General features: G+C 41.4%; 4 protein-coding genes across 4 annotated transcripts in view; 1 reads left to right on the plus strand and 3 right to left on the minus strand.

Annotated features, from left to right (window-relative positions):
- Window positions 1-16218, minus strand: part of npas1 (neuronal PAS domain protein 1) — a 91166-nt gene extending 74948 nt beyond the window's left edge. Inside the window, exon 1 of the mRNA XM_016670218.1 lies at window positions 16132-16218. The gene's annotated coding sequence lies outside the window, so the exon portion shown is untranslated. The remainder of the gene's footprint in view (window positions 1-16131) is intronic.
- A 13232-nt stretch (window positions 16219-29450) lies between these two features.
- Window positions 29451-119303, minus strand: arhgap35a (Rho GTPase activating protein 35a). The gene is made up of 7 exons (XM_007549440.2): window positions 118549-119303; window positions 57746-61575; window positions 51853-51997; window positions 38100-38177; window positions 36105-36233; window positions 33959-34064; window positions 29451-32570 (listed from the first exon to the last, which is right to left on the minus strand). Exons 2-7 carry the CDS (start codon window positions 61454-61456, stop codon window positions 32087-32089), a joined length of 4653 nt encoding a protein of 1550 aa, XP_007549502.1. The 5' UTR covers window positions 61457-61575; window positions 118549-119303; the 3' UTR covers window positions 29451-32086.
- A 4936-nt stretch (window positions 119304-124239) lies between these two features.
- ap2s1 (adaptor related protein complex 2 subunit sigma 1) lies at window positions 124240-128426 on the plus strand. The gene is made up of 5 exons (XM_007549441.2): window positions 124240-124373; window positions 124791-124940; window positions 125905-126018; window positions 127618-127677; window positions 127803-128426. The coding sequence occupies exons 1-5, from the start codon at window positions 124371-124373 to the stop codon at window positions 127902-127904; spliced, it is 429 nt and encodes a 142-aa protein (XP_007549503.1). The 5' UTR covers window positions 124240-124370; the 3' UTR covers window positions 127905-128426.
- Window positions 128427-131469: 3043 nt separating this feature from the next.
- rab4b (RAB4B, member RAS oncogene family) lies at window positions 131470-142353 on the minus strand. Its single transcript, XM_007549442.2, has 8 exons — window positions 142166-142353; window positions 138648-138728; window positions 137790-137904; window positions 137061-137123; window positions 135881-136035; window positions 135696-135791; window positions 135432-135607; window positions 131470-135345 (listed from the first exon to the last, which is right to left on the minus strand). The coding sequence occupies exons 1-7, from the start codon at window positions 142179-142181 to the stop codon at window positions 135492-135494; spliced, it is 642 nt and encodes a 213-aa protein (XP_007549504.1). The 5' UTR covers window positions 142182-142353; the 3' UTR covers window positions 131470-135345; window positions 135432-135491.
- Window positions 142354-144179: the final 1826 nt, after the last annotated feature.

Here is a 144179-nt window from a genome sequence, read left to right on the forward strand (position 1 = left end):
TGTCTTATAAGAAGATCTGAAAATAAATGATCTTAAAAGAAAAAGCAACACGGAAAAACAGAGTTTCTCCAAAGCTGTTAGGAATCAATTCAGGGTTTTTCCTTAAAAAAAAAAGAAAAAAAAAAAGAATACAAATCCGATTAAAAATATATGACACAATAATGATAAAGTGGTGATATCCGGGAGAATCTTCCACACACTAGTAGTCAACGCTCCCTACCTGCCACTCAGGCTTATCTGAGATGACTTGTCAACCAAGTAAGTGTGCACCACGAGACGGAGCTTCATATGTGTGTGTGTGTGTGTGGAGAGGAAAGAGTGATCCGTTTCTGTCTCCTGGTGCCGACGAGCACGCTTTCGTGTCTTCGCGAGCGCACGTAGAGTCCCGTCTGCATCTGTTTGTTGCGTCAGGCTCAGGACGCACAAACGTGTAGCAGGAGCAAACCCTCGCTGCTATCTAAATGGATCGCAGCTCAGGAGTGTGCAGCGATTTCTCAGAGGCTGACATGTGCACGCAGACAGACAGACAAACAAGCAGTTGGATTGCGTGTTTTTGCCGTTCAAGGTTGTGTCAGGGCTACCTGAAGCTCTGGAGCAATGAGCGGTGCAGCAAGCAGGAAGAATAGCCGTTGTCTTTACCCGCTGGCGTTTCTGCATTTGATGCTCCTGTATAATGGAGGAGCGGCCTGACTGGACTTTAAAGTCAGGAGACATTTATCAACTCAGAACAAGTGCGTTTTTATTTATTTTTTTATTTTTTTTGTCTCGCTTTGGCCGAGGCTTTGCGTCTGAGGTCAGGAGTCGGCCCACTTCGACACAGACAGAGTGAGGTCGGCTGACTGACCCGCAATTGGCATCTGATGCAACTGAGCTAAACAGGCTCAATGTCAGGGCAAAGGCTGGAGGGGAGCAGGGGAGAGGTCAGATAATAAAATTCAGATTCTGCTAAACATACACTCATATCCGCACGCAGCTGATCTCCGGAACCGTATGTTGTTGTTTTTTTTTGTTTTTTTTGTTTTTTTTAATCGACCGACGAGAATACCCCCAATTTACAGAACAGCACAAAGTGCAAATAACATGAAAGAGTCGGGGTCTCCATTATCAAAGTCTGTGCAGTCTCTAAACTTTTCTGCACAGAGGAGATTTAAGAAGAAGAAAGGTACAGAAGGGCGGGAAGACAAGAGAGGAGCAGCTTGTTGCATTAGCATTCCGCCAGCAGAGAGGCTGTCTGTTTGCCTCTGGCAGCAGCCGAGAAGAGGGGGACACTCTCTGCATCCTCACACAGCTCGTCTATCTCTCCCTCTGTCACTGTCTATCTCTCCCTCTGTCTGTCTCCGCCTGTCTCGCTCTCTCCGACGCCTCTCCCCAAGTCTGTCTGTTACATTTCTAACTCCGCGCCGCTCCTCGCCTGTCACTGTTTCTTCTCCTTTCTGAACAATTTCCTCCGCAATCTTCTCGTATCTCTCTATCGCTCCGTCTCCCGCCCGTCATATTTCTGTTTATCTTTCTCCCCCTGCTAATTTCGATTTTGCCCCCTTTCTGTTCACCTTTGTTTCCCATGTGTCTACAATTCTGCCCGTCTAGAAATTAGGTTATCACAGCCAATTCAGGGCCACCGGTTAAACTGATGGAAAGTTTGGAGTCACGGAGTCAAAAGCCTGATTCAAATCAATCAGTTGCAAGTAAAGAATGTTGTACGAGTCGAGAAACAACTTTAAATAGAAGCAAAATCCTCAGATTAATACAAAATGTTTGTCTGTGAAAGCACAGATAATCTGAACTGGCTGTAAGTGTTTTTTATAGTCGTGCAGTAAACAAACTTTCTGCACTTGGTTCCTAACAATTCTGTCTACTTTTATGTCTCTTAAATACAAAAATGTAACCTTTTAAAACCCCTTTAAATTTCTACATGGTATTTTTGTTTAGTTTTGGAAATCGACTGTACCGTTGTCCTGTGGATAACTTCCATGTTGAGACTTCCTAAATGAAAATGTTCAAATTGATCTCGTCACGTTTGGGCCATTTCGAAAACTAGAACGCCAAATTAAGGACAAGCAATATTTCTATTAATTGTATGGACTTTGTGTCTCATCTGTTATTGAATGATGTTATATCAGGACAAGATGCGTCACTTTTTGAGACAGTTTAGCCTTCTTCATGTTGTCAGAAAAGTTTTATTTGACAAAAACTATGTCTAACAACTGGGCAAGTATTTTTTTTTTACATTGGCTCAGGTTGTTTTGGATACCAAATAATCTAATTTGCTTATTTTTAGGCTGCGGGAGGAAATCAGAGTAACTGCAGAAAATCCATGCAATGAAATGCTGCCTTCAAACAGAGGCCTCACAGATTTAAACCTCTGTGCTCCTCTAGACATCTGAGAAGTAAACAATAGTTAACTTTAACCAGCTTAGTTTATCATGAGGGGGAAAAAAGACAATGAGACAGCCGAGCTTAACACTGGGTCTGTCTAAAATCATTTTTGTCATGCAAAAAGACATTCATCAACTTCGGGTCAATTACTTAATTGTTAGTAATTGCAAATGGGGCACTTCCTGGTGCAGAAATGAGAACTGCAAATACTTTGAGCCTGAAAAGACTCAGACTGCTTCAAGTAAGCTTGTAGCCGTTTTTCCCCTTCTTTTTAAAATCGGCACCACGATTCAAAACAGTCTCTTCCCATTTCAGCTCCATAGCTGTTTACTCTTGTCCTTGTTTTGCGGGTCGGGTCCCTGCCCCAACACATTTGAATCAAATCCCTAACTTACCTGTTGTATATTGCTGCTTTAACTTTTTACCGATTGATTTAATTCTCAATATTTTACAAGAAGTATTACTTTTTCACCACATTGCTGAGATTCATAAATATTGAAATCTCAAATTTCATACAAAATCAGTTACATTCACAAATAAATATCACTGAAAATCCAAGCAAAACAATCCAGTTTGAATGTGATTTGGCACATAATGTTAAGAGCATCGTGTCATCTCGCAGCTCTGTGACTTTTGCAGTAAGTTACAGGGGCCTAAGTTTTATAACACAAGTCTATGCTACAGTTAAGCCTTTGCACTCTCTCCTCATGGTAATTTCAATACACCTTGACCGTTCCCTGCATGCAGATGCATAAAAAGGCAACTCTCTAAATCGTATCATATTCATTCTCAATTATTCATTGAATGTATTAAAGGTTGCATTTTTGCATCAATTATTAATCCTAATTCATGCTGTAAATGAATAGAGGAAGGGAAATGCAGGCGCACAGCAAACCTCTAACTTTTATGTGAGTGGAAAGAAAAGATGTTCATTCTCTGTCTTATCTTTACTGGAAGATGACAGACGGTGGACAAATGTACTGTGCAGACCATAAGCAATCAGACAGTGACTACAATGGTTTGGATCTGTTCTGTAAATTGGATTTTAAATGAGGTCCAAGTGTTGACCTTCAGCTCTGAGCTTTCAAGGGTGTTTGAAATAAACAGGGTGTGATTTTAAGAAATGTTTAGTTTTCAGAGAACCTTAGTGTTCTATTATTGTTTTCCTCAGTGCTTCCCTTGTGTTTTACATTTAGCAGATCATTTTGAGCTCAATCTACTTAGCTTCCCTTTTACCCCTGCAGTCATTTAGTGTCATTCTGTGTCCTGGTCCTTTACGCTAAGCTGCAGCCAGTTAGTTGCTCCTTATTAGGTAATGATGGCCCCTTCTTAAATACCTCTCAGTTTAGTCAGCTGTTTGCCAGATCCAAGTTTGTTCAAGAGGAAGAGGGATTGCTGCAAAGTCCGTGACTCCATGCACTTCATTTAAAAATCAAGGTCTTAGAATCTGGAGGAAGTACGGAGAGCCTGAATGGATTTCACTGTTTGATGATCAGTGATGAGTTTTCACCGTCAGTGATGGTTTGTATGAAGTCCAAAGCCATCTACAAGGTGCACACTGCTAAAAAAAACAATACGTGAAAATGAGACGACATACAGAGAGGAAGAGTAGAAGCTGCCAGAGTGGAGCACCAGGAGCAATCTTGAGCTGGACACATGGAAGACCAAAAGCACAGTCACTGGTTTCAGAAGGGAACCGGGCTTCACTGAACATTTGTGAGGCATGTAAGGTGCGAATGCTTCCTCCAAGTTCCTGGGGACACATATAACAACAGAGGACCTGACCTGGATGACCAATACATCAGAGTTGGTGAAAAAGGCTTGGCAGAGACTCCGCTTCCTCTGGGTGCTGTGGAGGAACAATCTACGAGAGAAACCGCTGGGGTTCGTTTCACTATTGGCGGTTTCACCGTGTGGTTTGCTGCTTGTTCAGCAGCTGACAGGAAGGCTCTGCAGAGGGTAACGGGGACTGCAGAGAAGATCATCAGCTGCCCAGAGCTCTGCACAGACACCTCCCACCCTGGCCAGCCGCTTTGGAACCCACTACCATCAGGGAAGAGGCTCGGGTCTCTGAGAAGCAGAACTAACCGTCTAAGGCACAGTTTCTGCCCTGAGGCCATCAGAACGCCAAACGCAGCCCCGGCTGCTACTGGAATACCTAGGTGTGTTTTTTTTAATCATGTATTAAATATTAAAATGGCCTGCTTATATTAATTTGTTGAGCTCCCAGTACAACAGAAAGGTGACAAAAAGGCAATAATGTTCTGTGTAACAAACACGTTTACTTAAAAAACATTTTATACATTTAGCAGATGTTTGCTATATAATTTGCTTTAGATTACAACCCCTGTGTTCACCTGATAAAAAAACAACAACAGAGTATTAGGGCCATGCTAAGAAAAAAAAAAAAACAATAATAAACTTACGAGAATAAACTCGCGTGAGAATAAAGTGAAAATAATACAAGAATAAAATCATATTATTACCACAACATCACCACATAATATTACAACTTTATTCAGATAATATTGTGACTTTATTTTTGTACTTTTAAGAGTTTATTCTTGTCATAATATGACTTTATTCTCATATTATTTCGACTTTATTCTAGTAGGAGTTTAATCTTACAATATTGTAACTTTTTTTTTACCTTATTCTCATAATTGTGTTACTTTGCTGTGACAATTTTGCTTTTCATGTTTTATTTTTTCTTAGCATGGCCCTAACACTCCATAGTTAATTTAATTCTTGATTCTTCTAAAAGTCTTCATCATTGTGTCACAGTTATTTAACAATAAAGACTAAAGAGGGAGAGCAGGACATTTAGCAAAGGCAGTGTAGCAGAGGAACCAGTGAAGAAAAAATGAAAACCGCTGACAGGAAAGTGGAGAAGGACGTTGGATTGAGGTGAGCTGATCAGGGGATTAGGAACAGCTGTGGTGGAGAGCAAACACAGAGGGAACTAAACTAGGCACAAAGGAAAGTACGATCCAGGGGGTAAATCTGATATAAGAGAATAAACTAAGGATTGAACTAATAGAGCAACATCTTTCTAGCAATAATGAACACAGAGAAATAAAATGATTACAGCAAGATCTTTAAAGCAATAATAAAAAAAAGTCAGACATAATCAAAACAAACACAAATCAATACGTAACACACATCATGAGTAGATGAAACAGCTGCTTCTCACTTTAAACAGTGACTATAAATATGTTTTAATAATGCTTTTTTTTAGATTACCTTATTATAATAATACAATAGTCAATATATTAAGGGCCTTGTGTGGCTTAAATAAAAACATTTAAATTGGGTTCAACCATTTTGTTTAAAATGTGTATAAATACACAGATAAGGAAAACCATACCACGGCGTGGTTTTCCTTTTCTTTTCTGTGATGTTCTGTTGAATGTGTAAACAGAAAGAGTCTGTCTGCAAACACGCCCCGTCGCCAAAGCTCTAAAACCAAGGGGAAACACCAAAAACTACAGCAATTACAAGAAGATAATTGAACTTCTTCAATTAAAAAACAAACTGCAAAAACGTGGTTTTAATTATCTTTCTTCTCCTTCTGTCTCTCAATATGCAAGTATGTAGGCTTGCATTTGTAATAATTGTTGTAATTGTCAGACGGTTTATACATTACGAATGTAAACACTTAAATTAAACTTGAAAGCAGGTTTTAATCAGATCATAATTGTTCTTGTTTAGAATCCACTTTGCTCAATCAAGTACGTTTAATTTAGCCTTTCTCAATCCAGACATCAGAAGGTGCTTTACATTGAAAGCAAGGAAGAGACGTGCAAAAAAAAAAAAAGCAAGTTGCCAAAACAGCGCCGTTTCAAAGGGAGAGCTCACCCATATGAATTGAGCTATAAAAAGAGGAAAAAGCGTTTTTTATCTCTACCGTCTGTCTTCTCTACCATGAAAGAAGTGAAACGTTTAAGGAGTCAAACTATTGTCAGCAGTTTCCACCTGCATGTGTGAGATGTGACATCCCGTGAAAGCCTGATGCAGTTTACTTTCTTCCAGGAAAAAAAATACAAACTCTCGAATTGCTACCAAACACACCAAAGCAACAAAGTGAATAAAACTGGCCACAAACAGAAAAAACAAAAAAAAAACATTCCAAATAAAGCACCATATCAATCCGATGAGTACGTCCCTAAATACCCAGATGACTGCTTGGCTTTAACAAATTTAATTAGATTGTTAATGATTATCCTCCAAAACTGTAAAAAAAAAAAAAAAAAAAAAAAAAAAGACATGTAGTCCCGGAGCTGAGGTGGAGCCACAACAAAGCTCTACTGTAGCTTCAAAGGGAGCAAATGCATTCAAACAAATTAATAGTCCATTAAATAAAGGCAAACCTCAGCCAGCTGATAGAGCCTTAAAAGCATGTTAGCATTAGAGCAGCTTAGACACCCATTTATCTCGCAGGGAAGCGTTTTAACAGTAAGAAACTAGAGGATGACTTAGCAGCATCATGTTATAATTTCTGCTGGTGGTCTTTATCCCCACAGTGCTGTGAGGGATGGTCCGACCTAACCCGGACATGATCTATTCTTTTGCTTTCCCCCGTTTTCTTTTTTTTTCTTTTCTTTTTCCCAACATTGTCACTGAAATTCATTCTTCTCATTTAAAAGGTACTGCATCTCGCTTGTCTCAATTAATCTCACTTTCTCCCTCCATTCGCCCTTCCTGCTTTTCCTTCTCCTTGCTTCCCTGCATCCATCTTGTTCCTGGCTGCCCTCCCCTCCCCCCCTTGCTTTCCCCTCAGGTCCCAGCCCTCACTATGGTATTCCCAAAGTCATCTGCAATCAGACATCTTCAATGGATTAATTACACCGTCCTCACACAGCTTGATTGAGCATGTAACACCGACGCCCCACCTCCTCGGACCCAGACACTCCCTGCTCACCTCCACCCACTTCAAGGCCCCGGCTTCTCTCTCTCTCTCTCGGTGCCATCTTTTCATCTTTCACCTCTGTTATCCAGATTCCATCTATTGCTCTAAATCTTTAACACTTAATACAGGAAATAAAGGTGTAACAATTAAAAATGTAACTTTCCTAATGGATTCTTTCATCAAAAAACTAAGAAACTGCTATTTTCGTTTTCATATATTTCATATGCCAAGACTTTCGCTGAGCAAAAATATTTAGCATTGTAAAAAAAAAAAACTCTACAGTAAAACGTTTTTTAGGATTACATCTTCATTTAAATTTTTTCCAGAGAATGTGTTGAATATACATTCTTGTGAAAAATATTTGCCTCATTGCCTGTGTTTCAGTTTTCTGTCACATTTAAATGTTTCAAATTGTCAAGCTAATTTTGCAATCAATCATCCTGTTGAAATATTACGACAGGCAATATTTAAATGATGATTTCATTTATTAAAGGAAAAGTGATAATCAAATCAAACTGGCCTTCTGTGGAAAAAGTTATAAGAAGTTTTGCTAAATGTTGACTTAAACACATTTTTTACAATTTCTAATGCTGTTTTCTAACAAACCACAGCAAGATGGCAGAAACAGAGCAGTGATGAACAAGGAAATGCTCTGACAATATTCAGAGTACTGAGATTGAATATTAAAACGTTTTCATTTAAAACAGATGGACGGATGGACCATCATTTCATGACCTTGAGCCCACACATCCTGATCAAAACGGTTTTCTTCTTTCTCATACAGACAAGTCTTAAATCAGGCATTTGTGTTTTGCAGTCTTTATTTTGTGACATAATAAGTTAGAGGGCAAACTTTGAAAAACTTCTTTTTTTTTCCATAAAACTTTCTGTAACTAATCAAAAAGTAGGACTTGGAAACCTATGAAAACATTGCTTCTTAGAAGGTGTATGAGGCCATCTTTCATGATGAATGAATTTGGCATCGGCTACATGTAGCACTTTGATCCTACGGCACACGGCAGAGGACAAGTATAGGATTTGATGTACTTTAGCAAAGTGCTAGCTTTGTTAAAGAGGTAGAGTTCTGAGAAATGTTCTCATTGCAACAGCAATCCTTGATTGTAAATGGCTCCTCTGTGAGCTTTCATGAGTACTTAGTGGAAACAGCAAGCTGAACTAAACAAAATGGATGCAAGCAGTCACTTGTGAGAAATCTAGGTTTAAAGATAAACAAGTACAAACCCACATGCAAAACCCACAAACACTGGTCAGCAATGCCAAGTGGACTTTAATCTGCAGATTGTTCATTAGCTTCCACAAGGAAGGAGGATCAGAGGGAAAATTAAGCAAACTTCTCCAGAGGACGAGTCTTCACTGCAGGCCGATCATTACTTATTTTCAGCCAAGAAGCGCACAGGCTGTCTCCTTTTCACTCCTCCCTCCCAACACACACAACAAGCCACATGCATCAATCAAAGATCCCAGACCATAACCCCAAATGCAGAGCGCTGCTTAGAGTCATTCTAAAAATCATGATGGATGACAACTTCCCAAAGCAATCCCTCTGCGTGCCAGCATCATTTAACTAAAGGCAGCAGCCTGCCCCAGCCAATACGGCTCCCCTGCCTCTCCGGCCTGAGAGCGTCGGACTTCTCCTGACTCTGACACATTAAAGAATGGTCCAAATGAAACATATGAAGGCTGCCGGAGAAGAATTTCCTTTACCAAAGTTTCTGATCATGATTCTTCCCCTCCGCCGCTCCCATCCCTTCCTCCCTGTGCTCTACAGAGAATGAGAGAGGAGGTTAAGTTGACCTCAGGCGCCGACGCTTTGGAGCAGCTTACCCTGGAGTGTGAGATGACAAAACATTTAGTCCGATCTCACTTTGCAGCTCACTGACAGCCCGAAACAAAAGAACGGCCTCAGAGGAATTTAAAAATCATTGAATGAATGTCAATTAATTTCACGGGACGGAGTTGAATTTATTAGAATATAAAACAATCTTTCTTGAAAGCAAAGGGGAATTGATGTCCAAGGCCTTCAAACAGAGAGAGCAGGAAGACAGAGAGACGACAAAATGAAAGAAAGACGGCTGAGTGTGTGTGTGTGTGTGTGTGTGTGTGTGTGTGTGTGTGTGTGTGTGTGTGTGTGTGTGTGTGTGCGCGCGCAGGATGAGTGAGTGAGTGAGCTCAGCGGTTGTGTTGCACGCTTGGCTGGCAGGGTGTGTGTAAAGTAATTAACATGATAGCCTCCCTCTCATCCTGATAGCCTGTTCCCTGCAGCGAGGTCGTTTCAGCAGACACCTGAGCTGCGTCTCAGACACAGCCCTGCAACGCATCGCTAATGCAAACACAAACACGAGGCGTGTTCAACTCACATATGTCTGGTACCGACAAGTGCAGGGAAGGCACAGGTATCAGTAGAAATGACACGGTACACGTATGCCTGTCAGCGACGTGTTGGGTGAAAGCTGACAAACGTTTTGTGGAGGAAAAACTGACATTTATTAATTCGACCTGACAATCATATAGACACAATGTAAATGACGTGTTTAGGAATCAGAGGAAAAGAATGAAATATAATGAAGTCAGGCAGTGTACCGCTGCGCTGCTGGATTTAAAGAAATGTCCAGCGAGAGAACTTCAGATGTGCATGGTTCCTAAAATATTTTACAAGTGGGTTGTTTGCTTCCGTTCAGCCCCCTTTACCTTGGCACCCCTAAAACAATCTTAGGTTAGGAATAAAACCCATGGAGCACTGTTCAATTCATGCTCCAAAACAAGAAAGAGTAGCAGAACTTTATTGAGTAATGACAAGAAGAAAGATACTTTTGAAAAGAAAACTCATAAGCAGTCTCTTCCATAAGGACCACAGTGCTCTGATCAAAATAGATCACAATGAAACCGTTGGCCTACATTTAAAATACAGTGAGACAAAAAAAAAAAAAATCCTTGCAAAGATGAAACATGGTAGTGGCAGAATCATGCTGTGGGAGCATTTGTGTTTTACAAGGACAGGAAAGACGGTCTGCGTTAACGGAGAGATTGATGGATGGAGCTAAATACAGAGTGATCTTGGAAGAAAACCTATTAAACGCCACAAAAAACTTGAGATGTGGGCAGAGCTTCATCTTCAAACAAGAACACAACCCTAAACACTCAGTCAGAGCTACAATACACTGATTTAGATCAAAGCAGATTCAGAGACCCTGTTAATGTCGGGACTTAAATCTAACTGAGAATCTATAGCAGGATTTCAAAATTGAGGTTCTATACATTCTCCATGCAGACTTTTGGAACGTAAGCTAGCCTGCAAACAATAATCTTGAAACTTAGCAGAGACATACAATAAAAGACCTGCAGCAGTAATTGCATGCGGTTTGAAGTCGTACAGTGATATAATGTGGGAAAATGCAAAGAGTATGACTGTTTCTACAAAGACAATGTACAAGGCAAAATGCAAACTTTCCGCATATTGTGGTCAGTACGCACATTTTGATCCTGCAAAGTAAAAGTAAGACAAAGCGGCAGACAAGATAACCTCCTTTGCTGAAGTAATGAGACCACTGGTGACCCACACAATGCTGACAATATCCCTCCGTTCCCTCGCCTACAATCCATTGTTTGCCTCCTCTTCATCCCTCATAACCCCTGGACCTCCACTCCGTCCCTCTAATCCTAAAACTGCGGCTTGGCGCAGACCCCCAAACACCACCTTTTCAGCCCCACACAGCCCTCATTTGCTGAAGGATTAGAGAGAGGGCACCAAGGTCAAAGTTGGCCCACCACCTGGGAGTCTAGCAAAAAGAAGAAGAAAAAAAAAGATTTAGAAATACACACAATCACACAGCCATTAGCATTGTGTGAAGGTAGGATGCAGCTTTGGTGTCGGAACAGAATTATGTATTCACACACTGTAGGTGCGTAGACAGGACCGAACCCCCAGACACCTACCGGAACAGAGACACAAATTTGCATGAGCATGTGCAGAACTAAATAAATTGACCTTAACGCTCGAACTGAAAGTATACAAAAACATGAATGTGCGGCTTTAAAAACAATACCGGAGGAAAAAAGAAAAAGGGTCAAAACCTGTTTCAGGGGAGAGGGAGGTTGGCGATAACACAAGGCACACACCTTCGAAAAGGAGTCAAAGTAGGAAAGAAAGTTAGCGGGAGAAGAATAGTGATTGTCAGCGAGAGAAGAAACATCACTCTGAAAACTTCTAAAGGAGACCCTGCTCTGGGTTTTAAACGCTCTCGTCCCTCCATCACTCCCTCTCTCTTCCCACTTTGCTCTCATCCCTTTCATGAATTAAAAGCACGGCCGGTCTGCTGGGGGAAGCATAGTTAATTCTGATCAGATCTCCTCCGCCCGCCCCCACGCCACCCTCTTACCATCTCCCACCATCGTCCTCCCCCCCTCCCTGGGCGACGGTTGCAGTGCAGCCTGACAGACAGAGATGGGATCTGACAGTAAACAGGCGCGCGGATGCCCGGCGCGTGATTGACACGTAGGCAGGTCGGAGGGGGCCCGCCCCCCTCCTAATCCTGCCCTGTCAGCTCTAATTGGGGAGGTGGGGCTCTATGTCACCAAGGTGACTGATTGACAGGACCCCAGCTTTGCATAGATATGAGGGAAAGGTGGAGAAGTTCACGCATGGCATAACACTGTTAACACTGCTATACTGCTAATAGAGATGTGTGTGTGTGTGTGTGTGTGTGTGTTTCCGGAGATGTGTGGCTGCTGAGGGCTCATGCACATTCACAAACACCTAGCTGCAGGTGAACACGCTCGAGAACATGGCCGAGCACTCAAATAAACCCACAACAATAACAGAGAGCAAAATTGACATGCATGCGAGATGTCTTAACGCAGAGCGCATCTGCAAACACACCCAATCACTCGACGTGCTATGATGAAGAGCAGGGGTTGTAAACACTACAAGTGCAGAGATTTGGGATGCATAACAGAGCAGTGCAAAGGTCTTCGCAGGGATTAGACACCTAACACAGGTGCAGAACTCTGCACCTTTTGGATATGCATGTACAGCATATACCGTCACGGCAAATGCAACATTCCTGTGAGTAGAATATAAGCAGATCACTCGTAGCATCATGTCCACATGCCTGACATTATGGGAGGCGACCCTTTAACAGCCCTCCGCTGACCCCTGAAGGTGTGCTGTGGTATCTGGCCCAAAGGTGTCAGCAATAGGTCCTAAGAAGTCACAGGGTCTCAAACTCCAGTCCCTGACTTCTGGTTTCCGAGCTTCAAGACACCTCATCCTATAATCACCTCATCAGAATGACGCTGTAGAACATGGGCCATTTGGGTTCCAGGCGTGACCCTCGAGAATTGATGTTTGGACCCCTTTTTACATCCTAAGAGTAGATATGTGGAACCTCCACGTATCGGATGTGCTCGTCAAACACACCTTACAAATGCTCAACTGGACTGATGTCTGGGAAATTGGAGGTCAAGTCAATACTTCAAAGTCATTGTTGTGCTCCTCAAACTACTCCAGAGCTCAGTTTTGCCTCCTGGCAGAAAGGATTATCCTGCTGGACGAGGCCGCGCTCTGAAATGAACACGGTTTCCATGAAAGGATGTACATGTTCAACAATCGTCAAGTAGGTGATAGGTCAAGACTACATATACATGAATAAAAAGACTATAGTTTTTTTCTGCAATTCTGTGTTAAATTACTATTTGTACAGATGAACATCTCTGAATTCTTGCTGCTATTAAGAAACTACGCCCAGTAATTAATTGACAGGCCGCTAGACAATAGACAAGTCAACAATAATAAGAGAAAAAACACGGCTGTGCGTAGCATAGAGGCCGCTAGTGCCAGAAATGAAATATTTTTTTGAAAAGCTTGAGAGAGGTGGGATCATCACCTGACTGAGGCAGTTCATACCACTCTCAGGAAAATGAACAGTGACCAGTTTTATAAAATCTGCACAGAGGAAGGTCATTTTAACTGCAACAGCTGCCAGGGCAATTACCACTAAAGTAGATCCTGTCATTGACAATTTTGCAGATCTTGGAATCAGAGGATTTTACTGCTTAGAAAGGGGCAGAATGCGTACCAAATTATGCAAATTAAGAAATAGCATGAACTGCATCTATGTGTAGCATTGCAATTGACTTCCTACACAATTCCGCTCGATTCTCATCTCCGTTCGGTGCTCCATCTGGGATTTCACATCTGGGAGCCCAATTTCTCTGGTTGAATTTCAACCGGGCCAATCAGTGAACAGAAGGAGGACTTGTGAGCAATAATGTCAAGTTTCTGCACTATTTTAAAATTGTAGTCTGCCTATGATTGTAGTTTGGAAAGGCAGCAGAGGAAGTGAACAAAGACATTTAGTCCATGTTGGCCACACTTTCAAATATTGAGCAATTAAAGTCAGAGCAGCAGAAATGCGTAGGACATTTTATTGTTGGCAGAGAAATCACAGCCCTATGTTTACGGTGCACATATGTTTCTAGTAAGCCTCATCAATTTGGCGCTTTATATACATCGCAACCAAATGTTAGTGACTGAGTAAAATCAAATGATCAATGATGTCTCAGTAACCGAGTGTCCAAACCCTCTATACAAATCAGATTGAAGAACAAGGAGCTCATTTTTACCTCCCTACTGTTTCTGTGGAATCACGTCAAACAGAGAACAAGGGCAGGTGTTTGTCAAAAAGACATATGAAAACGTTCACAGTGCGGCTTTTGGTGCATCTGGAAAATATGCAAAACACAGAAAGAAACGGCTTAGATCATGCAGAGCTTTCAAGCCAACTTCATGAGCTGCCTGGGGAACAGTGGCATTCGCCAAACATAAGGTTGAAGGGGATGTGAGGGCTGCATGCCTTTATTCAAAAAGCACTTCGACCTTGTCTTCAACTTAGTTATGCTGCAGAAAATCAAGGAAATTAGATCAGTTTTCCTCTAAAAGATGAAAGATTTTGATTTTCTCCGTGACCTTACAGTGTTGTCATACACTCACTGACTCGTGCAGAGCAGAAGCAAATCGGCCTTAACAGTTTAGAAAAGAATGAACTGGACCAAAACCAAGGTTATGACCCTCAATGTAAAACACCTAGAACCATTTACTCTGGAGGGAGAGGAATAACGGGCTCCACACAGCTCAGTTGCACAGTCTGTGTCTGGGCAGCGTGGTTCACTGCCAGCACAGGCTCAACAAAGCAGAGATTGTCTCTGGCACCATGAAGAATCTCTGGGTGTTTATCGCAGCACAGCTGAGTGTACACCCAATCTTTTCTGTCAGTTTGCACAAATTTCACACAAAAGTCCCCAAAGAACCCAGCTCTTCAAGGACTGTCCAAGAGAAAACTCCAATCCTGTTGTAGAAAAAAAAAGAAGAAAAAAAAAAGAGCATACGTGTAGCCTGAGAAAATAATCGACTAACAGTTTAGAGACTCTCTGCAACTTGAGGCAAACAGGCAAGCTCAGAGAGTAAAATGTGTTCATTGCACTTTTGGGAAGTCAGTAATGTTGTTGTTTGTGAACTTTACCTAGATCAAGGTCAGACCTTAGGAGCTGAAGATATTCCTGTTTATAGGCGCAAATAAAAGCTTAACTGCTGCTTGTCTTAGTTATACGATTAGGTCATGAAACATAATTGAAAGCAGAAGATTTCTGTCAGGCGATTTGAAATGAATAATCTCACAGTCAAGAAAGGAAAGTGCAACTGGATTTAGTTTCAGGATTTTATGTTTCAGAACACAATAAAACTGATTTGCTCCTCCATATCTTTTAAAAAGTTATTTAAAGTAGACAGAACACAATAGAGTACATGGTACTTGTTTGTAAAAGAAAAAGAAAAACCTTGCAAGACAACTTGCTTTAGATTTATGCAGGAAAGTAGTAATTACGTATCATGTGTGTTATGTATAACATTCATAGACGTGATATAGATATACTTCATACAGGTTTAGAAATTAACACTAATGCTACCTGGTCTAAAACTTATAGTTAAAAATCTATAAATTCCTCAAAAAAAAAGTTTGTAAATGTTGCAAATCATGTTAGAAAGCATAAACCAAGAAATTTCCACTTCTACTCGCTGGTGATGTAACGTGATCTATTTTTGTTTAGTTGAGAGCCAGAAATCGAGAGAACAGCAGTAAATATAATGTGAAATGATTTGTATTTTACTGTACTGGTGAACAGAAACACGGCATTTTTATCTGAGGAGTTGTTAAACATGTGAACGTGCCAACAGAACTTCGCTCTCATATAGAAGCAGTTCCTCTGAGACTGAATTTATTCGTAAGGCAGAGATGATATAGCACAGATAATAATAAAAACAGCTCTACTGTCTTTACAGGAGTGGATGTCCTATCAAATTCAGCCCACAGTAAGAATATAAAATGCTCAGAAAAATCCTAGAAAACAAACAAGAGCTCAATTTCTATTTCCACCGGCTCAAGTTTGGGTGTTATAAAGTACAGCAGTGTGGCTTCTTTTAGGGGCTGCAAAGCTTAAGTTCACAAGATGAAATCTAAATAAACCAAAAGACTTTGGCAACAATTTCCATTAGAAAGAGTAATGTTTTTTGTTTTTTGTTTTTTCAGGTTGGGAATATGCAAATAAACTGCAGTGACGTTGGATAAAAAGAGTGTTTGCTCCAAAATGTCACATATATGAAGACAATAACTATCAAAAGTTCTAAATTAAAAAGGTTATTATAAAGTCCTTAATCGTTACTCTGTTTTATTTTAAGTGTTTGTTTAGCAGCTGTGTGGAGGTGTGTAAGTGAATGTATTTGGCCATGTGTGTGTGACTGAGCGAGTGTGTTTTGATTGACAGCTGCCACTGACCTGTGCCAGTCAGAGTGCCATGCTGCGGGGCGGTGGGGTCGATCGCAACGGAGGCGACCTATGCCCTCATCTGCATCCTGCCTTCATTAGCAGAGCCAGGCAAGGAGAATAACAACCCAATAAATTAATAAAGAGAAAGAGGGAGGGCAGAGAGAAAGAGAGGAGGGAAGGAGCAGACAGGAGGAGAGAAAGTTAAAAAAAAAGCAAGAAAGAGCAAGGAAAGGAAGGAAAAGGGCAGAAAGGATAACGTACGAGAGGAACGAGCGATGCACTGAAGGATGGAGGGCAGAGAGTGAGGAAATGGAAAAGCAGCAAAAATTGATATGTGTGTAAAAACTGAGAGAGTGTGACGAACTGATCCCAAAAAAAAGAAGAAAACACTGAATGAACCTTAAGACAAGGGTTACATTTAAATGTAAATTTATCATCAATGATAAAACCTATTTGCAGATTAAAGATGCATCTGCACAATCATGTGAATACGGTGGGAAAAAAAAAAAAATCACAATAACTTCAAATTATTTTTTTCCACAGAAAGAACCCCAACCAAACGACGCCAAATAAGTCTCTGGAGCAGATTCACAAATGTGGCAGCGAGCCTTATCTAAACAGCATCGCTACATTACCATCTGTCCTTGCTGCAAATGCCAACACAGACTCAGATTCTACAACTACATTCCGACGAGCCCAAATGTCCGCTTTTCCCCCCTTCTCATTTACGATCGGAACGGAGTTAAGAAGGCAGCCACATGGAAAGCTTGTTAATAAAGTATGAGGTTTAATCATCTGCTGTTTTACTGGATACACAGCCGTGCTGCTCTTGCTCATAGGCAGACAGAAATAGAGGAAAATACCTCTTGAAAACCTCCACGCTTGCAGTAAAAGACACACAGCAGAGTCCAAGCGAAAGCTCGCCGTGTAAATAAATCATGAACAAGCATGTTGTGCAGAATGCACTGGTGTTAGGGTAGCTTTCTCGTGAGAGCCGCAGTAATGATCCTTTCTCATCTTCCCGGAGAGCCGCGTTGCATTTATTGCATTCCATCATTTCATTTTCATCTCCGGAGGAAAGCATGACCTGTCCTCATGTTTTAGATGTCTTATCATGTTTCATTTTGTAGTGCTTAACACGTATTTCCAACTTGTCTAGAGCAGTGGCTCTGAAACTGTTGTTGTTGTTGTTGTTGTTGCTGCTGCTGCTGCCTTCCATCTGTACCGAGCTGATGTAACATCGCCAGTCATTGTTATTTTCTCGTTAAAATGAAAAAAGAGTCCAAAAAAATTTGTCGTCATACAACCATGTTGCAAACAGATGAATGGGGCATTCACTCAAGTACTTGGATGTTTTCTGTAACTTCGTTAAAGTATGCTGGAGAAAAGTCTAGTGATTTTGGGTGATACTGTCTCTGTTTTTTGAAAATGCTCACTTTCTGGCCATTTTTGACAGCAAAATACCTGATTCTACTTCACAGCTGTAGTTGTAAAACAAATCGACACAGACTTAACTTTCACTTTTTCACTTAGATGGTTGATTACAACAAAGTTACAAGTTGATATTTTTTTCTAATCCAATGTCGACTTTTTAAAAGTCTTAGAAATCCCAGCTGATTGATCGAAAGTACGTAGATTAAAGATACTTTTTTGCCATTTCAGGGCCAACCCTAGACATCGTGGCCACCAGATTTTATGTGGGGCCTTCGCATCCCAAATGGCAAATATTGAGACACAATATAAATAGCATACGCACTGAAAGAATTTTAATTCTAAAAGCAATAGTAAACAAGCAAACTAACTATGTTCTGACCTGATCTGTTAGAAGATATGGCCAGTCAGCTGGATCTACTGGTGCAGCCTTTATTTGGGATGCGTGAGTCAGCTCCTGCGAGGTGGAGGCAACAGCAGGAGGACTTTGTGGAGCTGCAGAAGGCCCCGGGGTGAGATTTAAATATCTCAATATTGAATCTGAAGAAAAACAAAGAGGAGCATGATTCCAGAAATATGAGTAAGAAAACATAAGAGATGTGCTATGTTCACTATACCGTACATGTAAATTACACAATAAATTTTATGAGGTGCAAATTAAATTTGATTAAAATGATCACACTGAGGTGCAATTTACTCAATGAAGCAATAAACTTCAATAGTATTTGGAAACGCAATGAGCTGTTTACAAAAGCTGAACTTTAACTGTTACTCGAGTTTGTTTTCAGTGACTTATTTTACTCATTTACATTTGAAACCACATCTGATAATGAGTAAAAATTAAAAATAAGGCATATTATCTGTTTCACACTATACAGTCACAACATAGAGACAGTTTCAACAAATATGTTAAAAAACAATGTAATAAAATTTACATACTGCAGTTTTAAAACTAAAAAATATCTCTCAAATATCCATCATGTGCTAACATGTTTTTGTATTTCACTTTTATAAATAAACGTTTATAAATGTGATCCTTTAATTCAAAACAGTTTGATCTCAATATGTCATCTTTTCCTTTGTGAAATCCATAACTGGAATTTTCCTTTAAGTAAAAATAATATTTTACTTAAATTTTTAATGAGGTACTTTATTTACTTTCGCTTGAGTAACATTTTACACTTGTACCTTGACTTATATTTAAGATGTGATCAAAATAACTGTAGATTATGTGTGTACTCTTTCTACCTCGGTTGTACATTTATAAACTTTTAACACCAAAACATAGACTAACAACATAAACGTATGACAAGTTATGGTGCTGTAGCTGCAACATCCACTGAACAACAAAGAAATAAGCAGCTAAACAAGGGAAATGGTTGCAAATCGATTAGCACCGTGCTTGGCTAGCTAGCCTAGCTGCTAACCGCAGCAAGTACACTCTACTAAATAACTAAGGCATTATACGGCAATTTCATCACATTAGTTTTACTGAACCTCAGTCTCTGTCACATTTTCCCTCTTCTTATTTTTTCTTATTTTGCTTCCTTGGCAAATTTGTACGTTTTGAAATGGCGCTTTCACGTACAAAGCTCACCTCACCTACTCCCCCACTTTCGCAACAGCGTCGCTGTCTTCTTCTTCGATGGTATTTTATTGGCGGATGGCACACCAACTTCAGGTGCGTAACGTCACTGTCGAGCGGTGAGGGCAGGTCAGGGGGCGCATTGGATGCAGGAACAAACCAACTAGTAAGGATGAGGGGGCGAGCTAAATATTACTATTTTTTAGATGTACTGTAGTATTTAATGCAGAGAGACACCATGCCATCTTTCATAGAAGGAAATTATATAAAATATAAGTCTTAAAAAGAAAAATGAAAGTAACTTTTTTCTTGCCCCTTTTTATTGAGTGCACTGTTATAAAAATCAAACATTGAAGAAATTTGACTTTGCAATTGCCTTAAAATTGGCCTCTGTCTCTAGGAAGCTCCTGCTCCACCTTTAGCACTATATCACTACAATGCCTTTCCATTATGCCATTTAATGGAGTGTTAGAGAAATAGCTTGTTTGATAAGTTCAGCAATCACAGTTCAACCAGGTGTTTCCTGGTAAAACACAAGTGTACAGGAGGAACGGCAGCTAAAGTATTGTTAGTAGCTCCGGCTAAGAAGGAAACATTGTTAAAATGCTGGTATATGTAGCTTTAATAGGAGAGAAAAACAAAAACAAAAAGAGTATCAAAGGTAAACGCAGCAACAACTTGTTGATTCTGTCTGGAAAAGAGAGGTATAGGATTTGCCAAAAATTGCTATTTTTTGACCAGGCATTTTTGCGCACAGAAAGATTGGGATATTTCCCAACCCACATTTACCATTGAGGAAGACAATCTCAATGAATTAGTAAGGTATTAGTTTTAAAAGTTCTACTAAGCTCCATTGATTTGACTCCATTTTTCTTTTTGCATGTTTTCTCTTACATATTTAGACAGGTTACAAAATACCCTATGAATACATTTATGTGTTTTCGTAGGGTATTTGCTTAAAAGGGAGTGTCTATCTTTAACTGCTTCGTGCAAGTTTTTAAAATATTTTTTTTTTAAATGAAGAAACTCCACCGCAGTGTTTCTAAATGTTCGCTCGCCGAAGCACCAACCGCGTCAGTAGGCGAACATTACTCTGGCAGAAATTAATCTATTTATTCTGAATTCTCCCGTTAGTCGGAAAAGAGAATGAATTTGGAAAAGCAGGAACACGACAGGTCTCGGGAGATTTCTGCCGGCTGCCTTCAGCACCTAATAACAAACACCGCATTAGCCAGACCCATCTGTTGAGGGGGATGCAGGTAATGTTCCTGCGCCTGTGATTCGCTGTAACTGAAAGCCAGGCGCTGGCTGCTCAGGGTCGAGCAGCGTGAGGCATCGAGGGAGCCGGGCCTGCTGTGCCGGGGAGAAAAATCTCAGGACGATCGATGAAGAGGATTAGGACCGGCTTTGGGGGCTCAGAGGCCTGGATCTGAGCAGTATTCTCAGCGGGGCCTCTGGGAGAGTTGGAGAGGAACGCTGGAGGGAAGGGAAGAGGGGAAAAGAGAGCTAACCTGGAGCTGTCAAGAGGCTGAGACAGGGGCCGGCCAGGCTGGGAATAGAGGAGCAGCCAGGGTCCCAGTTCACATTATGAATGGCACCGAGTCTGTGCCACCCACTCAGATAAAGCGGTCGAGGGGGACAGGATGGGATTTTGTAACAAGACGGAAAATAAAAGCAGATCAGCAAACAAGCTGAAGTTGACTGTTTACGTCTCCCTGTACTCAATCTTTTAATTTTCTTCAGGGCAAATTGGTGGTTGTCCTCTAACTTGATGAGCGCCGCGCGCAACAAAAGGCTGCCTCCGTCTGCGCGTCTGCCTCTGATGCTCATGATTGGTCAGCCCATTCGCCGGCTCTCCGCTTTCCCCCCGGGTGCGGGCGATTGGATCCACGATTCATTTTGCAAGGGGGAGGGGTTGGGGGGGTGGGAGAAAAAGAAGAGAGCACATATGAGAGAAGAAGCAGCCAAAACCACTGGGAAATTATACGGCGGAGTAGCGTGGTGGATCTAGAATTAAACGGCATAATTAATCAAGCAAAGAAGAAGAAGAAAAAAAAAAACAAGCACGTTGTTCATACGTTTATTATTTGCATTTTTTTTTTCCACTTCAGGAGATGTAATCAGCATGTACACACTGAGAGACTTGCGATACTTGTGTCACAAAGACCTGAAAGCCGGGCGCCCATTTAGGTTGCTGACCCAACATTTGTAAAGCGACGTCATGTCTCCTGTGCGTTTAGTGTTTTTTTTTTTTTCTAACTTCACAATGGCTTCAGCCTCTGAAGTAATCTTTGCGACAAACACAAAACAAGTCTAGAGAATCACATTGTTGCATGCCCCTCTTTTAAATCGAGGCGTCTGTAAAAAATTGGGTTCACAACTCGGAGTCTCTGCGGAGTTGTTCTGCATTATACAGCGGGCGCATTAGACTCAACGAATGGAAAAACCGGCTTCCTCTTAGACAGGTGCTGTATGAATATCCTAAAAGCACAGATTACAAAGCAGGGAGAGCTGTCTTAAGCAAAGTTGAAGGATTACATTTTCACCTCGGGAAGGAATTTCACAACAACAACAGCAAAAAATAATCATTGCAAACATGTGGGGAGTTTAAACAATAAACGTCAAAGACGGAACACACTTTCAACTGAAACTAGATGTTTTTTTATAATAATAATGTAAAAAAAAAAAAAAGATACACATTGCCATGTCAGGATTACCAAAATTGTTTCTACTTGTAAGATGCTGGATTAATTATTTTCATTACTTTCTTTACATGCTGGAAGTTACACACAAACACAAATACACTTTGCAAGCGTGCTGTGGCTTTCCAAACTGAGACTGAAAATGAGCCAAACTGACAAACTTTAAATGTTCTTGTTATCGGTGTGAGTGACATCTGCTCTTATCTCGAAACTTCACAACATTTGAGTTAGGCTGCACTTATAGATATATTTTAAGGCAACACCTCAACACACAGTGCTGTGCCTCAGGGATGAACGTGTGTTGGTGTGAAATGTAAATATCATCCAGCCCTGCAGAACAAACACAACAGACTTTGTGAAAATGCTGATTGAATATGCTGTAAGAATACAACAGGTCCAAATCCACGGTAAGCTGAGAGGTCACTCAGTTAGGAAGAAGCCACTAGGACCAGGGGATTAAAGTGTGCACGTGCCTTTTACTGCATACTTTAAGAGTCTGTAAACAAAAACTGTGAAATGATTAAAAAAAAAAATCTGAGTCAAAAACCAACGCATTCTTCACCAACTCAACACAAGACAACATTAATGTTACACTTGCATACAAAAACATCTATATTGCTTGTCGAATTGGAAAAACTTCACATGAATTTGGCCAACTTCAACGTTTCTGAAGTAAAAAAAAAACAACAACAAAAATACTAGCGTCTTCTGTGTGAAGCTCATTAAGCTTGTTCTTCCTTGGTATCCATATTGCAAATTTTGCAGAGACATTTAAGAGTGACTTACTAATGCAGTACAGTAGACCACAAATAAAAAATACAATTGGAAACCTCTATACCAAATCCACCAAACAAATGACGTAAAAGAACAAAAAGAGGGATTAGGAAAATTCAATATATATCTTTTACGGTGTTTTCTCCTGGGAACAATAAGACCAGGTAAAACTAATTTCATAAATCAAGTGATCCAAATACCTGTTTGTGGCTGTGGCTGCATGTACTGTAGGTCGCCCTCCTGTTTCTCAGTGGGAGGTTCGTGCGGAGACCGCCAAGAGTCTCTTGGGTTGCAACTAGTGTCAAAAAACTCAGTTCACCTCCACACCCTTAAATCTACGAGGGAGCATAAATTCAGAACCTTGGCACTGATATTCTCTCTGAGAAACAAATAGGATTGTTTAATCAGAATATAATCAATCCAGCTTGTGATGCCAAATCTGTTTTGTTTTGTCAAATAATAGTGCACAGACATCAACAGATATCTATTTGAAAAAAAAATTGCATGGGCCATTTTAGAGACATCAGTTTAGTTTTGCTGTTCAAAGTGTTGACGTTGTAGCATGAAGAATACTCAAACGTGTTGGGTTGTTACCAAGATCTTTTAAATCTTGATCTCTCACTTCTTCATTTTTCTGATTCCACATTATTTGTGCAATTTTCAGAACACTTGAACTTTTAATTTTAGATCGTTTTTTATTCTCCTAAAATCCAGTTTTTCGGCTGGATGTGGATCTAAGTAGGTTTCCCTTTAGCATCTCATTTCGGAGAACCTTTAATGACAACTTGGTAATCTCCAAAATATAATTTGTGTCATGCTAGCCTTTCTTTCTGTCTTATTTCTTTAATATTTAAGTTGAAATATCCATATAAAGGACACCCATTTATGAAAAAAGTATCTGCAATACTCTTATTAATGTTTTATTAAATATTTCCAACTACTTATTTGCCTATAAATGAGTGCATTGAACCTAAGAAAATTAAGCAAAGGCTGTCTAGTCTCATGTTTCTTCTTTTTCTAAACAATATGAACATTTTGGAGTAACCTGTCTAGAATCCCAACTTGAGTTTTGTAAAAATAAAAAAATAAAAAATCTGGGAAGAGAGCAAAAAAATTAGGGTGATGGCAAGGAGGGCCTTCCCACTTCAAAAAGTCAAAAATTACCAGAGGAAACACGCAAAAGGCTGGTCAGCAGTTACAAGAGGAGTTTGATTGCTGTAATGTCGATAAAGATTTTTCCATTGATTATTGAGAAGGGTATGAATAATTTTCAACATGCAATTTGTTATTAATATGTAAATTGCACCAGGAAAATTATTCAATATTGATGCTCCTTTTATTATGCTTTGAAGGATGCCTGTCAATTTCTTATCAGACATACCCTTCTTGGTTGGTGTATGAATTATTTTAGGCTTAATTGTACATATTTTTGGAGGTCACATTTTGGTGACACATTTTGCTTGGGGATGTCCAATATTAAAGTTTGATCAATTTCTTAACCTAGTGCTTAGTGCTTAGGGGGCTGGGAGGAAATTTAAAATACTTTTTTTTTCAATTGTATATGAAATGATCATTTGAAAACAGCTTTTTGTATTTACACAAGTTACGTTTCTCCAAAGTAAAACTAGTCTGGAGATCTGCCACAGGTAAATGTGACAAAAATGTAAAACAAAAAAGAGAAGAAGAAAATGAACACTTACAAACCTAGAAACCAGACATCAGCCAATCCAAGAGAACAAAAAGAGCATTTTGTACTTAATAACTTAGCATCAAAACAAATAAATCATAAACTACCTAGAAAGTGTTCACGGGTCTATGCGAGGTAGAAATACAACCATCATCATGCCTTTAAAAACAATATTCCACTTATAGTGTTTACCTACATCACCTGCAATTAAGCAAGTCCATTGGAGGGAAGATTTGAAAAATAAAAAGGACCATTTAGTTCAATGTATGTATCTAGTCTCTGGTAGGAGTCAGTCAGAAACTGGTAATGTCTCACCACTTACATTAATGTTAGTTCGTTAGTTGTGTGCCCAATAAAAACTAATTCCTCAAATCACATCACAAGTGTTTGTTGAAGAGATTTCACGGGAGCTTAGCTGTCTTTGGTTTTGGTAGGTTTGGTATTTAACTCTGCCACTACGTGTTGGTGTGTCCTTGGGCAAGACACTTCAACTCAAACTGTGTATCGGTGTATTTATATGCGAGTGTCGTGAATGCGGTTCGGTTAATGAAGTAGTCGGTATGGCAATACAATCGTTAATGAACCAGATTGATCACACCTAGTGTAAACGCCTTGAGAAGTCAGACTAGATAAGCTATATACAAATCAACCATTTAGTTAGTGATCTGTAAAATCTTTAGTTGTAAAAATGAAAAGGGGACATAGATTGCTTAGCCTGGGGCATCGTTCATGACAGAACCACAACTATTGGAGGACTTTATTTCTAGCAACGCCTGTACAAGAATCTAGAGACATTTCATGAAGGTTTTCCCCACATTTTTTTGCACACAAATCTAAACTCAGTCCTGTTATTCTAGTATCCCTATCGCTGTGAGCCATTATTCCAAACTACATCCCACAAACAGCTTGAAACGTGTCACTTTCCAGCGGGTCAATAAAGGCTCGGCGCTGAAGCGCCTTCATCAATCGAGGTATCAATATGAAAATACCACTGTGACCCAGACATGAATCAATCAGGGCTCCTCTGGGAGGAGACGGAGAAGGGGAGGGGAGGCCAGGAGCGCCTAAAATCATCAATGAGCCGGATCAGGCCGGAGTCAGGCTCGGACAGTCTGTATTGATAAGAGCATTTCCACCTGTAGCGGCCGGAGCGGAGCGGAGAGACAGGTCGCATCTGAATTCAATACCCGCCGCCGCAGCTGCGAGCTTGGAGCGCAGAAAGGAGACACGGTTGAGCGGAGATACGTGCCTCGACTCATCATCAGACCAGTCTGTCTCTCTCTCTCTCTCTCTCTCTCTCTCTCTTTATCTCCTCCTTATATATATGTTCCCTTCCTTCTTCCTCTTCCTCCTCCTCTTTGTTGTTTCGCAGAACTTTAAGACCTAAACATTACACTTTTACTGAGCAGACACGTCTCGCAATTAAGTTCTTTTGTCTTTATTCCGCAGCTTTCCGTACTTCCTCGCCCACATTATCTCTGGAGTTTAGTCAAGCTCCCTTTCCTCCTCTAACTTCAAACTGAGAGGGGAAGCGGAGATCAGGATCGGGAGGGAAAGTCTTCAGAAGCTGCTTTCTCGTATTCCCCTCACTGAGAGCGCCGGATTAAGGTGTCATCCCGGCCTGACATCCAAGACTTGACCCGATCAATTAGGTCCATGCTCTGAGAATCCAGCACGGCTGCAGGGGGGATCAGCGCGAGACAAGGCCGCCCCCTAGTGGCGAGTCGGTGCACACGCAAAAAAAAGAAAAAAAAAGAAGAAAAAAAAGCAAAGAGTCGAGAGGTTTTTACTTGAGATAAAAACTTTAATATTAAACGGGTGTGGCTCAGTTTAGTTGGAACTTTTCTTGTTTGCATTTTATCACGTTACAATCGCAAACTTCATCCTCTTTTGTTGGGATTGTCGGTGAGAGACCAACACAATGTAGCACGTCAAAAAATGTTGTTAAAAAGTTTGACCTTTTTTAACAAATAAAAATCTGAAACTACGATGCAATACGTTGTAGAGCCACTTTTCACTTAAATTGCAGTTGGTGGTCTTTAAGAATATTTCTCTAATTTTGCACATGTAGAGACTGACATTTTTTTCTCTTCATCATCCTTTTCAAAACTGCTCAGTGCAAAACGATTTTCAAGTCTTGTCCCTTGTTCTGCCTTTGATTGTCTAAAAAAAAAAAAGTATATTATTCTATGTAAACCAGGGGTTTTGAAACCCAGGTATCAAGGCCTGTTGCTCTGCAACTTTTAGATGCATTGCTGCTCCAACAGATCTGTATCAAATAGCTGAATTAACCAACTGTTTTTAGATTGCAGTGTCTAAAAAAAAAAATATATTGTAGAAAATTATGTTTACCGACAAATTATTTTGTAGGAAAACATATTTTAATCCTCATCACTTATGCCCCACTCAGTCTTATAAGATGCCAATACAATTAAAATTTGTGGTTGCACTGTGACATAATATGACCAGACTGGCCTGCTAAACACTGTTGAAATTCCCCATATTTGATTTGCGATCAACCCCCAGGCTGTGCTCTCTCCACCACGTCGCTCTAAAGGTTAGAGTTCAAGGGTTGCATTCCTGTGTGTAAAGAGCCCTGCCCTTTTCATCCCCAATCAGAAGCTAATTTCCCCCCCCCTTCTTCTAGTGCCAGCATGAAGAGATGCTCCACAAAGGTCATAGACATGGATTTCCTTTGGTTTGACTCTATGAAAAGGTCAGCTGAGGGCACCATGAAATGGCAGCGAGGCCTTCACGCTACCCTCTTAGGACCACCGTCCTTACATCACCCTGAAATGGCATGGACTGATCTCCCCCAGGACCCTCCCCACAGGTTTGGGCTGCTGTGACCCCATCTGGTCTCCCAGAGGAACTTTGGTGTCCCTCATCAGCACATGAACAAAGAACAACACAACTAGCATAACTTATAAAGTAAAACTTGTTTTTTAAATATGTTGTTCATGCCCATTTGATCAAGCTCTTCTCAAAGTGCGTTATTAGAAGCCAGTTTTTAAATGCAAGATGCAAAGACTTTTTAAAAATGTCTTAAATTCAGCCATTTATCAAATGTTACAACAAATAACAAAAGGGTATTGTGCATTTTGTAATTGCTTTACATTTTGTTGTTCACGTTTTATGCCTCGGACAGGTAAGTGTGCATGCATCGCTGTATGGATTGTGGTGAACTTTTTGGCCTGTCCGGTGAGCAACCCGCCTCTTCCGCAATGACCGCTGGAGAGAGACAACAGCTCCCCCCTGTGGCTGGATGGATGTTTTTTTTTGTTTTTTTTTTTAATTACTTGTGAATTTTATGGTGAAAATAATTTTTAAAGTAACAATGGAATAAGGAAAAGCTCTGTATATTCTAGAGAAATGCTGTGTTAGTCACATCTATGTATATCCAGGTTCATTGTTGAAGCTGGGTATACAACACATTTCCCATTATGACAACGTGGAAAAACTTTCCGGATGGATTGTTAATCCAGCTTCACTGTTCACTGTTCGTTGTTAGAAACTCATGAATGACTGAATTTATTTGTTAAATGCCTAAAATTGAGAAAAGGTGTGTTCTTTTTGCCACGACTGCTTTGTTTATTGCTCTTTTAAACTGATTACAAGAATTTGTGTTTCAGCACAGAACAGAGTGAATATATTTCTAACTACAGCAAAGACAGTAATGCGCATTGTTTTTAATGCGCAGTAGGTTTCTTTTTATGTTTCTAACATCACCTTTTCAGCATTGTAAACCTGCTGAAAGAACTATTGTACTGAATGCAAATGGTACATTTACAAAACAGAATTTCACTGAAGAACAGTTAAAAAAAATGTATGCGAAACAAAACAAAAAATAAAGCAGGTATTTTTGCACATGGACGGTGCAAGATTAGCTGTAAGCAGATCTAAGTTTTAGGGGGACTTGGTGAGAAAGTCTTCCCATTAGAAGGAGTTCAGTAAAGTCATATCTTGTTTCAGCCAAATATGACTTTACCAATCCCTGACAGATGGAAACATGGGGGACTGAGGCTGAAACAAGTGAGATAATGATGACCTGTGCTCGCATCTAACTTCCTGTTTGACGTCGTTGACATGATTAATCACCATGTGACTGTGGTGCTGCTTAGCAATGTTGCCTTCCAGTAAGAAGTTTCTGGGTTTAAATCCTGAAGCTGCATGTTCTTCCTGTCCATTATGGGTTCTCACTGGGAGCATTAAATAAAGTAAATACATGAAATGAGCAGGTTGAAGAAGTGGTTTTTGCTTCAGTAGTCCTTTAAATCCAGCGGTGGAGATGTTTCAGGTGGCTACAGATTTTCTTTCTGCTCCCACCCTTTAAATACTCTAGCTGAAAAAAAACAAAACCCAATCAGCTTTTCAGTCAGTTATTTACATATAAATCTGATGCTGTCCTCTTAATTATCAGAAGTTATACCATGTTTCCCACCACCTTTCGGAAATATAAACCATAAGAACATTATCTCAACGTATACCTTCAATAGCCTGCAGCTCTAAGTTCACCTTTGACGAATAGGTTTGAAAATCGAGTTGAATTCTGGTTTAATACATTTAAATGGAAAGGTTTTCAACAAAATGGAAAATTGTCATTGATTTTGTGTAAAATAATTTGATCTGTTCTAGATTGCTTACATTTTCTCAATAAAGATGTGTGTGTGTGTGTGTGTGTGTGTGTTTTACATGCCAGCTGTTAAAAACAGAGAAGAAACAACGAGTTTAACAAGATTTGATTTATTAACTATGATACAGGTCACATAAGGCCTTGCTGTATACACCATTCCCACTGAGACAAATTACCATACTCAGCAAATAAAGACAGTTGTGTTTTTTTTTTTTTTTGCGTGACGTCATCTTTTCACTTTACAGTACTTCATTTATATATATTTTTTAAATCACTCTCACCATCAACTTCCCTCAGCTCCCATTTATTTATTTTTTTATCATTATTATTTTATATCATCATCATCATCATCACCACCACCACTTAAACAGTGAGAGTGTTGAAGCCCTCTTCCTTTCTCTTGGGAAGAAATCATGCATTATACTGGGCTGGTCTCTGTTGCTCACAAAGAAGTTGCAAAAAAATAAAAATAAAATAAGGCAAAAAATAATTTGTGTTTTTTTTTATTATCTTTAAATCTTAAAATTAAAACATGAAAAGAAAAAGAAAGTGTTTCTATGAACCCCCTGACTAAAGGGCAAAATGTTAGATCCCCCACCCCCATTACCCTACCGAGAACAATTTGAATATAGTGTTGCTTGTTTCTGGATTTAACTTAGACATATGTCACAATTGTTGCAATATAAACAAAATAATAATAATAATAATAATAATAATAATAATAATAATGCAGCCACAATAAATTTCATCACTGAACCAAAGTTTGCAACTCTTCATTAAATTGTCACTTTGCTTCCCCCTTTTCTTTCCCCCTTCCACAGTCTTTGGCTGCCCTCACAGTCAGTTCAGTATTAACAGGTTGATGTACAAAGGGAACAACACCGGCCGGCGTTCTCACACAAGTACCAGTGGTCGCCCCCTCTTCCCCCCATCCCTCCGTCTCCCAGATAAAGATCCCATTCACCCCCCCACCATGTCCGCTCACCCCGTTCGGTCTTCTTCTGTGGATCAGTGCGTGTAATCGGGACGAGCTGACAGGGTTACGCGGCGGTGGGTGCAAAATGACCAAAAGCAGAACCGCCTCCCTTCCAGTTTACGTTCGGCCGGATCTCGTGTCGCACGCCCGCACACGCGCAAAGTGAACGAATAAGCCGATCAAATCTCCTTCACTGTTCACTCACTGGCTGAGCTAGAAATATGTTGTAGTCGTTTTGTCTGGCTCACGGGACCAAAAAACCCCCCCAAAAAACCCCTACACACACACACACACTCGCAGGGACACCCTAAACCTTCTTCAATCGGATCTCAGCGATTCTCCTCCAGCTGCATCGGCCGGTTTCTACAGTGACGTTGGGCTCGGCCTGAGGAATCCAGCGATGCTCCACAGATGAATGGACTGTCTGTTCTCTCTTTGCTGTCTGTTTCTGACAGGGGATGCAGAGGCACACAGAGAGGTTGAGCTCCTGGTGTAGTGGTTATAGTTCATTTCTTGCCCACCAAGAGCGCCAGATAAGATATTTAATTCCAGAGACTTAAGCTGTGTCCACTGCTGAGGCCCGGGGAAGTGGCTAACAATTATTTTCAACCATAAAATACCTTCAAGCTCTGATTTTTTATCTCGCCTTGTGTCTGCCTTTTTGCTAAAATGCGATGTTTGAAAAAGAACAGGGCTCCTTTGTCAAGGTTTGAGCTCTTAGCAAAGGAGGAAACTGAAACGTAACAGAATTTTTGCAGCTACACATTCAGATTTCATACAATCTCTAATTTATTTGCGTTTGAGTTAAAGTCGTCTATGTTTAAGTCTACACTAGAACATCGATTTTCACGCTATTGAAGCTGATTTCACAGGGTTTTTGACAACTGCACCAGATGCTACAGAAACCACAGCAAAAGGAAGGTGCTACGCCCATGCTCATGTGGCAGTGATACCCGAGTTCTCCTCTAGATGTCAGTGTTGTGTTCCCAGAGAGAAAAGTGGACAAAACAACAAAAACAGTCACTTCATGGCAGACCCTGGATTGAAACTGTGCCTCAGAAAAGTGCTTCTCTTTTTTTCTTTTCTTTTGACTAAGGTCATCGCTATGAAAAATTGCAGCAACAGAGGCTTGGTTGTAAAAACCACCGCAGCGTGAAAAGAAACATGACAGGTAATGGTCCAACTCTGGAATTATTTCCGCTAAGCGTTGAGCAGAGGGAAATTCAGGTTAAGAAACCGAATAAAAAGGCAAAGCTGCGGGTACTTTGGGATTTGGACCAATCAGAAAATCTCACATAGAGCTGAACTTTAGATCTTATAAAGAAGTCCAGGAAACAGGGAGGAGCTTTTTTTCAGAGAATTCAAAGGTCGCTACAGCACCTATAATCCTCACCAGCAGATCCAGTTGGTTGGGACTTTTTTTCCTTCCTTATTTTTAACTCTGCCTGGCATATTCTTATGATTAAACCCAATTTTACCTCTCTTTCAAGGTGTGTGTGTGTGTGAGAGCGGCTGACAGATAGGAATTTCTCAGCCTCTTTGGTCTGAACTTTCTGCCGGGTGAGCTTTAGCACGTGTTTCCTTGTGTGAGTCCTCTGCACAACGGTGGAATAAACCAACACATGTGCAGTCCTCCGGCTTGTGGCAGCCGCAGCCTCTGGGGGTGCTTCGTTACAGCAGGTGGGCTCGTGTGTGTTCCCGGGTGCTCCCGGATTGAGGATTTTACCGTCGTTTGCGTGCATGCGTTTGTGGAGCGAGCCCCGCCAGAGTCCCTTGAACAGCTTTTCCTCGCTCCCTGATAGTGTGTAGGCTAGCTTAAAAAGGCAGTGAGGGTGGAACTAGTGAAGTGAGACAGGGAGACAAAGGGGATAAAGTGTCAAAGAGAGAGAAAAGTTCATTCAGTCAGTTCAGAGGCTCTTCATTTGTTTCGTCTTCTGAAACCAGTGGAGGCTAAAAACGCCTCCGACTTCCCCCCCACCTCTCAAACATGTCTGTTCTTCCCTGTACATACTGCATCTCGCTCGTACTCTCCCAACTTCGACTTCCATCTTAGATTACATCTCCCAATCCTTCAAACTGTGACCAGTTTTACTCTGAATTCTTCACGCTCTGTCCGTCTTCGTCTGCCATCTCTTTTGACTTCCTTCCTGTTTCCCCGTCCCCTCGATGCCTGGGTTCACAGCGTGTGTTGCTCAGCCGGGGGGTGATGCGGGTGCAGCGAGGGCGGCAGCAGGGCCGGGATCGTGGACTGGGGAGTGGGCGGCGGGGAATGGGATGGGGACCTGTTTTGATGGTGGTGGTGCTGGTGGAGGGGAGGGCCGTAGTGAGGAATGACGGGAGGCGTGGCGGGGAGGACGTAGGCAGCGGGGGACGGAGCCGACGAGGACGAGGAGGAGTAGCCTCCGGCCATGCAGGAGTAGGCCGAGGTCCCGCTGCCCCCGGACAGCGTGGAGGTGGGGGAGCCGGTCAGGCCGTTCGACAGGGGCTGATTGTAGAAGAAGAACGCGCACTGGTGGATGAAGCTCTCGATGATTGTCTGGTAGGTGCGGGTGGCGGTGAGAGCATCCATGGTGGTGAAGTCGGGTCTCATCAGCGTGGGCCAGAAGCAGATGGACAGGTTCTCACTCGTCATCAGGTTGGACTTGCTGTTCTGACTCACCCTGGGAAATGGACACACACATCATTAAATTAAAAAAAAATTAAAAAAATGAAGACGGAATGAAGCGTGACCAAATCGGCCTGAAACGTATGAAGATTTTCTCAAGAATAAAGACGATCTGGAACTGCACCGTTCGAAATCTAGAAAAAGCAAGAGACGATTCTTTGACAATTCAGCTTCATAACGAATAACAATACTCAATTACATTAAAAAAAAATAAAAAAAATGACGTAATTCAAGATGGAGTAAGCAGGAAATGGTTTGTTTACGGCTACAAACTTGAAGTTCGATTAAAAAAAACAATGCCAATGTCCAGAGCCGGAGTTAAATTAAACCGAATAAGCTAGGAGTCCACGTGTGCAGCTCACCTGAGTCGTTACAACGTTAGCTTAAACACACACAAAAGATAATTAGCACAATAAGCGCATTAAGTACAGAATTGCTTCTAAATCTGGTGTTTATTGCACATTTTTGTTTAGGTTTTCCATTTCTCCCTCATCTGTTTTATGGAAAAAGACAATTTAAATGTGGCCTGCTGGCTCACTGGGGCTTTAATAGAAACTTGTAGCCAGTTTAGAAAAGAGAGATTTCTTCATTAATATTTATAAATGATTTATTTCACACCAGTTTCCACTGAGATAAACTGTGACATCAAAATGACAGTAATAATTGAAAAGAATAAAAGATTCTTACATTTTCGAGCTACTAATATAATAACAGAAGATGCGGTTTTCTTTCAAAATGTATCTTATTTCCCCCACATCACACCAGCCCATGTTTACGGTGCAACATGAGCTGGTTTGAAAAGAGCAAAAGTTGAAAAATATAGATCAGGGGCCTTATCTTTGTCACAATATTATGGAAAATAACATCTTGTTGGCTATGAGAAGCAATGTTTGTACAGATAGAGCTGAAGCTGACCTCAATAGAGAGAGCCTTTTGGTGTGGAGAGTGGCTACACCCATAATTACTCAAATTACGCAGCAATAACATCATGATATCAGTGTCATAACTTGGTCGTAAACTGACAACTGTGCGGATTACAATGTTTGTAGGTCAAATAGTTCACACAAAAATGCTAGTTTCAGGTCTTCATACATCTGAATATTGCCGAATGAATAAAAGGCCTTACGGTAAAGACCGCACCGCTTCTCTGTGAAATTTGCGTTGAGTTTTAGGAATACTTGTAATGAAATGAATACGCAGAAACAGTGCCGACGTGCAGAACACACAGCCTAAGTGAAAAACGACAAAACAAAAAACAACAGCTGTCTAATACAATCAGTGCGGCTGCTGCAGTGACATCACCTGCAGGTCACCTGACTGGGTGACCAGCTGTGGAGTCAGCACAGCTGCCAGAGGCCATCTCTGCCCCTGCCCATCACTCACTTGTTCAAATGGCCGATGACATATTTGAAGACCTCGTAATTCTCCCGGGGAAAACGTCGCAGGACATCCTTCATCGTCTGGAAGCGCTGCTCCCTGTCGTTGATCTCTGAATAATCGGCACAGGGAGACGAGAGGTTAGGGGAAGGAGCGCGAGCGGCTGAGAGAAAAGATTCGAGGAAGGTGTCCGGGGATTTGGAGAGATGAACAGGGAGGGAAAGACATTCACAAGCAGTAGGCTTCGGCGTTCGTATTATCTGCACATTTTTATCTTTTAAAAGTTGCAGTAAGAAACTTTTGTAAAAAGAAGGATGTTTTTTTTTACAGAATTGTTAAAACTGCAATTATTTCCTGACAGTATGGGATGACAGATAATCTGAAAGAACTGGGCTCCTCTGCTTTCGTCTCAAACAACCAATCAGAGCCAAGAGGAGGGTCTCACCGCTGTCAATTATACTTGTGTATGCGCCTCTCTGCTACACTATAGCTAGTTCCCAATACAGTCTACCAGGAATGCTCATAATACTTAGCATGGCCACCAACGATGACAGTTTTTCTGGAACGGTAAATTGTTTCTCCGCCACTAGCACATTTAGAAGCCTGTACATGAGCAGGACTGACAGCACTAAGCCCCTCCTGCTGGCTCTGATTGGCTGTTTCTCACCGGGAGCGATGCATTTCTGTAGATGTGAAGAGGAGCATTGGAAAGAACTCAATCTTATTCACAGGTTATCCGTCTCATATTAGTTTTAGCAAAAATGTAACACAGTTTGTAAAAGCTGCATACTTCGGCTTTAAGGGGTGTCAGAGTAAAGGGGGCCGAGTACAGATGATAAGAACATTTTGTCTATCACTGAAAAATACAGATGAAACCGAAGTTTAGTTACAATGCAAAAAACAAAACAAAAAAAAAACCACATAAAAACATTAATGGAGGATAAAATGTGTTCCTCAAGGTTCTGCGATTGAAAGAGACCTCAAACTACAAATGGAAGAAAAAGAAAAAAAAAAGAATCAAGACAAAAGACCACACACACTGCACTGGCCTACATCCACCCAGTACAGTCTTCTGCAGATTACAGCAAATCACACACAAGCTCTCTTCCTCCCTCTCACACACACACACACACACACACACACACACACACACACACACAGGGTGTGCTCGGCCTGACGACGAGCGGGAATGAGTCAGAGAAAACGACGTCACCGACTCACACGGTCCCCATCCTGCGTGTGAAGGCGAGCGAGCGAGGCAGAGCGAGCAGATGTTCCTCTCCGGCGTCGGCCGGCATGATTTACAGGCAGAGAATCGGAGTTTGTATTCCCACAATGAGGTCAGCGCAGATCAAAAACAGATTTAAAGCGGGATCAATTTACAGAGCTACGGTCCCCCCTCCTGCTGCAGGTCCATCACCAGAGATTAAAACGTAACTTCCTCCGGCTTATTCAAAGCAATGTCACTGAGACGAGATCCGACAAAACCCAACTCCGGGTCCCGGATGCCTTCGCTCCGCCCCTTTTTGTTGGCGTCGTTTCAAATAAACTCTGGTCCTGGGCTTTGTGAGACCTTGTTTGTGATGTTTCTGCTGCAGACTGAAGGCTTTGCTTCCTCCTCCTCCTCCTCCTCACCTGCTCTGTGTCGGCAGGAGGTTTATCAGGTCTCTGTCACGGCTGAAGGGTCTCGGTGGGAAACACGCGCGCGCCTGTCGAGCTCTGTGACTGACAGCAGCCATGCAGCCTGCGGGTAAATCTCTCCGGCGCTACGCAAGGCCAAGCTGCGCTTTAAATCTCCACTCTGATAGATTACAGGGACACAAAGCGAAAATGCACCCTCATTCATCTACCACACGACCGTTTTCTAATGACTTCATTCAGATCCCTCCGTCGCCACCGCGCCGTCCCTCTCAAGAGCTTTAAATATTCTCCCCTTCACCTCCTTCTCTCCTCCGCTTTCACAAGCGAGTGGTAAATCTAATTCTCCCCATGGATGGATTTGGATTGCAGGGTTTTTTTTTTTTTTTGCTCGTTAGTTTTGGAGAAATGTCACAATAAAGGGAAACGGATTTCGGACAAAAGTAAAAGACGAGTGCCGAATCTGGTTCTCCACACGGCCGCCCTTCCCTGTCTCCGAGCTTCGGGGACTTACTGAAGGCGTCGACCAGCTCCGTCTGCATGCTGTAGGGCACCAGAGGCTCGGGCAGCTCTGAGAAAAAGGCCTTCATGGCTCCCGCAACCGTGTTGATGCTCAAGTCTTTCTCCAGGTCCAGGTTGTGGTCTGTGGAAGGCAAACGGCACAGACAGAAAGTTAGAGTTCTGGGCAAAAGTGTAGAAAAACTCATTCTGCGAGGAAATGTCACAGTATGTTGTGTTTTTTTTTCTTTTTTTTAAGTTCAACTAACAGACGGAGAATTTCAGAGCTACAAGAAATTGAGACTGTAGCTGCGTATGCATAGTTTTAAGCCTTTGTGGGTTAGGGAAGTCTAAATTGGAATTCAAAACTTGTGTATTTAAAAAAAAAACAACAACTAATAAAATAAATAATAACCGTTTGTTGTATGACTTAACCCTTTCAGCCATGAATTATGATCCTTTGTGTCAGGATTTTTTTTTCCAAATTTATTTTTGATTTTCTTAAGGCATAAAAAAGGTAGGAAAAAAATTAGTAATTTTTTTTTTTTTAATTATTTTTATTTTTAGGTGATCAATTGTAATTTTCTCCAAATACAAAGTTGTTATTTGAAAAATACATCCGTAGTATTGTTCTTTAGGGGTTACCTGATGTCACAATATATATATTTTTTTACCTGCAAGAGTCGTCTACAGTAGAAGGAGGGACCGGGTCAGTCAGCGTGCTTTTCTTGTCTGTCGGCCATATTGGATTTCACAAAAATAATTTCTTGCATTTGCAGCTGATGGTCAGTAGTTGATGTGTATTTTATGATGCATTAGTGTCCATTTCAGTGGTCTGTGTGCATTTATAACATAAAAATCCACAAGAAGGTCAAGAAAATGGCTTTTAGACAGCTGTCCACTGTAGTGAACACTGTGCATGAAGGGGTTAAATCACTATAGCATCAGCGTGGAAAGGCTCACGGTTTGCTACAAGTGTTACCAAATTTCTGTAATGAGTAATGCACTTACATCCAGGTGTAGTTAACTTGAATTTAAATTATTTTTAAGATAAACCTGATATTATGATGATTTGTTTTTAATTAAAAGAAAGAAGTTTAGTTTAAATACATTTTTGGGAATATTAAAGCAAAGAGCAAAGTAACCGAGCAGAACCAGAGGAGTAGGAGTAGTTCGATGATCCGTTTTTTAACAACGCAAGTCAGCATCCATTTAAAGAAGAGCTGCATTTTCAAACTTAGTGTCTTCTGCAACTACTTCCACCTGCGGAAAGTTTGAAACACCTTCGGGGAGCCGATGAAGGGCCGTCTTCAGCGCAGCTCTGCACCGCCTGCGCTGAAGGTTTCACCTTTAATTGACTCGCTCCATTGGGCGAAAGATTTCGAATGATTCAGTGCAGGTTTTCAACTCTGGTTACCTGAGTTGAATTTAACCCCAGCCAAGCGAGGACACACACACACATCCACACCCACACACACAGATACAGACGCAAAGGCCATCTTGGTCTGCTATCCATCACGACAGCAACATGCTTCATTAACCAAACCAATCTGGAGGCAATTAAATGCCCTCAGCAGACAGACACGCATTCAGAGCGCTTGTACACGTGCGATGATGCACACCGGAGCAGGTAGACGATTAATGAGGGGCAGCTCTGCAGTCTGAGAGGAACTGAAGGCCAATTAATACACCCTGCTCAGTGAAGGGAGAAGCAGGGCTCTTTCAGAGCAGGGCTGTCCGAAGTCGGTCCTCGAGTCCCGGTTTCCCCACATGTTTTAGTTCCCTCCCCAGTTCAACACACCTGGATCAAATGATGGCTCGTTAGCAGGCCTCTGCAGAACATCGACATGCCGAGGAGGTAGAAACTACCACCAGGGAGGGAACTAAAACATGCGGGCCACCGGGCAGACTTTGCTGGACCCCTGTTTCAGAAGCCGGCACACATGCATCTTTGTCGCATCTTGTTTGCGCTTTAAAGCGCGGCGGCGGGCTCCGAGAGGGAAGTGCCCACCTTGCTCAAACTGCCGCTGCATGCCCTCGATCTCCGCCTTGTTGCCGCTGACCCTGTAGATTCCCTCTGTGCTCAGACCTGGAGGCGACAGACAGAGAGAGAAACGCTTTCAGCTCAGGGTTCATTTGCAAAAATATTTTATGGCAGGTTGCCTCCAAAGGCTGGTGTGCAGCACACAGGCAGAGACCATTTATTCCCATCACACTTCTAAAGCAATTTATTTTGACAAACCGCTGCAGGAAGGTTAAGGAATCGTTAGTGCAGGTAGATAAGTCACGATAACAAATTCTGATGGACAAAATAAGTGATATTATTGTTGATTTGAGACTACTTTCAAGAAACACATTGGTAAATGGCATAATAATGCAAGTTCACACGCTCAAAGACTAATAAACTTTAATTTTGTACACAACACGGTGCTGGAAAACATTTAAAATATCCAAAATAAAACATCCCAACAGAAAAAATGATAAATAAAGAGGAAATAAATACTGCACACAACTGAAATCATAAATAAAATGAGTTATGAAGTCTCTAAACAAAACTGCCCTTTAAAAAATATTAATCATCTGAACGGAAATTATTTTCATTTCTTACACGATTAATTGATTATTGAAACAGGCTCGGGGGCAGCGCGAAAAATCTAGACTGCTTTGGCGCCACAGCGACATAAAACGACTGAAGAACAGACTTGAATCCTGGTTTACAAAATGAGAAAATTAAATTAATTACCGAAGCCCAAGAAAATGCTAAAGTTTTTTTTTTATTTCACATGAATTGCCTTTAGTTTTTTTTTTGTGCCATCCTTACAGCGCCGTGTTCCCTAGCAATGAAGGACTAAGATTAGACTTTCTTTCTTTAAAACAATTTACCTGAGGTGGAAACGGGTCAAAAATGACGTGCTGGTTAAAACAAAAAGTAAAGTCACAAGTGTGGGATAAAAGTACCTGATCTAAAATACACGTTTAGCACTTTGAATGAAAGTTAACTTTTCCAACAGTGGCGGTGATGTGTGGGATGGTTTCAACAGCGCAGCGCAGACAATAAATTAGATATTAACCATAAACTGACGTTAAAGTAAGTAAAATAGCACAAGTTCATAATTACAAAGGAGACAGAACTGAGAAAGCAAATAATTTAAACTAAATCTCAAAGTTGCTCTTTACAGCTACAAACAGCTTTTGCTTTCATAGACTCAAGAAATTAGCAACGTGATCTTTAAACAAAAAGGTTTAAGAGTTGTCAACAAACTGATGTTAAAAAATACAGATAAGAGGTTTACATGTTTGCCTATTATAGTAGGTTATCAAGTAAAGTTGATTTAAATAATATGTCTCAAGGATTAAAAGACTAAAATCTTTACGGGAGGCCACCTGGGTAGAGAGTTAGTCCATCAAGAGGCAACAAAGAGACGAAAAGGACAAATAACCACGCACACACACTGAGACTGTCCCCTTGCATTATTCACATTTTATGCTAACTCGATGACAAAGGCAACTTCAATGGTCTCAAAAATGTCTTCGAGTTAATTTGCATATAAAATCTACTTTAAAAAGTACAAAACAATAAGCATTTTACAGAAATGTGAGTAAACGGTCTTGTAAGGTGATTTAAATGATCGTACTATTCCTTTATGTGATAAACTTTATAGAGAATACAATGTTGTAAATGTGAGTTAAATTATTAGTTTTATTAACATTTGTCTTTTCCTTGGGCATCTTTCTGGAGCACCGAGGTCGTTGTAATCGTTTACAATTTGTTGTCACGTGTTGCTCACATCCAGAACAGCCGGCAGCCCGACAGACCTGAGCTACACGCAAAAATCAAGAATCCAATGTGAATCCCAGATAAAACAGATCAGATTTAAACTGTCTTGCACCCGTGATCTTAATTTTCACTCGCCAGACAAAGAAGCCACAGGTCACTAAAAAAAAAAAAACAACAAAAAAAACGTGTTGCATAATTGATGATTATTTTCTCCCCAAATCGATAAAAACACAAGGAACCGAGTCAAAGCAGGACAGAAAGCAGAGACACGCTGATACCTCATCGCATCTTATCTCATCAATATTTTCCACCAAATTGCCAAAAAAAAAAAAAGATGTGGTTTCAGTTCTCGGTTTTGAATTACACTCCCTCACTCACACTTTGGGGGCAACTCGGGGAGACGAGGGGCATCCCAAAGGGAGCGAGGCGAACAGGGCCGAGTCAGAAAGAGAAGATGAAATAATGGGAGAGGCAGGGAGGAAATGAGAAGGGCTCTCAGTCATCGATCTGAGCCGTCTGCCAATCAATTCCCCCACAAAAGCTCTGCAAGCCAGACGTGGGGAAAACAGGGATGGGAGGACAGATAGTGGGAAGGAGTCGTGTCGCAGAGGGAGATGGGATCAAAGCGGGAATGACGAGGAAGCGGAAGATTGCAGCAGTGGAAACGGTTAAGAGAACGAAAAATGGGTCAGGAGTTGTGGTCTTTGTCATCGTTTTAAACTTCTGACTGTCTGTGCAGATTCAAAGTTCACTCCCACCGACTTAGCGTGGAGTAAACACAACAAAAGCCCGACAACACTTCGCACGGCGGTGACTTTCAGAGCGTCTGCCAGCGCTCAAGTGAACAGAGAGAGACGCCCGAGGAGCTGCAGACTTTGACAAACGGCGACAAAAGCTCTTCGGGGTTAGCGGCTGCGTTTCTGCAGCCTGACACGACACCAGCTGATCCCACGTCGGTCCGGGCCTCGTTTCCACGGGGAGGAGCGTCGGGAGGAGGAGGGGTTCGGCAGCCCCGGAGGCCGATTTCATAGTTCGCCATGGAGACAGGCGGGCGCTGGGTGCTGCCCTTTTCGTCGCTATGGTGGTCCCCACCACCGGCAGATATGCCTGTGCCCGCTGCAGCACATTCATCACCTGGGGCGCCCGAGATGAGCAGAGCACCCGGAGACTAACCGCGCCACGGGGAAAGCTTGAGCTGAGAGGAGATAACAGCAGTCACAATGGATTGATTTTATATGACTGCTTTTCTGCAAACTCAGAATGCTTTGACAAAAAAAAAAACTAAAAACAAAATACCACATCCACTCCAATTATTCTCAAGGACAAAAGGAAAGTAGCTTTGAGGAACAAAAAAAAAAATAAAAAAATAGGAGACAGATGAGACAAAGATCTGCACCCGTGATCTTTGTCTCATCAAAGATCAAAAAAAGAAGGATAAAAAATGTGTTTCAAAGAGTTATTATTAAAATCAACCAAACCCTAAATTATGGACGTGAACATCAATTAGAGATCTCCAAATTATTTGGAAATATGGCTGCAACTAACAATTCTGCCGATTAATCCGACAAAAAAAAAAAATAAACTGGCACATTCTGCAGGCTTTTCATGTAACCACTTAAGTGTTCAAATATAACATTGGAAGTGCATTAAAAGATGAAAGTAAACAAATAACTGAATTCCTTACATAACTAAGAGAATAAACATTTTGTAGCCTAAAAGGTGATAATGTGAAACACATTTAACAGTTTTGTAATTCCTCTGTCAGCAAATGGCATTTTTGAGTTAATCATTACTAAATTAGTTGACAGTTATTTCAATAATCGACGCATTACGATTAATCTCTTTAATCGTTTCAACTCCAGTTAGAATATAATCCAACAGTTGATTAAATTTAAACAAACAAAAATATCCCTTATGTAATAGAAATCCATTACATTCAGAGAGATATGTTTCAAGTGTTTATTTCTGCTCATGTGTTTAATGCAAAAATGTTCTGCTATGGCCGTAATAAAGGCCCACACAATCCAAAATTCAACTTAAGTTTTTACTTTAATTTATTTCAAACATACAAACCACATAGATAAAGTATTTGGGGTGGGGGATGGATGTACAAATAATGTTTTATTATTAACCTTTATTTCACCAGGAAAATCCCAATGAGATTAAGAATCTCTCTTATATGGAAATCCTAAGACTGGCAAAAAAAAAAAAAAAGAAAAAAGGAATAAATTAAGCAAAGCAATAAAGCCACATATGCAACAATACAACCCGATCTTTGTTGATTTATTTTCAATTTCCAGAAAGGAGTGGGAAGTAACGCGCACCTGTTTAATCACATCCCTTCTTCAAAAGTCAACATTTATAACAGCTGAATAACATTAAGTGTAAAATTTGATCACGGAAGGTAAGCTACAAAAGGTCACTGCTGAAATAAGCCGGCTCCTTACAGAATGCATGAATATTAATGGAAAGCTGAGTGGAAGAAAAAAATCTTCCGAGGGATAACTGCAGCCTTTATCTGATTATAAAACCAAAGAGTTTCATATGAGCTAAGGACAAAAAGGGACCGGACTGTCGGCCCTTAGTCCAAGTCAAGTTAAAGCATTTTGTAATTTTCATTAGGAAATCAACGTCCCAGGAGTCTGGAGGATAAGTAGAGAATAGACAGAGGTCCTGTAGGAGCTGAAGGAGACGGCTCACTGTCCTAAGTCAGAGATGTTCCCAGAAGTTTTGAAGCACCTCATGTTTTCATTTTCTCGCCAGACTTGGCTCCTGCTCTCACTGGCAAATGCAGATTTTGGATTAATTCTTTGTTTCCTCATGATGTTGGTAACATTTCTGAGAGACTCTGATCTATTACGACGGGCGCCTTGCTCGATATCCTGCGACTTTACTATTCCTGTGTGAAATCTAAAAATTTCCCAAACAATTCCTGGAACTCAGTCAGCCACTTGTATCAGGAATTCAGGCTTTCTGCGCCAGTAAAAAACAAACAAAACAATAAATTAGTGTTGAACGCAGCTAAAAATATTTGAAGACGGCGGAAGGATGTTCTGATAAAGCCATCAAGAAACCAAGACTTAGCCAAACAGCACATGTAGCCAGAAACATGTTGCTGATATGGAAATAATGAGTTTTTTTGCTTTCCCCCACATATTTCTACAAAAGGCATGTTTATGGTGTTAAAATACATCCAATTACAAAACGGAGAAACTCAGACGACGTCAGCAAAACACTGAAATGTGAAAATAATGCATGTCTTGTACTTCACAGACGAATAAAAGTAAAGATGTTTTCAAAGTTTCTTATAAATAATTTTGCAATTACTAAAAAAAAAAATAAAAAATACATCCAATTAACTCAGATATTGTGCGCCAACCTAAAATAAGCTCACAAACCTATTAGATCATCATGTGGGTTTCATCATGTTGTTTAAATGCATAATAATCACAGCTTATTAACAAACAAATTTGAAGAAAGTGTTAAAAAAAAAAAATACGGCTAATTATTCTGGCATTTAGTAAATAAGAATGATAGTCACAGCTGATCTAAAATAGAAAGTGTTTAGTCTCACAATGTCAGGCAGGAAAGGCAAAAAGGTTTTGATAATGCACTCATTTTTACTTGATTACATCTGACCTTAACGACGCCTGACCCGAATGATTTAACTGTAAACCTTAACGGTCAGTAAAAACCGGTGCAGCTCCTTCCAGATAAATAAACCTGAACGAGCTAAACAAACTCGGAAACAGCTGAGCACAAACATCCGCCCCGTTCCTGATCTTGTTAAACGGACAGAGGGAGCTGTGGGGGAGAACGTTACCTGGAAGGTCCCTGAGAGAGAGAGAGAGAGAGACACAGACAGACAGACAGACAGACAGACAGACAGACAGACAGACAGACAGACACACGCACGCGCACGCACACACACACACACACACACACACATCCTGACACAAGCAAACTCAGCATGTTGGTGAAAGAAAGGAGAAGAAGCAGCAAAGAGGAAGTAAGCAGATAAAGGGAATAGCTGGAGTCAAAGGGCAAACAAAGGAGCAGAGGAAGAAATAAAAAGAGCATTTTGAGAAAGAATGAAAGAAACCAAATATGACAGGTGTAAGTATTCAGTAAGGAGAGGAAGAAGAAAAAAAATAGACACACCTGGGAGCTGAAAGAGGAGAGGATTAGGAGGAATACTAAAGGTAAAAAGGTGAAGATAAAAGGCAGCGAATACCTGAGAGTGAGCTGCAGACGCGGCTCCGTGAGCGTACAGCGGAGCATGTAAATACCTATTCAACTAGTTTTTCTCCTTTATCCTGCAGTGACTGCTGTGACTGCTTCAGTTAACATCTGAGCAGGGAGAGGCAAAATCAAACACGATGCCTTGTTATCCGGGGCTATGCCCCTATACGCTCCAGCATGCAGGAAAGGAGGCGGCTGCTTTGTGAGACGTTTAATCCACAAACGCACGGACTTTTAATCGGGCCAGAGATTAAACTGTGAAAGCACCGGAATGTCCGTCAGCAACAGGAGCATCGTTTTCACTCAGACGGCAAAATTAAATGCAACTAAAGGTGATAAAAGCACATGTATCAGGCGCGTCGCTTAGGGTGTGTGCAGATGGCGGGAAATTAATTTGCAACTAATGGGAGGGTGGAGCGGGGGTGGTGGTAAGGGTGGGAGCATCCGAAATCGTGATCCAGAGAAGAACCGAGAGATCAGCATCACAGCTCAGCCTCTGGTTTAGGTTAACAGCTGGTGGCAGAGTAAGCTGGCACAGCCGGGGCAGCGTAGCATCGGAGCCGCCTGGCAGAGAGCCTGGCATCTGGGCAGCAGGGTGGAAAAGCTACAAGAGGCTGTCTGTGCACATCTGTGCTCCGAGAGAGGAGAGAGGAAAAAAAAACAAAACACAAAAAACTGGATGTATAGATTGTTGCTGACACCAGACTAATGACCTGTAACCTAAACACTGAAACACAACATTAACCTGAACATATTGGTCTTTCAGGTCTGACGTTATTTGCTGAATCCATTTGGTTGGCTTAAAAATCGCTGTGATGGGGGAAACGTGGCTCGAGGGTGCTTTATGTGCTTTGAAGGGCAACGTAATTGCATTCAAGGAAAATAAAGTAAGGCGACGTTCCGTCCCGACCGGGTTCTTTTCTGTTCGGCTCCACGATTGATACTTTTTTGCTTTTTTGAAAAAAACAAAAAAAAACAAACAAAAAACAAAAACGACGGAAAATGAAAAGAAAATATTCGCAATCTGTGTCGTGCAAAATTATTCACACCCTGTCCGTTTATGTGACACAAACCAGCGCGACGGTCAAGCTGGGGGTCAATTGTACTTGTTCAAATTTTTTTTAAAAAGCAAAAATCTGAGAAGGTGTGGCATGCATTTATGTTTGGTTCAGCTTCCTCTGATATTTTTACATACAGTCCATTACAGGAAGTTGAAAAGAAGAGCCTACTACGTGCGTGTAACAATCTGTGAATGAACCCGCTGGTTCTGCAAGGGCCTCAGAGATTTTAGAGAAGTGAGCAAACAGCAGGTAAACAAACCCGAACTGTTTAAACTATCACCCGAAAGGTGAGACGGGACCACAGCTCAACGTGCTGTGAGGTGGAAAACTAACACTGCACATCACCCCTGAGCACAACGTCCCCACTGTTAGCTGCAGAAAGGATGTCCAGTCAAAGCCCGGACCGAAATACAAGTGAGGACGTGTGACAGGACTACGTGACGTCCGACTGAATCTGAGCCGATTTGCAAAAAAAATAAATGTAAAACTCACATGCTCCACAGGACTTGAAGCTGTAATTGCATTATTTTATCCATTATTNTTTATTAACATTTGTCTTTTCCTTGGGCATCTTTCTGGAGCACCGAGGTCGTTGTAATCGTTTACAATTTGTTGTCACGCGTTGTTCACATCCAGAACAGCCGGCAGCCCGACAGACCTGAGCTACACGCAAAAATCAAGAATCCAATGTGAATCCCAGATAAAACAGATCAGATTTAAACTGTCTTGCACCCGTGATCTTAATTTTCACTCGCCAGACAAAGAAGCCACAGGTCACTAAAAAAAAAAAAACAACAAAAAAAACGTGTTGCATAATTGATGATTATTTTCTCCCCAAATCGATAAAAACACAAGGAACCGAGTCAAAGCAGGACAGAAAGCAGAGACACGCTGATACCTCATCGCATCTTATCTCATCAATATTTTCCACCAAATTGCCAAAAAAAAAAAAAAGATGTGGTTTCAGTTCTCGGTTTTGAATTACACTCCCTCACTCACACTTTGGGGGCAACTCGGGGAGACGAGGGGGATCCCAAAGGGAGCGAGGCGAACAGGGCCGAGTCAGAAAGAGAAGATGAAATAATGGGAGAGGCAGGGAGGAAATGAGAAGGGCTCTCAGTCATCGATCTGAGCCGTCTGCCAATCAATTCCCCCACAAAAGCTCTGCAAGCCAGACGTGGGGAAAACAGGGATGGGAGGACAGATAGTGGGAAGGAGTCGTGTCGCAGAGGGAGATGGGATCAAAGCGGGAATGACGAGGAAGCGGAAGATTGCAGCAGTGGAAACGGTTAAGAGAACGAAAAATGGGTCAGGAGTTGTGGTCTTTGTCATTGTTTTAAACTTCTGACTGTCTGTGCAGATTCAAAGTTCACTCCCACCGACTTAGCGTGGAGTAAACACAACAAAAGCCCGACAACACTTCGCACGGCGGTGACTTTCAGAGCGTCTGCCAGCGCTCAAGTGAACAGAGAGAGACGCCCGAGGAGCTGCAGACTTTGACAAACGGCGACAAAAGCTCTTCGGGGTTAGCGGCTGCGTTTCTGCAGCCTGACACGACACCAGCTGATCCCACGTCGGTCCGGGCCTCGTTTCCACGGGGAGGAGCGTCGGGAGGAGGAGGGGTTCGGCAGCCCCGGAGGCCGATTTCATAGTTCGCCATGGAGACAGGCGGGCGCTGGGTGCTGCCCTTTTCGTCGCTATGGTGGTCCCCACCACCGGCAGATATGCCTGTGCTCGCTGCAGCACATTCATCACCTGGGGCGCCCGAGATGAGCAGAGCACCCGGAGACTAACCGCGCCACGGGGAAAGCTTGAGCTGAGAGGAGATAACAGCAGTCACAATGGATTGATTTTATATGACTGCTTTTCTGCAAACTCAGAATGCTTTGACAAAAAAAAAAACTAAAAACAAAATACCACATCCACTCCAATTATTCTCAAGGACAAAAGGAAAGTAGCTTTGAGGAACAAAAAAAAAAATAAAAAAATAGGAGACAGATGAGACAAAGATCTGCACCCGTGATCTTTGTCTCATCAAAGATCAAAAAAAGAAGGATAAAAAATGTGTTTCAAAGAGTTATTATTAAAATCAACCAAACCCTAAATTATGGACGTGAACATCAATTAGAGATCTCCAAATTATTTGGAAATACGGCTGCAACTAACAATTCTGCCGATTAATCCGACAAAAAAAAAAAATAAACTGGCACATTCTGCAGGCTTTTCATGTAACCACTTAAGTGTTCAAATATAACATTGGAAGTGCATTAAAAGATGAAAGTAAACAAATAACTGAATTCCTTACATAACTAAGAGAATAAACATTTTGTAGCCTAAAAGGTGATAATGTGAAACACATTTAACAGTTTTGTAATTCCTCTGTCAGCAAATGGCATTTTTGAGTTAATCATTACTAAATTAGTTGACAGTTATTTCAATAATCGACGCATTACGATTAATCTCTTTAATCGTTTCAACTCCAGTTAGAATATAATCCAACAGTTGATTAAATTTAAACAAACAAAAATATCCCTTATGTAATAGAAATCCATTACATTCAGAGAGATATGTTTCAAGTGTTTATTTCTGCTCATGTGTTTAATGCAAAAATGTTCTGCTATGGCCGTAATAAAGGCCCACACAATCCAAAATTCAACTTAAGTTTTTACTTTAATTTATTTCAAACATACAAACCACATAGATAAAGTATTTGGGGTGGGGGATGGATGTACAAATAATGTTTTATTATTAACCTTTATTTCACCAGGAAAATCCCAATGAGATTAAGAATCTCTCTTATATGGAAATCCTAAGACTGGCAAAAAAAAAAAAAAAGAAAAAAGGAATAAATTAAGCAAAGCAATAAAGCCACATATGCAACAATACAACCCGATCTTTGTTGATTTATTTTCAATTTCCAGAAAGGAGTGGGAAGTAACGCGCACCTGTTTAATCACATCCCTTCTTCAAAAGTCAACATTTATAACAGCTGAATAACATTAAGTGTAAAATTTGATCACGGAAGGTAAGCTACAAAAGGTCACTGCTGAAATAAGCCGGCTCCTTACAGAATGCATGAATATTAATGGAAAGCTGAGTGGAAGAAAAAAATCTTCCGAGGGATAACTGCAGCCTTTATCTGATTATAAAACCAAAGAGTTTCATATGAGCTAAGGACAAAAAGGGACCGGACTGTCGGCCCTTAGTCCAAGTCAAGTTAAAGCATTTTGTAATTTTCATTAGGAAATCAACGTCCCAGGAGTCTGGAGGATAAGTAGAGAATAGACAGAGGTCCTGTAGGAGCTGAAGGAGACGGCTCACTGTCCTAAGTCAGAGATGTTCCCAGAAGTTTTGAAGCACCTCATGTTTTCATTTTCTCGCCAGACTTGGCTCCTGCTCTCACTGGCAAATGCAGATTTTGGATTAATTCTTTGTTTCCTCATGATGTTGGTAACATTTCTGAGAGACTCTGATCTATTACGACGGGCGCCTTGCTCGATATCCTGCGACTTTACTATTCCTGTGTGAAATCTAAAAATTTCCCAAACAATTCCTGGAACTCAGTCAGCCACTTGTATCAGGAATTCAGGCTTTCTGCGCCAGTAAAAAACAAACAAAACAATAAATTAGTGTTGAACGCAGCTAAAAATATTTGAAGACGGCGGAAGGATGTTCTGATAAAGCCATCAAGAAACCAAGACTTAGCCAAACAGCACATGTAGCCAGAAACATGTTGCTGATATGGAAATAATGAGTTTTTTTGCTTTCCCCCACATATTTCTACAAAAGGCATGTTTATGGTGTTAAAATACATCCAATTACAAAACGGAGAAACTCAGACGACGTCAGCAAAACACTGAAATGTGAAAATAATGCATGTCTTGTACTTCACAGACGAATAAAAGTAAAGATGTTTTCAAAGTTTCTTATAAATAATTTTGCAATTACTAAAAAAAAAAATAAAAAATACATCCAATTAACTCAGATATTGTGCGCCAACCTAAAATAAGCTCACAAACCTATTAGATCATCATGTGGGTTTCATCATGTTGTTTAAATGCATAATAATCACAGCTTATTAACAAACAAATTTGAAGAAAGTGTTAAAAAAAAAAAATACGGCTAATTATTCTGGCATTTAGTAAATAAGAATGATAGTCACAGCTGATCTAAAATAGAAAGTGTTTAGTCTCACAATGTCAGGCAGGAAAGGCAAAAAGGTTTTGATAATGCACTCATTTTTACTTGATTACATCTGACCTTAACGACGCCTGACCCGAATGATTTAACTGTAAACCTTAACGGTCAGTAAAAACCGGTGCAGCTCCTTCCAGATAAATAAACCTGAACGAGCTAAACAAACTCGGAAACAGCTGAGCACAAACATCCGCCCCGTTCCTGATCTTGTTAAACGGACAGAGGGAGCTGTGGGGGAGAACGTTACCTGGAAGGTCCCTGAGAGAGAGAGAGAGAGAGACACAGACAGACAGACAGACAGACAGACAGACAGACAGACAGACAGACAGACACACGCACGCGCACGCACACACACACACACACACACACACATCCTGACACAAGCAAACTCAGCATGTTGGTGAAAGAAAGGAGAAGAAGCAGCAAAGAGGAAGTAAGCAGATAAAGGGAATAGCTGGAGTCAAAGGGCAAACAAAGGAGCAGAGGAAGAAATAAAAAGAGCATTTTGAGAAGGAATGAAAGAAACCAAATATGACAGGTGTAAGTATTCAGTAAGGAGAGGAAGAAGAAAAAAAATAGACACACCTGGGAGCTGAAAGAGGAGAGGATTAGGAGGAATACTAAAGGTAAAAAGGTGAAGATAAAAGGCAGCGAATACCTGAGAGTGAGCTGCAGACGCGGCTCCGTGAGCGTACAGCGGAGCATGTAAATACCTATTCAACTAGTTTTCCTCCTTTATCCTGCAGTGACTGCTGTGACTGCTTCAGTTAACATCTGAGCAGGGAGAGGCAAAATCAAACACGATGCCTTGTTATCCGGGGCTATGCTCCTATACGCTCCAGCATGCAGGAAAGGAGGCGGCTGCTTTGTGAGACGTTTAATCCACAAACGCACGGACTTTTAATCGGGCCAGAGATTAAACTGTGAAAGCACCGGAATGTCCGTCAGCAATAGGAGCATCATTTTCACTCAGACGGCAAAATTAAACGCAACTAAAGGTGATAAAAGCACATGTATCAGGCGCGTCGCTTAGGGTGTGTGCAGATGGCGGGAAATTAATTTGCAACTAATGGGAGGGTGGAGCGGGGGTGGTGGTAAGGGTGGGAGCATCCGAAATCGTGATCCAGAGAAGAACCGAGAGATCAGCATCACAGCTCAGCCTCTGGTTTAGGTTAACAGCTGGTGGCAGAGTAAGCTGGCACAGCCGGGGCAGCGTAGCATCGGAGCCGCCTGGCAGAGAGCCTGGCATCTGGGCAGCAGGGTGGAAAAGCTACAAGAGGCTGTCTGTGCACATCTGTGCTCCGAGAGAGGAGAGAGGAAAAAAAAACAAAACACAAAAAACTGGATGTATAGATTGTTGCTGACACCAGACTAATGACCTGTAACCTAAACACTGAAACACAACATTAACCTGAACATATTGGTCTTTCAGGTCTGACGTTATTTGCTGAATCCATTTGGTTGGCTTAAAAATCGCTGTGATGGGGGAAACGTGGCTCGAGGGTGCTTTATGTGCTTTGAAGGGCAACGTAATTGCATTCAAGGAAAATAAAGTAAGGCGACGTTCCGTCCCGACCGGGTTCTTTTCTGTTCGGCTCCACGATTGATACTTTTTTGCTTTTTTGAAAAAAACAAAAAAAAACAAACAAAAAACAAAAACGACGGAAAATGAAAAGAAAATATTCGCAATCTGTATCGTGCAAAATTATTCACACCCTGTCCGTTTATGTGACACAAACCAGCGCGACGGTCAAGCTGGGGGTCAATTGTACTTGTTCAAATTTTTTTTAAAAAGCAAAAATCTGAGAAGGTGTGGCATGCATTTATGTTTGGTTCAGCTTCCTCTGATATTTTTACATACAGTCCATTACAGGAAGTTGAAAAGAAGAGCCTACTACGTGCGTGTAACAATCTGTGAATGAACCCGCTGGTTCTGCAAGGGCCTCAGAGATTTTAGAGAAGTGAGCAAACAGCAGGTAAACAAACCCGAACTGTTTAAACTATCACCCGAAAGGTGAGACGGGACCACAGCTCAACGTGCTGCGAGGTGGAAAACTAACACTGCACATCACCCCTGAGCACAACGTCCCCACTGTTAGCTGCAGAAAGGATGTCCAGTCAAAGCCCGGACCGAAATACAAGTGAGGACGTGTGATAGGACTACGTGACGTCCGACTGAATCTGAGCCGATTTGCAAAAAAAATAAATGTAAAACTCACATGCTCCACAGGACTTGAAGCTGTAATTGCATTATTTTATCCATTATTAGATCATTTGCAAAAAAAAAACAAAAAACATTTCAAGACAATTCATCCTATTCTGAACAAATCACGATGGTGCCGAATTCTGCGTCGGATCATCGCATCCGATCCAAATAAAACCCTTTAGGGGTAATTACAGACTTTTGTACAGATGCGTAACAAGAGACACTGAAAGAAAATGTCCGACTGTGTGACGCATCAAAGTCGGGTCAAGCAGATTCTTACCTGTGGCCTCTATGAAGCGGATGCATTTGTCAATGAAGACGGGGATCGGTCGCTCCACAGTGACCATGGCAGCCAGCGGCATGCCGAAGTAGTTGCTCTCAACAGGTTTGGAGTTGGAGTGCCGGGGCTTGGACCGAGTTTGTTTCTGCCAAAAAGAGAGAGAAAAAAAAAACAACAACAAATAACACAGCTTGCTTGGTGAAATCAGACAGAAAATACAACATTATGTGACACTAACTGTGATTGGGACAACTGGCTAAGGCAAATTGTAGACTTGTTTTTTTTTGTTTTTTTTTTTAAATCCACCATGTAGCACAAAGGCCACGACCTTTATCTTTTTTTTTGGAAAGTTACTGCATATTCATGCTTATTGTACAAAAAGGCCAAGCGTGCATGTACACACCCCTCTCTCTCACACATACCTCCTGAAGGCTAAGCCGATAAGAAAATCACACATTCCTATCTGAAGCCCTGACGTTTCCCTCAGTCAGATACACATCGCTGTTATCGCTCTTCATCCTTCTCCTTTTGCCGTTTTGAATTCCTCCCTCCGCTGCGTTGCAGCTCTCGTACAATCAAACTCTTATTCAGCGGTTAATTACTTTTCGGCCTCCTTTATTTTCCTGTTAAGAGCCCTCTTACGCGCTCCCGCAACACTTTCTGCCTGTTCCCGCAAACAGCCGAGGGCAACAGCAGTAATTGTGCAGAGCTTTAATGGCGATCAGTGGGAATATTTTCAAGGCCGCCCCTCCCAGCCCCCCTCACACACAACCCCTGAGGCCTGGATCTGCAGTAACTCTGTCAGCAGCCCCGGAGGCACTGCCCTGGCAGGCTGTGGGGGCGATGGGGGGGTGAAGCAGAGGTGCATGGTTGGCTGGACACACAGATTGCGGGTGCAGTGCAGCACTACGACTAGACGGACAGACGGCAGGAAAAGAGCTGGAGTAGAGCTCATTAGAGAGAAGAAGCACCAATGTGCCCTCTGCTCCAGATACCGGCCTCACTTCACTCCGCCGAACATTTTTGATCACATTTATGGACACATTTACTCTCACAGCAGTGCTCAAGCAGAGGGAGAAGTCATTACAGCTTGTATTCCCACAACCGGCAGGACCGAAAACCAACACAAGTGAAATTTGTTTGTTTTTTTTGTGTAAAAATCTTTTTTTTTTTACATTTGGAGACGACTTGCACACTTAATCCTAAAGGGACAGCTCAGGATTTTAAAAAGCGATCTCTACAGTTTGTCTCACCGGCTCGTTGAAAACGTAACCGTGTTCGTATCAGAGTTTCTATGTGAAACTCATTTTCATTTTGGGCCAAGTCGAGATTATGAAGGTCCTCAAAAGGGGGGCCGCTTGTGGCAGAATGCATTTATAAAACCAGTAAACAAACCATTAAAATATGAATAAATAGCTGTCTCTGCACTCAATGAGAGCTTCTGAAAGTCGAACAGCTTTTCGTACTGATGTAATTTGGCAGCAAACAGATGAAGACTGCTGTGATTTTCTTGATAAAACATTATTTAAGCATACAGCTATTACCTTGAAGGTTCTCTTTATGTGTTTATTTTGAGTCTAGAGGGCCATGTAGAAAGTAATGGAGGGCCGGATTTGGCCCTCGGGCTTCAAGTTTGACATGTGGTGTAAAAAAAAAAAAAAAAAAAGAGTATTATGAAATAATTGACAGATTTTGAATTTAGCCATAATTTGTTTAAAGTTTAATTCTGTTGATTAAATGATTTATTCAAGTTAATGGTTGTTTAGTCATAAACGGATTAATGACTAAACTAAAATGAGGAATACTCATGGTTAAACAACAACCTTGAGTATTCCTTCCTCTATTCTAGATTTTAATCTTTCTATTATTTCATGACTGAAAATAAATGAAGGAGGAAAAAAAAGACGACAGTTTTTCATTGGAGCTGAAGCATCTGTGTGGACGTCTATCCGTTTCAAGCGGGGCAGTGCGCTTTAAAGAACTTGGCAGTAGGATGTCGTGAATAAGCTCCTGAGGGAAGGTTAGAAATGGCCTTAAACATGCTCCGTAATCTTGTGGAAAACCTTCCCAATAGAGCTCAAGCTGTGATAGCCGCCGAGGATTGTGTGACATTTTATTAAGCCCTTCGGATTAAGAGCGGGATGTCACTCAAGTTCTTATGTGTGTGAAGGATGACAAGCCAATACGTTTGCCACTGTAGTCTAAGAATTTATTTATTTTTTTTAAAAAGGTAGGCTGAAGGCAGATTTAAAATTTCTTAGCTCTCCTTTACCGTCGCCACATCAGGTCACCAGATTACTAACATCTAGCCCTAAGAATGTCTTTGCATGTCATTCGCCGCCTGCTATCTGTCCCTCCAACCGGTCCGATCTGTCCAAACACTCCTGATATCTGCATTCACATCCTGCAGTCAAATGTAAACGCGGAGCTAATGTGTTAAAGAAGTAAAGAGTGTATATATTTACACAGGAGAAGAAGAAGAAAAGAAAAGGTCGTAATAACTAGACTGCAGGAGTTGCAGAGATGTGCCGGGTTCAGTTTGGCAGCATCTAATTTATTTCACTTCCATCACAGTAACTGTGCTGCCGTCTCATTTTAGCAGACCGTCTCTGTAACCCACACGCTTCTTCTTCTCTCTTACTCTTGCTGGGCTTGTCTTCTCCCCCTGCAGTTTTGCCTTCTGGCCACTCCTTTCTGCTGCTAACTGAGACAGGATACGTCTCCAGCTCTAAGAAGACAAAGCAGCCCTCGAACACAACCAAAACGAAACAAATCACATCCTTATAGAGACATCACGGGGAGAGCTTGCGCACACGCACACCGTAGGACACCAAAACACGACTCGCTTCTGGAGTTGACATGAATTTGTTTCCCCGTTTCCGCAATATCTTGAACTCTTTTTTTCTTATTTTTCTTTTTTGTTGTTGTTGCTTGAATGAAGACACCAGATGAACTAGGTGTCTGAAGAATTTCAAACATTCCTCTCGCTGCCTGAGGAGATTTCAACAAAAAGCTGCAGGACAGAGATAGAGAGAGAAAGAGAGAGAGAGAGAGAGAGAGAGAGACAGAGAGAGAGAGGAAATCTTTCCTGTGTCTCAGTGAGGGAGGGAGATCAGGGTGGACAGACTTGGTCAATGCCTGAAGTTTTTTTTTTTTTTTTTTAAATGAGCTCAAACTCCTTTTGAATATTTGTTTTAACTCGTCATGAGTCAGAGTGGTAGACAGTAACCTAAAGCTCCACCCAGGAAAGTGTTTATGCTGCAGCACATGAACCTAAATCTTTATCTTGAGAATAACTGTCAAAAATAATAATAAAAAAAAACCATCTAGCTTTAGTTTAACTGGAACAAAAACGGGGACAGGACTTTTTACACAAGCCTGCACAAACTGCTGCAGCACGTCTTCCTGAATATGAAAAATGAACTCGATAAAATGTAATCTGAAAGGGATTTTGAGCTGCAGCAGACTGTAAATGGCCGAGACAGCTGCTTATAAAATAGGTGAAGAAATTTAATCCTTTGTTGTAACCATAATAAATCCATAATAGCTTGTAATGTGGCCATCAAGTTCCCAGACCAGCTGCATGCCACAAATCAGAGGCACTTAAAAGAATAACAAGGATGACACAGACCCGCACTCCACTGGCTGCGGCTTTCTCGGGGATTTCTCTGTGCATGTTGGATGTTTTCTAACGTCCAACGTGACAATTTGCATAAGACGCAGATTGCAAGCCCAGATGTCTTCTCGTGACTGAGTTGTTCGTACTTTTTCCTGACAGACATATGGCCTCGAGCGCTGCAGAATGTAGTCCGGGCGGCTGAATAATGCGAGACGACAACCTCCGTGCAGGTACATCCCAGCTGAGTGTCTAAAAACATTCATCATCCGCCTCCTTCTCCACCCTCCTGACAGCCATGGCAATTATCACAGATATACAAGCGCAACATGCACAGCTGCAACTCCTGCTTCAGCTGGCACTTCAGCGACGCACCACGTGCGCGAATGAGCAGCATACCAGGGCCAATCAGCCTGGTGTAAGAGGTCAAAAGTGTCAAGGGTGGGAAGGGAACAGGACGCGGTGTGACAGGGAGACACCCGTCTTTAAAAATAAAAGAAAAAAAATAAGCTGTGAAGACAAGCGAAGCAAAAAGGAGGCGTGAAATGAACAGACAATCAGAATGATGAGAACGTGAGAAGCAGAATGTATGAATCAGCGAGATGCAAAGACAAACAAACAGAGCAGCAAATAATGAAAGGAAGGAAGTAAAAAAGCCAAACTGTCGCCGGGACGAATCATGAGTCTTTAAAGAAAGCTGACAGGCTTTGGCATAGACTACACTGCGGTGACAACAAAAAGTGAACAGTAAGCAGTGATGCCTTAGCTAAGAAAATAGCACTGGTGTCCATCACAGCCTTTTATTTGATGGCAACTTTGTGAAAAAAAGTAACTGTGGAATTTAGCAAATTATGCAACAGAGAGCGCCATTATATTCTGGTCCTATTAAGATGAAACTAACTTTATTTGTCAGTGGCAACCCAAGTAATCCATGCCTAGAAATGTAATAAAATAAGTCCAGAAATTACGTGTGATAAAGTGGAATGATATAGGAAATGGGGACTGAACAAGTGAAGAAAATAACCTGCGAAAAGCACAGAAAGCCAAGAAAATAAGTGGAATCTGGCAATGTTTAGGAAGCAATCCTGTGCAAAAAATAATATCAGTGGGTTTAGTCACTTATTACCAACGTACTGCAAAAGAATCAACTTATAAAGCTTATAATCAACATTCAACTGGCAACGGAGAAATAATACAAAGCTACTAGAATAGCAAACTGGACTTGAACATAAATGAAAATCTATGGAAACCTCTGAAGATCAAAGAGCATGGATGAAACCCCAGGAATGAATCTGTGTGGTGTTTAAAGTCACACCTGAGCAATGCATGCTTTTCTGTCTGAAAGAGAAATTTAGAAGCTCTTACTTTGATAAGATACTTCAACTTTAGTGAATGTGTTCAAAGTAATTACACATCATTTCACACAGCTTTATTTAAGGACTTATTTGAGCTGATTTATTTGTGTGTGAACTATTTGGGTTGTTACCCATATCTAGAGTGAGATTCATGCCAAGAGGCACATTGGGAAAATAAATAGTGAAAATATTAACATTACTTTTCCCACTAGAAAGGTTTTAATTTTGGGAATTTAAAAAAAAAAAAAAAAAGCCTTCCTTGCTGAGATTTTATTCTCACTTTTCATGTGATTTCATGATTATTATTATTTTTTTTTATCATGGAGAAGAGCTGACAGTAAGCATTGGACACATATGCACAAAACAAACCAAATGGGGCTCTGTTCCCAATCGTTAAGACATTTTGGATTCTGGTATGAAGCCGTATTCTGTCAGATTTCTTTCCCACTGATGATCTGGCTAGTTTAGGGGACTCCCACTGAGTGGTCAAGAAACGAATATGGCGTGCAGGCATGCTTTCAGAAGTCCCTACAGCATGACGTTTGCTCTGGGTTAAGTTTTAAAACAGCAGAGAGATGTTTCTAAACCCTGCTTTTTCTTAACTTCAGTAACAAACAATTATCCACCAGAGCAAACAGTACTGGGTCTTAGCCAAAAAATAATTACGAAGGGGTGATTTTCTGCTTTCCTGTGTACATGAGGAAAGCAAATGTTTATAGTTTCCAAATTATCTACTCTAAATTTAACCACAGCATAAGATTGATAGGTCTGCTTATAATTAATGTTGTACCAGGTTGCTCAAAGATGAGAAATCTTTTTCTTAAAACGTTTTTTAAATTTACTGGGATAATGAATGCACTTCCCATTGGTTGGATATATAATTACTTCTACTCATACAACACTTGGTGGCACAGTTACTAACCTTGGTATTTCTGCGGAGACCCCGGAGAATCTTTATTGTTTTGTGATCATCGCTCTCATCTATGGAGTTGTCCTTCTGAGGTCCTCCATCGTCCTGGCTTGTCTTTGGCGGACCACCCGTCTCATCATCGCTGCCAAGAGAGAAGCTTGTCCTAAAACTGCTGAATTTTCCAAGCCGTTGGGACCTGTCTCTGTAAAGCTTAGGCTTTTCACCAAAAACGGATAGCTTCCTCCTGCGCTCCAGCGAGCTGCTGTCAGCTTCGCTGTCAGATCCGTTGCCCGCAGCACTTCCATTGGCGTGACCCTTGTTGGCGTTGCGGATGGTGACAATCTTGCCCTGCGTGCTGTCGATGGGGACAGAGTAAATATTCTCCTCTTCAGTAGGTCGAGGTTTGCACACAGCATCCATAGGCTCTGCGTAGTCCGAGGGGTCGTAGCCTCCGTCGCTCCCTGGAGCCCAGGTGACAGTTTGGGGCAAGACGGGTCTGTTAGAGGTGCCTTGCTGATCACCGTAGGGTCCTTTACGCACAGGCTTGGGCTTCACTTGTGGAGGCACCTTGTTATTTAGCTTGCTTTCAAATGTACCGATATCAGAAATGACAGAAAATCTATCACTCGATTCCAGGTCTGGCAGCTTGAAACTTCCCAGGTGGGAACTTAGACTACCACCCTCCCTAAGTGTAGGGTAAGGTGGCGATGGGTCAATATCATCCTCTGAGTCAACATGGATGTGAACTGGACTGGGGGACCCGCAGCTCTCATTGGTACATGCCTCAGCTGTATTATCGTACATGTGTGCGGCCTCAACAACAGTGCGCTTCTCCATCACCTCCTGTAAGAAGGAGTGGAAAAGGTCTATCTTATGAAGTCCTCCCACTACCCCACCATGTCCGCATATTATTGTGCTAAATCTGGCGCTGATTTCATGGGCCAGATCCTCTCCCTGACAGATTTGCTCCTTAGATGAATCAGAGTCTGACAACTCCATCTGACTCTCCCCTACTGCTAGCAACTGGACAGGCACAATGTCCTGGACCTCACAAAGGAAAGCACACATCGTCTCCATGGAGGCTTTACGGCGGGCAGAGTAAACTGCAATGTAGCCGTGGACCAGGCCTGTCTTTCGGAGGGAAAACGAGGAGTGGAAAGAGAGCAAAGACAGTTCAACGTTCTGTCTGTGACCCCCAATGACAAGATCCAAGAGAACGGACGTGCCGCTGCTGTGGCTTGATGTAGGACGACAATGCTGGGGCAAAAGGAAAGGTGCCAGTAGTTGATCTAAATCATATGTGTCCCCACACATCAGGCACATAACTATTCGGAGGTCTGCCTCATTGCCTTGCTGAGACTGAGAGTCTCTGTAAGCAGAGGATAAAGGAGGTAATGTAGGGGAGCCGGTCCCAATGTTTCTCCGAGTTTCTAAGAGGCCTCTCAGCATCTGGTTAAGCTGTTTCTCACTGACATTGCGGCCATAACCCTTACCTGGGGAGGCTGGGTCTAGGTAGGTGCATTGAAGCTTTGCAGCTACCTGCTGCCCTTGTTGTATTAGAGTCTGAGCCGTTTCTCCTCCGATATCCCCAATGGAACCAACACCACGCTTAGTGACCAGAAGTAGGGACAGTGGGAGTTGAGCTAAGCTGTTTTCCCTTTCTCTTCTGCCTATGGTTGACTCTCTAAGCTTTTCTAAACTCTCAACAACGTATGAGAGGGATTCCTTTGAATTGTACAAACAAAGGCATCCGTGTGGTGTGAAGGTAGGTGTGTGGAATGAGTTAACGGGCAGACGTACATTGCCTTCTATAGGGCGAAGGGTTAACTCGTATATCTTGCCATCTACTACATACCTGTCATCACTAGTACATAATGCCCTGATCTCGTTAGCCATTTCTCTGGCTAGTCCGTCTTTCCCTAGGATGACCAGATTTATCCGTTCAGCCCTTCCACCTTCCAGTCTAGCGCTGTCTGATGACGCATATCTGGTAGGAAATCTGGAAGCCAGTATCTGCTCAATTTTACTGTCAACACAGTGGGGGCTGTTGGGGCAAGTGTCCTTTGTAGGATGGTAAACAAAGTGTATGTGTTTCAGTACTAGAGCATCCCTTTCTGCCTGTAGCTTTTGTAGTGCTTTGAATCGCTGCTCCTCGCCCAGCACCTCCTGAATGGCTCCCATTTTCTCTTTACTTGGTTTTGCATCCACTTCTAACTCATAAAATAGCTCAGAGTATTCAAGAAGCAGTTCCTGAAAGTCTTCTTTGGCCCGGTCAATGATTTCCTTCTGATGTTTGTTGTAGATGTCTAAATATTCAGCCTCATCCAGCCACTGGTAGAAATCCTCATTCATGATGAAACTCCGAGCCTCTTCCCACGGTTTCCCTGGTGTGATGAAAGGAGAAACACTTAGCTTTTCTTTGAACTCCCATCTCATCTCGGCCCGTTTGCGCTCCTTCCTTAACTGATCCAAGTGGGTTTCATAGATGGTTTCAGCTGCGGGGGTCTCCAGCAGGTCCTGGGGGATTCGATCGTCATCCATTTTATCGATGTGTGGTGTCGTCTCCCAAGGTGTGTCATCCAAAACTATAAACCACTGAGAGAAATCTCTCTTTGTCTCCAAGACCTTCTGAACTCCAGACCAACTCAAGTGGTCTATCTCATCCAACTCTGGTATTAGCACAGACAGGGCCTGTGGTAGAGTATTTAGATAGGCCTTCCTGCGTTTCTCTATGTGCTCTTGTTTTAGTCTGTGAACATGCTGTTGGAAAAGCTTCTTGGCCTTCGGAGTTCCCTCGAGGAAAACATATTCCTTGTACTCAGGAGCTGTCTGCATGCGACGACTGACGACGGGCCATGTTTCGTTGTGGTTGTTCGCAATTCGGGTAACCAGCCACTCATATCGGTCTTTTGCTAAGGCGATCTGTTGGCTCTGCTGTTTCAGAGCCTCAAAATATGGTATAATCTTGGGCTTTCCCCTGCTCTTATCTATGAGCTGAACCAGAGTAAGGAATGCCAGGTCAACATTGACATTAGAGCGGGCTGAAGTTTCAACCACCTGTAGGTTCTTCTTGGCAAGGGCAAAAGCATGAGAGTCTTTAATGTAGCGTTCAACTCCTTCATCACATTTGGTGAGAGCCAATACCACTGGCTTCTTCGTTTTGGCTAGTTGATTATACAGATTGCCAACGAACTTCATCTGATCCTCAAAGCTACGGTTCATACCCCTGCTGACATCAACACTGAGTAAGAAGCCGTCCACAATGAGCTTGCCTTCAGGCATTTGCTTTTGCTCAAAGTCCTGCTCTAGGCCCAACTGATCTGTGCAAAAGTACATCAGCTTTTCAGCTGAAGCCAGCTTGGTGGAAGCTGCCCTCTTGATGTAAGGCTGGAGTGCCGTGCTACGGTGTGGCTGGAATGTCTGGTCATCAATAAACTCTGTCTGCTCCACCACATTCATGCGGCACTCTTGCCCCTCTTCTATCGTCCTACCAGCTTCTCCCCAGTATAGAAAGTGGTCATTATTCACCACACGGCCTCCAAAGTCACTGGTGCTCAAAACGGAGGTGTGATCCAGGTCGAAGTCATCCGCACTCGGCCGAACAAAGCGGTTGCACAGGCAGGACTTGCCCACGCCACACTGGCCTTTTTCCTTTTCTGTGCCAGACAACCCCACCACGACCAGGTTGTAGATGGGAGCCCGGGCATCTTGTTTTTTAGCCATTATTATCGTTGGCAGAAGCTCATCCTGCCATGCTGGCTGCAAGCTTTAGGGAGAGAAGGGGGCTGCCAGCGAAGCAGGGTTTCCATGCAAAATGGAGCTCAGTGAACTCTGGTCATGATCTGCAAGATATGAAGAAAGACAAAAGAAATACAGAAACTTAGTCTCCATAAAGCAAAAATCAAGAACATTCATTATTGGCAATCCAGTGTGTGTCTCGTTTAAATTCCCATTATGTGCCTAAATTCTGATATTAATGTTTAATCTCTGATCCTATTTTCTCTGTGAATGTTTCCTGAAAAGATTGAGGTCAGTGGCAAAGCTGGTGGAATGCAGCACGTTACTTTGCCAAGCTTTAGTTCAGTGAAAGACACTTTCCCACCAGTTTTTTTTAAACTCCACAGACTGGAGGGCTTTCTCAAAAGCCTGGCTGAAAAAAGTGTCACAATATAAACATTTTATATCGGTCGATATCAAAAATGATCGATTCAGAGTTTGCTTTAAGTATCTAAAATACTACCAAATTGGTGATGTGAACTTTTCTGTTTTATCCACAACTTCATCCTGAACTGTTCAACTCTTTTTCTCCTTTCGCTCCAACCCCCTCTTTTTTTATTCTTAAGCAGTTTTGGGTGAACAGTGGTGAAACATACCGAGTCATACTGTTGCGTATTCTGTGAATTGTGCAGACCCCGTTTGCCCTGAAATGCAGACAGTTGAGGTTTTATAGTACTTGCCTAAGTTTCTCCTGACAAATTCCTACAATTCGAATGGATACTAGGAAGTTGATGAGCTAGTTGTGTTTGTGTGAATGAGTATAGCATAGTATAAGGTGAATGAGTAAATGTATGTACGGTTTAGTGCTCTTGCAGCAGACAGACATGAATGTGCACAAAGGCCCCTACACACTTGTGGAAATGGGCAAACTAAGCTGCCTGCATCCCAAAATGAAAGACACACACACGCACACACACACGCGCACACACACGCACGCACGCATGCGCGCACGCTCGCACGCACGCATGCGCGCACAAGCAGATGAAAGCAGATAAGTGTTCCACTGCTAAAGTTACTAATTGGCCAACTAGGGAGAGCCATCTGCATTTTAAAAAGCAGCATTGCCTATCGGTTCGCATGTCTTCATCAAAAACATGTTTTCCCATGTTTCTCATCCAATAGATCAGAGCTGAATAACATATTTATCTCAATTTGAGTAAGTAAACTGATGTATGGCAAGCAAGAAAAGGCATACATTAGCAGGACTGTACACAGAGGCCTGATGGGAGGGAACGCTGAGGAAAATTTATTATAGATCATATCTAAAAAGAAATTAAGCGTTAAGGTTCGGGGATTAAGTTAATTGACAGACTCTCCATTAAGGGAACAATTAAAACTTTTCCTTAGCTGTAAGGCAGCCATGAAACCCCACCAATCAACGCAACATGAAAACTAACATTACTTATAAAAGGCAACACAGATAAAAAAAAAAAAAAAAACCTAAATGTTCTTACTGCTAGTCAAACAGTAAGAACATTGTGAATGTGCAAAGATGAACTTCAAAATCCAACACATCCAATGCAGATGGGAAAACAATGAAAGTAACCGAAGCAAGAAGTGCTCTACAGGAGGAGATCAAACAGCGAGAGACCTACTGTAACTCGCCAGCTGAACAATCTGTATATTCCTTTTTTGAATCTCATTTGAACAGGTGCTTATCAAGGTTCAAAGCTGGAAGTTTTCTTTTTAGAGCACTCCATCCCCTGCTCTTTATTCGTTTCCGTCCCAAGCGTGAAATAACATCACAGAATCCAGCGCTGGCATCAGCAGCTTAAAAGTGCACCTGTGTCCTGACCCAGACTTGTTCACATTACAAAGCAGATGGCCTCGACACAACTTATACTAAAGAAAAACATGAATATGAACATGGTCCACCATCTTAACAGGGCATGAATTTGGCCTGCTAATATTGTCCAGTCTCTTATCTTGATTGGACAATATTTGCCAAATCGACAAAGCAAACATTCTCTAGATCAAGAATTTTCCATCAAACTTAGTCCTGGATCATTTTCATGCTTTAACTCTCAGATTAAACTTTCGTTGTTGTTGTTGTTGGATTTGGGTGTAATCGCTGACAGCTTGGAAATTAAAATCTTTTCTTCTCTCTTTTGACCAAAACGGAAACTATAAGGAATTATTAAACCCACCTTCACAAAAACCACAGCTCCACCTGACAAAAAGCCACCCCACATTGTAGCATTACCCCCAACATGTGGGTAAAGAATGGTGATGATAATCTTGTAAATTTTATTTGTGTTTTATCTGGATATTTCACAGTGTCCCCGTCTCCCTTTTTGGGATGTTTTGTGCGTTGGAAACCTACTAACTAATGCAACAGCATGGAGAATATAAGAAGTAATTCCCTCAGTGATACCTTCAGCCTCTCTGCAGCCTTGAGGTTTTAGTCACATCTTTTCATTAAGTTTGGAAAAATTGATAATTTTTGTGAAGTCAGTCGTCCCGTATCTGCTATTTTTTTTGCTGTCCTCACTGTTCTGTGGCAATATTGTGGATTTTTTTGTACCTTCTATTGACTGGAAACTGAACTTCATTGTATTTTACTCAGACTCACCGACTGACGGAAGATGTGCAAAGAGTTTCCACAAAGTGTTAGTTTCAGAAATACGCATTCATGAAAATTAAAGCAGATTATAACAGCTTTTCTTCACGCGTTTGTTTATTTTCCCTTGAACGACACACAACATGGACAAGGTTGTGTTAGGTTAATGTATAGATTGTGCTTTCACCTTGCTGTGAGACTCTTCCTCATTAAAGCATTGCCAAGCACTCTAACCAACTGCTTCTCTAGCCTAACTACCCTGCTAGAAAGAAAAATGTTCGGAGTACGTGCGTGAACGTCGTCTAAAAGTCGAACGTCGAATGTTCGGACCATATACATATATGCATTTCCTTCCCGGTTTACGCCAAGGAAAGTTATCAACAGGCAGCCTTCAGGACAGAATTCAATCATAAGTGATGTGAGGACTCAATGGTTTAGAAAACATCAGCGACAAATAAAAGGATATGAAATGCCTCATTAAATGCCACAGCGGAGCTAAATGGATGGAATCAGAGAATATAAAAGGACACGACGGCTGTATTAGATGGCTTTATTCAACAGAATAGCCACTGGAAGTCTGAGTGCAGCATTTCACAGACTAATTCGTCTGGGAAAAACATTCTCCTCCTCATAAAAATGACACAGAATGTGCTTAGCTAATGCAGCAGTCCTGTCACATCCAGGCAAACTGTCTCACAGTTCGCTCTGAAGTCTGGTGTCTGGCACGGATGTGCAGCCACATACCGGTGTCTTCAGGCCATGGAGTGTAGAGGAGAGGAGGCAGGGATAGATTGGGACTCCAAGTCTGCCTCTGACTATGAAACATGTCAGAGGCAAGCACAAAAGGAGAAAGAGAGTCGGGGAGGGGAAAGAGGAAGAACTGCAGGAAAGAGAGGAAGGCACTGGTAAAGTCAACACAGGGTGGGGAAGTCAGGGCAAACACCGAGAGGATGGGGGTACAGAGAAGAATGGATACGGAGGAAAGGGAGAGAGGTCGGTGGTTTGGGTCAGGCGAGCTGCGTACTGGAGTTCCCCTGAGGGAAGATGGGCAGGGAGTGGCGAAGCGCTCGATGAGTTCGCATCAGCCAGCATTTGTCGAACGGTGAACGTTATACTACAGGCAAAAACGCCCCACCTGATTTCAGTCTAGCCTTTCCCCTACCGCGGTTTTACAAAACAGTCTGTTTCAAACGGGTAAATCGCAGTCTGAGCCCATCATCGAAGCCCCTTTCTAGGTCATTGGCTTTCTCAAGGATAAGAGTAGCCAAGGAAGACAGAATGCATCTGTGGGGTGTTTGAGTGCAGCCTGGAGCCAACGCTTGGGTGGCAGGGTGTGAAGTTCATCATTACACGTGCTACAAAGGGCCGTCAGGAGAGAACGGGCAGCCGTCGTGGGGTAGCTGAATTCCTTTTATTACAGAGTCTTAAGAGTTAGCGAAGGCGCGTTGCACAGAAGGTTGACGTCAGGGGCAGGCTTGATTTTGAGCTTTTATTGTGTTGCTCTGATAGCGGACTGGATGAGAGAGTCATGATATCAAAGGAAAAGAAAACCCAAGTTAAGCATAGTGGTTCAAAAGGAAGCTAGTAGTGTCTTAAATAACTTAAACACAGGTCAGTGTATTAAAAATAGGACCATCGGTTTGGACAGTCATCCATTGCTAGAAGTCATACTTAGACATATTTATAATGTTATGCCTCTGAAAATAATCCTTGCAAAAGTAACAGAAATTTTACATAAATGTGAATTCTGTCAAGTCTCTTTTGAACGCAGCACTGCAATTCTAATTCTCAGATATCCCAGCTTTTTACCAGCCCTGAACGCATCATCCCATGCAGGATGAGAGTCTCGAAAGGTGAAAGCACGGGCAGGATGATCCGTCCGCAGTTTGCGATTCGTGCACGCGTAGTGCATTACTGCTTCTGCCGCTTGAAAAGCATACATTTGAGATTCTGCTTACATGTATGTGGGCAGAATCTCGGAGATACGGATTTACACGTTGTTTTATTTGTGAATTATGTTGTACACATGCAGATCTTGTCGAACGCTTTGTGAATCTTTTCGAGAGTAATTTAGCTCCATAGACAAGAGTTTTTCTGCACCCTTTATACCAGAAAAGAGTCTTATTTTGTCGCAACAATTTTTGTACAAAAACAAAAGGTCCCGGTAGGAATCCAGAGTATTAATGATGTTGGCGTAGGAAGAAAATCTCCCTTTATTCCCAGTGAGGTACAAGAGTGACCAACCCTCTTTGTTTGTGTTAAAAAATAATAATCACCTCCCCCACTGCATGACGCAAGTCCTTAGTCAATTGTACATCCATTCTGCTCCCCCTTATTATTTTTCAAACATTATCCTCATCATATGGATTTCCCATCCCCATGTTTAAGCTTTCCCCCCGCCCCGCTCCATTCTTACTCATCTCTACTTGCATGCCCCTTTTCCCCCCCTTCTCTCTGGAGACTTGCAGTCCATTAGTAAGACACGAGGGTCCTAAGCGAGGCATTGGGGCTCTGGCTGGGTGGGGGTTGTTTTTTTCTTCTTTTTTTAAAGAACTGATTCCACTTCCTGCTCAGACTGTGATCTCCCACTGGACGAGCAGATGAACAGAAAAATAAAGAGGGCATGAAAAACACAACTTGGACTCTTAGAAAAGAGTGAAGACATGTTGGTTACACAGAAACGACTTGCAGCAGTCCTCTGCGGAGGAGCGCAGTCCCTTCAGTTATTTATCTTTTCCGCAAATGCCGCACATCTACGCCACTCACCAAACAGGAAACACAAATTTCCTCCCCCATTTCCATTTCTTGTAAAAACTCATCAGGAGAAGAAAAATAAACACTAAAAAAAATCAAACGGCTGCTAACGCATTTCGCATGTGGCCGGGCAAACGAAATAAAGCAAGCAAACCACACGAGCATGTCACACCGTGACGTTTTTATACCGAAATGTGACCACAGAACTCCAGGGAAGCCAAAATCACATGGCTTTCCTAGACTAGTTATCAATATCAGAGGAGTCCTGAGGTTTTTAAAGAATAATGGCTTTAAAAAAAAAAACACACAAACACAAACACCCTGTAATCATTTCTGCAGTTTAGGCATTTTCATGAGAAGCCAGAGAAAGTGCTACAGGGAGTTTTCTTTTCTAGTTACATGCAGCATAAAGTAATATATCACTTTCCCTTCCCCCACTTGTTGCTGAGCACTGCCAGCCTGCTCGCTGGAAGAGGACTGCTTTATTTTTCCATGCACATGTTGCCTCTACCTGAGATATTAGTCTGAATAATTTCATAGATAATATCAGTTTGTGCTACTATATAAAGATCAGAGACAAAAGGTGCCATATGTTGCACAAAGCACTTCAAATGTACCGTATTGAGCAGCTTTTTTTATTTTTTATATATATTACAATAACAAGAAAGTATGCCTTATTACAATAAGTAGTGGCTTGTATTATTTTAGCAGCAGTAAGAATAAATGTTGGTCCTCTTAGAAATAAACAAACATCTTAGTTTGTGTTTTATATTTCTGTGTAAATAAGGTAATGCAACATCATGTAACTTTGTCATTATTGTGGGTATAGACGCTTGTCTAACCACAATGTTCGAAATGAAAGTAAACTGATGCAAAAGTACATAAAATGAAAAAAGTAATGCACAAAAATCAGTAAAAATATTCTAATCTCCAATCAACCTGTTATCCTATTTCCTATTGAGCTGCTTACTGTGATTATAGACAGGCTGTAGATTAGTTGATCCTATTTACATCTTTCCACTTAGAGAGTCAGAAGTGCATTTGAGGCGATAACATGATGAGAAAGCAATGGGAAGAAACGCTCACCAAAAAAAAAAAAAAATCGCTATGGCTACCGATTTGTGGTGCAAATTTGCAATACTGATGTGAACAAGAATCCTTTCCACAGAAACAAACAACTCCAAATGTTGACTTTCTCTCTTGCACCCGTTTCATACATACTTTTTTTTTGCAATCTGTTAGAAGTTATTCTGCTATCGTTCTCCAGACTTATACATTGTGACAATGAGACATTTCTGATGCTTTAGAATCTCTCTGTGACTTTTGCCGTTAGATGCAACCGAGAAAATGTCAAGGAACGTCTACTGGAACAGCTGAACAAGGCAATTTAACAGGGGAACGCAGACTTTTTATATCCACTGTGGCTTTAAGTCAGCACAGTGATCTAGCGCTGCACCATACCCCCAGCTACATGTCCAGTTTCCTTTGACAAGGTCTGCAGATTCAAAGGCTCAGCACCCCCAACCAACAAGAGAAGTCTAGGAATAGAGAGCAAGGAAAAATACAGGATAGCAGCACAAAAAAATACAAGAAGGTCAGCAAGAAATAAACTCACACTGAAATGGCAAGATATAAAACCGACATTGCAGATAAAACTGTATTCATAATCCTATCTGTATTTCACAAAGACTAAAACTGAAACATAAAATAGAAAAAAAAATGAGAAAAGGGCAAAGATTAAGTTGAATAATAAAGTTATTCTGAGAGAAAGAATAGACTTTGTGGAGAGCTCAAGCAGTGAAAAAACAACAAAACACAGCAGAATACGTTTCTGACAGCACGGTTCAATATCATGTGCTAGAAATATGAACGATGACGCGCATTATATATTCCAAACTACTGCTAAAAAAAAAAAAAGAAAAATCCATATTGAAATCAGGTACCAAAACATGGCTGAGGTGCACAAGCATTCATGTTTGTGGCAGCTTCTTGTTTAAAGGCCATTTCTCCCCAATCTGACAGGAAGTCAAGTGAAACTGACTGGATCTCTGCAAACTGCGACAGAAGCACACAAATTTTGACAGCTGGAAGTATTTTTCAATTTTTCCTTTTTTTATGCCAGCTCGATTTGCAGACTTACCACAGAGACGACAAAAATCTGACCTAAAGACGGGGAGTTTTCGGTAGCAACCTTCACCATCTGTGAAGATACAGTGCTGTACATGGAAACACTTGTTCCGGCTTTACCAGTTCATCAGGCCATGCTATATAAACAACTACAACTGTTGTCTTGCATGTTCAGAAAGAAAGACAAGCCTGTGCTTTCCTCTGGCACAAAAGCTCATCTGTGGACCCACACTCTCTCTCTCCCTACTTCTTAATTCCCTCTGCCAGGCTTGAGCTGTCTTTCTCCTCATTTCTTTCAATGCCACCGGCCTTTTGCGCAATTCCGCCGTCGTTTCTTTCCATCTTTGTCCGCGCACGTCGCTGCCGTGTTTCTCTGTCTCCTCCTGCTGCCTTAATACCCAACCTTGCAGCAAGGCTCCTGTCGGAGCAACAAGACAGTCTGCTGGTGATATTTGCATACATCTGATCTGTGCTGCTAGGCTTGTCTACATCAGCACAACTGTATACACACGTTCAGCCATCCAGTGTGGCTTTCTCGTCCCCGGAGCAAAAATCCGATACAACACCACAAACAAACGGTTATATGACACACAGGTACATGCAAATCTGCCAAACACCCTCACTGGGTTGCATTAAAAGGTGCACAGGGGACAAGCTGGAGTAATGCACACGGACAAATCCTGCACAGCCAGCTCTTTCGGGGTCGTATAGTGGTATTCTGCACCACTATACGTGGTGCAGAATACCACGTATAGTGGTATTCTGCACCACTATACGTGGTATAGTGGTGCTCACAATACTGGCCAATATTGTGAGCCAGTATTGGCTCACAATATTCCTACTGACTCTCACTCCAGTTTTGATTGCTTGTTGACCTGATTTGACAGCGTTTCAGCTTTCCTCTGCATCCTCGCTGTCCTTGTGTGATAATATCATGGCACCTGTTTAAAAAAAAACTTTGTTTTATTTAACATAAACTCACTGGTTACACTTCCCAACTGTGCTTGAGGGATTTTTCCCATACAAGTATCTCTTACAGACTCGTATCCAGAGAACAATGAGCCGACTGGTTCAAGATAAATGCCAGCCATTACACAAAGGAGTGCAGAACCTTACTGCTGACGGTACAACACATTGAACAGTGAGGCAGACGGGGTGCAGCGGTCTATTTCAGTATCATTTAAACTCCGTACTCTGCCCGAGTATTGCCGGATACCATTTCCATCCCTTTATAGTCAGTGAACTAAATTTCAGTTTGATGAAAAAGATTTCTAAGGAATGTTTTGAAAAAAGTTTTGAAGGCCCCGACAAATAATGCTATCCGCACTTATTGACACTGTTGTCAAAGAAAGACGTTTTAAGAGCCTCAAAATAAATTAATCTTTTCTTTTTGGCACCATTAATTCTTTGTGCTGCTCCTGCTTGCGAATAGAAAAGGACTTGGTCTTAAACCATTTCACAAGGTTGGATCGTACAGAGAGTGGGATTATTGACCAGTCCAGAAGAACGGACCCAGGACTTTGTGCAATCCAGAGATTGAACAAAGTCAGTCTGTGGGTTTTCGTTAAACTGTTTTTGGGATTTGTGGTTACAGTAGAAGGTCAATTTAGTGGCTGGTGAGCTTTACCTCTGCTGATTTTGCTAAACGTTGTTGATTCACGTTATCTTGCTAATGCACCACAAAATGGCAAATTTTTTGTTTATCTTCTGATGGAAGCAACCAGATTTGTTTTTTTTTTTTTTTTAGAAAATCTGATTAATCTGAAAGAAAAATGTATTTATTAACAATAATAATAACAAAAAAATCCTTAAAATACACCTGTAACAGTAACTAAGTGTTGAATATGTGTGAGTTGCTCCACCTCCCCAGAACTACGGTTTTGCACAGGCAATCGAAAGCGCCGCCCATCCGAAGTCAGATCTCAATAGCGGGTCACATGCTGCCATTACATTCAATTAAATCGTCGTTATTAACCCATTTCCACCAAAGCACTCATCCTTCGCTGTAGTGAATGTCTAATAGACATGCTGGGTGTGTTATCCAGATGGTGAACAAGACAGGAAAGCTGTGCACACTTAGAACCAATTCTGATGCCATCAGAGTTTAATTTTCATCACTTTATCTGCTGCTGGGAAGATAAACTGACTGCCAGATGAAAACCGCAGCAGAGTCTTGATTGAAACGTCCACACAGACTTGGTTGTTCCATTCCATGATTAAAATGTGCGCCGCATAGCTCGCACAAATCTTTTGCATTGTTTCCTTCCTGCTAGAGGAAAGAGAAGGAAGCTAAGAAAATGGTATGAGATGACGTAAAGAAGAAAAAAATCAAAATGTTCTCTTCTGGGAAAAAGGCTCTTTTTATTTTTGAGTTTGAACAAGTAAATATCAAAGTTGTGAAGTAAAATAAGTTCAAAAATACTTTTGTATGTGACATGTCATGTACAATTCAGTAAGAAAATGCAAACAAAATACAGTTTTTTGGGGGGGGAAAAGCTACAAAAGCTACAATGTTGAAATGGAGAAAAAAAAAAAATCCAGTCAGTACGTTGGCAATAGTTCTCATTCTGCCAAGCAAAATTGATCAAATCAATCTTTGAGGAGATTTCTTGTCCACGGCTCTCTTCAGATGACTTAAAATATACTCTGGCGCACTCAGTTCTGGACGTTACCTTTGGTTTTCTTTCAGTAAAGTCTTTTGTTGGTTTGGAAATATCCTCGCACTCACTGAGACACCGAAGAATAAAATCACTGCTCTTCAGCTTCCTAGCAGATGGGCTGAATCTGGACAGTGTCTGGAACTGTTCACGACTTCACCCGCCTAAAACGAAGAACACTTCTCCGTCTTACGTAGCCTCCTTATTACGAAGCCAGTCAAACCAGGCGCACCGCTGACGTTTTGTGTCAAATATGCTGGAAATTCCTGTAACTCCTTTATCTGGTGCTGCTGACTTGTTGGCCTCAATTATTAATTTCCGTCTAATTTGGAGAACTGTCCAGGTGTCCTGGCATTTTAACGTGTGGGGTCTTTAGAGATCCACCGTTAGGTATGTCACTATAAACAATAAATCAAATAATTGCATGAAAATTTAAATGAACTCAATAATTGTCATTTGCATGACTCATCGTTTCTCTTTTCTCTCTCTTTCGACCAAAAACTGGATGACAAAGGTCTTCAGTCTGGTGCATCGGTCTCAACCAGCCCTTTTTTGAGTTAATTTTATTGACAGATTTCATAATTTATTTTATTTGTCATTTCTGTTGCTTGGTTCATATTTTGGAAATGTCTTCCAGTGTTAAAAGTTCATTGGATTTTAACGTCTAATGAACTTTGAGAGAGTGTTCTTGCATTATTATGCCATTACCGTTGTACGACTTTAAAATATTCTCAAAACAGCAACATTATTGTTTATCGCGATAACTTCCGGGACAATTTACCGTCAAGGAAAATTTGCTATTGTGACAGGCCTCTCCACGGTATAGCTACGTCACAACTGTGCTTCGCAGATGCTGTGCTACTCAGTAGGAAGAGTATTTCTCTGCTTTCAGAAACGCCTCTAAGAATAAGTTCTTGATTAAGCATCATTAGCTTTAATGCCAGCAACACAGTCAGTCTGTTTAATGCCGTCTACATAACCATTAACGATCTGAAGCTTAGCATCTGCCATATATTAGAGGAAATTAATGTTGAAGCACCACAATAATGCTCGCTCCTTATTAAAATTAAGCGTATAAGGGTAGTGCTGCAAAACTCTTTCCATCTGGAATAATAACCTGCAGCCTTTGTGTGTAGTGTAATTATGTGACAAGATGCCCGAAGGGAGATCTTACATCAACCAGAGATCAACCCAAACTGTTACCAAGTGACAGATGGGGTTCACACACACACACACACACACACACACACACACACACACACAAGTACCTAACACCTACACCATATGTTCCAACAAAGATCCAGCACGTTCACAACGTACACATGCCCTCTCACTCATCTGCTCTCTGCTTAAATTGTGAAAGTTTAAATAGAATGGTTTAATCTGGTCTCCGCCGAGAGAAATATTCACGCACCAGCGAATCCTGAGACCAATTAAAACTGAAAACGACAAAAATGCACGAGAGTGAGCTGATAGGGAAGAAGAAGACTCCGCCGTCGAGAGGGTTCTACAAAATTCTCTAAGTGTCGACTGCAACCATAAAAAAAATAGAAGAAAAAACTAAAAATGTCAAAGATGCCAGAAGAGGGTCATCGCTGAGGAACTGTGCATGCCCAGCAGTATGTGGTCCGTTCTCATCATGCTCTCGCGTGTGGAGCTGAGGTGCTAATGGCCAGGCCTGGTTGGGAGCATCTTTGTAAGCGTCATCGCGCCCTGCCAGCAGCAAAACAAGAAACTAGTCAATAAGCGTCACTTCCAATTGCATCTCCAGTCAATCCTGCCTGTCCGTCTCTGCTCAGTGAAAGGCTAATAAAGCAGCCAGCAGTAATAAAAAGGTATGCCTGGACACAGCGCTGCGAGACGCTTCTGACAGGCTTTCTGTAATTAAAGGCGCAGCTCTGTCTCAAACAACTGGAGAAAGAACATCCCAATACCGGCTTTGTATGTGTAATTATTTTCCCCCATTGACTTGGACCTCTTTTTTTGTGCTTTACCAACTGATTGAGCTATTGACGGGCGACAAATTTCTCATTGTGAAGAAGAAGAGAAACAAAACAATGGATTGGAAAACTACAAAATGTTTTTGTTAAAGCTCGCGTCGATGCCTCGGCTAAATTGTATTTTTCGTTTTGAGAAAAGAAGTCATTTTTCCACCAGTAAATGCAGCCTTTAAAGAATCTGGGTGTCTCAAAATTGGAAAAGAAAAAACAAAAGAAAAGAGAGAAAGACAAGAGCAGCAAAATGAAGTTGGCTTAAAGTGGGTATACTCTAAGAGGCATTCAGGAGTGAATGAAGTCATAATTGAAGCAATTCAATTTTATGAGAGAGAGAGAGAAAGAGAGAGAGACAGAGAGAGAGATGACATTTAAGTACAAACAGACCAGAGAAGAGAAAATTAATCGTTAAAGGGAACTTAATCTTCTTCCTTGAGTAAGTTAGGATATGTCTATGGGCGATACCGAACATATTCATTACATTTGTTGCACGAAATCATTCTGAGACGATGAGACGTCACCTGGCCAATTCTGTTTCAAGTTACTTTGCTGTTTTAGAACCAAACTTCAGTGCAGGTCTGCAGGCCAATGCCGCCGTATGCTGTTGGTAGCTTTCAAAATAATTCACTGTGAAGTGAAACTGCAATTTTCTTTGACAATGTGGCTGAAACGTTGCCAACAGACCCGACAGTGGATGGGATCTTCCACCATTCCCATCCCAGACAGGAGAGCCTCTCGCCGGCCACTCCAGGCCAACACTTCTCCCCTTTCTGGTATAGTTAGCGGATGAGAGCATTCGGTTTCCATTTTTCGAATGCGATACCTCAAAATGTGCATGAAAGCAATCTTGATGAAAACACGGTTACAAAAAATAAAATTAAGCCAAGCTGCTCTGTTCTTTGTTCTATTTTTTGATCATTTGTAACATCCTTAAGCTTAAACCATGGAGGTGATTAGCCGTTTGTGGAGTTCTTTGGCATTTAACATTGTGAAACGGTTAGCATGTCTTTATTTTTGCAATATATTAGTCTCAGAAATCAGAATTCAGATCCGGGGATGAAGCTGCGACAAGAGTTTAGTTTGTTGGAAATGTTAAGGTGTTGCCAACCACCACCAAGTTGATCTATTTCAGTGTAAAATCTCTATAAGACGTATACGGCGTCGCGTAGTGGATGAAAAATAACACCTTTTAAGTTTTACTTCAGTTCATGCTAGTACAGAAATGGCTGACTCACTGTGGAGCGGACTGAAAAGTGAACAAGCAGACACTCTGAGCCCGGCTTTATTGTTGTGGGAGGAGGCAGGAAGTTAACACACGGAGGTTTTGGTAAGTGCTTAGTGCTTGCGGTAGGTTAATGGCACACAGACAGGGCGACTCTACGACGCTACAATCTCTTCTCTGTATTTTGTGTTGCTGCAACGTCATAACCCTCATAGAAAAGTACAGACAGACACTTTCCACACTCCTCGCACCCCACGTGTTCCCCGCAGACACATCTATGGCACCGGTGGCTAATCTTCCTCTTCATCACTTCTTACTACACCCAATGTCAACCGATCTTTCGGTGCTTCATGCCGATCTGAAGTCACGGCGGCGTTACTCCGCGATCCCCACGGAGCAGGATAACCTTACTGAGGGAGATGACGGCATGAAACGCTCACAGACCGTAAATTGTCCTGCGAGGCAGCTGGGGGGAAAAAAGGTACACAGTGAGCTTGGAGAAAGGATGACACAGGGGAAAAAACAAGGAGCGCTAGAATGAAGCGCAGGTTTGCTGCCAAAGACGGATGAGTCACTGAAGAGAGAGAGAGAGAGGGGGTAGAAAACACAAGATACAATTGAAAACACCTGAACCTGCCACAGAGTCAATTAAAGATAATGACTTTTTACTCGTTGCTGTAGTAACCAACTGTTGGCACAGAGGCAGATGGTTGCAGAGGTGTTTTGTTTCCCTCTATCAAACATTTCTTCCCCCTTCTCTCTCTTTCTCTCTTCATTTCACACCTTTTCTTTTTTCCTTTTCCTCTGGCAGCTTCGAGTTCTGCTTCTGCGCCGGTTAAATTATGAACGTGCACAAAATTAAACCGAATAAATGCCTCGACAAACCTTGACTAGAAAAGAATTTATTTTGCCTTCATAACCAGTAATAAAAACTCTCAGGTGTATGAAAAACATTGAGGGTGTGACTGTGGTTGTGGGGAGGGGGGGGGGGAATATACGACTTTTAAGGAATTACCCTAAGCCAGTTACTCTTTCTAAGAATGAAGATGACATAAGTGTTTATAGCAGTGTTTGTGTGAACACTGTCCCATTTGCAGTTTAAGGGAAGGAAGATCGGGAGCTTCAGAGGTTCCTGTGCCCAATTTAAATCAGTCAGCAAGCAGATGCAAGTGTTGCATTAAAGCGCCAGGCTTTGCCATTTTGCAGCGATGTGCCTGGAGCAGCAGAGTATTAAAGCCCGAGGACAACTTCTGTGTGCCACGGCTCACCACGCAGACTGCAATGCACTGACAAGCTTCCAGATGAATTAAAATCATTCACCTTTCACTGCGAAACCCGGCTGCTTATCCCAGATGTGGCAGGAAAAAAACCCCCAAAAACATCTTTAAATTGTATTTTTGTCAATACTTTCAAATATGCATCGCGACTCGGTGAGTTGTACGCACGATACCGCGCAAGTCACGCTAGCAATATTATGAAGAGGTTAGCAAGTGCAGAATGCTAAAAGTTAACTATTGTCATCATCGGGGAGGTGTTTGAAAATGAACCCTAACCCTTTACACAGAGAGAGTGAGCGAAAGAGAGAGAGGCAGCAGGAAGTTAACAGGAAGTTTCAATAGATTCAAAGTTGCTATGGTTCATCCCTTCGATTTGTTTCCTCTGGACATACTTGATTTGGAGATGCTGGATATTTTAGAGGCAAGAAGAACCAACATTCTGCATTGCGATACGAGCCACACTAACCTTTCCCATCACAAACAGTGAGATGCTAAATCTAGTTCGAACCGTCAACACCACCGTTCTCGTCCACAGTGCCGTCATCGCCTCTGCTCCCAACACAGAGCTGCTCATAGCAGGACGACTATAAATATTACAGCTGCTGAAGAGAAATTCGAATCAACTAAAACTGTGACTGGCAGGTTAAGATGCATCTCTAATCCACTGCATCCCCTTCCTCCAGCCTATTTGTCTGCTGAAATGTAGCACTGGTGGCTACGATTCAGCAGCGCCGCAATGTGAACTAGACGTTTACTGAAGCGCCGGTACAAACTGGTGTCTAAATAGCAGCGCTAAAAAGGAGAAGTGTGAATCTGAAACATGTAGTATGTGATAAATATAATGGCGGACCACAGGCAAGGCCAGATGCAATCAATACTGACCCCTGTTGACATCCTCCTCCTCCACAATTCAACCAGTTACAGGAGTATTGTCTTAATTATTCACTTTCAAACTAGTTTCTGCACACAGACTAGCGTCTGCCGTTAACTTTCCAAGCCTCGGAGCGAGACAGCATCTCTCTGGGGGTTCAGAATCAGCCCGGTCTCTTGCTGAAACGGAGAAAGAAGCAGGTTGGATTTTATAGCAGTCCTCCTGGCTCCAGCCCAAGCATCAAGCTCTACCTCCCACCTCATGAACACACACTCACTCCTCATAAAATTCCTGTTCTTAGCGGTGATGCCAAGACTTCCTCTCGCTATCCCCTCCTCCGTGCCCCACCCATCCTGTCTCTCCCCTCTCATTGGCAAAGTTGCTCAGCACTACCTCATATCCCAGGGTTCTCGTATGAACCCGCCGGCCAACAGCGCGGGCCGTGAGCTCGCAGAGTTGCTCTGAAATCCTCTTGTGGAATGAAAAAAGAGAAAAAAAAAGTTGGAAACCCTCAGGGTTTGGTTTGAACTTTTTTTTATCATTATTCTTAGAAAGTCAAATGTCAAAAACTTGAGTTGAAACTTCTACGGTAAAGTATTTCAGCCACAAATTAAAAGTTTATAGCTAAAGTGCATTTTAAAGTTCAAATCTGCCTCGTTGTGCTCCAGATAGATTTAAAGTAGATTTGGGAGAGAAAAAAAAAAAAGAAAAAGGCTGGGTTTGTCATCTTGTGAGAGAAGCGTCTAATTAAAGGCGTTTTTACGTATTCGGACAGCTGAGCTAATTAGCTAAAACGAGAGAATGAAATCCAACTGCTAATTATCCAAAGCGGCTCGGTACAACCATCCACGATGTACATGATGCACAGCGAGTATGAAAGTGATGCTTAGAGACCCCAGGGGGTCTCTAAGCATCACTTAGGGGTTAAACACTTTAAGAGCATAATACTCTGGTGTACCTTTGTGTGTACAAGAAATGCACATCAAACTAAAGGGGATACTTACTAAAAGAGCGGAGGCTGAACTGAGTTATGAAGTCAATGTATGATGACCCAACGCAGCAGGGCTTTCTACAACTGAAAAGATGCATCTTTTTATTATGTCATGACTACCGTACTGCTCTGTGTGTTTGCATGCATCATGTTTGCAAACTGTTAAAAACACTGCAGCTCATATTTGTCTTCATGCTATAAAAGGTGAACGCTTTCCTGCTATCCTGTTGTCTCTCCTCTGGATTCTGTCTGGTTCCAGATTGATTTGGAGTTTTATTATTAACCTTTAAAGTTTTAAACAGTCTGGTTTAATCGCTCTTCTCAAGGTCCACGCATCATTAAAAGAACGCCAGCCAACCAGATAGTTACAAGATCCACGCTGAAATACAAAGGTGACTGGAACAGATTCATGTTTTTAGTATTAATGCATTAATGCATTTGTGGCTCTCGAAAAGATTTAGTTTGGTCCCTGAACACAAATCAAGAATGGTGAAAATGTGGCTAAAAAAAATAGAAAACAGTCGATGACCCAAAAGAAATTTGGGAAATTGTCGTTTTTTTCTTTAAGTACGATAACCGTTCAAAGCTCCTTTTTATGTTTTGTACCTTTAATGACATATAGATTTCATTAAAAAAACAAAAAAACATTTAATTGTTGAGGAGGTAAAACAAAACAATGCAAAAAAACCCCCCCCAAAAAACAATGACACTATTTAATGTACTTTTGGCACGTCAGTAGTTTAAATTTGCCCCAGTGCAAAACGTCTGGACGACATTAAACAGAAGCAAAATGAAAAGAATGATCAGTATATTTATTATAAGACAGAACTGCAGACATTTTTTAATGTCTAATGCAACTCAGAAGAGGAATGTGAAAGACGAATTGATCAGGATATTTGCTTGTCAAAGCTGGTCTGCTGCTGGTGACCGTAGCTTGATGTAGTTGTCAAACAGTATCATCTTAATGATAATGACAGGTGGTGCTTATTTATTTAGTCCATCACTAAATGTGTTTTTCTCAGCACGAAAAATTGCAAGAACCCAAATTCGTATTTGGAAGAGAAAAGACTTCAAGCCTCCTTTCAGCCAGCTGACCAGACAGAAATGCACAGCAGCAGGCGGGGGTGGGAGGGAGCATATTGCTGAATTAATTAACTTAACCAGTTTGAGAAAAGTCCAGTCACTCCAGCACTTTCACTACCTTCTAAAAAAAAAAAAAANCAAAAAAAAAAAAAAATCGCTATGGCTACCGATTTGTGGTGCAAATTTGCAATACTGATGTGAACAAGAATCCTTTCCACAGAAACAAACAACTCCAAATGTTGACTTTCTCTCTTGCACCCGTTTCATACATACTTTTTTTTTGCAATCTGTTAGAAGTTATTCTGCTATCGTTCTCCAGACTTATACATTGTGACAATGAGACATTTCTGATGCTTTAGAATCTCTCTGTGACTTTTGCCGTTAGATGCAACCGAGAAAATGTCAAGGAACGTCTACTGGAACAGCTGAACAAGGCAATTTAACAGGGGAACGCAGACTTTTTATATCCACTGTGGCTTTAAGTCAGCACAGTGATCTAGCGCTGCACCATACCCCCAGCTACATGTCCAGTTTCCTTTGACAAGGTCTGCAGATTCAAAGGCTCAGCACCCCCAACCAACAAGAGAAGTCTAGGAATAGAGAGCAAGGAAAAATACAGGATAGCAGCACAAAAAAATACAAGAAGGTCAGCAAGAAATAAACTCACACTGAAATGGCAAGATATAAAACCGACATTGCAGATAAAACTGTATTCATAATCCTATCCGTATTTCACAAAGACTAAAACTGAAACATAAAATAGAAAAAAAAATGAGAAAAGGGCAAAGATTAAGTTGAATAATAAAGTTATTCTGAGAGAAAGAATAGACTTTGTGGAGAGCTCAAGCAGTGAAAAAACAACAAAACACAGCAGAATACGTTTCTGACAGCACGGTTCAATATCATGTGCTAGAAATATGAACGATGACGCGCATTATATATTCCAAACTACTGCTAAAAAAAAAAAAAGAAAAATCCATATTGAAATCAGGTACCAACACATGACTGAGGTGCACAAGCATTCATGTTTGTGGCAGCTTCTTGTTTAAAGGCCATTTCTCCCCAATCTGACAGGAAGTCAAGTGAAACTGACTGGATCTCTGCAAACTGCGACAGAAGCACACAAATTTTGACAGCTGGAAGTATTTTTCAATTTTTCCTTTTTTTATGCCAGCTCGATTTGCAGACTTACCACAGAGACGACAAAAATCTGACCTAAAGACGGGGAGTTTTCGGTAGCAACCTTCACCATCTGTGAAGATACAGTGCTGTACATGGAAACACTTGTTCCGGCTTTACCAGTTCATCAGGCCATGCTATATAAACAACTGCAACTGTTGTCTTGCATGTTCAGAAAGAAAGACAAGCCTGTGCTTTCCTCTGGCACAAAAGCTCATCTGTGGACCCACACTCTCTCTCTCCCTACTTCTTAATTCCCTCTGCCAGGCTTGAGCTGTCTTTCTCCTCATTTCTTTCAATGCCACCGGCCTTTTGCGCAATTCCGCCGTCGTTTCTTTCCATCTTTGTCCGCGCACGTCGCTGCCGTGCTTCTCTGTCTCCTCCTGCTGCCTTAATACCCAACCTTGCAGCAAGGCTCCTGTCGGAGCAACAAGACAGTCTGCTGGTGATATTTGCATACATCTGATCTGTGCTGCTAGGCTTGTCTACATCAGCACAACTGTATACACACGTTCAGCCATCCAGTGTGGCTTTCTCGTCCCCGGAGCAAAAATCCGATACAACACCACAAACAAACAGTTATATGACACACGGGTACATGCAAATCTGCCAAACACCCTCACTGGGTTGCATTAAAAGGTGCACAGGGGACAAGCTGGAGTAATGCACACGGACAAATCCTGCACAGCCAGCTCTTTCGGGGTCGTATAGTGGTATTCTGCACCACTATACGTGGTGCAGAATACCACGTATAGTGGTATTCTGCACCACTATACGTGGTATAGTGGTGCTCACAATACTGGCCAATATTGTGAGCCAGTATTGGCTCACAATATTCCTACTGACTCTCACTCCAGTTTTGATTGCTTGTTGACCTGATTTGACAGCGTTTCAGCTTTCCTCTGCATCCTCGCTGTCCTTGTGTGATAATATCATGGCACCTGTTTAAAAAAAAACTTTGTTTTATTTAACATAAACTCACTGGTTACACTTCCCAACTGTGCTTGAGGGATTTTTCCCATACAAGTATCTCTTACAGACTCGTATCCAGAGAACAATGAGCCGACTGGTTCAAGATAAATGCCAGCCATTACACAAAGGAGTGCAGAACCTTACTGCTGACGGTACAACACATTGAACAGTGAGGCAGACGGGGTGCAGCGGTCTATTTCAGTATCATTTAAACTCCGTACTCTGCCCGAGTATTGCCGGATACCATTTCCATCCCTTTATAGTCAGTGAACTAAATTTCAGTTTGATGAAAAAGATTTCTAAGGAATGTTTTGAAAAAAGTTTTGAAGGCCCCGACAAATAATGCTATCCGCACTTATTGACACTGTTGTCAAAGAAAGACGTTTTAAGAGCCTCAAAATAAATTAATCTTTTCTTTTTGGCACCATTAATTCTTTGTGCTGCTCCTGCTTGCGAATAGAAAAGGACTTGGTCTTAAACCATTTCACAAGGTTGGATCGTACAGAGAGTGGGATTATTGACCAGTCCAGAAGAACGGACCCAGGACTTTGTGCAATCCAGAGATTGAACAAAGTCAGTCTGTGGGTTTTCGTTAAACTGTTTTTGGGATTTGTGGTTACAGTAGAAGGTCAATTTAGTGGCTGGTGAGCTTTACCTCTGCTGATTTTGCTAAACGTTGTTGATTCACGTTATCTTGCTAATGCACCACAAAATGGCAAATTTTTTGTTTATCTTCTGATGGAAGCAACCAGATTTGTTTTTTTTTTTTTTTTAGAAAATCTGATTAATCTGAAAGAAAAATGTATTTATTAACAATAATAATAACAAAAAAATCCTTAAAATACACCTGTAACAGTAACTAAGTGTTGAATATGTGTGAGTTGCTCCACCTCCCCAGAACTACGGTTTTGCACAGGCAATCGAAAGCGCCGCCCATCCGAAGTCAGATCTCAATAGCGGGTCACATGCTGCCATTACATTCAATTAAATCGTCGTTATTAACCCATTTCCACCAAAGCACTCATCCTTCGCTGTAGTGAATGTCTAATAGACATGCTGGGTGTGTTATCCAGATGGTGAACAAGACAGGAAAGCTGTGCACACTTAGAACCAATTCTGATGCCATCAGAGTTTAATTTTCATCACTTTATCTGCTGCTGGGAAGATAAACTGACTGCCAGATGAAAACCGCAGCAGAGTCTTGATTGAAACGTCCACACAGACTTGGTTGTTCCATTCCATGATTAAAATGTGCGCCGCATAGCTCGCACAAATCTTTTGCATTGTTTCCTTCCTGCTAGAGGAAAGAGAAGGAAGCTAAGAAAATGGTATGAGATGACGTAAAGAAGAAAAAAATCAAAATGTTCTCTTCTGGGAAAAAGGCTCTTTTTATTTTTGAGTTTGAACAAGTAAATATCAAAGTTGTGAAGTAAAATAAGTTCAAAAATACTTTTGTATGTGACATGTCATGTACAATTCAGTAAGAAAATGCAAACAAAATACAGTTTTTTGGGGGGGGAAAAGCTACAAAAGCTACAATGTTGAAATGGAGAAAAAAAAAAAATCCAGTCAGTACGTTGGCAATAGTTCTCATTCTGCCAAGCAAAATTGATCAAATCAATCTTTGAGGAGATTTCTTGTCCACGGCTCTCTTCAGATGACTTAAAATATACTCTGGCGCACTCAGTTCTGGACGTTACCTTTGGTTTTCTTTCAGTAAAGTCTTTTGTTGGTTTGGAAATATCCTCGCACTCACTGAGACACCGAAGAATAAAATCACTGCTCTTCAGCTTCCTAGCAGATGGGCTGAATCTGGACAGTGTCTGGAACTGTTCACGACTTCACCCGCCTAAAACGAAGAACACTTCTCCGTCTTACGTAGCCTCCTTATTACGAAGCCAGTCAAACCAGGCGCACCGCTGACGTTTTGTGTCAAATATGCTGGAAATTCCTGTAACTCCTTTATCTGGTGCTGCTGACTTGTTGGCCTCAATTATTAATTTCCGTCTAATTTGGAGAACTGTCCAGGTGTCCTGGCATTTTAACGTGTGGGGTCTTTAGAGATCCACCGTTAGGTATGTCACTATAAACAATAAATCAAATAATTGCATGAAAATTTAAATGAACTCAATAATTGTCATTTGCATGACTCATCGTTTCTCTTTTCTCTCTCTTTCGACCAAAAACTGGATGACAAAGGTCTTCAGTCTGGTGCATCGGTCTCAACCAGCCCTTTTTTGAGTTAATTTTATTGACAGATTTCATAATTTATTTTATTTGTCATTTCTGTTGCTTGGTTCATATTTTGGAAATGTCTTCCAGTGTTAAAAGTTCATTGGATTTTAACGTCTAATGAACTTTGAGAGAGTGTTCTTGCATTATTATGCCATTACCGTTGTACGACTTTAAAATATTCTCAAAACAGCAACATTATTGTTTATCGCGATAACTTCCGGGACAATTTACCGTCAAGGAAAATTTGCTATTGTGACAGGCCTCTCCACGGTATAGCTACGTCACAACTGTGCTTCGCAGATGCTGTGCTACTCAGTAGGAAGAGTATTTCTCTGCTTTCAGAAACGCCTCTAAGAATAAGTTCTTGATTAAGCATCATTAGCTTTAATGCCAGCAACACAGTCAGTCTGTTTAATGCCGTCTACATAACCATTAACGATCTGAAGCTTAGCATCTGCCATATATTAGAGGAAATTAATGTTGAAGCACCACAATAATGCTCGCTCCTTATTAAAATTAAGCGTATAAGGGTAGTGCTGCAAAACTCTTTCCATCTGGAATAATAACCTGCAGCCTTTGTGTGTAGTGTAATTATGTGACAAGATGCCCGAAGGGAGATCTTACATCAACCAGAGATCAACCCAAACTGTTACCAAGTGACAGATGGGGTTCACACACACACACACACACACACACACACACACACACACACAAGTACCTAACACCTACACCATATGTTCCAACAAAGATCCAGCACGTTCACAACGTACACATGCCCTCTCACTCATCTGCTCTCTGCTTAAATTGTGAAAGTTTAAATAGAATGGTTTAATCTGGTCTCCGCCGAGAGAAATATTCACGCACCAGCGAATCCTGAGACCAATTAAAACTGAAAACGACAAAAATGCACGAGAGTGAGCTGATAGGGAAGAAGAAGACTCCGCCGTCGAGAGGGTTCTACAAAATTCTCTAAGTGTCGACTGCAACCATAAAAAAAATAGAAGAAAAAACTAAAAATGTCAAAGATGCCAGAAGAGGGTCATCGCTGAGGAACTGTGCATGCCCAGCAGTATGTGGTCCGTTCTCATCATGCTCTCGCGTGTGGAGCTGAGGTGCTAATGGCCAGGCCTGGTTGGGAGCATCTTTGTAAGCGTCATCGCGCCCTGCCAGCAGCAAAACAAGAAACTAGTCAATAAGCGTCACTTCCAATTGCATCTCCAGTCAATCCTGCCTGTCCGTCTCTGCTCAGTGAAAGGCTAATAAAGCAGCCAGCAGTAATAAAAAGGTATGCCTGGACACAGCGCTGCGAGACGCTTCTGACAGGCTTTCTGTAATTAAAGGCGCAGCTCTGTCTCAAACAACTGGAGAAAGAACATCCCAATACCGGCTTTGTATGTGTAATTATTTTCCCCCATTGACTTGGACCTCTTTTTTTGTGCTTTACCAACTGATTGAGCTATTGACGGGCGACAAATTTCTCATTGTGAAGAAGAAGAGAAACAAAACAATGGATTGGAAAACTACAAAATGTTTTTGTTAAAGCTCGCGTCGATGCCTCGGCTAAATTGTATTTTTCGTTTTGAGAAAAGAAGTCATTTTTCCACCAGTAAATGCAGCCTTTAAAGAATCTGGGTGTCTCAAAATTGGAAAAGAAAAAACAAAAGAAAAGAGAGAAAGACAAGAGCAGCAAAATGAAGTTGGCTTAAAGTGGGTATACTCTAAGAGGCATTCAGGAGTGAATGAAGTCATAATTGAAGCAATTCAATTTTATGAGAGAGAGAGAGAAAGAGAGAGAGACAGAGAGAGAGATGACATTTAAGTACAAACAGACCAGAGAAGAGAAAATTAATCGTTAAAGGGAACTTAATCTTCTTCCTTGAGTAAGTTAGGATATGTCTATGGGCGATACCGAACATATTCATTACATTTGTTGCACGAAATCATTCTGAGACGATGAGACGTCACCTGGCCAATTCTGTTTCAAGTTACTTTGCTGTTTTAGAACCAAACTTCAGTGCAGGTCTGCAGGCCAATGCCGCCGTATGCTGTTGGTAGCTTTCAAAATAATTCACTGTGAAGTGAAACTGCAATTTTCTTTGACAATGTGGCTGAAACGTTGCCAACAGACCCGACAGTGGATGGGATCTTCCACCATTCCCATCCCAGACAGGAGAGCCTCTCGCCGGCCACTCCAGGCCAACACTTCTCCCCTTTCTGGTATAGTTAGCGGATGAGAGCATTCGGTTTCCATTTTTCGAATGCGATACCTCAAAATGTGCATGAAAGCAATCTTGATGAAAACACGGTTACAAAAAATAAAATTAAGCCAAGCTGCTCTGTTCTTTGTTCTATTTTTTGATCATTTGTAACATCCTTAAGCTTAAACCATGGAGGTGATTAGCCGTTTGTGGAGTTCTTTGGCATTTAACATTGTGAAACGGTTAGCATGTCTTTATTTTTGCAATATATTAGTCTCAGAAATCAGAATTCAGATCCGGGGATGAAGCTGCGACAAGAGTTTAGTTTGTTGGAAATGTTAAGGTGTTGCCAACCACCACCAAGTTGATCTATTTCAGTGTAAAATCTCTATAAGACGTATACGGCGTCGCGTAGTGGATGAAAAATAACACCTTTTAAGTTTTACTTCAGTTCATGCTAGTACAGAAATGGCTGACTCACTGTGGAGCGGACTGAAAAGTGAACAAGCAGACACTCTGAGCCCGGCTTTATTGTTGTGGGAGGAGGCAGGAAGTTAACACACGGAGGTTTTGGTAAGTGCTTAGTGCTTGCGGTAGGTTAATGGCACACAGACAGGGCGACTCTACGACGCTACAATCTCTTCTCTGTATTTTGTGTTGCTGCAACGTCATAACCCTCATAGAAAAGTACAGACAGACACTTTCCACACTCCTCGCACCCCACGTGTTCCCCGCAGACACATCTATGGCACCGGTGGCTAATCTTCCTCTTCATCACTTCTTACTACACCCAATGTCAACCGATCTTTCGGTGCTTCATGCCGATCTGAAGTCACGGCGGCGTTACTCCGCGATCCCCACGGAGCAGGATAACCTTACTGAGGGAGATGACGGCATGAAACGCTCACAGACCGTAAATTGTCCTGCGAGGCAGCTGGGGGGAAAAAAGGTACACAGTGAGCTTGGAGAAAGGATGACACAGGGGAAAAAACAAGGAGCGCTAGAATGAAGCGCAGGTTTGCTGCCAAAGACGGATGAGTCACTGAAGAGAGAGAGAGAGAGGGGGTAGAAAACACAAGATACAATTGAAAACACCTGAACCTGCCACAGAGTCAATTAAAGATAATGACTTTTTACTCGTTGCTGTAGTAACCAACTGTTGGCACAGAGGCAGATGGTTGCAGAGGTGTTTTGTTTCCCTCTATCAAACATTTCTTCCCCCTTCTCTCTCTTTCTCTCTTCATTTCACACCTTTTCTTTTTTCCTTTTCCTCTGGCAGCTTCGAGTTCTGCTTCTGCGCCGGTTAAATTATGAACGTGCACAAAATTAAACCGAATAAATGCCTCGACAAACCTTGACTAGAAAAGAATTTATTTTGCCTTCATAACCAGTAATAAAAACTCTCAGGTGTATGAAAAACATTGAGGGTGTGACTGTGGTTGTGGGGAGGGGGGGGGGGAATATACGACTTTTAAGGAATTACCCTAAGCCAGTTACTCTTTCTAAGAATGAAGATGACATAAGTGTTTATAGCAGTGTTTGTGTGAACACTGTCCCATTTGCAGTTTAAGGGAAGGAAGATCGGGAGCTTCAGAGGTTCCTGTGCCCAATTTAAATCAGTCAGCAAGCAGATGCAAGTGTTGCATTAAAGCGCCAGGCTTTGCCATTTTGCAGCGATGTGCCTGGAGCAGCAGAGTATTAAAGCCCGAGGACAACTTCTGTGTGCCACGGCTCACCACGCAGACTGCAATGCACTGACAAGCTTCCAGATGAATTAAAATCATTCACCTTTCACTGCGAAACCCGGCTGCTTATCCCAGATGTGGCAGGAAAAAAACCCCCAAAAACATCTTTAAATTGTATTTTTGTCAATACTTTCAAATATGCATCGCGACTCGGTGAGTTGTACGCACGATACCGCGCAAGTCACGCTAGCAATATTATGAAGAGGTTAGCAAGTGCAGAATGCTAAAAGTTAACTATTGTCATCATCGGGGAGGTGTTTGAAAATGAACCCTAACCCTTTACACAGAGAGAGTGAGCGAAAGAGAGAGAGGCAGCAGGAAGTTAACAGGAAGTTTCAATAGATTCAAAGTTGCTATGGTTCATCCCTTCGATTTGTTTCCTCTGGACATACTTGATTTGGAGATGCTGGATATTTTAGAGGCAAGAAGAACCAACATTCTGCATTGCGATACGAGCCACACTAACCTTTCCCATCACAAACAGTGAGATGCTAAATCTAGTTCGAACCGTCAACACCACCGTTCTCGTCCACAGTGCCGTCATCGCCTCTGCTCCCAACACAGAGCTGCTCATAGCAGGACGACTATAAATATTACAGCTGCTGAAGAGAAATTCGAATCAACTAAAACTGTGACTGGCAGGTTAAGATGCATCTCTAATCCACTGCATCCCCTTCCTCCAGCCTATTTGTCTGCTGAAATGTAGCACTGGTGGCTACGATTCAGCAGCGCCGCAATGTGAACTAGACGTTTACTGAAGCGCCGGTACAAACTGGTGTCTAAATAGCAGCGCTAAAAAGGAGAAGTGTGAATCTGAAACATGTAGTATGTGATAAATATAATGGCGGACCACAGGCAAGGCCAGATGCAATCAATACTGACCCCTGTTGACATCCTCCTCCTCCACAATTCAACCAGTTACAGGAGTATTGTCTTAATTATTCACTTTCAAACTAGTTTCTGCACACAGACTAGCGTCTGCCGTTAACTTTCCAAGCCTCGGAGCGAGACAGCATCTCTCTGGGGGTTCAGAATCAGCCCGGTCTCTTGCTGAAACGGAGAAAGAAGCAGGTTGGATTTTATAGCAGTCCTCCTGGCTCCAGCCCAAGCATCAAGCTCTACCTCCCACCTCATGAACACACACTCACTCCTCATAAAATTCCTGTTCTTAGCGGTGATGCCAAGACTTCCTCTCGCTATCCCCTCCTCCGTGCCCCACCCATCCTGTCTCTCCCCTCTCATTGGCAAAGTTGCTCAGCACTACCTCATATCCCAGGGTTCTCGTATGAACCCGCCGGCCAATAGCGCGGGCCGTGAGCTCGCAGAGTTGCTCTGAAATCCTCTTGTGGAATGAAAAAAGAGAAAAAAAAAGTTGGAAACCCTCAGGGTTTGGTTTGAACTTTTTTTTATCATTATTCTTAGAAAGTCAAATGTCAAAAACTTGAGTTGAAACTTCTACGGTAAAGTATTTCAGCCACAAATTAAAAGTTTATAGCTAAAGTGCATTTTAAAGTTCAAATCTGCCTCGTTGTGCTCCAGATAGATTTAAAGTAGATTTGGGAGAGAAAAAAAAAAAAGAAAAAGGCTGGGTTTGTCATCTTGTGAGAGAAGCGTCTAATTAAAGGCGTTTTTACGTATTCGGACAGCTGAGCTAATTAGCTAAAACGAGAGAATGAAATCCAACTGCTAATTATCCAAAGCGGCTCGGTACAAACATCCACGATGTACATGATGCACAGCGAGTATGAAAGTGATGCTTAGAGACCCCAGGGGGTCTGTTAAACACTTTAAGAGCATAATACTCTGGTGTACCTTTGTGTGTACAAGAAATGCACATCAAACTAAAGGGGATACTTACTAAAAGAGCGGAGGCTGAACTGAGTTATGAAGTCAATGTATGATGACCCAACGCAGCAGGGCTTTCTACAACTGAAAAGATGTATCTTTTTATTACGTCATGACTACCGTACTGCTCTGTGTGTTTGCATGCATCATGTTTGCAAACTGTTAAAAACACTGCAGCTCATATTTGTCTTCATGCTATAAAAGGTGAACGCTTTCCTGCTGTCCTGTTATCTCTCCTCTGGATTCTGTCTGGTTCCAGATTGATTTGGAGTTTTATTATTAACCTTTAAAGTTTTAAACAGTCTGGTTTAATCGCTCTTCTCAAGGTCCACGCATCATTAAAAGAACGCCAGCCAACCAGATAGTTACAAGATCCACGCTGAAATACAAAGGTGACTGGAACAGATTCATGTTTTTAGTATTAATGCATTAATGCATTTGTGGCTCTCGAAAAGATTTAGTTTGGTCCCTGAACACAAATCAAGAATGGTGAAAATGTGGCTAAAAAAAATAGAAAACAGTCGATGACCCAAAAGAAATTTGGGAAATTGTCGTTTTTTTCTTTAAGTACGATAACCGTTCAAAGCTCCTTTTTATGTTTTGTACCTTTAATGACATATAGATTTCATTAAAAAAACAAAAAAACATTTAATTGTTGAGGAGGTAAAACAAAACAATGCAAAAAAACCCCCCCCAAAAAACAATGACACTATTTAATGTACTTTTGGCACGTCAGTAGTTTAAATTTGCCCCAGTGCAAAACGTCTGGACGACATTAAACAGAAGCAAAATGAAAAGAATGATCAGTATATTTATTATAAGACAGAACTGCAGACATTTTTTAATGTCTAATGCAACTCAGAAGAGGAATGTGAAAGACGAATTGATCAGGATATTTGCTTGTCAAAGCTGGTCTGCTGCTGGTGACCGTAGCTTGATGTAGTTGTCAAACAGTATCATCTTAATGATAATGACAGGTGGTGCTTATTTATTTAGTCCATCACTAAATGTGTTTTTCTCAGCACGAAAAATTGCAAGAACCCAAATTCGTATTTGGAAGAGAAAAGACTTCAAGCCTCCTTTCAGCCAGCTGACCAGACAGAAATGCACAGCAGCAGGCGGGGGTGGGAGGGAGCATATTGCTGAATTAATTAACTTAACCAGTTTGAGAAAAGTCCAGTCACTCCAGCACTTTCACTACCTTCTAAAAAAAAAAAAAAGGTGTAAACCGTTAATTTGGCCATTTTTGGAACCGCAATATTTTAAAACTTTGATCCTGCTAGTTGCGTTTTAAAGCATTATTTACTTCAGATAAACACTTCCCACTACACGCATTACTGGATAATGACTTCTTGTGCCCATCGTCCTGAAGCATCAGCATCTTACAGCAGATGCAATCTGCATCAGGTTTTCATTTATTCATGCAGCATTAATGCAAAGTCTGTCCATCTGGCCATAAATATTACCGACATGTGATGATGTGTTTCCTATGATGGTGTTCCTCCAAGTTACGGCTGCTGGTCAAGCTGAAAAGTGGCCTATTCAAGTCAACCAGTGAAGAACCGGTGCGTCTCTACTGCAAATTCTCCCTCTTCGTAGAGCTAAAGCCATCTTGGAAAACAGTTATCCTGCAGCTGGAAAGGTGATGAACATTAAGAGCCTCCTAATCCGAGATGTGTGAATACCTCCCTCCACCCAGACAAATAACCGAGAGAGCCACGCACTCTCCTCCTGACAATGCCAACTCAACTGATGAGCTCAGGGTAAGGCAATAAATGGGACTGCCATGTTCGGCTAAGGAGGGATTATTTTGACACTATCCACTCAAACAACAAGGGACTTAAAGCTCTCTTTTTAGTCTTTATCTCTTCCTTTTCTCTTTCAATCTGTGAAAGCTCACTCTGCCTCTAGTGCTCGTCTCCATGGGGATTTGAGTAGAGAAGGAGGAAAGAAAAGAAGGGATAAGGTGCAAGATTGTGACACGTTTCTTCTTTCTTTTTTTTTTTTCTCTCCCATTTGTGAGATAAAATAAATGTGCAAGCTGTGTGTACAAAGCCTCGGAAAGCACGCTGACTGAGTGGCCTTCAGTGGGCTCATTCATAATGCCAGCCTACACACCAGAGGGCCACGAGCAAACAACTGAAGTTGATAAAAACCTACTGGGACGGTGGAGGGTGGGTGGGACTTGGGGGGGAAGAGGAATAAACGAATTAAGCCAGATAAAGCCTTGTTTTTATTGCACTCGGGAGACTTGCAGTCATGACAGGAGGCTAAAACAAAACAAAAAAAAGCTTCAAACAGCTGAGTCATTTCCTGAAGGTTGTAGTACAGCAAAACAAATTCTGTCACAGAAACGGCTTCATTTAGATTAAAGCAGCCAGGAAAACACCGCTGACATTGATTTCTGTAACTGCAGCTGCTCCTCGAATCCCAACAACCGTCTGATTCCTTCAGCGACCGTCGCGCTTCTGGGCCCCCAATCCCACAATCCACTCCGGGTAACACTCACCTCACCACTCAGTGATGTGGGCGACAAAATGAAACAAAATAAAAACCCTGGCGCTTCCACCGGGTTGCAACCGAGGAACACTTTAAAGACAAAACATGCTGAAAGGAAAAGCGAGTCCAATTTAAACGCAATCTGACATTTCCTACCGAATGGTAAATGTTGCCTTGTTTGAATATATTCTAGCGTTTTCTGCGGCGCTGCTTATTAAACCCTATCCCTTCATCTCCCCATTAACTGGTCTGTCAGGCCGACTGTTTGCTGGACCGCTTTAAGCAATGGCATGTTTACCTCCAGTCAGATTCCCATTTAGATCCCTGAAGGAGAAGAAGGAGGTGAGTGTGCAAGTGTGTCCTGGAGTCTTAACAATGCAGGATGGCTGCTATAGCTTTGTTATTGTCGTCGGTAGCGCTAAAGGCTTTTTTTATGTAAAGACAAAGGACACACGCCGCGAAGAAACCCACCTGTCAGATTCAGTCAACTATATTCAGCTTTTATTTATTTATTGTCAACAGGATTCTTCTGTCTGGAAGCAATTTCACGTTTTAAAGAGGCACAGGAGTCTTGACTTTTAATGTGAAGATGTAGCTAAAGGTTAGCGTGATGGCAAAAGGCGTCTTTCATCCTAAAAGGGTGTTTTGGTTCGATTGGGGACCGAAATCTGCAACATTTGTTACTTTTTCGGCTGGTGCAGTTCACGTTCATACTGCACTGTGTCAAACGCTCCAAACACTTTGAGCAATCTGTTCACGCTCTCGCCTGTAGGGGCACTACACCAAGAACCGCCGAAGAAAACGACACAAAGACCTCTGAAGACATGAGCGCAACTTCCTTCTGTGTGACACAAAAAGGAGCTGGGCGTCAGACTTTAGTGGCTGTAAGATTTCCTCTTTAGTTTTTGGGGAAAGACCACAAACTATTTCAGTTAATTTCAGTCCTTAAACAAAAGAGTAAATTCTCAAAACTACACAGAACTGACAGAAGTATAAACCGTCTCAAACTCTGTGTGGTACATCACACGGAGAGCTCGTAATCAAGACGAGCTTCATTATGCGTTATGGGAATTCTGGACTTTCTGAAATCACTCATATTTTATGTATGCCACACCAGCCGGTCTGCTGGAAACAGATTTATGCGTGCATGTCACAAAAAAATGTCTGTAGGCAAATGATTTAGTTTTTGCTTCAGCAGCATTTTCTTCTCAGAGCCCAGTCCTCACAAATCAGAGCATATGCATATTTACATGGGAGAATCTTCCACCCCCCACCCCTCTTTTTACCGTCGACTGGCCAAAAACGCGTGCATTTTCAGGTAATTACCCGAGCAGATGAAGGCAGCTCAACTGCTTTATTAGATGTAAGGGATGTGTGGCTACAAGTATGCATGTCTACACTTTTCGCAGACAGCTTCAAAACATCACTAAAATGCCAGCGTATTAACACCTTGTCGTCACACACACTCAACACGTGTGAACGGCTTGACACCCTAACAAAAGGAACCGTTTTATGCAAGCCGCATGAGCTAAAAAAAAAAAACCCACCCGCAGACTCTCTCCGTCTCTGGCAGACGCAGCAAACATGCAGAGCTGGTGGTATAATAGGAGAACATGCAGCATGAAGATGGCACCAAAGCAGCTGGACCTGACTGGTGACAACACTTCCATTCATCACCGCGGCCCCCAGAGACTTTACATCCCTTCACCGAGGCGAGCGAGCGCGCGCGCACACAAACGCAGCTGGGCCACAATCGGCGCACAACGGCCAGTGTCAGCCTCGCCAACCGGTCGAATGGGGCTGCTTGTGCGCTATATTATTCATCTGCATGCGAGCGCATGACGGCGTCTCTGCAAGGAGAGATAAGGGGCTTCTTTATTTCAAATATTCATCGAACATGTCCAGGAGCGTGTTCATCCAGTCGTCTATTAAACGGCCCATTTGTTAAGATAAAATAATTAAGAAAAAGGCAGGAGAGGAAACGGAGGGAAGTTAACGGGTTGTAGGACAGTGAAGGCAATCAGAGAGGAATCACTTATCAGGAGGAAGAGGAGAAAGTGAAGCAGATGTGGAAATGGGGGGGGGAGAGGGAAGAGGGATGTCTTTGTCATATCTCACTTTATGGTTGGAAAACTCTGAAAACTCTGAATTGAAGTAGAAAAAGCCTCCTGTGATGTTCAGCTTCCCTTACATTCAGTCCCACAGAGCACAGAATATATATGCACCGACAAGCCAACGCTGTCAACAAGCACAGCAGGCTTTATTCCAGCTCTTCAAGAAAAACAAACACACATGGCAGCACAGGTGCTACAAAAGTAGTCTAGACTAGGATAAAACGCACCGAGGAAGCACGGAAAAATAGTGTTTATCATCACGCTGCTATGAAAAATAGCCCACATTTCCTGTGTCTCCCATCATCCTCCATCCGAACCCGATGGCGTACGACGGCGTTGTTAGACGGGCAGCGGGGGAAAAGGAGAAATGAAGCGAGTTGAAATTACAGCTGGAGATTTGCATTTAAAACGCTCCCATTTGCGATGCAGGTGCGTCACAACGCGTCTTTGTTTACATGAGCAACAGGGCCGAGCAAGACGTTCAGTTCAAAGAGTCAAAAGGATAAGTAAAAAATTAAAAGAAAAAAAAACTGAGATAAATGAATCAGTGAAAGATGACTGCCTGACTTAAAAAAAAAAAAAAAAAAAAAAGGAGATTCGAGTCTTGGGGATTTTCCACTTACTGGACAAAACATGTTTGTTGATTTTAGCGCAAGACTGTGAAACTGAAATCAGTCCGTCTGATTGAAGCTACACGTCTGTGCTAATCATTTAGCTTTGTATGCTGAATACTGGAGCACCAGACATAAAAGTATGAGTAATTCAAGACGCTCTCTGGTAAACTGAATAATTGATGGACTTCATACTTTGATCTTTACAAAAGTATACAAGTTGATTGTCCGCCCAATTGGCCAAACAGTTTATTTGCATTCGGAGGGTTTTTGCAAGGCACTGGAATATAATACACAGGGTTGGTGCAATCATCGTATCTTATCATTTATCGTGATGCAATTCCTATAAGAATTTGGATTATTTTTGTCCCCCCCAAAAAAATTCAATTAACAATGTTTAAAACACCACAGAACTGTGTGAATTGTCAAGATTGTTGGTTTTACAATTTCCTCCACTGTTTGTTCAATGAGAGCAATGAGTAGCAAAAACATTTGAAAATATGTATAAATGCAGTTCCTGTGCGCAGCTTAGTGATACACATCATATTTCATTATGTGCCTGTTCACACCTGAAACTGTTTATCCTTTCACTCAAGTCAAAAATAATAGTTAAAACAAGCACTGCGGGGAGCAGCTCGCGGCACAACAGCAGCGCAAAGAAAATGTGCAATTTGGAGGAATAATTATCTTCGGCGGTAATCACAATACGGAGCATTTGTTTTGCGTCGTTTCTCCTTGGGGTCCTCGGCCTCTTCAGCGGCCACTCCCGTCTCTAAGCGGTCCACCATCGGGCTATTCAAACCGACTTCTGAAAGTACTTAATGCACCTGAGTCCCACAGGTTTACAGGAAGGAAGTACGCAGTGTGTGTGTGTGCAAATGCTGACAGCAAAACTATGTAAAAAAAAAATAAAATAAAATAAATCCTGCATATTTCAGAAGAAAAGGCTGTTAATGCCCTCCGTGGATGTATTAAAGCAGTGCATCGCAGGGACTCTGGGATTTGTCACGTCAGGGTTTTTATATCTTTCTTTTTCTCTCCCATGGCTGAAACAAAAATGGTGCCTCGACCGTTTGAACGTGTGTTTGCGGATACACACTCCTTTACGAGCTGCGAGACACACTTAAGTGCACACATAGGCACAATGGAAAGTCAGCGGGTGAATGGTAGACGAGCAGGTGCTGTGTTAGAGGAAGATATGGCTTCTGTCCACCTCAGCATTTCTAAACACTCACAGTTATCTTCCCTCTCCACAGGAGGAGAGGTCATTGCTTTCTTCTTTTCTCCTCCTCATCACCATCCTCTCCTCATTCCTGCTCGTCCCCCACACCGCCCCGCTTCGGCTTTTTCCTCCCCGATCTCATTTATCCACTTGCAACCTCCTTTTATATCCTTCCCCTCTTTAGCTTTTTTTTTTTTTTTCAATAATTTTTTTCGGTGCTTTCCTGCTTTTCCACTCCGTCCTTCTCCTCTCCGTCCCCTCCTTCCTCCGCTCCTTGTCGTCTCCTGTGCTCTCAGCGGAACAGTCCATTCAGCAACTAAACAAAGCTGCCTACAGCATCGCACACTGGCTAATCAAGCAAAACCAGAATGCAGCAGTCCTCAGATCCACTCAACAGCAACCATGATACCGGGCAACCAGAGGACCCGGGTGACTTTGCCTCACAGAGAGAGAGAGAGAGAATAAAACATTGCACGAGACAATGTGATCCCCACTAAATGCTGCTCCCATCTGGGGTTGGGGGGGTTTGGCCCATGTTTGCATTAGCATTTAATCTAAATTGGCGTAAATATTCTCTGGCGCACGCTGTGAAGGATTCAGCGGACAGTCCGACAGGCTGGAAGCGCTACAGGTTAAAATGAGAGAAGATACACGAGAGCAAACAGAAAAGGACAAAGATGATGCAGAGGAGAAAATTCTCTGACAGCCGATCAACATTAAGGCATTGCTTTTCCGACCATGATGAAACCAAACACTGGTCAGCTGCAACCTCGTCCTGTGAGGAAAATGTAAGTTTACCAGACAGCATGCGAGCCTCCCCGTCTGTGAAGCAAAGAAAGAAACAAAAAAATATAAAATAAAAAAATAGATCAAAGATAGTGATGGTGTAAGACGCACATATATAAGGCATATGAGGAAACCACAGTGGGGCTCGTCTGGAGCTGCAGCTCTCTAAAGACACAGAGCTTTGATGGAGCATTAAACCCTTAAAGATTTATTTTCTTTTTCTGTCACATTTGCATGTTCTACAGTCGACAACGGTTAAAAAAAAACAAATACGTTTTTAAAATATAATTTTATTGAACTGAAAATTAGGTTGTAAATTCTATTTATTTTTATTTTTAAATCACTGAAATATATCTTTCATGGCAGCATGACACGCGCTAAAAAATCATGTCCCATTATGAGGAAATTCAAAGACAGGTGACAAACAAAGACACCGACGTCCATCAGTCAGGAAACAGTTACAAAATATTTTCTCATGGAAGAGAGATGAAGACTGAAGCTTTTCAGTCTACATAATAATAATAATAATAAAAATAATAATAAATCTTTGAATTAAAAACTTATCCAGGAGGTCACAAACAACAGCCAAAGCCCCACTGGTCTCGCTTTCCTGATTCGACAATAAGAAATTGGAAAAAAAACTGTATTCATGGCAGAGTTTGAAGGCCAAAACTACTGCAGTCCATAATATACAAGAAAACAACAAAAAAACACCCAACTCACGTTTCCCAAGTCAAGACGATCCCATATGTTTTGGAAAAATCTTATTTGGACTGATGAGACAAAAACTTTTTTTTTTTTATTTGGAAGTTGTGACTCCTGTGCTAATTCCTGAGTTTTTCCTCATTTTTTTATTTATTTATTTTTAGATGTGCTGTGTGTTTCTGTGCTCTCTATTCTGTTGTTCACAATAGAGCTGTCTTTCTTCCTGACAGCTGTTTTTATTTTCGTTTTTAGGTCTTTGTGAACGGCCACGCTCCTGTCGTTTACTCCAGCGGTTTGTTGCTAGCTCCGCAGTACTGCCTCCCACCAAGCGACATAATATTACCCAATGTGTTACTGTAACAGCAGCATCAGATATAAAGGCTCTCACAAAAGTCAGAAAAGTTGTTTCTCAAAAATATGTAAAAAAAAAAAAAAAGAGAAATTATAAAAACAATTCTCCTCTCCGTCCCCTATTAATACTAATACTATGTAAGATCAATAACAATCAATAACTGTCTTGCACACATAATTGGTGTCTGCAGAGGAAGTCATGCTGTCATTTGAATCAGGTGTTTCTGCTGGAACAGAGACAACATGTAGGACAGGAGGATCAGGGTTGGGAACCACTGGTTTATGGAGAAATCGTTTTTCACATATGGTCAGCTTTTTTAATTTTAATCAAGCCTTTATTTAATAAAGCAATTTCCACAAAAATTACAAAAATATATATTTTTCAAAATAGCCACGGCAAAAACATGTGTAACATCCAACTTCTTCGCAACTCCGTAAACATTCAAATGCAAGGCTGGAGTCGATGTTTGCACCATAACAGAAAGGAAAAAGGGAGCTACTTTCATTATTGAAATGAGAAAAATTCAGTGTGATCTGAAAAAGCAGCAAGGCGAACAAAAACAAGGGCAGGGAGAGGTGTGGAAGAAGAAGAGCTGCAGAGCATGCAGAACTCCCCCCCCCGCCCCCGGTTTCTCCAGTCAAACTTACAGCATCTCAATTTTGCTCCAGAAGCCACCAATACAGCCCCGAGTTCAGGAACCCATGCTGCTTTTGATTAACTTCGCTGAACAGTTGATTCGGTGTTGGAAGTCCCGTCTTGGACAGAGTGGCTGTAAAATATTGAGTTTGTAACCCTGAGAAGAAGCTGCTCACTTCACAGAACCGCCCTGAATGAAACCTGGTGCCTACAGCAGCTGAGATGAAATAATTCACTTGTCATCAGAATCGGCTAACGCTCAGCATGTGCAAACACGCCAAGAACAGCCGAGTTTTTATCCGAATATATGTTGTTGTTGTTTTTTTTTTTTTTAGGATTTATTCAAGCTGAAGTCTGACATGTGCAGAGCGGGGCTGTCCGAGTTACTCAGCAGAATCAATTACTGCTAATGTGTTTTACCCACTAGACTCTTATTTTCACTAGTGACTGTATATTAATGTTTATGTGTGTTTATGGACTTATAACATTTTAGTGGCGTTTGTACTTACGTTAAACCTGGACTGAATAACTATGCAAAAATTCTTTTAAAAAAAACTGTTTTTGATTCTCAAAGCTTTACATGTTGTTGTTGTTGATCACACTCCATCTGTTTAGAGTTAATTCAACTCTAAGTTTATCCCGGTAGGAATAATGCAAACTCATGTCTCAAAAACATAAATGAGAAAATTGCTAAATATGATTTTGTCGCTATGAATTACGCAAAACACACATTTTTATTTCCGTTTCTTCTTCTCATTACCCTCATCGATCTGTGAGCTTTTACATCTCAGCCACTAAGAATATATACAAAAAGTGTCTCATCAAGGTTTCCTTGTCCAACAAGAAAAATGTAATATTTAGCATTATATGTAAAGCACCTAAAATATAGTTTCCTACCAAATTTTGCATCCATGGCTTCCCGTCCTGTGATTGCCATCTTGTAGACACTGATGTGACGATTGTGCAGTTCTAAGTCTTTATTTAATCCAACGGAGCAAACTCATGCTTTCGTTGATTTCAATTTGAACTACCGTGGGAATTAAAGACATTTTAAGCATTTCAACAATTGATTGTCTTTATTGTTTTGTAGCAAATTTGCCTCTTTTTTTCTCATTGCTTAAAGCAAGAATCCCTGCTGCAGCTGTTTGAAAGAAGCCAGCACACCCGAAGCATCTAGAGAGTATCTAAATTAGATTACAACGAGGACTGGGCAGTACTTCCGCAATCCTTTGTCTCGGGCATGTTGTTATTTTAAAGTATCCAGCCTCCAGCTAGGACTACAAGTCCCTGAAACACAGAGATAATGCTCACAATTAACCGCTCCGTGACATGACGATTTCTAATGCACATCAAGAACTTAGCAAGGCCTCTGGTGCAGATTGAATCTTCTCTGTGCTGCTTCCAACAACACACCGCTCTAAAAACAAAACAAAATAAAAAAAAACAAGATCCCACTTTCACCTAAAGAGTAGCTACTAAACGGATGAATGTACAGATTGAGAAATCTCCGCCTTGCGTCTCGAGGTTGTCGCGTTGGCCCGGCCGACTGTTTGGGTGCGATGGGAGACATTAGCGGCGCTAAGAGGAAAGAGTGGGATGGCAAGTTCAAAGTGTGCTGCGAGGAGGAGTGAGTGAGCGCCGTGGCGGGCGGCGGAGAAGACAGCGCGGCGATAAGACGGAGAGGCACGGGCGATGGCGAGGCAGCGGAGGAGAGTGTGATGGCGGGATGGGATTTGAGTCTTTTAACTTCATTAGTGCCGCCTCAGTCTGGGGTCTGTAGATTATGTCTAATTAAGCAGCTTAACATGGCTTAAAATGCACCATACAGAAAGGGCCTTATCTGTCAACCTGCTCAAACGATTCTCCGCTCCTCCTTTTTATTGCCGTGGCAGGCTAACACGAATTCCCTCGCATAGCCTTTATGCTGGGGAGATTAGAGGATTTGACATCGGCGTGAGCTGGATAGAAGGCAACTGCAACGTTAGCAGCGAGCGTGTCTGGCAGGCAGAAACGCAGGCAGATGCTTCGTCGCAGGATGCGAGGGACTGACAACAAAGGGTGGGGCTCAACACACAGAACTCCTCCTGAGACGTTCAATTAAATTAGTGTTAGCACTACGACTGCCATATGTGGGCCACGCAGTCTGTCAGAGAGTCAGATGATATAATTAACCATCCAACAACAGCAGGCGTGATACGGATCCCAGAGCTGGACATCCAGGTTACACCAAAAAGGTCAAGGTGCTAATTACCGGGGGTAATTTTTAATGAACAGCGCAGACAATAAGTTGCACCAAAACCTGAATGTAACACCTGAAATTAGTTATTTCTGGACAAAGAAACTAGTAACCAGATGTAATCTTAATGTAGGGACTTATTATTTTATGAGTAAACTACACTTAAAAAAATAAACCTGATTTATCAGAACCAGAAATGTGCTTCCATTTAATCATACATCTGAATTTAAGGCGCCTTCTCACTGACGTCAGCTCCGAAGTTTGGATCAACTGCGTAAGTCTAAATGCCTTCTTTTCTTTTTCCTTTTCAAAGATCCCTGTTAGCACACAGTTCTGGCAATTGCGCTGGTGGTAAAACAGCCAAAGCAGCAGGATTATTTCTCAGCTACAGGTTCTAAATAAAAGCTTTTTTTGTTCTTTGCAAATGCCCAAACCTTAAACCAACAAATCCAATTGCCTGCTTTAGATAGGCGAACCCTTACATCATTTAGAGTGACCTGGCCACTTCCTCCTCATATGCACCACCTGTTATTTGTCCAGAATAGCAGCATTGTTTGACATCAGACAAGCCTGGCTGCCATATGTCAACGCGAAGCCACAACACTGGAAGTTCGAGGTGGAGTCTCGGGGAGCTGAAGTAAGACGCAGGAGGTCAGACGGAGTTTGGTTCGACTTGATTTTGTAAGCAAACCAGCATGACTCTGCCTCAGGCAAAATTGCACCCACACAGTGGGTTACTTTGAAGGAAGTAAAAGACACTCCCATTTCTCCATCCAGCGTCTTCTGCGTTCCTGTTATCGCCTCTGTGACAGCGGCAAGCTGTGAACTAAGACTAGAACTATGCATCAAACAATCTTCCAGCTAATCCACAAACAGCCTTTTCTAGGTATTAAGGGAGGATGTAGGGAATTATCTCATGTGCGATTTCAGAGGCAAGATGGCCTCGCTCAGAACCGTAAACACGGCAAGAGACGAGGGGAGGGGAAACTGTTCTCACAGAGACCGTAATCTGCTGATGTCAATCGCCTTAGGATAGAAATCCACTTTCTCTCTCTTTCGGACAGAAGCTCATCTAATTTACCTCAGGTGTAAAAGGTCCACGGGCAAAGAAGAAGCAAAGGCATGATCTGCAGAAATGCAAACGAGGACAGCTCGAGGTGTTCGAATTGTAAAAACGCACAAGAAACCGACGTGGAGGAGAAGCGATAGATAGATAAAGTCAGCGCCTGAGCGACGTGTTGAGCAGAAAGACAGAAGCAGAGGGAGAGATGAAGGCAGAGCTGCTATCTGATAGAGGGGATTTATCCAGCCCTGGAACAGTAATTTACTAAAGCCATTCTACAGAGGCCCATCAGTGGTGATCTGCTGCCAGATTAGACGACAAAACCTCATCCTTTGCTTTCCCTCCAGCCAATCAGCGGCGAGCGGCGTGAACGGGGTGAAGAACGAAGAGAGGAAGGAGGAGGCCAGCAGGAAAAATTTCCCGTCTTGTGAATTTAAGGGGCGCACATGCACCAAGATCCACGCACACATGTGCATAGAAAACATGGAAGAGAGCCGACTGGAGCCGGAGCTAATGCTGCTGCGATTTCTCGCCCTCGGGACACGGCGGCTAACTCCGTCTGGTTGGAAGAGCCGGGGATTTGTCTTTTATAATCGGTTTTCTGCTCGTTTCCTCTGCACTTGCTTGTCCTTCTTTTCTGTGTTGCGGTTGCTTTTCTAGCCCAAAGGCCATTGCAGCATTCCTCTGTTCTGCTGGTTCAATCATTCTCCAAGCCCACTTTCTCTGCCTGCATACATCTCACTTTCCACACTGGAGAGTCAGAGTGTGCGCCACAGCTGTGCAAGCAGTGGGAACCGGCGTCTACCGGGGTGCACTGACACGGAGCCCCCACAAGTAACAAACCCACACTTGTGCAAAACTCAATTTGTAGCCCCTGCAATAAAAATGGCTGTAGCCCTTGTCCAAAATTCGTAACCTGCAAAAAGACAGAGTCGAGGAAATGAAAATCGGTTGCTACTGCTGGATGAGAATGAACAATCTTTCAGGCCAAGGCCTGAAGGCAGAGGCGCAACGTGACTAAACTTTAGTGACTTCCATGTTTAAAGACCCAGAACCAGAGAGGTTTCTACTTGGGTTAAACCAGCAACATAAAAAGGAAGCTTTGACATAATTGCAAAGCAGCAGGCCAAAAAAACTGAGAGTGAGTGCTTTAGTTGGGATAAAATATATCCACTGAGAAAAACTAAAGTTGCAGAATCCAAAACGAAATTCAGTCTTTTCTTTACCTAAAAGCCATCAGGTTTTCAACTATACAAGATCCTGTAATGCTGCTGTTCTTAAATGGATCAAAGACAAAAAAAAAAAAAAGTCCTGATCTTAAGGAGACGTTACTCAGCTCTGTACTGCCTCACATGATGCTGTTAAGTTTAAATTATTTCCAACAAACTCAAACAATTCAACCATTTTCATGAAAAAGAAAATGTACCATAACAAAGTCTACCTTGCTACACATAATCGGTTGGAGCTTCCATATAGAGAGGGATACTTCCTGATTATAATAAGAGAAAAGATATCTCAGATTTGTCATTTGTTTCTTTTTCCAGTTGAGCCAAATTTATACCGAACTGACACGTGTTCACCACTCGTTTTTAACCATGTGATGTTCAGTACTTTAATATACAAACACAGCATTTCAAATGGCATCCAAAGCTACTCAAAATCAGTGCCTACATTTTTTTTTAAAACAGTCTTAATACCAGCCAAGTTTCCCCAAATGACCTTAAAACCAGGAAAGAAAGAAAACGAGAAAGACGAGATACAATAAGACCAAATTAGAAGACACATTGTGATTTGTGAGGGTAACTAACTCAAAAAACACTGAAGGGAGGGTCAAATCATAAACTGCGACATGTATATAAAGTGATGTTATGACACAGCTGTGATCAAAACAAACCAGTTCTTAACGCGTCTGCTCCTCCCTTCGCTCTTCAGTAACTCTCTCAGCGTCTCACACCCTCTAACCGCCCGGCGTAGGCCAAAGCCTTCTGGGGAATTCAAACAATTCAAATTCTGCATGTCTATGTAGCAAAAACAGAAACTTTCCAGAGTTACTGTCGAAAAATAAGTGAATCATAATCTAAATTTAAACCTGCCATGCTTGCGGCTTACCAGATTGTCCCGGTGATTTATGTGCATGTCCTAACCATCAACATCCGGTGTCTCCCGCTAGCAGAGTGACGTAAGACAAAAAAAAAAAAAAAACAGAACAACTTCAAGTCACTCCTTCACTCTCTGCCACAGTTGCACCCGTTTCCCAGTTTGAAAAAGACACATGATAACAATAAAAGCCTCTACAAACTCTTTTTTTCAAGCAGGACCTGCATATCAGCACAACCTTGCAACATCTACAGTGACTCCCTAAATCCTCTGAGGAGTGGGACGACATCACTGACCCACGTCTCCCGTCAACTTTGACCTCCAAACAGGAGCAGCCCGACAGCACGGAAGATGGGAAGAGGCGAGGCCACGGCTGAAGGCAGATATGCTCTGCGGTCAAAACGCTGGATACTCCTAGGATTGCACAATTTCCTAGAACCTGATTCTCTACGGTCAAACACTCACCCTGGAACCAGAGGGAGGGAGATATTTACATAGCTCAGTGGCACACGCTGAAATATTGTACGAGTGTGTTGAAACAGAGTTGCTTAAGGCCTGACAGTAAGCATGTTCGAGTGTTTTACCTTCTGGTTCTGGAGAGCAGGTTATGCCGCTTTCTGGCTCTTCTTGTGCTTATTTTACTCACCAGAACACGAACAAGAAAAATCAACCGAACTGACAGCATTACGTCAACAACTATGTTGATGGTTATTACTTTATTAAGCATTTTTCCTAACAAACTGCATTGTTTAATGCATTAAATAAGTTGGAGACATTTGATCTTACACAGCAGCGTTTCCACTATGTGGACAGACATAGCAGGAGGTAGAAATAACAGGAGTTAATGGCCTGCAGGGATGTTTTAGTATCAATGTAGGGATGCTGCTCACACTAAACCCATACAGCGAATACTAATGGCAAGCTCTTTCATGACGGACTGCCACAAAGTACGGCTTTGAAGAGCATCGCAGCAATCAAATGTCCTGCACATGTCTTGAAATCATGTCTGGTTTTGCTCAAAAAGTTGTAAAAAAAAAACAAACAAACTACAGTGAGTTCTGCACAGTATCACAAATGCTGTTGTTTTCTGGTGCAGAGGATTTTCCAGTGTTATCAGTCGAATATTCAACAATTAAAATGGTAAACGTAAAGATTTCTATCAAAAGTGTACTTACTGGAACAGAATAGATGTAAAAAAAAAAAAAAGTAGCCTAAAAGCGAAATAAAACAATATGTATATGTTGTTTTGTTTTCTCCTTGTTTAAATCAAGTAAATTGTGCCTCTGGATTTGTACAGACTTTTCAAAAGTCATTTCCTCTCTTAACCTGACCCACCTTTCCAGATTTATTTTCATTTTAAAATGAAGTCATTGAAAATGTCGTGTAAGGCAAATACTGAATGAAAACAAGGACTACTACAACTAAAATTATTATAAAATGAAGACAATTAAAATGAACCGGTGCAAAACTTTGCATTGCAGTTAATCATAATTACTTTTTATGTTTGTTTGTTTGTTTTTTGTTCAATTTAAGAATAATTAATTACAATTGGATGATAAAGCCTATATTTTTCTGTGCATATTCAATGTGAAAGTCAGTTGTACTAGTATATTAGTATCTGTTCAAAAGAAAATAAATAAATAAATAGTTTCAGTCATTATTGCATAAAAACTGATAACCAGCCCTTCTGGTTTATTGTCCATTTCTAAGAATTTCCTTATTATTATGGTAGCACATGCTTAACTTGTACAGAAACCGCAAGTAATCGGTCCCTTGGACCGATTACATTTTTTACTTTCACAGTTTTATTTTAACAGTGAATTAAAAATTGAGGTGTTAAACTTTTAGCTTCAGTCATATTGATACAGGATCGTAGTTTCCATTCCAATCAGGGATCTGAATCCTGCAAGTGGCTCATTTTTGTCTAGAACTGCAACTGCCTTGAGAGTTTCTCTTTGATAAACACAGCTTATCTACTTCTCCTCAGAAATATAAACAAAATATTTGATTTATTTCAAAATTTGCAATCCAACTTTGCATGCAAAACGTAAACTCTACGTCTTCCAGCGTACACCGAGCTCTCTTCACTAAACCACCTTTTGCACACATTTTGCTGTATTTATATTAGCGTCTTGACGTTCAAGGTTTAAAGATGTTCTCAGCTAAAAGCTCACCTTTCACAATCTTTGTTCTTTTCTAGCCATCACATGTGGTTAAGATGAGGCAAACTCAGTTCGTCCTGACCTGACAGACTGCATTCCCAGCGACCTTTTCCCTCATTGGGTAAAAAGAGCTGCATTCAAATATCTCCAACGGCTGTGACTAATACGAGCCGCGGCGCGGTGAGGTCGTCGTCTCTCCGAATAACCTTCCAACCAAAAAGCAGCTCCGAGCAATGTTTACATTTTTTTAGCCCGTGTTTTCCTTAATTTTATCTCCTGGAGTTAGGGCATAAATGGAAGTCAGCAAAGATTAAAAAACAAAAAAAGAAAAAGGGAGAGCCTGGACTTGTGCAGACTCAGGGTTGTGGTATTTGTGGAGTTTAGCAACCAACGTTGGGATGTTCAGAGTACTATTAGGAAGACAAACATGAGCAAAACGTCAAACTTTTCCCCATTTCAAAGTCTGAGCTGTGTCACTGCTCTGACTCATGAACCATTACAGCAGCAAACTTGTGCCGTGTCTTGCAGGCTGTAACCTCGACTAAAATGAAAGTTTCCTCATTGTGAAAATTCCTGGATAGCAGAGTTTCATATCTTAGGGGAATTTCTGGGAATTTTTTATTTATTTATTTTTTATTCTACAGCCCTGCTTGATTCAGCAGATACCGACCCCCACCGCAGATGGATTCAGAGTTAGAAATTTACTCATTTCACTCCTCATCAGGGGAGATTAGGAAATGGTGGATCCTCAGGAGCGGCTGGAACGCTGCAACAGGAAATGAACTCTGACATAAGTGCTATGGACCTTGGGGCCACTACAGTGTCCTGGAAAGTTCTGGCACTGAGAAAGTAAAACAATTAAAATAAAATAAAAATTAAAAATACCCAGATCCCTCCCCGGCGCAAAAATCAAACCCAGAAAAACCTATTTACAGACCTCAAAAAAAAAGGCATGGCAGAAATATACAGCATTTTCTAAAAACAAAACAAAAAAAACTTAGTTTACTTAAAACTTGTATGTATAAAATGGTTTCCAATAGTCAAAATAAAATCCTAAAAGTTTTTTTTTTCCTAGAATTGGGTCTGATGGGCAGATAGAATATTGAAAATGTATTTTCTTTTCATGATCATCAATTGCATCACATCCAAATCACCGCCCATTTTGGGGCCCTTAAATGCATCATGCACCTTTTTATTGGTTTGACAAAAACTTTTGAGGCGCAAATAGAAATGATGATGTAATGCTTTCTTTCTTTTTCTGTCAAATCCTCTGTTTTCCTCTGTCAAATGAGCCACAACACATAGTTTGTCTTATATGGTATAGTCCTTGTGAATATGGGGAGGGGAAATGAGTTTGGTCAAAATCCAAATCAGCAGATCAGACCTCAGAGAAAACAAATAATTGGCATATCAGCCAAGAAAAGCCTGATGGTTGCATCTCTGCATGCCATGACATAAAAATGCAGCTGGTGCTTTTTAAAGCTTGGCTTTAACATTATACAGACAAAAATCTGGACCAAAGAGATGTGCTTTTTTTTTTTTTTTTTAAATCCATATAAAATTCCTCAACATTTTTCACAGCACTGTACATGATGAAATCCTTTATTTTCCTACAGTCTGCATTCCAGCCAATTCATGACTAAGAAGCTTGTTCTTTTTTAGCATAAACAAAGATTGTATTGGCTCAGCAGTACTAATAATTACAGTAACAAGGTCAGGATATGGCTATCACAGAGACAGTGATCCATCTTTCTAGCGTGCAGATGGACCAGACGGCAGCTCAACAAACGCAGCCAAAGCACAACAAAAACGGGAGGAGGCAGCAGGTCTGCCATTTTAAAACTCCATACTGTGCCGGACTCAAATGATCACATCCAGGGAACGTCTTCATGCATCCATACAGAACTGACCTGGGAATCTTAACCTTGTTCAGCATTTATTCTGTATCCAAAAACCCAGACTGTCTCCAACGGAGTGATGAGAAATTGAAGTAACATTTCTCGTAGCAAAAATATTTCACTACAGGTTTAATGTAGTTCATTGTGAAAAGTACTACTTGTTTGGACAAGTTATTTGAAGATAATATAAAAATTCATCTTTAGACGATACCCTAGAACCTTCCAAATTTTTTAAGAACACATTCAGACACGCAAAAAGAACCCAGAAAATGACATTATTTTGCACATTTCAAAAAAAATAAAATAAACCTGTGAAGTAACCCTGGAAACTGAAAGTACAGAAACTGTAAAAAATAAATAATAATGATGATGATAATAAATGGATGACTGCAGTAAAAAGGTTTCACAACGGCGCCTCACCGTTATCTTTCATATCCATCTTTCCCTCTCGTGCCACCGCGTCAAACGCCCGCCGCTTTCTTTGTCATGGCCGTTTTCCAAGCTGTGAGACAATGGCTTGGACATCATTAGCTAAGTGGTGGCTGGATGACAAGCGCCAGCGCCGCAATCGATAACGGCGTGGGCCCTGGACCGGCCGCTGGTGGAGCACCGCTTACTCATCAGCCCCTGGGCCTGCCGGAGCCGGAGCTCGGGCCAGATGCTGAACCGAAGCCAGATAAGGGATGTGAAGGTGTCAGGGGCCCGCTGCCTGTGATAACAAACGGCTATGAACGGCCACCTTATCTTCTCACCTCAAAGGGGTAATGACGCCCACCGTCACACAGCTGCCAACAGCGCAGAACCGCTCCTGACAGTTATGAGGATGCCTACATTGTTTGTGTATTGAGGGGGGGCCGTAATCTTTAACACCGTTTATTTCTGGCCTCGCGACTGAACACGACGACGAACCACGTCCCGCGTCAATTCTCAAACGTCCAAAGTCGAGCTACAGCCAAACTGGAATACTAAGCGCCAACGGCGAGATAACCACAGCTTCGCGTCAGAACGCCTGCAGCAAGCGACGACTGAGGAATACCTAACCCGAAAGTCGTAAACCGCGTCCTGAAATAAAAGAGACCGTGTCAGCACCTGTTCGCTGGGGAGATGCCAAACAGGTGGGCAGATCCTCCTCCGGTGGCGTGTGAAGCTAACATCTAATGACAAGGTGGTGCCCTTCCTCCACGCTTAAAGACCACTCGCCCCAGCCCTGCTCCACAAGGACAACAGCAAAAAAAAAAACAAACTGAAGCTGGGAACAGAAAAAAATAAATAAATAATCTATTAAGCGACAGATAAACAACATGAGAAGAGGAAAACAGGCGCAGGGCTGAGACTAAGTGATCAATGAAGTTGGTGGGAAGTTCAGCAGAAGTCAGAAGCTCTGCTCTCAGGAGGGCCGTGCGGTTGTGCCCGCTGCAGAACCTTTTCTCCATCCCTTTCCGCTCCACTTCTGTTGTCTCCCCCTTTTCTCGGATGCAAATCGCTCTGTGATTAAAGCTGCCAACTTTAATTAGAATACGTTTGAAGCAGAACACCCCTGTGCCTCTCAGTCTCCACCTCTCCCTTCTCCATCCGAGCGCTGCAGGTGAGCGAGGACACTGCCAGTGGCGGAGTCAAAATCCACGGAGGGACAGACTAATAAACAGTCAAGGCAGAGGACAAGTAAACTTCAAGCGCAAACGATGTCAATATTAACAGAAGTATCGAATCCTATTCTTACAACTTGTTTAATTTTAAAAGTCACAAAGAAATTCTCCACAGGAAAGGACCAAACAATTTTTTTAGCTCAGACATCGTACAAGTTTTTATGCATTGGTTGATAATATCGGAGTTGTTCTTTGCAATAAAACCTATTACCATCTGAAAATCTATTTATTTATACTCAAATGCTATACAAATATTTGATCCCCACCCATGAAAACCTTATCAAATTCACTCTTTTTGTTTTTTGAGGGGGACAATCTGATGATGTGGTTCAGCATCTCCCTCGTTGGAAAAACAAGTATTGTAATCACCGGAGACGATCTCAGAGCAGGGAGACAAAACAACGAGATTCTGCCATGAGTGGAAATCCCATATCTTCCACTCAAACTATCCTCCAAAAGGTCAATGCCCGACCCGAACCCTGCTGAACCCTCGTGGCATCAGCCTGGGTGTGCTGCTCACGTCAGAGAGACCAAGGTTGCTAGACTGACTGATTTGTGACAAACGCTGGTAGGAGAACGTTACACAACCACACAGCAGTGAGCGACCAAGCTGGCGAACGCCATGCAGACCGGATGACTGCGGCTGATCAGGATGGTAAAGCTTTACGTTTGTAAAATAGTTCTGGAAAGATACAAAAGTGAGCATTTTCGATGCTTTCTTTTCTTTTGGCATGAGGACCGACTTAAAATGCTTAAAAGTGGGAATTGTCCATTTTCCCAGAAATATTGCTAAAGCATATTTAGCGTTCTCATATCTTACCTTACCTTATAATCTGGTAGTTCTATTGTTTTGCTCTGACATTATGCCCAGAAACGTATTACATTATTTTACATAATGTTCCAATGCTCTGACAAACTCATACCACCCAATGCGCATATCTTACTATAACAACCAGTAAACAAATCACCTTTAAATATGTTTTGTTGATTATTTGACAAATGCTGTGCCATGTTTCAATCTATGGTTTCTAATATTTACGCTGCATTTTTGGAGCCAAACAGCAGCTCTGTTTGCTGTCAGTTATGATATTTACCACGCAGATTTGAGAAAAGCTGAAAATTTTCAGTTCTGTGGGGGTTTTTTTTCTTCTTCTTTTAGTTCAAATACAAGCCATTACACCGGACAAGCAGCTTGCAGCCTTAGCCTCAGTCTTTCTGACACGCCCAAGCTGTTGGTTCAGAAGTCTCTCTTCGCCATTTTCACAAATGCTAAGATAATCTCAAACTTGTCATTTGCTTATATATACACAACAATAAAACCACAGATATGTGACTTTCTGTTTACAGAAAACAGCAGGCACTGAACCTTGCTGAAGCGGTAGGTCGGATGCCAAAACACAACTACAACCAGATCTATCAAAACGGAAATAAGGTGTGTGCTCACCTGACATGATTCAGAGCAGCAGGCATGCACAAAAGTGTTTAGCAAACAGAAAGCAATTTACTGACTGACTACCAGGAGCTTAGGAGAGTCCATTCCAGTCGATGAGGCACATTCTTGTCCTGATCAGGGTGGTTATAAACAGGCGGGCTGTTGTCCAACTGTCCTCATTACAGAAAGAAACAAGCATTACTGTCCCGTTGCTTTATGCCTCCGCCAATAAATCAGGTTTGAGATTACATCCAAGTACATCAACACTCTTAATAGTCAAGTGTATTTATGGTGCACCGCAAAAGCTGATTCTGGTCAAAGACAAGGGCTGTGGTTCACAAAGATGATAAATCATATTGATGTTTTTGCACGCAGAAGTGCGTCACCAGAAGTTAAAGTTAGCTTTTAGTTCCTCGGTTTGGATGTCGTAAAACGACGCGACATCAAATGGTTTTAATCATCTCATCCTGAGGCAATATTATGCTGTAAAACATCGTTTCCTGACATTCTTGTGGGCATTACATTTTTCCAGACCAACATGCCAGCAGTAGGAATATAACTTGAGTCCTTGTCAGCAAGACAGTAATTGTCTTGTTGACAAGCATTCAGTAGTCTTGTTCATCGGACCACTGATCTGACATTGTGGTAACTTAATCCACCACATATGTGTGTGATCTTAGTTTAAACCTTGATTTGTGAACCTGATGCAAGTTGTTTTTAAACAGTTTTTTTTCCCCCCTTCTTCTTCTTTTGGGCAAGGTGTAACATGTTGCTCAGTCCTTCAAATACTCAGATCCAAATCTGACTCGGAAAAGATTGCATCAAAGTCATATGAAAACCGAACAATAAGGAAAAGCTCCATAGATGATGGTGACAGACTGAAATTAAAAATGGCTGTAATCTCTCTGAGAAGGGGAGTCATTTCAGATATTAAATGACTTTTGTTGGATGTAGTACGTCTGAATTTCCCCTCTGTGGAACAATAAAGGCTATTTCTATTCTGTTCTTTTATTTGGCAAAAATGTACAATATTTAACTTGAATTGCTGTTTGGAATAAAAATGCTTATTTTAAGTGCTTCATTTGAATTTAAATAAACCAAAGATTCAGCTTACCGAAGTTTTAAGTCACACTTGAAGTGTTGGACATGTTTTTGACAATTCTCGCTATCGTCACTTCATGCAGCTTGAAAATTGCTTTTGTTTAGTTCTAATTAAACCAGCTGCGATTTCCTCCCAATTTCTCTTTTTGTGTCAATCAGTACTTCTGGTGTCTTTTGAGATTATAACCAGCATGCTGGGCTGTGTTAGCAGTCACATGAGCAACATCTGTGCGTTCACCCCATAGTCAAGTTTTAACATCAAGTTTTCACCATACTTGATGTTAGCTTTAAAAAAAAAAAGTAAATGTCAAAGTGACAGTTCACATCTCTTGCTGTGACACGATGCAGTAGAACAGTTTAATCCCAAAAGGACTGTGTGTTCAGTAACCATGACAACCATTGATTGACATCAGGTGAGCTCGGTCAGATGAGAGAACAGTGAAGAAGCTACAAGAAAACTTTTAGTTACCGAAAAAACAAAGGGGTCGGGGGAATCTGCTATTTCTAACTATACGTAAACACAAAACACTAAATGATTTCAGGCCACATCAAACGACAACACACTTTTGCAGAGTCACTGTTTCAAAGCAAAGAGTTCACAATATCTGGAATTATGAAAAATTTAAAATATAAAAGTGACCAAAAAATTACTTGTAAAACATGTCATGATATACCAACAATTCATTGATGCTGCGGTAGAGAGAGCGAGAGCAAGACTTTCACCCAGTAAGACAAACACCTGGAGAGATGTCTTTTTCATACTGACTGCTAACATAAAGTGGTTAGCAGGATATCCTCGGAGTTAGGTTGGACATTTACCCATGATGCAACACCGATTACTGATTTGGGACACCTGAGGGCCTGCTAGGCATTTCAACTATTTCTCCTTAACTAACGTCTCTCTGCTCTCCTCCTTAGATGTGTTTCTGCCTTTGGATTTCTAGATTATTTTGATTGCACATTACAACACTTCCACTTCTATATGACCCCACTGACTTTCATATTCCATATTGGAAACTTTGATTTTAACCTTAGTTTCTGTTGAATACAGGCACACTTCAGGAAACTTTTATATATGAAATGCCTCTCTTTTTGTTGTGGCCTTTTAAGACAGGTCATAACAGGGGAGGTTAGACTCATTCGGTCTGGCAAAACCATATAATAAAGAAACAGCTCTCTCACAAAGCGCCTCAAAATCGCCTCCGTGTCTAGCATACGTATAAAATAACCCCACTTCCAGCAGAGGCAGAGGAATAAAGTTTTAAACGCCGTTCTTGCATCTTTTATTATGGTTCTCGAATAGAAAATTGAACAGAATCAAATTAAAGTTTTACAAAAACCAGAGCTCGGCCACAGAACTTTCATCGGCGCATCTGTAAGATGAACTTCCAGCCGTAGAGGCTCAGCCTTCTTCTGTCTGTTGAGAAGCATCAAAAACTGCTTGAGATAATAACGAGGAGCGGAGCTTTTAGACAGGCTTTTAGCTTAAAAAGGTCATCGCTTAACACCAGTCATTTGTGTCATAATTAATTACTACCTACAACTTTTTATGACAGCATTTATTTCTTATAATTTAGTACTTCACTCCATCTTGCCAATTACAGGATCCAAGTTATCAGTTGCACCAGTATTAAAGGCAGACCCCTTGGGGCATTCGAGAGTTATCGCTTTTACAAGAATCAGATGACCCAAAAGTATCCCCCCTTTGGCCTCACATGGATGCATAATGAAACAGACCTCTGCCCTTTTCCAGCTCCTCTCCTCACCTTTGACCCTGTGTCTCTCCACTTCTTCTGGCCCACCTCTGCCCTCCGACGCAGCCACGCATCATAGGTGAACTTCCTACAGGAAGCCCAGGGGCGCAATCAGCGAGATTCTCCAGTGAGAAAGTTAAACAAAAAACATCATCATGGCGTCCCCCTTCTGCTTGCACCAGCCCCAAATCTGACAGAAAAAGAGTGGGTCTGAACATCAGGTTGACAAAAATTAAATAATAATCAAATCAGTGTCATTGAAGACTATGACACTGACAGCGTTTAAAGATAAACGCTGTCACGTTTATCTTTAAACATTTGAATTTCAGTGGGAACTCCACCGTCTACAGTCTGTCAACGTATCAAGCCGTAAGCAGCAACACTGACTCATCCCAAAAATAATCAGACACCATTACACCCATTATGTGTAATGGAGGATGTGTTCAAGCGTATCTAATCTTTTTTTTTTTTTAAGTTAGTTCCCAAGGCAACCTGCCAACCCGGTTGAACTTTAAACCTGCAGAACATGCTGGAGCTGGATGCAGGTAAAACAAACTGTGTGTGAGCGACTACGGCAGCACAAGTCCAACCTATTGACCTCTGAGCAGTGGCCTAATTTCACTGCCAGAGACTCAATCATAACATCTTATCTGCGGACGTGCTGACTCATGGAATTCGGCTGGGCCACGGCAAAGCAGCAGGGTTACTTATGGCCGACATTGATTGGTCGATCCATGAGCACAAACACCAAAAGGGCACATACCAGAGACACGGCCTGAAGCAGAAACTGGCAGCAGTTCGCTCGCGCTTTGTTTCACTCTTTGCTGCCTCCGAACTGACAGCCGACTTTGTTGTGTCACTCTTTTACTTTTTCCTCGCTCTTCCCAGAATTCCCTGCTCTCGGGCTCTGCATGGCTCTTCCACATTGCCACAGCCCCTTGTTCCTCTGTTGTGTAATTGGAGCTGGAATGGCAAAACAACGGCCGCTCGTTTCCAGAGGTCACCATTCCTCTGTGGCTCACATCCTGGTTCTTCGTCTCTATGGTCACACTAAGTCCAAATGCTGTGTTACTGTTGTTTTCTGATTTAAATGTGACTTAAAGATAAAATAAACGATAGCATGCAGCGCTGTGGGGGGGTTTTTCTTGATAAAAATAAAGCTATGTAACAAAGTATGGATTTCCACAGTAGGATTTATTTTACAAATGCAAAGTTACTGGAATGTTCTTGAAGAAACAAAAACGCTAATTCAACGTCATGTCTCCTTGGTTTGGTGACATCCCAACACGTTTAAGAATCAAGTAGATTCTTAAACAAGGAGGTAAGTTGTATCTGAGCCAAAGTTTAACACTGATAACTCCTAATCTACGGATGCTACTGAAGATGGCGACATCAACAATGGCAAAGACTGTCTTCAGACTTTAACTGGCACAATTATGTGTCCCATTGTTGCAGTTGTACAAAACACTTGTTTGCACCTCTAAAAGGAGATATAGCATTGAAAACAATAAAAAAAAAACAAACAGATTCATTCAAAAGAACTCAGATCAGTTCCCTTAAGCCTTATGTCAAGTCACCAGAAGTAAGTGTGCTTGGAAGCTTGCACAACAAATCGAAGAACTGACTATGACATGTTGTTCTACAGGGGGGGGAAAGTACATCTAAGCCAAGTCTGATTTTACAAAAGCATCTGGATAGTAACTAAAGCGTTTTTTCAGAACCACATAGAAAATATCCGCAGGATACAGCACAACAGAAATGTCTTTGTGCTCCAAAATAATACACGTGTTGTGATAAACTGTGAGGTGATTTTGAGTTACAAAGTGAAACCAATCTACTTGGATCACTGGGTTTAATTTCGAATTATTTTCACAGTCATTTAATTTAAGGGACTAATGCAGAGGACTGTGTGAAGTCCTATAAATCATCTGCAAATTTGTAACGAGCTCGGGAGCAGAAACAGCGGGGACAGAGGAGGCCTCAGTTCGACTGACGCGGGCACACTTTCTAATGGAAATTCAGATACAATCATCCCAGAATGCACTTCTCTCTGCCTAATAATCGGACACTAAAACAAGGCGGTCATTGAGAGGAGAGAGTGACTCTAATCTGGTCCAGAGAACTCCAAAGCTGACCACTATAATTAACTTCTTTTATGCACCAAACACAGACTTCCAGGAAAAAATAATAATAATAATCACAAAAAATTCACTCCTTTGAACTACCAGTGGGGGTGGGGGGAATGATGAAAGCGCAATTTCACAAGTGGGGAAATTTGCCATGCTGGGTGTATGGAGTCAGCTCATGCTGACAGGTGGAACAGTTGTGAAATTTGCAAACGAGCAGGTAAGTGGCCTGTGATTTACCCAGCAGAGCACTGGCAAATAAAAGCTGGGGTCAATGTGGGCAAAACATGAGGGAAGTAGTGGCTGTGAGGTTTATTATAACTCTCTTACTCTTTGATAAAATAAATTGAGTTAACCTAATGTCAGATTTTCTGGATCTCTCTGATTTGATAATGACAGAAAAAGTGTACATTTTTTTTTGCACCGATAGGAAAATCTGGGCCGATGTCAACATCCTGTTTTGGCCGATGACAGATGTTTACCAATATAATATACATTACATTATATATATATATATTGTGACACCTTGAAAAAAAAAAAAAAGACCACACTGCTGACTTCACCACTGCTTATCTGCTTCGGTTAAACTCCCAAAACTCCTTCGCTGCATTACTATGAGACATGACTAAGCAAACAACATGTGAACATCCTCCTCCCTTCTCTCTCAAGAATCAAATAGCAACAATAAGGAAATAACTACTGATTGTTAATATCAGTCCAGTTTTATTAGTCAGACCAATACCGATATGTTCAGAAAATGACTAATATCAACCGGTACCGATGTTAGTGCCGATATATTGTGCATCCCTAGTTTGTTTGTTTTTTTTTTTTAATCAATTGACCAACCAATCACAAATCAGTGCAGAATCTGGGAAAACTGACTAAATCTGAGTCTGTGCATCTTTACAAACCACCTTTCTTACTCTGATATTAAGAAATAGAGAGATGTTGTTATTTAAACTGCATGCCATACCGTGTTCAGATCAGGATCTATCATCCAGTGACCTCAGCAAAAACAAAACAGAAAAAAAAATGTATCTGCATCCCTGGCCTACATCCTGATGAGCCAAATCTGCATCCTCTAATCTCAGGAACACGGTCAAAACCCAAGGCCTGCCATCTCGATCCACAGCCCTGAGGCAGAATGTCAGGGGTGAATGCGGCTATCTAGCCCGCCGCCTGAACAAATGGCACAACTATTAGAGTAAGACGAGACTTCCCAGAGAGGTGTGACTGCATTGCAAAGGCCCCAATCAAGCACAGCAGAGGAGAGCTGACAGCTGCTAATGCATTTACCTGTGACTACAAGAAAAAAAAAAGAAAAAGAAAAAAAAAATCATCTTTCTGGGAAAATCTATACACGCATGCGTTTACTCAGTCTGCTTGGTCATCCTAATAAAGCCTGGATTAAATCTAAAAAAGAAAGACTTATCAAATGTACTCAGTCAAAACACGCCAGGCAAATGTGGGATTATGAGTCACTAGATTTGCCGGAACAAGCCGCCCCATCCACAACACATAGCATCAGAGACAACACACAATCAAATGACAAAGTTCCTGTTTCTTTGCAAATGCCTCAGTTGTCACGCAATGACACAGCAGTCGCTGCAGCTACAACTCAAAGTCCCCCCTGCATGTTGAGGACAGGCCACAGTTATCTCACCCGGTGGGGAATACTTCACAGCCAGCATCCACTTGTAAAAAGAAAAGCACTCAAGTCCAGCAGAGGGACTCGAGCAGAAAGGGAGTGGCTGCAGAAGCGATGGCCGGCCTGCGTTGAAATAAAACCGTGACACATCAGTGAATGACCTCGCAGTAAAAGAGAAAATGCTTGTGACAGCAATCGTTCCTAACTTGACTTCCCTCTAAATCAATCCTAATATTAGAAAAGGCATAATTGGTGTGTGTGCCATCTGAAAAGATCTGAAGCAATTTGTCCCACAGAAAAGGGAAAATATAGAAATGCACCGATCAGCTTCTACCGGCCGAAACGACAATCTTTTTTTTCACCTGATACAGCAAGGTGAAAAGGGAGTGCAAGGTTCATTTACAGTGGTTGTAGCTTTGAATCCTACAGACAATTATGGACCTACAAGAGTTGCCTCATTTGTTCTCAAAAGCATCCGTCCCTGGCACAGATTGGACTTATCCAAGTCAAAAAAGTCCATCAAAGGACATGTTGCCGGTCAATGAGCTTACAGACTATATATAAATGGTGGGAGTTCTTCATTTTGATGTGTTTAATGAAGAGCCAGGAGGGGAACAAATAGAAATTTCAGTATTCAACCTGCCGCTCAATCTGAGTCAACTGAGGATAAATCAGACGGTTGTGATTTCTACCCATTTCGTACATCTCTGTAAGTCAACTTGAAGCTTACTCCCAATTTCTATAATACTACAAGAACATTCAATTTTGGAACAGAAATACACTCAGTCCACATTATTTAATAAGACATAGATTAGGTAGCAAACATATGCCTCTGTAGCTATCATATCCTGCCCTTTAACGAATGCATGATGATGTAGAGTTTCTCCAGGCCTGGCAAAATCATTCAAACAATTTAAAGGTTTGAGGTCCACATATTTTACAATCTTCCTATTCCATATTGAAACCAGCATACCTTAGAGTGGCTCTGAATACGGATATAATAAAAACGTGTATCATCATTAGGGGAAAAAAATCATTATTGCTACAACTAAGGGCTTCAAATCGTGCCAGCCCTGTGTGTGTGTGTGTGTGGGGTGGAATGGGGTTGACTCCCAGTTCTCTTCTTATTCGCAGGAGCTCAGCACAACACAAGCTGCACTCCTCAGAATACGATAAACACCCTAAAATATCGGCTTATTAAACTGCTATGATAATGTATGGAAAGGAAGAGTCTACATACCACAAGCAGTCCTGTCTTCCCAGCTCTCGTCCACTCCGTTCTTCCTCTAACGTCGCTCCTCTGCGACTCACGGCCGGGAAAAGACTTTTTTTTTAAATGTAAAAACACAACACAACACTCCCCAGAAACACTCGCATCAATTTTTTTTTTTTTTTCCGCTTTTCTAGTAAACACGCCGTCTGGCCCATAAGAGCTCATCCCCCCCGCGCTGTAGTCTGAAGTTTTCAGACATGAGCATTTGCACTTTCTCTTTCAGGAGAAAAAAACAGAACTCATTTCTGATTAAAAGCAGCAGCAGTTAAAAAAAAAAAAAAAGAGAAAGAAAATCTTCCCAAAATAAAAGAGAAAAGTCCCGTCCTTTTCACATAGGCTGGAAATGTCTGGCGAGGAGAGAGAAAAAGAGGGGGGAAGGCGTTGGGAAGCGCTGTTTCGGTGTGTTTTCCCCTTCTTGGATCACCACCACGTTGTTTTCACCAATTATTGTTTCCTTTGTTGTGTCTGAAATAAAAAAAAAAGAAGAAACAAAACAAAACAAAAGAGTCCGTATGGAAGCCGATTCGGAGCTCTGCCGTCATTTACAGCAACGCTATTTTCAGAGTAAGGACAGCTCGTCGTGAGGCGCTGTGTTTTCCTTTCTCATGTTAAGCCCCTCTCGCTGGATAAATGCGTGACGTTGAGAACGAGCCGATTTTTTTCCCTCAGCTTCCCCAATAATGGCGGACCGTCTCCTCTCCTATTCACAGAAAGCAGAGAGAGTCTCTCCCCTCCCAGCGGTTGATGCCACAATTACAGCACAAACAGCACAGCCCAACAAGGCACTATAAATGTGACAAAAAGCATTATGGATGACATTTACTTTAGGCCAGGATGGCCAGAAATAGGGGTTTATTTTTTATTTTAATGATGTCTGACTAATTTTAAATAATTATGACCTTTGAATTATTTGGGTATTTAAATAAAGCAAATAAAAATAAAACCATAGAGTAATCTCAACCCTACGTGGAAATTTCATCTTAATTTAATTTTTACATAACTTTGGCTTTTTTGCCACAAATCTTAGTCAGTTTTTGTATTTTAGGATTAAATGTTTTCCCCCCCCCAGGATTTTCACTCTTCCATATCTGCACCTTTATAATTATTGTTTTGTGGTCATTGGTTCAATTCAGATTATATATGTAGTGCAATTTCACAACAAATATCATTTCAAGAAGTAGTTTCAGTTCAACATCGCTGTTTTAACCATAAGCTTTTATCAGAAAGGAAAGTTTTAAGGCTATAGTCTTTATAGTAGTAGTATAGCCTGCCTCACTAAAACCCTTAAACATCTCCCTCAAATTCTGGGACCAAATCTGAGACCAAAGCATCGTGTTAGGAGAGAACAATCAGAACCCTGATGTAAGATTTTGTTTCATTATTAAGGGCTTCATGTGTGTGTGTGTGTGTTTGTGTGTGTGTGTGCGCGTGTGTGCGTGTGAGAAGGAGAATCTTAAACTCTATTCTGGATTTAATGGGGAGCCAGTGGAGGTTCTTTTCATAAACACTATACCCTTTTGTTTGTCTTTTTTTATGCCAATAGGTAACTTTGCAGTCAACAAAAATCCCATTCAGAATTTCCCAAGGCTCCATCTTCATTCCCTATAATGTATGCGACCAGTAGCTCAGAATATGACAGTGATAAGCTGCCATAATAATGCAGATGATACGCAGCTCTACGATACGATGAGCTATGAGCCCATGAACCCATCCAAGCACTGAATATACACGCAGAACAAATCAGGGCATGGATGTCAAAATCGCCTTTTTAATCATCTAAGGAGCATTTCTAGGAAAGAGGGACTAACGTCCCAGCGTGATCTGGAAAAATGAATCCATGCTTCTACGCTAAGTTTAGTTACTGCGACAGTGTCTTCGTAGGACTGCCCAAAAGAATCAATGAGGCAGCTTCAGATGATCCAGAAGGCCTCTGCTAAAACTAGGAAGTCAGAACGCATCACCTCAACTCAGAGACTTTAAAATACTTCTGTAAGTTTTGAATGGTTTAGCACCAAAACACATCAAAGATCCATTGTTGATTAATTAACCTTGCAGACCACTTTCCTGATAGAGAGCAGACGTCATTGTTCTACGCATGACAGCATGTTGACTTGGTTCCGAAGCAGCAAAAAAAAGTCCAGTATGCAAAGTTTGAGTAGCTTTTTTTTCCCCTATGAAAGAATAAATTGACTTTAATGCAAATTTAAAGCACAGAAGCACACAAAATAAATTTCACATTTGTCTGTGTGAGTAATAATTCAAATAGGATTTGGGTTATTGCTTCTCGGGGAGCCTTCGCTTCGTCACGGCAGTATATCTGCAGTTTAGAAAAGGACTAACTGAGTATATTTTTGTTCCATTTCCCTCCCCGGGCCCCAGGGGTCACACATACCACTTCCGTTCTTTTACAGCTGATCCACATTCACACGTACAAAGTCAAACATTAGTCCTTCTCTGACATACTCAACCGTCCCTCCTATGCTTCGCCCAATAAAGGATTCACCTGATAACTCTGACCTGAAGCCTGATTTAGCTTCAGCGGCAGCAGAGAGGGGGAAATATTTCCTTCCCTAGAAAATCAATCATCTCAAAGGTTAGTCCTAATTACTTGAGTTGTGCTCAGAGTCCTCCACTTGATAAAAGAATTACAGTGACGGGGTTGGTACTTTGATAAGTTCAGCCAGTGAATGATGAATAATTCAATCTTCTGAGGATGTCAGCGGCGCTGTACTTTGGAGAAATGACTGCAGAGTCGCACAAGAGCTCAAACAGATGTTTAATGTCTCGTACTTGGAACCCTCTCCTGAATATTTTCTCCCTCGCTCTCTGTGAGTTCTCGAACTTCCTGAAAAATGCCTTTTTGGGCTCTTGATCTAAAATCAGTTTATTGTTAAACTGTGCTTTATGTGGCTTTACAACCAGCTTTATTGAGCTGTTATGTTATCGGGGGGAGAGTACAAGCGTTGATGGCATAAAATGTGACTTCCTGGCAAAGCAATGTTCAACTTGTGCTAAAAAAACAAAACACACGCCTACCGTCACATTGCTTGCTGGGCTTTTAGCAATATTTGCATGATCCCGATTGCACCAAGCACAGTTAGCAGCGGGTCAAAGTTTCAACTGAGGAACCTGTCTCTGTGTCAAAGGCCTTTCTCCTCCATTTGCTTTCCTTTCCTTCTTTTTCTCCTCATGCCATTTTATAACGCTAAGCACCATCTAAGCAATTTCATCCTTGCTTAGAGATTACCACAGTAATGGCGCTTATATGAAGCCAAGCACATTGATGCCAAAACACAGCCGCAGGCACTGCATGGAAGAAAAACTTCCTTTGTTGAACCACTTGCAAGCTTCTGTTATCTTTTTTTTTGTTTTCTTTCGTTCTTTTGCTGTTCCACCTCAACTCTTCTCTGCATTTTGCAGCTGACATATTTCTGGGTCCCATAGGGCGAGCACATTCCTTTCCTCACAGTTGTGCAATCCCTGACAATCACAGTCCACCACCTCCCCTTCTCCCTCTGACTCCCCATTCGCCCAAAGTTGCTCACAGGGCAAGCTGTCCAAACTGTCTGGGCAATGTTCTGTGGGGAGCTGGCAACCCGGCCTGACCTGTGTACAAAAACCGAACCCTGGCTGGCGATGAAGGAGCGAAGCTCAAATAACTTGTTTTAAAAACACAACAGAGCTACAGTGGACATGAGAATCTAAGCACCACTGGTAAAATGTCAGGCCACTGTGTTGTTAGAAAAACAGATATGTTAGAACTTTCTCTGTTTTTAATCTGACCCATGCAATGAAAGACAAAAAGATAGTGGAAAAGGTAGAGAATAAGAATTGAAAATGAAATGGTAGAAGAAGGATGCTGTTGGACACAAACTGAGGATGTGTTCACTAACACCCACCACGTTTAAGCTCGCGTTGAACTGGAGCCGTTATTTAAAAGTGTGTCTCATTAGCCCTTAGTAACTTTTCAAAATGGTTTTTCTCACATTTTCTTGGCCACATCTCAAAGCAAAAACCACGGTCTACAAACAGCTTCTAGTAATTTCATTGCCAGGAGGCATCAGTCAGAGGAAAACACAGAAAAACTAATGAGGCTTTAAACGTACCATGGAATATGGTCATCATCCTATTGAAGGAATATGTTTTAACAAGTGAAGAGAAAGAAACTGGTCACCCTAGCCCATAGCTGTCATGATCCGTAGTTTTCTTTTTGTTTTTGAGTTATTTCTGTGTTTATTGTTCTGTTCCCTGTGAGCCTCTGTCTCTGCGTCTTCCCCGTTATTGTTCCCAGGTGTTTCTCGTTCCCTTGATTACCCCGTGTGTATTTAAGTCCACCTGTTGTCTTTGTCTCTTGTCGGGTCCTGATCTCTGATCGTCTGCCTGCACAGTTGAACTGTGAAGTCCTGTGTCGGCATTAGCTCATCGTGTCAGTCCTTGTTGTCAGTTGCTACCTGTATTTAGCTGTGTGCTAACTTCTCTGCCGTGCCGCCTGTTTTTGGACTGTTGGAGCATCTTCATCATTAAACTCATCATCTTCACCATAACCTGGGTCTCTGCGTCAATCCTCACCACCACCCACTACCACTCATGACAATAGCACCTATGGGATAGAGTGGCAACATAGACCATTTTTTTCAAAGAACTTTAGCAAAGTGTACCAAAAGCACATTTGCAGATGTATTTTGATTTAATGAAAACAGTGTTGAACTTCATGGGCAAAATTCTAGAAGGTATTTTGGGAGCAAAATACCTGCACAACACCAATCCCTCTGGTGGTGCCCTCATTATTTTTTTGTGCTGTTTGCTTAGTTATGAACAGTTCTCTGAGCCAGTCAGTGTTGGTACAAAACCTTCAACCTTCTGCTAGACAGTTGACAATTAAGAATTTAACATAGGAGTCTAGAGTCCAGACTTCAATCTATTTTTTCTGAAGAGTGGGACTGTTTAAGAACAAATACTAATGTGGCAGGTGTCTATTCTATATTTTCACTAAGGTCTGTGTATTTAAATAGAAATTACAAAAATATAGATGTTATTGAAAATATTATTAAAACTGTTATAACTAGTTTGATTACTTGTTTTGGAAGTGGTTGAAATAATTGTTGCTTTCTGTTTTAAAATTAGTTACAGCATATTATATTTTTACTGACACATTCAATAATGGTTATGGCACTGTTAGAATCTCATGGTTTCCTGTGCCTAGATGCAATGAGTGGCATCGTTTGGCTTCATATATCCTTGTCCATAACAAGAATGACATTTCTGTATTAAAAATATTTGAAAGCTTGTAATAAAGCTGAAGTTGAACAGTATTGATATTCTACATATTCGTGTACGTAGCTACATATGCAAATTAAATGTCAGAGCGGTTGTTTAATAATGGTTAATGTCTCAAAGAACTGTGTGAGAACATCCAAACAGTTCTTGTTGAATATCTGAGCCATTTCTTTCGGATCTGAAAAATAAAGCCGGAATTCCCGTATCTGCACCGCAACCAACGGATGGACTCATGTGACTTTTAACGCAACTTATTAAGAAATCGTCAAGCAGGATCTATGGGTTTTGTAGTTCTGAAAATGAAAGCTCTGAGTTCCTACCAGTGCAACAGAAACACGTTTCCCATCATGCAACGGCACTTTGGCGTAGCTTTGCACTTCCGGTTAGCTTGATAAGATAGCGGACGAGCGGTCAATAGAAGAAATACTGATGTGTTAGTGTAAAAGTGGTGCTTTTTCTGCTCAGGAACGCGCTATTCTGGAGCTCTCAAAGACTTTATTTGGGAAACGAAAATGGTAACTATGTCATTGTTTTGCGTTGATGTGCTTTACCTAAAATATCAGTTGGAATTTGCTACCGTTGGACTGATAAGCTCTTCATTCAGTCAGCAGGAAATAAAAAACGTTAGCGATTTTTTTTTATTGACCTAAAGAGTTAAAATGTATACAATTGACCCAAACTAGTTTAAAAATATGGCTGGCTTTTTAATTGAACTGTTATGTTGCTAAATAAATAGCTGTAGTCATTTCACATTAGCTAGGCTAATAGTTTCTAGCTACAATGATTTCTTTGCAAACCTGTCCAGCTTTAAAACGTTAAATCTATATATTTTTTTGTCTTCCCATATTAAATTGCTTTGACTAAGTTGATATTTTGTATTTTTGTTGTAGCTTTACTAATGTTTATCTTTCTGTTATCTTTTCCTCGTAAAGATCCGCTTCATCCTCATCCAGAACCGAGCAGGGAAGACACGGCTGGCCAAATGGTACATGCAGTTCGATGACGACGAGAAACAGAAGCTGATCGAGGAAGTGCATGCCGTGGTCACTGTCAGGGACGCCAAGCATACCAACTTCGTTGAGGTAAGGGGATTTTGTTCATGTTTAACTTACGTTACATTCTTTTGCGCAGTTTTCTCTCCAGCAGATTGATGACTCTGAACATTTTCCCAAGAGTGTTTGTTGTTAAAATATCTTGCTAAGAGTCTAGATTAACATAATTGCTGTTTTCCAACTAGTTGGCGCAAAGCTGCAGTCTCTCTGTGCTCTGTGACTATTGTTCTTATGGAAGCCGTCTGTTGTTTTCCCTCAAAATGAAATCTGTAATCACTACTTGAAATGAAAGTATCCGCTGAAAAGAAAAGCCATTTGATACTGAAAACACTTAAAATGTAAACAACTAAAAATGTGAAGTATTTCAGTTTAAATTATATAAGCTTTTATGTTTGTAGGCGTCCTGCATCAACCATTTTCATATCAAGCGAATAATTTACCTGTAGCTTATTGTACAGGGCATTAACATTTTTTAGGAGAGGATAAAATTAGTCATAATTCACTCATTTTTTTATTTTGAATGGGATTATCATATTGTTGCATTGAAACCAGTAACGGTGTCTAATACTCACACGTCAACTGCTTGGACACGTTAGTTTGACTTTATTAGGCAGACCATGTGCTGTACATTGTACATCACTTTTTGCAGGAAAAAGATGTGCACAAGAATCCTACAAATGTACAAAAAAAATCACCTTTGCCAAGTCATTTTCCTTTGTTTAAATGTGACTCATTAAACTCAAAGGAACCCGAGTTTCTCTACAACCTTGAATTGTGCAAGCCTTCAATTCAAGGTTGATGCATCTGATGCTCCAAGCCATCAGACACAAACAAAAATCTGACCTTGTTTTTTTCTTCATGTTGCGGATTTTATACGTTTACGCAACTTTTTTTTTTATGGGGAAGCTGTGGACATCGGGCGCCGGTGAAAGTGCTGATGTTATGAAACGAGACGCTGAGTTACTACAAGTATTTCTTTGTTTTACTCCCGCAGTTCAGGAACTTCAAGATCATTTACCGGCGCTACGCTGGCCTCTACTTCTGCATCTGTGTTGACGTGACCGACAACAACCTGGCATACCTCGAAGCCATCCACAACTTTGTGGAGGTAAGTAACTGAAACGCACACGATGTAGACAGAGCATGTGAACTGTGATGATCTAGTTGTTGTGGTCTGCTGGTTTCCAGGAATGTCTCCAGAGGGTTTCTCTTTCTTTTTACTGTGTCTTTGTTTTTTTAAAGAATGTTTTCTGGTTTATTTATTTGCTGCATCTAAATGTCAAACTTGATTATTTCTCCTGTCAGTTGAAGTGTTATCTCACTGTAAGGACATCAAATAAGTCACTTTGTAGTCACAGTTCCTGCCTGATGCCTTTATATCTGTATGGACCAATATTTCTGGAAGCACTTGCTCATTCTTTGCCATAAAGCATTAAGGCAGTTCTGAAGGTAACATTTTGATCTAGTAAGATGTACTTAATAAAGAGGCCATCCCATGGGATTTGTTTTCGCAGAATTTTGTGAACACAATTTTTCCCCATTGCTCCAACATAAGCAAAGTAAAATTTAAATGAATGATTGTTGAGCTATTCAAATTTATAGATCAAGTCCTAAAGCAACTACTTAAAAATGAAGCATAACCGATTTTAAAACCAATGTAAAATGTTTGCAACATATTGTGATATTTTTGTCTTGCGTTATGTGTCTCTATCATTTAGTCAACTGCGTTCTGAAATGTCAAGCTTAAAGTACAATCAGGTTTATTTATTTTTTTCCTAAGACAAACAGTTGAGCATTTTTGTCTTGACTGCTCAGGAGTGAAAGTCTTTTAATTTACTGTTTGACCTTGATAGAGACATTTAATGTACAACAATGCAGGATCTTAAAGTGAGCCTCCTGTGTTCTATATGGCCACATCTAGAGAAAAAAGATGCACTCTTTTTTTCTGCCCTTTTTTTTTTTTTTTAGATGCTTTCTCAGTGAGAGGTTGATATGGCTCGAGATTTCCATTATCTTTAATCCATTTAGANCCTGTGTTCTATATGGCCACATCTAGAGAAAAAAGATGCACTCTTTTTTTCTGTCCTTTTTTTTTTTTTTTAAGATTCATTCATTTGGTGCTATGGCTGTGGCTCGAGATTTCCATTATCTTTAATCCATTTAGACAAATGAGAGAAAAATGGGTTTTTCCCCCCCCCCCCTTTTCTCTTCATATCCATAGACTACTCATTATCTGACGTGTAGAGTTAAAAAATGCAATAAGATGTTAGAGACACCAAATGAGTTTTGTCACATTATTTCAACAACAGGTTGAAATGAACATCTCTTCAAATGTAGTAAGTTATAAATGTGTTTTCCGCCTCTCCTTTTCATTTTTTTTTTTTTATCCCTCTGGGATGATTCTGTTTTCTTTGTCATATTGACATGATGCACTGTAGCTCCATAGCCATTTGACACACTGTTCGGTTTTGTGAAAAGTGGCTGATATTTTCAGTGTGCTGCAGCTTCTCCATCACCGCTCGGCGTACGAGCAATTTTAATGTAAAATTGCTTCCTGCCGGTAGAAGACAGAATTGACACTTTTGTAGATTCATGAAGTCATTATTGTGCTCAACATGCTATTAAATTAGCTTGTTTCAATCAGAACATTGATTTCTCCTGATTTTTTTTTTTCTTCTTCTTCTTCTTCTTCTTCTTTTCCCTGAAGGTGCTAAATGAATATTTCCACAATGTGTGTGAACTGGACCTTGTGTTCAACTTTTACAAGGTGAGATTGTTTTTCCATGTCGACACTTTGCAATTGTTTTACAACCCAGATGACAACTCCTTGTGTTTTTTTTGTTTTTTTTTGTTTGTTTTTTTTTTTCGTCTACTTCCTGTGTGCGTTTCAAGGTGTACACCGTGGTGGACGAGATGTTCCTGGCAGGAGAGATCAGGGAGACCAGTCAGACCAAGGTCCTCAAGCAGCTCCTCATGCTCCAGTCACTAGAGTAGAAGTCGATCCCTCTCCCCCCACTCATCTGCAGCCCCTGGCATTCAACCCTAGCTTCTCCGTGTTTTATATCGCTCTGAAAAGCAACCACGTCTCTCTCCTGCCACTCCTTCAATGACTGCAGGGAAGCAGCATTTTAGAGAACGTAGCCAATATTGTCTAAATATTGATATTCGAGGTAAACTACACTGCTTGCCGTTGAAAAAAGAAATTATACTTTGCAATATTCTGTACACGTGGAACAGCTAGTGTTGTCAGTAGGCGAACAGAAACAAAACACTTGTATTTGTTACTGTTTGAAATCCTCATTAAGGTGCAGTCATGTTTGTGTTCTGTCTCAGCCAGCGGGTGCAGAAACTAGTTATTCTGTGTATTAACAAGTAAATCGACTCATTTATCTCTGTGCACTGTGGAAACCAGTGGAAACCTGTTAGCCCCAGTCCCCTTTTTGTTGCTCTTTAACCCATACATTTGTCTAATGGCACTACTTTTAACTAACAAGCACCAGAAAAAAACAAAAAAAAACAAAACAAAATGAGGACCACAGATGGTAATGAAAGCCTTGCAGTCAAAAAGCAATAGCCTCGGGAGCGTTACAGTATTCTTCAAGGCTCATTTGCATTTTTTATTCAACTCTCGCTGCAAGCAGACGACAAGTAGAAATCCATTTTAGAGCGATTAAATCAGCACAGCGACTTCATCCTACTCGAATGGAGTACCGTTTCAACGTTGTGCTAACCTGCGCCGTGTCAGGCATCCTTCAGGGCGGCGGATGACATGATGGATTATCTCTGACTGATTTTTTTCATTTCAACAAAGGGTGCTTGTTGGGTCCCTCTCAAAACACTCAAAATGGAGACGAAACTTAAGACATTCAGCGTATTTTCCCCATGAGGCAGTAATGTGACGTTTGCTCAGTGCGGTGTGTGTAAATACAGTGCATCTTGTCGTCGAGTGTTATGAAATGAAGTCGTACAGAGTCGTACATTCCTCTGGCTCTCCATAAAGCGAAATTGCATTTTAAGCTCCCTCGTGCAGTCGAAACGATCTGCTTTTATACGTGTCTCTGCTGGAGTTAAACGCCTGTGAAATTGAAAATGTCATTCTAATTTTAACCATATCCAGTCGCACAGTTGATTTCACATGTCGACAGACGTTTTGTTATCGATCGAACAATAGTGAACAATCTGCCGCTTCCTTTCTTGTGAACCTCATAAGATGTCTCCAGTTCAACACCTGTATGTCCCATTTTTGTGTAAATAAACAAAAAATTGACCAAACTGTTTTATTAGTATGACTTATGATGTCATTAAATGATTGGACCGCCATGGAAGCATCCATTAACCTGTACCTTTTCTACACTTTGTCACAATTAAAGCTATATACTTCAGTGTTTTTTTTAAAGGGATTTTAGACATGGAGTGATCTAAAAAAAAAAGGTCAACATTTTACAAATAAAAATGTAAAACATGTTAGGCGCATTTGTATTCATCCCAGTTTACCAAGATAAGTCTCTTAGGTAGTAAATAGCCCACCTGAGTGTAATTTAATCAGATAACAGCTGTATTTATATTTAAAAAGGCAGAGGGGCTCTTCACAGAAAATCAGTGAACAAACAGCATCACAAAAACAGATCAGGTTTACAGATGTGGGGAAGTTTAAAACAGTGTTGGGTGTTAAACCTGTCTGCCATTTTTTTTTTCTTTACTTTTAAGGGCGGCACAGTTGAAACCTTCAAGTTTACTTTCCCATATCCCTTTCAGCAGATAATCCAATAAATAACTTTCTACAATACAAGCTCCCATTAAAGTGAAAGTTGAGTGAGAGTTCAGTGGAGAATTGCTCAACTAGTGAGAAATGAAGGGGGCCATTGTCGAAGGGCTGAGTGAAAATGGCGCAAAACTTCAGTTCAGTATGAAAACTACAAGGAGAGGCTGCGAAGCTACCATTCAACACCAACACACGCAAAGGAAATGTTCTTAGCTGAAATCATTGACGAAAACATCAACATTGCTTGTGCCTCGTTTGCCACAGTTTACGGATTGACAATCCCGGATTGACTGTACCGAGCTTCACTCGACCAGAGCCCACAGTAGATCTGAAATGCTGCTCACGTTCTCACAAACACTTTAGGAAATGGAGTGTGTCACTCCGGTTCTGAAGTCCTTCTTCTGCCTCCGAGAGAATGGACTTTAAAATATTTTAGTTTATAAATCACTGAACAACACAGCACCAAAATGCATGAAAGTCCCGTTGCTATGTCAACCTTCCAGACCACTCAGGTCTTCTGGCTCTAGTCTCTGCGTCCACAGAACCAAACATGGAGATGCAGCATTTCTATGCCATACAATATTTTTTTTTGTTTTGTTCATTGTATTGCGTTTTTCCAGTGAAAAGCACTTTGGCTTGTTGCTGAAATGTGCTGTAAAAATCATTATTAAAAAGTTCTGTTCATCGAAGACCCACTGCCCACCTAAGCTGACAGGTCTAACAGGAAGAGCATTAATCAGACCGCTGTATCTCTGGAGAAGCTGCTTAGATCAACAGCTTAGGTTCGTTTGGCAGCGCAGTGAGTCATGCACGTCGCATCCTGTTTTTATGGAAGAGTGGCAAAAAGAAATCCAGAGGAACTTGCTGGTGCTCTGGTCAGATGAGCCTGACATGTAACATGCTGAGTGGTGTGGAAAACTAAATTTGCACATCACCACCATGAAACGTGGCAGCATCATGCTGCTGCAGAGATGCTTTTCTTGTAGAAAAGAATAAAACTGGTTAAAGTTGGCTGAATAAATGGAGGGAAAACCTGGGGAAAAAAAACTATTTAAAATTTACAAATGACCCAAGACTAAGGCAGAGGTTCTACTTTGTGCGTCTTACACCTAAACAGAATAAAATACTAAAGTTTTAGAATGATCCAGAACCTAATGTTTTTTTTTCTGTTTGTAATTTTGTTTGTAAACTGAGTTTTTATAAAAGTGCTTTACAAAGAAAATGTGCTTTTAATAATCTTTGGCACGACTTAAACTATTAAATCCTACTGAAACCTCTTAAAGTTACTGATCTTATTTTGTCTAGGCATAAATACGGGCAAATATAAGGAGTAGCCAGCATTTTTCTGGCTAACATTTAGCACCATCTAGTGGTCAAACCTCAAACGTAGTAAACCCCACTGTTCGGTTATGAGGTCATCTTCACAGCAGGCGTGCGATCATTCAGTCAATGTGTCCACATCAGCAACATTACGCCCCTCTAGTCGTTACTCCATCGACCCGGGAGCATAAATTTACACAACTGGACGCGGAGGGCACTTGCTATTTATCTCGCGAGACTTCCGATGTCCTAACCTCAACCTGACGGCCTTTGAAAGAAACAACTCGACCGAAGAATGGCGGCGCGAGGAAATGAATCAAGTGCGTAGATTCCGACGTGAAGTTTCAGGCTCCATCAAGCTAGCTGCCAATAAATCTGAATTGTAGTCGCTGCTCATAGGAAGCAGCAGGGAGGATTGGTTTATACTCGATGACTCGTTTGGTGTTACCAAAGAAGAAGAAAACGAACAGGGAACTGTTTAAATGAAAAACAAGCAGTTTACTGGGAATTGCATAATTAAAACAATGAGCAATACTCACCCTCAATAAGACAATTGACAATTTGTATTTACAACATAGGATATAATTAAAATGTACAGTAATATTTGGGCTGAATATATCACATCATTTACAAAACAACCGAGTCAGGATTGTGTTTCCCCAGTGATGAAGTCCAGACAAGTGAAGAAACGATGCTTGTGTTGTTGTTCGGACCGCTGTTTAAACCTGTACACACATATTAATGCGCTTCAACTGCGAGTCAGCAGAACTGAAACATTTAAAACAATAAATGTGTATAAAACAGGACGAGTCAGTTGCTTTCACACAAAGCGAACAAGATGATTTCGCTCCACCACAGCATGGGTGACGACAGACACAAGGAGACCAAAATTAGGAACCTCAGTTGTAATTCAATAAGAGCTGATAACATCTACATTAAAATCTTTATTAAAGTATATTTTTCAAGTAAAATAACATTTACATTTCTATAGTTACAGCATATTCAGAAAACAAAACTGTAAAAGTAAAAGTGCACTTTCAGATATGACAGACTCACACAATGTAAAGCAACACATTTTCACCACTCTTGATACCCTAAAAACACAGAAAGTCGCCCCCCCGAGTTTCCCTTCAGTGTGCCGACTCACTCGGGTTAAAATATCCACCGTGAGCCTGGAGGGACAAAACCTCATAATTAAGGGTAAAGACAAACGTTTAGCTGGCTGCTTTCATCAACCATTGGATGGGCGATTCACACAAGCAGTGCCCGTCTCTTTAGTAGAAAGGTGGTGGTGGGGGGTTTGGAAAGGTACTGAGGTTGGAACCCGATTCCCCACCCAGCATCACCAGAATGTCTGCCTCGGTGATCCGAAGACAGAGGAAACACTTTCAGTGGAAATTCTGCTTCCATTTCCCACCCAACAAAGTAATTTATAACCTGAGTTGGCTCACTAAAACAATCTAGAACAGATTTTTTTTTTAAGTTGAAATATCGAGTCATAGAATCAAGAATAAGTTTGAAATTTTCCCAGAGTGTCAAAATCTTACTTCATATTTGAAAAATTCAGAGTGGAAAGAACAACGGACAAAACCCCGAACTGCAGTGTTATGTTAAAGCAGCTCTTCTTTTTTTTTCAACTGTTGTGGGTCTTTGTTTGGTTTAACAATTACAGTCTCAATGTTTTGCTCACCTGTACAATTTATTCTTTGAAAATATGCCCCCCCCCAACCCCCCACATTTCACCTCAATTTTTGATAGTTCCAATTTTCCTTTGACATTCTCTTTCTTTCTGAAAAGGTTTTCTTTTTCCCACAACAATTTGAAAAGGTAATCTGTCTTTTCTCAATATGTCACATGTTCTTGAAAGTTTTTTACATTTCAACTCTCTAATGTTCTAATCTTACCAAAATGGCTTTTCCCCCCCAATATTTTGACTATTTTCAAATGAAACTTTTGACACTCCTACAAAGCTCTTTGACTTTATTCTCGACATTTCAACTTTATTCTCAAATGGGAATTCAGAAAAATGCATAAAAAAAAAAAATCTACCTTTTTTTTCTTCCTCCATATAACCCTAATACTTCTTTATAGATTGTGTGCTTACGTAGTTACTTTTAAGGCTGCAAACAGATTTCTGAATCATCACTTCCCCACACAACCACACATGAATATTTGACCGCGAAGCTCGATGACGAATCTGAGGAAGCGTGAAAACTTCCAACAGCAGGAAGCTGTGCTCGCCGTCAGATTCCTGATCCAGCATTAGCGTGGAGAGCAGTGTGGATCATTGGGAGCTCGTGAAGGAAAAAGCCCAGGAAGAGGAGCACAACACTGGTTTTAAAATAAAAAGGCAAACGACTCCAAATCTGTCAGTAAATTAGGACTAGACATCACAGAGGTCTTACCGCCTTAACTTTTTAATATGGCTCAATATTTACATGTTTGGAATCTTTGGGAATCAAATTTCCCCTTTGTTGCACTTTGACGTGGACGGGAGTGAAACGGTGGAGTAAAACACAGTTTAGGTCAGATAGTCGCCTTTTAATTTGGGCTGAAATTAGTTGTTTTAAGTGTTCTTTGGAGAATAAAATGATTATAGAACATACAGCTTGAATGGCTTCGGAAACAACACCTGTGAAGATGTAAAATTGTAAATACAAGTGTGCATATATAATAATTCTGATTGGATACTGGGCCAGCTTATTAAATAAATTTTAATAGGTTTACCCAAACTATCAGCTTCAATGAAAGGAAATTGGTTAGGCTGGTCAAGAATCACCCAGAAAGCTCAGAGAGATGCTGGGACACCATTGTCAAACAAACAATGGTCGCTCCACTGTCACGACCTTTAACCTCGATGGAAATGTGAACACAAGGAGAGAAGAGTCAAAGATTTAACTGTGGAGGGGGAGCATGTTTAGAGGAGACACGGTGAGGCTTAAAAACCCAAGAACACAGAACAGACTGCCGAGCACGGTGGTGGCAGCATTATGCTGATGTCTGTTTCATTGCCGTTTATGCTGGTGCTGCATAAAATGGGTACAAAAAAGAAGACGGCTGACTAGCTACAAATTCTTCAGCTTCGTCTCAGATCAACAGTAGGTTCAAACTTGGACACAACTGAGTGTTTTTAAACAGGACAGCGATTCAAAACGCAGATAAAAAACTGGTTCTGGAGCTGATAAAGCGGGCTGACATCAAGCTTCTGGAATCTGGGATGGATCTGACCTGAACCCTGCTGAAGATGTGAAAACTCTGCTCAAAGAATCTGAGCCGTCCCGAAACAAATTTGAGAAGACTGGCAAAAACGTCCAGGCAGAATTATTGTCTTTATGGCTTCAAAACTTGTAGTTTCTCTGCATCACCCAAAGAGAAATGTATGCAAATATTACTGTGTGTTTATATTTGAGGGTTTACATGTAATTTTTGACGCTGTGTGGACTACAAAAAAAAATAAAGCCGCAATCAATTCACATTGGTGCTCCCAATTCTTGCTTCTAAAACTCATTGCAACTGTATGGTATATAATCACTGCAGAAAAAAAAGAAAGAACAGGATCAATGTGGTGGATGAAAGGATGCAAACGTCTGACCAAAACTGTGGATTTAAAGTATGGAGGATAACCTAAAAGCCATCGCTCTACGTCATTACGGTGCATTTGCAATTCAAAAACCAAGCATTTTCCACTGAGACACTCAACGATTGAACACTCTGGGTCTGACTGAGCTCCACCCGAACCCCACTACTCTTCAATTTTCTGATCAAATGAGAAGCATCATAAGATGACAAACCACAGACGTGGCGTCTGATAGAAACCTGAATACGACATTTTTAAGCCAAACTATGGAGGAAGATGATGACCTCTTTTGAGAGTACACATTTAGACCGTTTATCACAGAGTCACTATCGGTTACGATTTGCTTTGATTAACTAATCGGCCGGAGGCCGAGTGATGAAAATGCTCGAAGGAGCTTCACAATCATTTACAGTCAATGAAGTGCAAATGCAGGAAAACATCTTAGGGTGGCTTAAAACCAGCGTGGGAAAGCGAAGACGTAAAAACGACAGGAGAGAAGCTCAAAACAAACAACCCTTGACTTGTCCTCCTCTGGCATCTGATGACGGAGTGCCTTCTTTGTGATCGCACCGTCTTCGCACCGAGAGGGAGGGGTGTGGGGGGTTAAGCAGTCCAGATGCGGGATAAAAACCTGAACCACTCAGGTAAGGAGGCTTACCAGAGGTTGGAGGTCAGGGGTCATCAAAGTAGTGCCCCCCAACCCACCAACACTGATCCAGGTGGTCTAAAGTGCATGAGACAGCAGTCGCACACACCCAAAAACACCTGGAGATGAGCTGCAGGAGAAACGGACGTTGTCTCATCAGTTTCAGGGAGTTGTACAGTGATGTGATCCAGCCTCGGTTGATGTCTCGCTACCTACCTGTAGGGGGCGGTCTCTCCGTATGGGCCAGCGGGTTCAAGTAAGGACGGAGTCCGACCCCTAGCAGTTACACTGCTGCTTGTTTTGCGTCGTCGTGCCTCTCGGCTGCCGCAGCTGCCTCAGTGAGGCGTCTCCATATTGGATTCCTGAGCCCATCCTCTCAGGGTCCAACTCCCCTTTAGAAAAAAGGAACCAAAAGGGAAGAAAATGTCAACAAAACTCTGGCAGAGGTCCCCGTCTTTACCAAACCAATTAAAAGTGTACCTGAATCTATCTTGTTGAGGATGGTGCGAGCGCATTTCAGGAATCCCTCCTCCACGTTTTCACCCGTCAGAGCGCTTGTCTCCAGAAACATTAGTTCTGAGTACGAGGCAAAAACATGCGGGTAGAATTTCATGAGTCGAATACAGCCGCGAAACGTTTTGCGAGATAAACCCAACGCTAGTTACCGTTCTCCTGAGCAAACCGCGAGGCTTCCAGGAACGTCACTTCTCTCTCCGCGTCCAGGTCTTTCTTGTTTCCGCACAGGATGATGACGATGTTGGGGCTCGCTAGTGTCCGTGCGTCCGTCAGCCAGTTGGTCAGCGCGTTGTACGTTTCACGGCTGTAACGCGACAAGTTGAATGCAGTTTCAGTGCAGAGTATGAAACGAACAAAGGGTATTTTTTCCAGATTTCGTTCGATTAAAAGTACAAACTTGCATTTTATCATTTTTAACTTGACAATGACTATATGAGTGGGAAGAAATGGCATCATGAAGACCAAAAAACAAAGCAGGCAGGACAGAGGGGACGTTGTGGAGAAGCTTATAGCAAAGTAAGGTTACAAAACAAGATCCTGCAGCGGCCCAACTGCAAACCTTTAAGATATGGCGGTTCATCTAAGCCTTTTCCCCGTGTTGACGTGTTGGTAATTACCACATACATACGTAGCGGTACGTGACACATATAATATTGCTCAACAACAGCCCGTTGCGTGCCTTGGTGTCTATGGCAACATGAGGTCAGTGAGGTAAAACAGGGTGTAGGCCTGTATATTAATGTTTAACAGCTGTTTTCACTGACAAGCACGGGCTGATGTAACTGCTTGTCCACACGGCGATGAAATGAGGCGACTCGACCTCAATCTGCTTCCCATGGTCGTTCTCCTTCCCTAAGTCCAAGAATGCCGCCTGCTTCCCTGCTGCCCACAGATGAGACCTCCCTTTGGTGACAGAAACTCCAAACTGGATCGCATTCCTTCTCTGCCTCGCTCCCCTCCCTCAATTTCACAAAACCTTTACTCTTCGTCTTCATGTCTCACTGCATCTACTTAAGTCATTTTCGACTATGGAGACTCTATAATAGTTATGACTCATATTTTATAAAAACAGACAGAGAGGAAATTAATCTAAAGTGAGTAGAGCAGAAAACTATTTGCAGTTTGGGCTTCACACATCAGTACGTTTCAATTTTGAGTCCAGCCAGATGCAACTGCAACAGATCAAAATGATTTGCTTTTGGATGGCTACCATCACGGAGTTGTTTTTTTTCTTCTGTTTTTTAAATAAACACAGATCATTTCAAGTATAAGAGGACATTAAAAAAAAAAAAAAAAACAGGAAGTGAGGTTAACGAGTGCAATGATTACCTGGTGATGTCATAGACCAAGAGGGCTCCAGCTGCTCCTCTGTAGTAGCTGCGTGTCACAGAACTGTGAAAAGACGCAACGTAAGACAAAAACGCTCTCTTCCCGTAAATACTCGACTTCAATACACTAAAATAATTTCAGAGAGCAAACGAACTGTCAGAGTAGGCAATAATTCAACTAGTCGCACGACGAATTAAAATTAGCTTAATAATTTCCATTTGAACAATTGTCAGAGATGGTCCACTTTAATATCATTGAAGAACCGACATTTTGAAAAATGCTGCAAACATTTGACATCCAGAACGATGTGGTTTTTATTATTATTTATTTATTTATTTTTACAAAAGTCCTACCCGACACTTTTGCCTGTGTACGCTGACAGATAAATACTTTTTGAAACTAAATTTTGGTTACAGATCCTTCGTAAGCTATTTCTGTTTGTTTATTTTGGATTTTTACATGTTAAACGTCCTAAATATTCTTTAGAAATGAAACACTTTGTACTTACATTAATATGCCATTACTATTATTATACTACAGTATTTGAAAATGGTCTCAAAGTGACAATATTATCGTTTATCGCAATAACTTCAGGGACAATTTATCGCCCAGCAAAATCTGCTATTGTGACGAGCCTGACTGTCGCTCTGCGTGTGGGGCTCGATGAAAACCCCTCCATCTCGCTCACAGACTGCCGAAACCTCGGCAGGAAGATTCACGAGACGTTACCGGAATCGCTCCTGTCCGGCAGTGTCCCAGATCTGCAGTTTGACCGTCTTCCCGCCGACATTGACCACCCTGGAACCGAACTCCACGCCGATGGTGTGGTTGGAGTCCTGTTTGACTGCACAGGAGAGATGGGACAGATTAAAAACAAAGAAATGTCATAGTTATGCAGTTTACACTGCAGTAAAGAAGGACACAGCTTTATAGGTGTTCCCACAATTTTAAACCTGATGTCATCTGCCGTTATTGTGTTGTGCGTTTGAAACTTTTGGATTTGCAAACTTTGTTTGAAGTGTGTGACAAAAATCTGAAATCTTTAAGTGGGAAAATACTTGTTCAGACTCCTGCATCTCTCCTGATCTCATTAGGAAAAACTGAAACATTCACTAAACTAGAGATTCATGTGAAAACTTGAAACATTTACAATGTAAAGTTTTATTTAAGCGAGATCCTTGGAGCTGACTGTACTGCTTACATTATCTCAACAGTTTTATAGTCTAACAGTTTAAATGCTGTTTTACAAAACGTCCCTTTCATTCTGAGTGACAGGTTTATTATATACACTTGAACAACATTGACTTTTATGAAGATATAATGTTCTGTTCTGTCAAAACAATCAGAGAGCTTTCAAAAAGTGTAATTTTTATCACATACTCTAAAATCAAAATGTAGAAAACTGTCTAGTTTAAAGCTGCGGAGTACAATATGTACAGTATAGTTATCAATACCCTGCACTAAATGTCAGACAACAGGACTGGCGTACACTTTGTCGTTGTGGTTTCATTCTTCAGTGAGTCAATGAATCTTTTTTTTCTTGCCTCTCGGAAGGAGGACGGCTGACCTCTTTTCACTGAGACTTACACTTGTTCTCGATGAACTGGTGGAGGAGGCAGGATTTCCCCGCACCAGCACTGCCGATCACTAGGAACTTGAACAGGAAGTCTGCAAAAAAGACGAGAGGAGGCAGAGCTCAATCATCGACGTCGGCAGCAGATTGGCTGTCGGCTCTTTGCACCAGAGACAAGCCTCGGATAAACTCCTAATCCTGTTAAAGTCATTACTTTCACTGCATCCGCCAACCTCCAATCGCTCCGCTAATCAGAAAACCTTGCATGTGAATCTCTGAGGCTGTACAGGCTGCGGTTGTTTGTCGGAGGTTGAAAATGGTTTTAGTGAAGCAAACTCTTCATGTCTCACGGTGAAAAAAACAAACAAACTTGGACATAGACAAAAACTTTGAAGATATCGATCGGAGGAATTGTGCGCGGCCACCTATGACGCAAAAGAGAAAAATAATAAACGGCTTCCAAAATGTTTAGCTGATTAAAACCTGAACCGTTGAGTCGATATTTTGTTGAACCACCTTTCACTGAAAGTCTGTCAAGGTTTCAATTTAACTCTCAATGCCATATCAAAGTTAGCAATGATACAATCTGAAAGGACTACTTGGTTTGTATATGATTTTGTGTAAACAGTCGAGTTTTCACAGTTAGCATAGCAATTACATATTTATCCAGATGGATGGTCTAACCGCCCTAGATGCCCACTTATGATTAATAAGTTTTGTATATGATATGGCTATGGTCACTAAAACTGTATTAATGAAAAAGAAAAATTACTGTTGACAAAATCGTCCTTGGAATATTCAATAATCGCATTATGAGCACTTCTAATACTGTTTAGCCCTGAAATTTTCTCCCACTTTCTTTGTAAAATATTTCAGACTCATTCGCCTGGATGAAGTGCGTCAGTGAACAGCCTTGTTCAAAATCTTGCCACAAGTTTTCAGTTGGCTTTGGGCCTGGACTTTGACTGGGCCATACCAACACCTGAAAAAGCTTTGAATTAAACCATTTAATTGTAGGTCCTCATCATGTCAGAGTTTCTGCTCGCTGGAAAGATGCCCCCTCCAAACCCAGTCTCAATGATTTTGCAGCTTCCAACAGGTTTTCTTGTCAGGATCAAGGGCAGACCACTCAGGCTACCCAGCTCCTGTGAGCTGTTCACCAGTATAATGCAAACTCTGTCTTTCTGCGAGATTTACTTATTGTGCGGTTTTGGAGCCACCTTCACCAGCTCAGTTTATGGTGCATCATTGTTGAGACGGGCGTTTCCAATAACAACACCAGCTAGAGGTCAGATTTATTCCACCTGATTAGCAGCAGTGAATGCATTGAAGTGTTTTGCTGCAAAACACACAGTTTCCATAAGATAAAAAGGTGACATTTCCGTTCTAAAAGCTTGCCAAAGCTTTTCAGACATCATACCTTATACCTTGCCTCATAAGAACTGCAAATAGCCATCGAGTTGTCAAAGTGACTGTGGAAGTTGTACATGAAATGCTTTCAATTAGAGATTAAAATTTGGCATCTGGACACATGTTGCCTAAATTAAGCAATAAGTATTACAAAAACTAACGCCACCACACACACGATTTAAAAAAAAAAAAATCTTTTCTATATTTTGGATTTCAGAACCATTTTGTATAGCTTGAACAAAAACTGATTTGTTAACATTGCTGCTTAAAAGAAAGGCATCAAGCAGGTATTTCCAGGGTTTCTACAAAACTTGTTGCTAATATGCCAGGCTTTATCCAGACTCAAATTTTAGGAACTTATAGTCAGAGGCAAAAGTACGGCAAGAGATGAGGAAATGATAGGAATGACGGAATAGGGATGAGCATTTATCGTGTCTTGCATCATGTATCGTTTCTTATAGGAATTTTCATTCATCATTGTCACAATAAAGTCCAATTAATGATGTTTGAAATACATATCAATAAATCAAAAAGCATGACTAAATGCAGTTACCATATGCGGTTTAGTGATACAAATCACACTTGTTTATGTGATTTGTGTCCGAAAGAGGAGCATTCCAAATGGACATGGTTTTCAAAAGCAGCATCTGTGTTTGTCGGACTACGACTGCTCCGTCATGCAGTCAGAGCCAGACAGTTACCTAAAATATAAGTAACAAATAGTTCCTATTGTCATTTTTATTGTTATCACAATAGTACTGCAAAAATACTGTGATAAAACTTTAAGTCCATATTGCCCTCCTCTAGGCACAAAGGACAAATACATGAATGACTGGTGGGTCAGATGGATAAATGGACAAACAAGGCTGGATGAGTGAATAAATCATTAAATGAATGGTGAGTGGATGAATGAGGAAGACAGACGGACAAGTAGATGGATAGCTAGATGGATAGATTTAGTTTTTTTTGGCCGTTCTCATCCAGATTTGCAACATCAGTAGGAACTCAGATTTCACCTTAAACGTCTCTCGTTCTGTAATTTTAAACATGTTCCACAGACAACTCCATTGCAATAACACGCAAACATGAATTAAATATTCCATAAATTCCTACTGCAACCAATTAACATGCAACCACTGCTTCATGATGCTTTCGCCATTTGCAGAACCGATCCTTCAGTGAAGACGGTGTAGCGAGACTGAGGCAGAAATCGATGAAAGGCCATTACAGCTACCATTAGTGCTGGCACTTTTCCTCATAGATACAACCCCCATGGATAAAGTTTCATACAAGAAGTGAGGCGGCGAGGGGAATTCAAGTAGATACAGACGGCGAGAGTGTGACTGGGCGTGCAACAGGAGAGGGTGATGATGGTGTGGCATTTCAAAACATTTGTGATGTGTGCTTTTGGAGCTTGTATCAGACAGAGTCGAAGGTGAACAGGAAACTGGCAAATATTAGCACAAGTAAAAGAAATTGAAACGGCAGCGGCTGGGTTTTTACGCATCTCCCGCTTTATGGAAAGGAGAAGTTTGCAGTTGTTTTGATTCAGGATGGGGAACTGATGCTCGACACATTTAGCTGCTGCAGATCTACAGGTAACTGCGGCATAATGAACCGTAGCTCCGCGGAGCTTCCTCTTTCTCGGCCTCGGACTAAAGGCTACTTCTTATTAAACCATCACCACTCAAAAATGCGGGGAGGTCACTGTAGCCAACGTGGGTCCCTCTGGCTTAAAATTCAATCAACCAGATTATCGGATTTTCTGCAAGAACCATCTTTGTGGCCCGACAAAGAGCTGTTGCATTTCGTCAGAAGTTTGGTCAACTTTCACTTACAACGTCTCTCCATCTGTTTGCTCACGTTACACTGACTGCTTAACGGGGCAACATAATCCTCCATTGCAGGACTAGACTGTTAGCTAACAGACGCAGAGGTCTCAAAGTAATTCAATTAAATGATAGCTATAAGTTTAAAATGCTCATTATAAGCGCAATGAAGCATCTCGTCGGCTGTATTTACACCAAGCTAGCTAGCGGCGTTGCTAAGAGTCAACCTGTCACATAGGAATACAGGACAGAGCCATGAACGTTTAACAACTACATTTACACACCAAACCTACCGTATGTCTCAGACATCTTGACCCTCGCTGTGTCAAGGACCCTTTTACGGTTCTTTTTGGTGTAGTTACAGTTGTGTGACCGCTGGGTTCACACGTCTTCAGGGGTGTTTATCTACGATGCTAGAGGTTTCCTTGATCCCCTTCTTCGCTTCCTCTGTTCCGACCACAACCAAACACTGCAGTTTACGTGTTTACGTCATCGGCGTTCAAGTTATGTGGCGTTCAATTTTCCGCGAAAATGTCGGAGTCGAGTTTCACAAGATTTGTTAAAAGCAAAGTTTCAAAAGTTTAATTTATCCTTTGACGTCCTATTTGTTGGCTGAACTAAAACACATTCAGTCATTTCTAAATCAGATGAAACACATAAACAATTGATTTCAAAATTATTTTCTTTTTAAAAATTTTAATTGCACTTAAACCAGCTTAAATTAAAATTAGAACAGATCCCTTAAATGCAACATTAGATGACAGTCACTATCTTTCTAGATTTTTCCATTGTTATTAAAAACCGATTTACCTTCGGTTGTTAGGGAAACGAATGGGTTGATATTTTACAAGTTAACTTACAATATAAACCAACAATAATTACTTTTTTTTTTTTTGCAATTTCGTAATTGAAGCACAAAAGGAACATGTTCAACAACAGAGGTTGTACAGTACCATGTGTGAAAGACTATAAATAGATTGCAATATTATTAAGCAGCATCAAAAAACATACTCTCTCTTTCTGATATTCTGCTAAAGGATATGGCTTATTTGTACAAACACGAAGGCCAAGGCCCACTGGGACATAGCTCTTGTTTCTTATCATAGAACCAACCTTTAGAAACACCCCATACACTCCATGCTCCCTGAGCAATCTTGCATATAAAGTAAAATGACAAACAAAATGGCCAAATATGCAACAATAGACACAACAGCGATTTTAAATGCAGCATGTAAAAGTAAAACACAAACTTGTTTTGGAGTTGTTTTGTTCCCCTGCTTGCCTGACTGGTATTTCTCAGTATCTTATGAAAAAGTACCATAAAATACTATGCAATAAAATACATATCTAAGCACAAGTCAAGTGCTTTGATATGCACTCCTGTGAGTGCCTATCTAAGCCACTGGGTGGCAGAAAAACATAATGAAACATCCAGAGTTTTCTTGAGACAGCAAAAGGTAGATTAACCTAGTTTGATGAGCATGACAACAGTCCAGAGCTCTTCCTATAATGTCGCAAGAAAATATTACTCTTAAACAGCATTTTGTGTCAATTTTGAAATGTATTTAAATTAGTCTCTTTGGGAAAATTTTTTTTTTCTGTTTGCTCTACTTGACCTAATTTCCATTTGTTGGCCCCAAAACAAGTATATAAACACATCAGGATGCTCCTGTGCTACAGAGAGGCATGCAGAACTGAGGTGTCCTTGGCCGAATATTTTTTTGTTTGTGTTAGGAGCGAATTATAACTGTGTCCTTGTCCTTTCCTTCCCCCCCTCCTGTATCCATTCATCACCTCTTCATGCCTGCTTTCATACACACAAACGAAAAAAAAAAAAAAGAGCCCAGAGCTTGGAGTGCCGGGCAGCCTAAGGGCAACAGGTGATAAATTACAGAGCCTCCCTTTCTGCTGCTATCCCTCAGAGTTCCTCCCTGCCTTTGTTCTGCTTTGGCAGATCCACTCATCCTCCCTGAACTTGTTAAAAGCTCTTTTCGCAAAGATTAAAGACAGAAGGAAACACAAGGCTCAGCGTCGTGTGGGGGCACGGATGTTTTTCTAAGGTGGGCTACAAGAAAGGCTGCCCACAAAGGTGTGCGACAAGGAGGGGGTTTTGCTTCCGCTTAGTTGCTTTCCTTTGTTTCTTGATGCCCGTTCTGTTTCTGTTTCTCCTGTTTCTGTCTTGTCTTCTTGCATCAGCGCAGATATTTGTTTGACTGGTGTGGCAAACAAGGCATTTGTGTGCATCTGCGGGAGTTGCCTGTTGACTCACCGACAGTTCAGATTAACAGATGAAAGCCAAACACCATA

This window comes from Poecilia formosa, unplaced genomic scaffold, assembly GCF_000485575.1.
Source record: "Poecilia formosa unplaced genomic scaffold, Poecilia_formosa-5.1.2 Scaffold31, whole genome shotgun sequence".
NCBI classification, from domain to species: domain Eukaryota; kingdom Metazoa; phylum Chordata; class Actinopteri; order Cyprinodontiformes; family Poeciliidae; genus Poecilia; species Poecilia formosa.

Excerpts from the sequence above, each read along its gene's own strand:
- arhgap35a (XM_007549440.2), bottom strand. The coding sequence starts at position 61,456 with ATGGCTAAAAAACAAGATGCCCGGGCTCCCATCTACAACCTGGTCGTG. Across the intron at positions 34,065-36,104 it reads GGAGCTGGTCGACGCCTTCA|AGATCAACGACAGGGAGCAG; the intron begins GTAAGTCCCCGA and ends CCGATTATTCAG. Across the intron at positions 32,571-33,958 it reads GTCATCGGCCATTTGAACAA|GGTGAGTCAGAACAGCAAGT; the intron begins GTGAGTGATGGG and ends TCCATTTCCCAG.
- ap2s1 (XM_007549441.2), top strand. Across the intron at positions 124,941-125,904 it reads AGCATACCAACTTCGTTGAG|TTCAGGAACTTCAAGATCAT; the intron begins GTAAGGGGATTT and ends TTACTCCCGCAG. Across the intron at positions 127,678-127,802 it reads TTGTGTTCAACTTTTACAAG|GTGTACACCGTGGTGGACGA; the intron begins GTGAGATTGTTT and ends GTGCGTTTCAAG.
- rab4b (XM_007549442.2), bottom strand. Across the intron at positions 137,124-137,789 it reads GCCGGACAGGAGCGATTCCG|TTCTGTGACACGCAGCTACT; the intron begins GTAACGTCTCGT and ends GTCTTTTCACAG. Across the intron at positions 136,036-137,060 it reads TTGGTCTATGACATCACCAG|CCGTGAAACGTACAACGCGC; the intron begins GTAATCATTGCA and ends GTCGCGTTACAG.